This window comes from Oncorhynchus kisutch, linkage group LG23, assembly GCF_002021735.2.
Source record: "Oncorhynchus kisutch isolate 150728-3 linkage group LG23, Okis_V2, whole genome shotgun sequence".
In the NCBI taxonomy this organism is placed as follows: domain Eukaryota; kingdom Metazoa; phylum Chordata; class Actinopteri; order Salmoniformes; family Salmonidae; genus Oncorhynchus; species Oncorhynchus kisutch.
In genome coordinates this window covers 21,970,138-22,109,562 of record NC_034196.2, presented here as the reverse complement: position 1 = coordinate 22,109,562, position 139,425 = coordinate 21,970,138, and the positions used below count along the sequence as shown (strand labels likewise).

Below are 139,425 nucleotides of genomic sequence, written 5' to 3'. Positions count from 1 at the left end.
CACGACTAGGTGGCAACATTATGACCCTCAAACCAAGTACATAAAATGTCCCACAGCATCTGATATGACGCGTTGGTGGAGGAAGCCCTGATGTTCAGCAGCATGTTCACCACATTGTCCTGAATGCCTAGACTGGCCCATTTACACTTCTCAGAGGCCAAGCTCAAAGCTGGAGGGGGTGCAGGTCCGGATGCCACAGTGTCCTCTGAGCCTGAGAGAGAGCAGGTCGGGCCTCTGCGGTAGCTGCCATGTGGTCCCCGACAGGAGGGACAACAGGAGGCTGAACCATGGTCGTCTCGGCCAGTTTGGGGCTATGAGGAGCAGCAGGTGGCCCATCAAGCTGACCTTATCTAGCATAGATGTGATCAGGGGAAATGGTGGGAACACAAAGTGTCATAGCTGGCCAATCGTGAGCGAGGGCATCCAGACTCAGAGGGCCTGGAAGGTCCAACACCGAGAACCAGCTAGGGCAACGAATGTTCTACTGAGATGCAAACAGGTCCACCTGTGCTCTCTTAATCAAATCAAATTTGATTGGTCACATACAGATGTGTAGCAGATGATATTGCGGGTGTAGCGAAATGCTTGTGTTTCTAGCTCTAACAGGACATTAATATCTGCAAGTAATATTTAACAATTTCACAACAATACACACAAATTTAAAGTAAAGGAATAGAGTTAAGAATATATCAATATTTGGAAGTGCAATGCTGGACCGGTGCAAAATATGTAAACATTGTTAAAATAACTAGTGTTCCAATTATTAAAGTGGCCAGTCATTTCAAGTCTATGTATATAGGGCAGCAGGCTCTAAGGTGTTAGTGATGGCTATTTAACAGTCTGATGGCCTTGAGATTGAAGGCTCTCGGTCCCAGCTTTGATGCACCTGTTCTGACCTCGCCTTCTGGATGATAGCGGGGTGAACAGGCCGTGGCTCGGGTGGTTGGTGTCCTTGATTATCTTTTTGGCCGTCCTGTGACATCGGGTGGTGTAAGTGTCCTGGAGGGCAGGTAGTTTGTCCCCGGTGATGCGTTGTGCAGACCTCACTACCCTCTGGAGAGCCTTATGGTTGTGGGCGGAGCAGTTGCCGTACCAGGCGGTGATACAGCCCGACAGGATGCTCTCGATTGTGCATCTGTAGAAGTTTGTGAGTGCTTTTTGGTGACAAGCCAAATTTCTTCAGACTCCTGAGGTTGAGTCAGGAGCTGCTGCGCCTTCTTCACAACGCTGTCTATGTGGGTGGACCAATTCAGTTTGTCCGTGATGTGTACGCCGAGGAACTTAAAACTTACTACCCTCTCCACTACTGTCCCGTCGATGAGGATAGGGGGGTGCTCCCTCTGCTGTTTCCTGAAGTCCACAATAATCTCCTTTGTTTTGTTGACGTTAAGTGTGAAGTTATTTTCCTCACACCACACGCCGAGGGCCCTCACCTCCTCCCTGTAGGCCATCTCATCGTTGTTGGTAATCAAGCCTACCACTGTAGTGTCGTCCGCAAACTTGATGATTGAGTTGGAGGCGTGCATGGCCACGCAGTCGTGGGCGAACAGGGAGTACAGGAGAGGGCTGAGAACGCACCCTTGTGGAGCCCCAGTGTTGAGGATCAGCGGGGTGGAGATGTTGTTACCTACCCTCGCCACCTGGGGGCGGCCCGTCAGGAAGTCCAGTACCCAGTTGCACAGGGCAGGGTCGAGACCCAGGGTCTCGAGCTTGATGACGAGTTTGGAAGGTACTATGGTGTTAAATGCTGAGCTGTAGTTGGTGAACAGCATTCTCACATAGGTATTCTTCTTGTCCAGATGGGTTAGGGCAGTGTGCAGTGTGGTTGCGATTGCGTTGTCTGTGGAACTATTGGGGCAGTAAGCAAATTGGAGTGGGTCTAGGGTGTCAGGTAGGGTGGAGGTGATATGGTCCTTGACTAGTCTCTCAAAGCACTTCATGATGACGGAAGTGAGTGCTACGAGGCGGTAGTCGTTTAGCTCAGTTACATTAGCTTTCTTGGGAACAGGAACAATGGTGGCACTCTTGAAGCATGTGGGAACAGCAGACTGGGATAAGGATTGAGGGGCTAAGGAGAGTTGTGTTACTAACAACCAGAGGATTGCAATGAAACCAACCATGACTGGATAATTGAGCGTGTACTGTGTGTGATTACATCGAATGTTTTGTCGAAAGTTGAATGAGTCGGAATTCACGACACGAGCGGTTTACAAAATGTTTCGTGTTAGGCTATAAAAATAGATTTTATCAAACAAAACGACCATTCATTGTGTAGCTGGGACCCATGGGATTGCAAACAGAGGAAGATCTTCAAAGGTAAGTGATTTATTTAATCGCTATTTGTGATTTTGTGACGACTGTGCTGGTTGAAAAAGTATTTTAGTGTGGGGCGCTGTCCTCAGATAATCGCATGGTATGCTTTCGCCGTAAAGCCTTTTTGAAATCTGGCAATGCAGTTAGATTAACAAGAATTTAAGCTTTTAACCGATATAAGACACTTGTATGTTCATAAATGTTTAATATTACGATTTTTGTATTTTGAATTTTGCGCTTTGCAATTTCACCGGATGTTGTCGTAAGTGTCCCACTAGCGGTTCATGCGCCCAAAAAGGTTAAATATTTGATGAGGCAGCGCAGGTCCAGGATCGGCAAGAAGCTGCCGTCCTTTTTTGTAACAATGAAATACTGTCCTTGGAGTAGAACCCACTTAGCCATTCTAGTGGCTCTACTTTTCTGATTGAGTCCTTCTTCAGAAGTGAGGTTATCTCCATCCACAGTGCCTCCTTTCTCACACCGTCAGTCACCGAGGTGACCCAGATACCTCTGTAGGGTGGCGGTTTGCCTCAGAACTGAAGTTTGTACCCCCCAGGACTGTGTCCAGTACCCAGGGGGACTCCACTCACCTCTGCCAGTTTGCCCTTTGGGCCTGGGAGAAACGTCAAGGCCGACCACCAGCACATCAGGTGAACTGCTGGGGCCCAACCTTCTTAGCTGCGTGTTGCTGCGTGTTGCTGCCTGTAAGCCTGTCCCCGGTGTGTAAAATGCTTCCCCTGCTGTTTCGGTGGGGGAGGAGGGGGCAAGACATTACTGGAGAGCTTATGAGACATTTGACCCTGTCTTCCAGCGATCATGCACATTCAGTTGAGTGTGGTGTACCACAGGGCAGCCGGCTAGTGCCATATTGATTTCTATTTTTACGAATGGCCTTCCACTGACCTTGAATAAAACCAGTGTGTCTGTGTATGCTTACGACTCAACGGTACACAGTACACATTGGCTGCAACAGTCAAATAAATAACTGACACCCTTAACATGGAGCTCCAGTCAGTTTTAGAATGGGTAACTAGCCATAGGCTGCTGCTAAATATCTCAAAATAATCAAAAAGCATAATTTTTGGGACAAATCACTAAACCTAATTTAGATCTATTATTGAATAATCTGGTGATTGAGCAAGTTGAGGAGTCTAAACTGCTGGATGTAAACCTAGATAGAAAGCTGTCAAGGTCAAAACATATACTGTAGATACAATGGTTGCTAAAATGGAAAGAGGTCTGTTCATTATAGGGCGTTGCTCTGCCTTTTTGACATCTCAGTCAACCAGACAGGTCCTACAGGCTATAGTTTTGTTGCAGCTGGACTACTGTTCAGCTGTGTGGTCATGTGTGGCAAAGAGGGACATAGGTACATTTCAGTTGGTCCAGAACAAAGTCCAGAACAAACACGTATCGCAATTAGATTCACAGTGCATTCGGAAAGTATTCACACCCCTTGACTTTTTCAACATTTTGTTACATTGAAGCCTTATTCTAAAATGAATTAAATTGTTTTTTCCCTCATCAATCTACACACAATACCCCATAATAACAAAGCAAAAACAGATTTTTTTTAAATGTTTGCAAATTTATTAAAAACATAAATATTACATTTACATAAGCATTCAGACCCTTCACTCAGTACTTTGTTGAAGCACCTTTGGCAGCGATTACAGCCTGGAGTCTTCTTGTGTATGACGCTACAAGCCTGGTACACCCGTATTTGGGGAGTTTCTCCCATTCTTCTCTGCACAGCTGTCAGGTTGGATGGGGAGTGTTGCTGCACAGCTATTTTCAGGTCTCTCCAGAGATATCCAATCGGGTTCAAGTGTGGGCACTGGCTGGACCACATTCAGAGTCTTGTCCCGAAGCCACTCCTGAGTTGTCTTGGCTGTGTGCTTAGAGTCTTTGTCCTGTTGGAAGGGGAACCTTCACCCCAGTCTGAGGTCCTGAGCGCTCTGGTGCAGATGTTCATCAAAGATCTCTCTGTACTTTGCTCCGTTCATCTTTGCCTCGATCCTGATTAGTCTCCCAGTCCCTGCCGCTGAATAACATACCCACAGCATGATGCTGCCACCACCATGCTACACTGTAGGGAGGGTATTGGCCAGCTGATGAGCGGTGCTTGGATTCCTCCAGACGTGACACTTGGCATTCAGGCCAAAGAGTTCAATCTTGATTTCATCAGACCAGATCATTTTGTTTCTCATGGTCTGAGAGTCCTTTAGGTGCCTTTTGGCAAACTCCAAGCGGTGGTTTCTGTCTAGCCACTCTACCATAAGGGCCTGATTGGTGGAGTTCTGCAGACAGGGTTGTCCTTCTGGAAGGCACTCCCATCTCCACAGAGGAAGTTTGGAGCTCTGTTAGAGTGACCATTAGGTTCTTGGTCACCTCCCTGACTAACGCCCTTCTCTCACAATTGCTCAGTTTGGCCAGGCGGTCAGCTTTAGGAAGAGTCTTAGTGCATCCAATCTTCTTTAATTTAAGAATGATTGAGGCCACTGTGTTCTTGGAGACCTTCAATGCTGCAGACATTTTTTGGTACCCTTCTCCAGATATGTGCCTCGACACAATGCTGTGTCAGATTCCTTCGACCTCATGGCTTGGTTTTTGACCTGACATGCACTGTAAACTATGGGACATTATATATGCCTTGCAAAATCATGTCAAATCAATAGAATTTACCACAGGTGGACTCCAATCAAGTTGTAGAAACATCTCAAAGATGATCAATGGAAACATGATGTGCTCGATTTTGGGACTAATAGCATAGGGTCTGAATACTTATGGAAATAAGTTATTCAAGTGTTTTATTTTTTATATATGTGCAAACATTTTCTAAAAACCTGTTTTCACTTTGTCATTATGGGGTATGGTGTGTAGATTCATGAGGGACATTTTTTTAAATACATTTTAGAATAAGGCTGTAACGTAACAAAATGTGGAAAAAAGAATGCACTGTACACAGAGGGCAAGTGTCAGTAGCATGCATGTCAATCTCCCTTGGCTCAAAGTTGAGGAGAGATTGACTGCATCACAATTGGTCTTTGTTCAAGGTATTAATGTGTTGAAGGTACTGAACTGTCTGTTCAAGCAGTTGGCACACAGTTCGGAAACTCATTGGTACAACACACGTCTCTTCACAGTCCACAGGTCCTGAACAAAGGCTGGGAAATGCACAGTATTAAATAGAGCCATGACTCCATGGAACTCTCTGCCACCCCAGGTAACTCAAGCTAGCAATTAAATCAGATTTAAAAAGCATAAAAAATAACAGCTTACTGCACAAAGAGGACTGTGAAGAGACACAGCCATTTTATGTATCTTGTAATGTAATTTGCACTGTGCTATGTATTAGACCTAAATATAATGTGTATGTACTGATATGTAGGCTATGTGTGTAAATGTATGTAGTTCAGTCCTTGACTAATCATGTTCTGTACTATGTATGATGTCATGTTTCATGTGGACCTCAGGAAGAGTAGCTGCTGCTTTTGCAGTGGCTAATGAGGATCCTATTAAATACCAAATATCAAATACCTCTGAGTGATGGCGTTAGGACGCACAGTTGCCAAGATCTCCTGCAAAATCTCTCTGTCTTTGCGCAGTTTTGTTGTCTGCTGTATGATGTTGTCAACCCCTGGCCCAAAGGTGGAACCTGGCGTGAGTTGGGAACTCCAAGAATGTTTTCTTAAATGGTGGTGGCAGTTTAGACTGTGCCCAAAACGGCCTAAGGGCTGCCAAGGAGGCCAACGAGTACATTTTTGGTCTCATTAGATCACATAATCTTTTGCGGTATGATCTAGGAGTCTTTCACATGTCTTTTGGCAAACTAAAGGCATGTGGTCATGTGCCTTTTTCTCAGGAGTGGCTTCTGTCTGGCCACTCTCCCATAAATGCCAGATTGGTGCTGTAGAGAATGTCCTTCTGGCAGGTTCTCCTATCTCAACCAAGGAACTATGTAGTTCTGTCAAAATGTGGAATAAGTCTAGGGGTATGAATACCTTTTGAAGGCACTGGAAAGCACATACCCAGATACCCACTTCTTAAAATAGCCAACATTTTCAATTACCATTTCGTTTTACAGACAACCAGAAACTGCATAGCCAATTCAATTGTCCCTTATTTCAATCCATGTATATTTAGAGTGTATAGTGTGTATCTTATGTTAACTGAAATGCCTTGTTTAAAATGTCTTCCTGTTATCCTTGTTAAGTTTGTGGCCGGTGTTGCAGTTAGAAAATGTTATGCAGTTATGTATTACATCATGTCATTAGTTGTGGAATGATATTAGAGATAGGCTATTGTCTTTCATATACGATTTGTCACTACAGCAGTTTGGTGATACCGTTTCTACAACTCGTTCTCTAAATGTACATTATTTAGCCACAACAGTTTCAGAAACATACATAGATTTCAGTCTACGATTGACAGCTTGAACAATTTGAATTCTCACTATTTATATATTTAAATCCAAACAGATTCTGTCCCCACTTCAAGCATTGTATTATCCCCTGAGTACATCAATGCAGCTAGATCTGTCAAAGTACGCTGTGAATCAACAGAAGGTACAGAGTATTATTTTTGCAGAGACCAGGATCCAACCCCAATAAGAAATGTGGACTACAACAGTGTTTGCCAATTCACATTGTTCTGGGATGAGTTGAAAACCTGGAACAAGACTGAAGTAGATCTCAGCTGTGCTATTCTACAGAAGAGAGAAGGAAAAACGATGTCTTCAGAACGAAGTGACACTCGAAGACTTCATGTGAGTGGTGAGTGACCATTTTACCCTAGGGCCTAGATTAGGGCCTAGGGAACATGTTCAGTTATTGTTACCCAGAACACACTGGGTTCACTCATATTGTATCTATTATCTTACATTTTTCAAACAGATCCAATTGGGAAACCCAGTGTTGACGTGGAGCAGAGAGGGAATTACCTCAATCTCAGGTGTGAGGCTCAACATGGCACCTCATGTTACTTTTATCTGAACAATGGTGACATACACTTCAAAAAGCAACCATACAAAGACAATGTTTGTGTGGAGAGTGACCCAATCGGAGCTACTGACGCCGAGGAAGAAGAGCAGCCCTGGAAAGATTTTCATCACATGTGCTGTGGAGATGGTGATAAAGGGGAATTCTGTGACAGCACAGTGAACCCCTCAGTATCACCGTAGATGGTGAGGACCCCATCCACTTCAGTGAAATCTATTTATTGCTGCAGCTGCAGTGCATGGCTAATGAATAATTGTTCATATTTGAATCATATTTTCAGCTGTAAATCCTACAGGAGCCACAGGTTCCATAGCAGACTTCAGTTCCATCCCACCTGGAGAGAAGGCAGTCAGTGAAGTCATCAGCCTAACTACCCAAGAAGAAGGTATGTACATTTAGGTGGTTTAGACATAGATGCTCACAATTGCAGGATATTAGAACATTGATGTGAAATGAACATGATACATGATGTCATTTTCACTTCCAGACCCTTCCTCAATAATCCCCCTCTACATCGGTCTCCGTGCCGGTATCTATGTTCTCATCCTTCTGGTGGAATCTCTCCTGTGTTTTCTCTGGTGTAGACACGGCAAGTGCCTTTTGATTAAAAAATACTCCAATTTGTATGTTGTTCCAAAGGCTGTTGTCAGCTACAATCAGGGCCTGTTAGTTACGCTCTCATTATACTTTTGTTTCTGAAGGTGATGAATGAGGAAATAACAGTAGGAGGTGAGAGTGATCTATTTATTTAACTGAATATTTCTATATCATCTGTTTGGATGTACTGGAAACTGCTCTTGACTGGCAAAACCCAGATGAGCTGCAAACAGTGTGTGTAGAGTATAACTGTACTCTTTACTATCCACTATGGTTATAGTGTAACTGTTCACTGCTTATGGTGCATTGTGGTATGTTTTCGCTCTCTTACAGGAAGAGAACTCAAGTCTGCACTATGCTATAAGGATGTGACCTTGCTGGGGAGTTCAAGTTGGATATGGCTGGAGAGTATGATGTGTCAATGTTTTTATAAACCAGAAGTCAATAGGATGAGTTGAGTTGAGTTTGAGTTTATTTTTATTTTTACAGGGACAGTGCACATTAATCAACATTTCAGTAAAAGCGCCGGTTTTAGCCAACCGGCTAATTTTCAACCGCAGTCCCTGGGCAGGTTATTAAAAACAATTACAATATAGACAATAGCAACATAGAACAAGCAAGACATAGCATACAGACAGAGCAACATAGGACAAGCAAGACGTAGCATACAGAGAGAGCAGCATAAAACAAAAAGCAGCAAGACAAAATTCATAAAAGCAACAAAGAGTTTCCACACCTCACAAGCTACAGACAACTGACAACATGGAGAAGTTATTCAATTTGAACAAGTTGCAATTTCCATGCACCTTGTGAATGTATTTTTATACTATGCACAGTGTTTAATGTGTTTGTATATGTAAAATATAGCAATTGTATTAGCATTACATTTTTTTCTGCTCTAGTATGTTGTGTTATCCAGTGGAAATAAAGCTTGTACAGTATATTGTAAATAATTGTTGGAAATGTTGTTTCTTTTCTCTGGAAGAGAAATTGTGTTGTTTAGATTACATAGCCGTTGTGTTTCAACGGTCTGTCTCATGATGGTCATTGATCTACCTGAGCTTTAGCTGGGTGTTTTGTGTCTGTTTGTCATGTAGACGTGGCCACAGTGGGGGTACTGCTCATTGTAAGGTTCTGCTTTACTTTTTTTAGTCAACCTTGTGTTCTTTTTATTTGTGTTCTTGAACGTAGCCCTGTTTCTTTGTGTTCTGGAACATAGCCCTGACTTTCATTTTCTTCATTGATTTCACCTGTGTTCGTTTCTCACCTGGTCTCATCAGCTCCATATTTAGTTCAGTACTTTCTGTTTGTATGGTTGTGAGGTATTGTTTGTTTTTGACTGCCTACCTGTGTTTGACCATTGCCTGTGACCACGATTCCTGCCTTCTGCGAATGCTTAATAAACATCTCCCGTGCACTGCGTGTGAATCTACACCTTTTTCCTCCCTGAGTATTCATTACACTCATACAGATACAGCTCTATTTCTAGAGATGAGTAGAAATGGGTGTCCCACATCTACACTAACATCACCCCTGAAAAAACAACACCACAAAGGGCTCTCAATACATCTATTCATATGAAGCTCATGTCTATATCTATCAATATACAATGACTTGTCAGAGAACATGCATAGGTGCAGAGGTGTGGAAAGACACCGTAGTGGAATCGTGGTCATGATCTAAGCTGAGATGTGCTACAATAAGCCATTGGGCTGTAACTGGTCCCCTAACCCTCTGTCCCTAGCCCTCAAAACCATAATTGAACATAAATAACATAATGGTAAGTGCTGTATATATTGCAAAATTCAAACATTTCCAAACACTAAAATGAGGCTGGTGCAACCTGCAAGGAGTTGCTGTCAATGTTAACCAATACATAACTGTTATTTGGGGAACAGAAAACTTTTAAACTTTACACCTGGGTTTTTTAAATTGAACAATTCATTGGTGGTCATGAAATGAAAAACAACTTTTTTGATTCCTGTTTTCCATTTGTCTACAAATCTGCAATACTTGGATTTGACTTCAAAAAAACAAAGTTTTCCAAAAATACACAACAGTAATGTGTTCTATGCATGCAATCCAAGCCATTACCGGACACAAACTGGTTATACTGACTGAAAATATATGTTATATAAACTAAGCAGATAGGGATCAAGGTATCTGTCATTTCCTCATTTGGAGAAACTTTAGTCACCTGCGTAACATGACTGGAGAGAAGTTGGGTGCTGAAACAAAAAGTATCTAAAACGTCCGACTACAAATAAAACACAATTAATCAGTTACTGAACTCATTTTGATCATGTCTCTGTTATGTGGCCCAGTTGGTAAACTCAAATATATTTGGATTCCTGTTTTCCATTTCTTCAATGCTTGGATTTGCTTCCAAAAAACTAAGTTTGCCAAAACTCCACAAAAGTAATGTGATCTGTAGATGCAATCCAAGCCATAACTTAGTTGGCACAGACTGGTTACTCTGACTGGAAATATGTATTATGTAAACTAAAAAGACATGGATCAAGGTATCTGCCATTTCCTCATTTGGAGAAGCATTAGTCACCTCCATTACAAAGCTATAAAAGTTGTGGGGTGAATTAATCTCAAACAAGAAACTATCCATCAAATGATCCAAATTCAAATAAACACAATACATCAGTAACTGAACTCAGTTGATCATGTCAACGAGTGTGTTGTGTTGGATTCTGAGAATATGAAAATATACTTATTCATGTCACTGATGGAGTGCTGAGGTTTAGAGGGTCTACACCAGAAGCTAATGGTTATAGGAGGAAGGTATATAGTGTGTGCAATTAAGCTTGGAATGTGTTGAGTGCAGCGAAGTGAAATACATGTGGCAGGTATTGATGAAGGGAGAGAGCCGTGGATAACTGATGGAAGGGGGTTGAGGTCAAGTCAGGTCACCTTAAGGGAGAAATATAAGTTTATGGTCCGTATCTCTAGTGTCCTGCCTAGCAGATGTTAGGGTGATGTTGCTGTTAAGCTACTGCGTATCTAGTTTTGGTTGTGTTTATTTGTGTGTGTATAGTATAAAGTAACTCTTTGAAAAGTCAACAAGTTTATTTGATCAATTAATCACAAGAGTTCTCATATTTGAAATAGCTGTGCTGTAGTTACCTATATTTTCAGTAAGTTTAATGTACGGTGGACCACATGGACAGCCCCTTAGTGGTCAATGAAAATAAGGTTATTTTCTTCAGCGTCACTAGTGATCTGTCACAACATCACTCGTGAGTCTCCATATCCTCCTCTGTAGGTTTTTCTGTGTCCTACCAAACACACATCAGTTTTCTCACATGACAATCTATGTGTGGAGTTCACTTCACTGACGGAAGAAAGTGGAAAATATGTATTTTTCTTTTATTCTTCTCATTTGTGAGTATTCAATTATTTTGGTCTTTGGATCAATATCTCTGTACATGGATTTTAAGTTTTGGTAGTATGTTACTTAATGTATGCTTTATAACTTGTTCTAAGTATGTATGAGCCTTTATTATGCCTTATAGTAAGGCTTGTAAAATGTCTCACTAAGTTGTTTTTATCTTGTTCGTAGATGCTGCCGGTGTTGCGGTTAAAGAAAGTTGTGCAGGTACATATTAACAAATGTCACTTCATTAATTGTCCAGCTCAACAGCCAGTTATTTATTTTAGGCATAAAAGTCTTTTTTTGATGACAGATTTGTACACTACTTTTCACAACTAATGTAGAGTAGCACAATGCTTAAAGTGCCATATCTTTATTAGAAATATATTTAGTTGTAAATAGAGAGACAAGGAGGTGATACTCCACATACAAATACATTCTGAATCAAGATTCTTATCACTCATAATTTCATAGATTCTCTCTATTTCTCTTAACAGATTTGGTTCCCACTCCCACTATTGTATTTTCCCCTGGGTACATCAATGTAGCTACACCTGTTACAATACGCTGTGAGTCACCAAAAGGCACAGAGTGCAAATTCTACAAAGATCACGACCCCAACCCTATAAGGAAACTGGATTACAAGCAGGGTGCTTGCCAGTTCAAGTTGTTCTGGAATGAGTTCAAAAGGTGGAACAAGACTGAAGTAGATCTCAGCTGTGTAATTCTACAGAACAGAGAAGGTGAAACGATCAAAACCTCAAAACCTAGTGATGCTCAAAGACTTAATGTGGGTGGTAAGTGGCAGTTTTACAGTACTCCAAAGCACATGTTTACCATAGTACACATCCCACTTGTTAATTGACTTCATAAATTACTTTCACAATTTACAAACAGATCCAATTGGAAAGCCCAGTGTTCATGTGTTTAAGATTGGGAAATACCTCAATCTTCGATGTGAGGCCAAGGCTGGCACCTCATGCTACTTTTATCTGAACATTGGTGACTCACACTTTAAAAAACTACCCTACAAAGACAATGTCTGTTTGGGGAGAGTGGCAGAAGAGGAACTGCTGTGGAAGAGGAGCAGTGCTGGAGAGATCTTCATCACCTGTGCTGTGGAGCTGGTGGTAGAGGGTGAAGATACTGTGACATCACAGCATAGTGAACCCCTCGGTATCACCATAGATGGTGAGGAAGACAAGAGCCCATCAATTTCTGTGATTTCAAATGTGTCAATATTCTGTCGGTCTACTGTTGTACTGCAAGACTAATATATTATTATTGTACACATATCAATGTTTTATTTATTTCCGTCATAAATCCTCCAGGAGCTACTAGTTCCCCATCAACGTTCAGTTTAATCACAACTGTTCAGGAGAAGACAAGCAGCAATGCCACAGACCAAGGAAAAGGTGAGTAACATTGGTTTGGTTTTAGATGAACTGCGAAAATATTATCATGACAATCCTCTGTCGGTCTATTACTGTATTGTAAGACTAATACTGTATATAATTACTGTACATACTGTGTATATCATTGTTTTATTTATTTTGGTTGTAAATCCTCCTGGAGCAACCAGGTCCATTCAGTAGAGGATAGGTCAGTCAGTAGCATAACTGCCCAAGGAGAAGGTGTATTAAATAAACATGATTATTGTGAACTCAGTTTGTTGAAATGCATCAGCAAGTGCCTATTCAGATACTGTTTTTGATAGTGATGTCCCTTTCCCTTCCAGAATCCATCTCAGAGATCTCCTTCTACCAGTATACCAGTCTTCGTGCTGTTGTCTATGCTATCATTCTGCCGATGGAATTTGTTCTGTGTCTTCTCTGGTATAGACGTGGTGCATGCCTTCTCATACTCATACACAAATTGTAACGGATCTAGGAACTTCATTTGATTACTCTTTTGTTTCTGAGATTTCTCCTGCAGGAAATGAGACTTTTCACAGCAGAAAACTCAAACTTGCAGTGCATTTGAGCTTTAAAAATACTTCTAAAGTTTGTAATTTCCACTTTGACATTTCAGACTTGACTTGCCCTAAAAGAAATGTAACAACCCCAACAAAAATATCCATTAATTATCATCCACATAATAATTCACATGTCCTGTTCCTGCAGGATTATTTTCCTGCTGTAGCAAACTGGCTCAAATTAAGATCCTACATCTGTTTGTTGTTCCGAAGGCTTTTGTTATGTCTTTTATGAGCTATACAACTTGCCCATGTGATTTGTTTTCATCATACTTTTTTCTCTGAAGTTGATCCGCAAGGCAATGTCAAACGGAGGTAGAAGTGGTCTATTTATTCATAAATATTTACTCATGCATGTTTCTATATTATCTGTTTGCATGTACTGGTGAATTGTCGTGTCTTGACCAAAACCCATCTAAGCTGCAATATGTGTGTGTAGAACAATGCTCTTTACTCCCCACTGCTTGTTAATGTATTTTATATTATTCAAAGTGTTTCATGTGTAATGAGTTTATATGTCTAAAATACAGTCATTTTATTAGCATTTCATTTTGTTCTGCTCATGGATGTTGTGTTTTCCAGTGGAAATAAAGCTTGTACAGTATATTGTAAATCTTGTTGGAAATGTTTATTTTCGTTAGAAGTTGAGGAGCCACTCTGAGAGGAGACAGCATTGTGTTCAGATTACACAGCAGTTGAGTTTCAAAGGTCTTCAACGTTCTTCAACGGTCCGATGACTCATGATGTTCACTGTTGTACCTGACATTTAGCAGAGTGTGTCGAGTCTGTTTGTCACGTAGATGTGACCACAGTGAGGGTACTGATCATACAGGTACACTTCTATTTCTAGAGATGAGGAGAAGCACCAACATCCCCCTGCAAACAACCCAGCATACGGCTTGCTATTCACATCTTCATACTGTATGAAGCTCATGTCTATATCCATCAACAGAAATGACTTGTCAGAGAACATGAAGAGGTGTGGAAAGACACATTAATGGATTTGTGGTCATGATCTAAGCTGAGATGTGCTACAATAAGCCTTTGTGCTGCAACTGGTCCTCTAACACTCTGTTCCTAGCCCTCAAACCCAGATGGATGAGAACAAGATCTATCATAGTACAATTTAAATAAATAACACGCCAATTGTATAATTTCTGAATATATTGCAAGATTCACGTAAAAAAAAAATCCAACCTTTTAAAAGAAACTGGTGCGTCCTACAAGGAGTTGATGTCAATGTTTTCCAGTACTATCACAGAAATCTTAATTATTTGAGAAACAATCCATTACCTTTCCTCCTGTGATTTACCAAAAAACGTGAAACAATTTATTGGTGATGAAATAAAAAACAACTCAAATATATTCCTGTTTTGCATTTCTTCAATGCTTAGATTTGCATCTAAAAAACGAAGTTTGCAAAAAATCCATAAAAGTAATGTGATCTATGGATGCAATCCAAGCCATGACTTAGTTGGCACAGACTGGTTACTCTGACTGGAAATATGTATTATGTAAACTAAACAGACATGGATCAAGGTATCTGCCATTTCCTCATTTGGAGAAGCATTAGTCACCTCCATTACAAAGCTACAAAAGTCGTGGGGTGAATTAATCTCAAACAAGAAACTATCCATCAAATGATCCAAATTCAAATAAACACAATACATCAGTAACTGAACTCAGTTGATCATGTCAACGAGTGTGTTGTGTTGGATTCTGAGAATATGAAAATATACCTATTCATGTCACTGATGGAGTGCTGAGGTTTAGAGGGTCTACACCAGAAGCTAATGGTTATAGGAGGAAGGTATATAGTGTGTGCAATTAAGCTTGGAATGTGTTGAGTGCAGCGAAGTGAAATACATGTGGCAGGTATTGATGAAGGGAGAGAGCCGTGGATAACTGATGGAAGGGGGTTGAGGTCAAATCAGGTCACCTTAAGGGAGAAATATAAGTTTATGGCCCGTATCTCTAGTGTCCTGCCTAGCAGATGTTAGGGTGATGTTGCTGTTAAGCTACTGCGTATCTAGTTTTGGTTGTGTTTATTTGTGTGTGTATAGTATAAAGTAACTCTTTGAAAAGTCAACAAGTTTATTTGATCAATTAATCACAAGAGTTCTCATATTTGAAATAGCTGTGCTGTAGTTACCTATATTTTCAGTAAGTTTAATGTAGGGTGGACCACATGGACAGCCCATTAGTGGTCAATGAAAATAAGGTTATTTTCTTCAGTGTCACTAGTGATCTGTCACAACATCACTCGTGAGTCTCCATATCCTCCTCTGTAGGTTTTTCTGTGTCCTACCAAACACACATCAGTTTTCTCACATGACAATCTATGTGTGGAGTTCACTTCACTGACGGAAGAAAGTGGAAAATATGTATTTTTCTTTTATTCTTCTCATTTGTGAGTATTCAATTATTTTGGTCTTTGGATCAATATCTCTGTACATGGATTTAAAGTTTTGGTAGTATGTTACTTAATGTATGCTTTATAACTTGTTCTAAGTATGTATGAGCCTTTATTATGCCTTATAGTAAGGCTTGTAAAATGTCTCACTAAGTTGTTTTTATCTTGTTCGTAGATGCTACCGGTGTTGCGGTTAAAGAAAGTTGTGCAGGTACATATTAACAAATGTCACTTCATTAATTGTCCAGCTCAACAGCCAGTTATTTATTTTAGGCATAAAAGTCTTTTTTTGATGACAGATTTGTACACTACTTTTCACAACTAATGTAGAGTAGCACAATGCTTAAAGTGCCATATCTTTATTATGAAATATATTTAGTTGTAAATAGAGAGACAAGGAGGTGATACTCCACATACAAATACATTCTGAATCAAGATTCTTATCACTCATAATTTCATAGATTCTCTCTATTTCTCTTAACAGATTTGGTTCCCACTCCCACTATTGTATTTTCCCCTGGGTACATCAATGTAGCTACACCTGTTACAATACGCTGTGAGTCACCAAATGGCACAGAGTGCAAATTCTACAAAGATCACGACCCCAACCCTATAAGGAAACTGGATTACAAGCAGGGTGCTTGCCAGTTCAAGTTGTTCTGGAATGAGTTCAAAAGGTGGAACAAGACTGAAGTAGATCTCAGCTGTGTAATTCTACAGAACAGAGAAGGTGAAACGATCAAAACCTCAAAACCTAGTGATGCTCAAAGACTTAATGTGGGTGGTAAGTGGCAGTTTTACAGTACTCCAAAGCACATGTTTACCATAGTACACATCCCACTTGTTAATTGACTTCATAAATTACTTTCACAATTTACAAACAGATCCAATTGGAAAGCCCAGTGTTCATGTGTTTAAGATTGGGAAATACCTCAATCTTCGATGTGAGGCCAAGGCTGGCACCTCATGCTACTTTTATCTGAACATTGGTGACTCACACTTTAAAAAACTACCCTACAAAGACAATGTCTGTTTGGGGAGAGTGGCAGAAGAGGAACTGCTGAGGAAGAAGAGCAGTGCTGGAGAGATCTTCATCACCTGTGCTGTGGAGCTGGTGGTAGAGGGTGAAGATACTGTGACATCACAGCATAGTGAACCCCTCGGTATCACCATAGATGGTGAGGAAGACAAGAGCCCATCAATTTCTGTGATTTTAAATGTGTCAATATTCTGTCGGTCTACTGTTGTACTGCAAGACTAATATATTATTATTGTACACATATCAATGTTTTATTTATTTCCGTCATAAATCCTCCAGGAGCTACTAGTTCCCCATCAACGTTCAGTTTAATCACAACTGTTCAGGAGAAGACAAGCAGCAATGTCACAGACCAAGGAAGAGGTAAGTATCATTGGTTTGGTTTTAAATGAGCTGTTAGTGGTCCTAAGAACTTCAAAATACAAGTTGAGTGAGTGACTCTGCTTCTAAATGTACAGCTATTGATACGTTTCTAACATCTCTAAACTGTTAAGTATCTCAATAGTCACTATTAGTAAGGCTTATTTGCACTAACATACTAGTCATTGTAAGGTTTGGTTATACTGTACAGATGATTCACTGTCAGTTTCATTAGGAGCCTCATTCACTAACCGTTTCTTCAGGTACAAAGTTCCACGTCGTCATCAGTCTGGGTACTTGTTCCCTTTTCCTGGTTCTGCTAGCTGGGTGTGTGCTGGGTGTTCTCCAACGCAAGTGTGGTGCGTGCTTTCAGATAGGTCTACTCATAACACATTCTTATTTTGCTCCAAATGCTACTTTGAGTTATGTTCAAAATTGCTCAATTATCTCTATGTATCTTTTGAAGGGGTTCAAGGCAGGCCTGTAAATACTGGGTAAGACTGGTGTATTCATTTTAGATTTACATGATTTTTCTTTATTCATGCATGGCTATATCTTTCTGACTGTACTGCATTGTCTCAACAGAAGCCCACCTGAACAGCAAGACCAAACCCCACCATGTGTCTGTGAGTATGAGAGTTAACTAAACCACCACTGCCTTTATCTCCTTTTGTTCAGTGTTTTATTTTCCCTCATTCTCTCATATTAAACAGATTCTGTCATCACAAAGCCTTCTAGGGATGAGGTGAGTTGGTTTGAACCAGTGCAGTGTGAAGTAGCCTAATATGCACTTTACTACCAAAATATCAAGCAATATTGCAAATAGCACCAAAGACAACCCTGCTGTGCACACAGCTCAAAGTGACTTGAGCTCTCTCTTACAGGAAGAGGACACTAGTCTGCAATACGCTACAGTGACATATACCGGTGACCAAGCTAGTTGTCAATATGCAACAGTGACATCTACCGGTAACCAAGTTGAACCTGGGCGCACCAAGATCAAGTTTGAAATAGCTGGAGAGTACGCCCTCTTAGCAGAATCATAGAAGAAGAAACATTTACTGGATAACATGTTTTGCCATAGTTTACAGTTACAATCCTATATTTTGTTTTCATATTGGATCATAATTTACTCATAGTACAAAAACATATCCTGCCACAAAATCAAAGACTAAAGATATCTACTCCTTTCTGAAAACAAGCATCTTCAACTATTTGCATTTTAGGTTAAATGAAATAAATGAAAAGTACACTGTCTGAAACATAAAATAAATGTTTTCCTTAATTGAGTTACCGAATCTAGTCAGCAGTCACCAATCAGTAGTCACCAATCTATTTCACTCCTTGACAAGAGTCAATATAGACTCAAACCCACAAGAGGGTAGAACACATGTCAAACTTTGCTTGTTACATCTCTACATCTCTCTCTCTACATCTCTCTCTTTAACCATGTCTGGTGTATATTAGTTTTCAGTGGTGGAAAAAGTACTCAACAAACATACTTAAGTAAAAGTAAAGACACCTTCATAGAAAATGACTCAAGTAATAGTAAAAATCACCCAGTAAAATTCTACTTGTGTAAAAGGCTATAAGTATTTGATTTTAAAATATACTTCAGTATCAAAAGTGAATGTATAACTCATTTCAAATTCTTTATCTTAAGCAAACCAGAATGCACCATTTTCTTTTTATTCTTCTTTTTTATAGAAGGCCAGGGGCACACTCCATCACTCAGCCATCAGTTACAAACAAATCATGTCAGTTTAGTGAGTCCGCCAGATCAGAGGCAGTAGGGATGACAAGGGATGTTCAGTTGATAAGTGTGTGAATTTTACAATTTTTCTGTCCTGCTAAGCATTCAAAATGTAATGAGTACTTTCGGGTGTCAAGGAAAATGTATGAAGTAAAAATTACAATGTTTTCTAAAGGAATGTAGTGAACTAAAAGTAAAAGAAGACACAAATATGAATATAGTATAGATACCCCAAAAACTACTTAAGTATTACTTTAAAGTATTGTTACTTAAGTACTTTACACCACTGTTACTTTAAAAAATATGTTTTGTTAATATCACAGTTTACTTACAGTATGTGACTTTACTTCCACCTGTTGATACACTACCTCATATTTCCTCTCTCTGCTTCCTGATTTTCTGCTACCCTCTTCCTGTAGTCTGTCAACATCTGTTCCTCTCAGACCATTTGCAAACCCACATGATAATTGCAATAATTCAATAATATTTTAAATATACTTTTTGCAATTGCAAGCGGTTCCTGCCAGTTAGGCCCAACCTAATCTGGAATACCCAGAACAAAATCTTGCATGAACATAACTCTCATAACCTCTGTGCTCCCGACAGACGTAACATGTTCGTTACAGATCTTAGGACAGATATGCCCACCCAGATCAGTCTTATCTACCCCTGCAATTGGAGCACATTACAAACCTATGACAGCTATAGGTATGATAGTGTATATGAAAATGATGCACCATCACAGAAGGGTCATAGGTGGGAGCTATTGTTTCACCATAAAAGGAGAGAGGGGAGACACAAAATACAGTGTGTCACTCTCACACTCACTACTGTGGCATTGCCTGAGTCATTATCTACAGCCAACAGCTCCTGTGTATATTTCTAAAAACATTTTCGAGAGCAGGTGAAGATAGTCGCCCCAGAAAGCATTTCTCATTTCCATATATCCTGTTTCACATCTCTCTCTGCATTATACATAATAACAGGTGGCAGGTTTAAAGGACTCTTAACCGTGATCCAATGAATGTGCTGCTGGTGCCTTATGTGTGAGTTATGTATTATTAATAATATCATTATTGTACTGTATAATAAAATGTTAAATAATTGACTTTCAAAACAATATCCCTAGTTGTACTTTTGGTTGGAATGACAATGAACGACATTTCTTGTCGTCTCTCTTGACCTACAGTTAACAGATGCAGGTACGTTTCTCCCCTTCTCTTGACCTACAGTTAACAGATGCAGGTACGTTTCTCCCCTTCTCTTGACCTACAGTTAACAGATGCAGGTACGTTTCTCCCCTTCTCTTGACCTACAGTTAACAGATGCAGGTACGTTTCTCCCCTTCTCTTGACCTACAGTTAACAGATGCAGGTACGTTTCTCCCCTTCTCTTGACCTACAGTTAACAGATGCAGGTACGTTTCTCCTCTTCTCTTGCTTGTTTTGTCATTCGACATTAGGGATGTACTTGTGTGATTTGCATGGTAATCAAAGGCTGGGAAATAAATGTTGCGCTCTGAAGAAGGGAATAATCTTGCATGTTGAATTTGTTTTAGAACGGACACAAATCGTAGTTTTTTCACTACGATGTTGTCATACCTATCATTCCTCAACTACCTCTCTCTTTCCTCAACTACCTCTCTCTTTCCTCAACTACCTCTCTCTTTCCTCAACTACCTCTCTCTTTCCTCATCCTTCAAAGGGACAAGGAGAAACAGACAAACACTTGGATTACCCAGAAGAAGCACCAGATCTCAGTAAGCCTGAAGTTTGTGACCCTGACTGAAGTGGTTGAGCTGAGCAGTGAGTCCTCTGCCCTTGTAGAGGGTCAGCAGTGTTTGTTCTATGTGGATTCTAAACTCAAGGAGCTTGGTCGATCAAATGCCAGCCACAACCAATGCTCCCTCCAAGTAAAGGGGTCAGAGCTGCCTGGGTGGAAGCCCAGAGGGCTGTGGTCAAAGGTCACCGTCCAGTGTCATTATGAAGAAGAGAAGAAGAAAAGGCAATACCATGACATAATTATGTTTTTATGTAGCTGCCTCACACTTTTCCTCCACTTTGCCACCATAGTGCTTTTTTGGTTCTGTGCATAAACAGTACAGTGGGCTGGCACACAACAAATAAGCATGTTATAAATGAGTAACCGTTGGAATTGTGGTTTATAGAAAGGATTTGATGATTTGATGTTTACTTTCAAATAGTCATTTGTCCTCATCCCTTTGTTACAATAACAGGAAGGTGAAGATGATTTGTGCTCTGCCACCTTGTCCCATGCTGGTGCTCCTCCATCGTACTCAGTCAAGTTTGAACAAGGCCATGACTATGCCACAGTGGTCATATACTGACCAGCATTGCCAAACTGAATGGACATGAAAGGACTTCCACATGGATAGATTGCTTGACTTTAACACCTACATTTCAATTTTCTTTCCAAGAAATCAATTGCATAAATCTATTTGCAATGTAGTTTTGATTATCCAATTTGTCACATTAAGAGAACAATAAAGTTTTTGTATTCCACCATCGGCTTAATTTCAGTTTGTCTTGTGTGCACCTGTCAGTCCCAGTCGCGGGAAACAGTAACATAGCGCGTGCTACTTTTCGCTGACCAGGCACTCATCTTTGCTTACCTGCTGAAAGCTTCTAAAGGTAAGCCATTTACTTAAAGTAATAATGACTTCTTAGGCTACTCTCTCGTTTCTCAATTAAATTGAAATCACAAGTTAAGTCAGATGCTTTCATAAATTCAACGAGGGTTAATGTCTACTCCGAATGGCTCAGTGACTCGTGTTTGCATCTCAATGTGAAAAAAACAGTTTGCATGTTCTTCACAAAGAGGGCAACAGATGCTACTGAGCCAGATGTCTATGTGTCATGGGGAGAAGCTCCAGGTGGTATCCGATTTTAAGTACCTTGGCATCATACTTGATTCCAACCTCTCTTTTAAAAAGCATGTGAAAAAGGTAATTCAAATAACCAAATTCAACCTAGCTAATTTCCGATTTATACGAAATTGTTTGACTACAGAGGTAGCAAAACTGTACTTCAAATCTATGATACTCCCCCACTTAACATACCGCTTGACTAGTTGGGCCCAAGCTTGCTGTACAACATTAAAACCTATTCAGTCTGTCTACAAACAGGCTCTCAAAGTGCTTGATAGGAAGCCCAATAGCCATCATCATTGTCACATCCTTAGAAAGCATGAGCTCTTGAGTTGGGAAAATCTTGTGCAATACACCGACGCATGTCTTGTATTCAAGATCCTCAATGGCCTGGCTCCCCCTCCACTCAATATTTTTGTTAAACAGAAAACCCAGACATATGGCAGCAGATCCACAAGGTCTGCCATGAGAGGTGACTGTATAGTTCCCCTAAGGAAAAGCACCTTTAGTAAATCTGCATTCTCTGTGAGAGCTTCCCATGTCTGGAATACACTGCCATCAGACACACATAACTGCACCACATATCACACTTTCACCAAATGCTTGAAGACATGGCTAAAGGTCAATCAGATTTGTGAACATGGTCCCTAGCTGTGTGTTGCCACTCCATGTTGTCTGTTGTCTGTAGCTTGTGAGGTGTGGAAACACTTTGTTGCTTTTATGAATTTTGTCTTGCTGCTTTTTGTTTTATGCTGCTCTGTCTGTATGCTACGTCTTGCTTGTCCTATGTTGCTCTGTCTGTATGCTATGTCTTGCTTGTTCTATGTTGCTATTGTCTATATTGTAATTGTTTTTAATAACCTGCCCAGGGACTGCGGTTGAAAATTAGCCGGTTGGCTAAAACCGGCACTTTTACTGAAATGTTGATTAATGTGCACTGTCCCTGTAAAAATAAAAATAAACTCAAACTCAATGTGCACGGTCTGTGGGTAAATTGGCAAGTTTTCTAACCATTTTCTCACGGTGTGGTTACAATCTACTCTACTAGGCAATTGCAATACAAGACACGTTTATACCACTAGATGGCAATGTTGAATCCTGTTTTGCAACAATTTTAAGAGCTCCATGTCGGCAGGGATAACATTTTTTGGACATTTCTGTTATTGGAATAGGCTATCATCAAAATAAGTCAATCGTACAATACCATTGGAAATTAATGTTGAAAGTTACATTTATGTTTCTAAAATATAAATTGAAAATGTATTGTCGCTGCTTCCTGTTGACAAGCCATTTTGATACATAGCCCAACGTCAAAACACAGTCTAGAGATTAGATTAGACATTAGAGATTAGAGAGTTTAATAGTCACATAATGCACATGGTTGCAGATGTAATTACAGGGCAGTAAAATAATACAAATAGATATAAATACAATGATAAATGTCCATTGAGGGTGGGGGCAGGGTTAACATCCATTAGAGGGGATGGGAAATGTCCAAAGGAGGAGCAGCAGGGTGAGTAGTCGACTAGTCGTGACTATTCAGCATAATACATGTCTATTGGGGTGAGGGCAGGGTAGAAATGTCCTTTGAGGTGGGGGGTAGAAGCCTGATGGTCTGGGGGTAGAAGCTATTGGCCAGTCTTACAGTTTTTACCATGGTGTTCCTATTCTGCCTGCGTCTGAGTGATAGAAACGGGAAGAACAGGCCATGGCTCGGGTGGCTGGGGTCCCTGAGGAACGTCTTGGCCTTCCTGTGACACCTGGTGTCCAAATCAATGAGCAATATGCAATTATTTTCCAATCACTCATATTGATATCACATTCAAATCAATTGCGCGAGGGGGAGATAAGGTTGCAAGTCCTGTTAAAACTAACACTGATCTACATGGAATCTGGTAATAATGTGTAGACTACATCTAGCTACATTTTGAAGTGTTGCATTCTGGGTCGCCAACACGGTAAGTAGACATGCCTAGCAACACTTTTTTTTAACACTTCCATCAATATTATTTTTCTAACTTTATATACCTAGGCAAGTCAGTTAAGAACAAATTCTTATTTTCAATGACAGCCTAGGAACAGTGGTGTTAACTGCCTTGTTCAGGGGCATAACACCAGATTTGTACCTTGTCAGCTCTGGGATTTGAACTTGCAACCTTTACGGTTGCTAGTCCAACACTCTAACCACTAGGCTACCCTGCCACCCCGTTTGTACCCTATATCATGATATCATGCTGAAATCAATAGAACAGGTCCAAATGTTTGGACTGTAGCGTTGTTGGTTAGATGAGAACTTATAGAAGGCTTTCAGTATTGGCCTGTCTATATTTGGAATGTCGGATGTTGATTTTCGGTGATCTGACAACAATAGCCTGCACTATTGAGGTACGAGTACAGGTTCAGTAGTCTTATTGTTGTAAATTAAAATGCATTATGTCCTTATTAAAAAATATTTTTATATGATATCATTCACCAACATTTCAGTAGGTGGCAATATTATACATATTTTAGTATTCCAGACTATTTGCAAGTATAAAATATATTCTCATAGTGTATTGACATTTTTGACACATGGGGAAAAACTGAATTGGAACCTGCCCCATTAGGAATACTGCCTAGCCTACATTGATGTGCCTAGTATGTCATTTCCCATTTGACATTTGTGTTGAACAAAGAATAAACCCCCATTCTATTCCTGGGGCTATTGAACCATATTTTGGAGTGTTTATTGCCTCCAGTTGATTGGGGACCATTACCATCAGTCAAAATAAAGTCCAAAGCTGTCAATCACACCAAAGGCATTTCCCTCCCTGCTTGGTGTCAGTAGGTAGGTGGAGTTTGAACCCTATTGAATAACGCATGAAGAAGTGATGAATGGAAAGATCCCAAATCAATGCAGGTTTTATTGACATACTGTACACACACACACACACACACACACACACACACACACACACACACACACACACACACACACACACACACACACACACACACACACACACACACACACACACACACACACACACACACACACACACACACTCAATAAATAAATAGCTTGATCACCAGGGAGACATCCCCTATTCATCTATGAGTCCTTAATGGGAAACACTTTTAATTACTTTTTTAAATAAAAATGCTTGGCTGAGGAATGCACAGTTTCATATATTTGAATATGTGTTCCCTATGCTCAGTATTGATTTAAGGCTTCATTTTGTGGGTAGGCTAACTGGAATGAGCAAAGCGATTCAGTTGCATTCTCAAGCCAGGCAGTTGAATGCATGTGTGCTGATATATTGGCTCATAACAACCGTAAATAAATATGACTAATGTGTTTCCGGTCAAGTGGCTGCTGTCTTAAGACTATGAAGAGTGAGTGAGACCCCCACCATGATGTCAGTGTAATGCCTTTGTTTCTATGTCTCCGGCGTTGAGAAGGATCCCACATATAGCGCTGAGATTACATTTAGTGTGACTGGAATATAAATAAATGGAGCGACTAGAATATGCCTTTTACTTCATGTTTGCCCTTGCTCTCTTTTCCCTCGATCAATGCGTGTGTGAGGTCCTTATTAGTTCTGGAATGATTCATTATTTGTTCTACAGTGAAAAGGAGAGGGAGAAGACAGGGTGGCAACATGCATGCAATTTTTATGAAACACACATGTTTTTGATGTTTATTCCTTGTCTGTTGCTGACTGTAAAACATACAGAACCTGATCAGCTAGGGTGAACACAGCCCCATCTTACTGCTTGTGTACTACTCCATGTCAATAAATCACACAGAGAAATACATACCAACAATTGTCTATGCATCTTTGAAAACCCAAAGATTTATAGAATAGCATTTAGAACAGAGCAAGAAAAGGCTGTATATTTAAGCAATAATGCCCAAGGGGGTGTGGTATATAGGCAATATGCCATTGCTAGGGCTGTTCTTAAGCACGACGCATCTCGGAGTGTCTGGATACAGCCCTTAGCGGTGGTATATTGGCCATATACCACAAACCCTGAGGTGACTTATTGCTATTATAAACTAGTAATCAACATAATTAGAGCAGTAAAAATAAATTATTTGTCATACCCATGGTATATGACCTGATATACCACAGCTGTCAGCCAATCAGCATTCAGGGCTCGAACCACCCAGTTTATATATTTGATTGAAGAATAACAACATTTCTGCTATACTGCAGGATTGCTGTCCTTTTCCTTTGAGGGAATCGTGGAACCGTGGAAGAGGCAAGAAGAGACAAAAATTATTTGAAGGAATCTGCAGTTCGTGTGCCCTTACAATTGTATTTTACACACACAGTTCTCAGCAGCTTGGTCAGTGTAGTAGAGGACAGTAGAGGAGGAGGATAGAGAGAAGCAGAGGAGGACATACCAGAGGGAGAAAGAGAGAGGGAGCTCTGCAGCAGGATCCCCACCGTGCTGAGCACAGGACTGCGTGACTGGTCTGTGCTGGGTGAGGGGGAGGGGAGGCATATCAGTGCAACACAGCCTTACTGGATGAGTAGCAGCAGTAACACTAGCAGCATCTCATTTGTGGCTGCTGGGGGCTCGGTCTCACACACACAGGCGCTCCCAGCGCCACCGTAACACATACGCAGTGGCAGCCACAGCCGTCGTTAGAGCCTGGGCTGGGGCAGGGACGGGGACCGCTACTGTGACGACTGGAGCTACGGCGATAGCAGCTGCTGCACCATGGCACAAGCCGCCAAGCAGCTACGCAAGAACAAGGACCTAGCGGAGCTCGCAGCTCAGGAGCTGAAGGATAAGGAGGAGGAGAAGAACAAGAAGAGGAATCGATCGAGGGACCGAAGACGCAAGGTATGGTTGACTGAGGATGGTGTCAATTTCTCTCTGCCTCTCTCTCTTTCGTTAATTTCCTCCTTTTCTCAACCTGTCTCCCTCCCTCCATTGTACAGGACGGGTTACACTTAACACTTAACACTTAACAATATAATTACACACACAGTCACGCGCACACACCCGCCATGTGTTAACCAGTCATGCACAGATGCTCATGCACAGGTTGTGTTTGTTCAGTCAGACATGCCCTGCCCGCTTGTCCCCAGGAGGGTGTTATGCTCTTTACTCTGGTCTTTTCCCCATATGTCATTTCTCTTGGAGGGTGGAGTCACAGAGGGTCGGGGGCGGTGTGGGGAGACACCCTCCACTCTTCCCCTCTCCTAATCTCCTAGCTGAGTCGTCATGTCCTGCTGGCTGGGTTTAATGTGGCTTTCAGGTTCTATTGTTTTCCCCTCCTGTGGACCTGCTGTAGTATGTGCCACATATATCTGATAGGCTGGCTTTTGTAGTCACTTTCCTAGATGAGTATGTGAAAGAGACTGTTCATCCATCCTCGGCTGAGAGGGAAAGAGGGATCTCTTCCCTCCTTTCCCTATTTGCTATGTTTATTATTCTTCCTTTAAAGAACAGCCTGTTTTAATGTAAACCTCCCAGCTCTACCTGTGAGATTAAGGGTTAAAAGGATTTTCTCCAATAGGGTGCACTGCAGCTGCCTCTATCTCTTGATTCAGTGTTCTGTGCTGTGGGCTACAGTGATATATCTCCACCTGCTCCTTAAATTATCATGGCTCATTTGCTCATTACCTGGGTAATGATGGTGACATGACACCTTATTGTTGATGTCTTGTGTGTGTATTCTCATCACTATAAGACAACGTGAGGTCGGTGTGTAGAGTGGTGGGATCTTGGAGAAGTCTGAGGATGGTGGGAGAAAGGGAGAGAACAGAGTGATATAGATGGAATAGCAGAGAGAGAGAGAGAGAGAGAGAGAGAGAGAGAGAGAGAGAACAAGGAGAGCAGAGGCAGAGGAGGGAGCCCGTAGCTCCACGTGACTGTTGTTCATACCATGGCAAACAGTCTCAGCAATGTTAGGGGCGTCATACAGGGAGAATATCCTGTTCAGAACATCTGTCACAGGCCAGCTTTTATCTCTGACCTCCACATCAACACCATCCAAATGAGAGACGGCGAAAGAGAGGGAGGAGAGAAGGAGAGGATACCTCTGCAATACCAATTAATACCAATTGTTGGCTGCAATCATTTCAATACAACACACACATTTGAAAACATTGCTTGCTGTATGCCAAGGTTGGCATTGGAAATAAGGGTGAGACAGCGGCATAATGAATGAATGATAACCCTTCCATAAAGTGATGATCTACCCTGTCAGTATGTGTAAAAAGAAAGGTGTCTACACTACAATATCTTCATGCATACAGTACATTCAGAAAGTATTCAGACCCCTTGACTTTTTCCAAAATGTGTTACGTTACTTATTCTAAAATTGATTTTTTTTAAACGCCTCATCAGTTTATACACAATACCCCATAATGACAAAGCAAAAACACATTTCATTTTTGTGTGCAAATTTATACAACTAAATAAATGAAATAACAAATTTACATAAGTATTTATAAGTATTTAGACCCATAAGTATTTAGACCCTTTACTCAGTACTTTGTTGAAGCACCTTTAGCAGCGATTACAGCCTCAAGTTGTCTTGGGTATGACGCTACAAGCTTGGCACACATGTATTTGGGGAGTTTCTCTCATTCTTCTCTGCAGATCTTCTCAAGCTCTGTCAGGTTGGATGGGGAGCGTCGCAGAACAGCTATTTTCAGGTCTCCAGAGATGTTCGATCGGGTTCAAGTCCGGGCTCTGACTGAGCCACTCAAGGACATTCAGAGACTTGTCCCGAAGCCACTCCGGCGTTGTCTTGGCTGTGTGCTTAAGGTCGTTGTACTGTTGAAAGGTAAACCTTCACCCCAGTCTGAGGTCCTGAGTGCTCTGGAGCAAGTTTTCATCAAGGATCTCTATGTACTTTGCTCCGTTCACCTTTCCCTCGATCCTAACTAGTCTCCCAGTCCCTGCCCCTGAAAAAACATCCCGATGCATGATTCTGTCACCACATTCCTTCACCGTAGGGATGGTGCCAGGTTTCCTCCAGACGTGACGCTTGGCACTCAGGTCAAAGAGTTCAATCTTGGTTTCATCAGACCAGAGAATCTTGTTTCCTATGGTCTGAGAGTCCTTTAGGTGGCTTTTGTAAAACTCCAAGCGGGCTGTTCCTTTTACTGAGGATTAGCTTCCGTCTGACCTGACCTGATTGGTGGAGTGCTGCAGAGATGGTTGTCCTAATGGAAGGTTCTCCCATCTCCACAGAGGAACTCTAGACCTCTGTCACAGTGACCATCGGGTTCTTGGTCACCTCCATAACCGTGGTCCTTCTCCCCCAATTGCTCAGTTTGGCCGGACGGCTAGCTCTAGGAAGAGTCTTGGTGGTTCCAAACGTCTTCCATTTAAGAATGATGGAGGCCACTGTGTTCTTGGGGACCTTCAATGCTGCAGCAATGTTTGGTACGCTTCCCCAGATCTGTGCTTCAACACAATCCTGTCTCGGAGCTCTACGGGACAGACAGTTCCGTTGACCTCATGACTTGGTTTTTGCTCTGACATGCACTGTCAACTGTGGGACCTTATACAGACAGTTGTGTGCTTTTCCAAATAATGTCCAATCAATTGAATTTACAACAGGTGGACTCCAATCAAGTTGTAGAAACATCTCAAGGATGATCAATGGAAACAGGATGCACCTGAGCTCAACTTCGAGTCTCATAGCAAAAGGTCTGAATACTTGTGTAAATAATGTATTTCTGTTTTTTATTTTTAATACGTTTGCAAACATTTCTAAAAACCTGTTTATGCCTTGTCGTTATGGGGTATTGGGTGTAGATTGATGAGGGGAAAAAATACTTAATACATTTTAAAATAAGGCTGTAACGTAACAAAATGTGGAAAAAGTCAAGGGGTCTGAATAGTTTCCGAATGCATCTTCTCAATCATCACCATTTACAGATCAGTTGGAGTTTTAGGTTGGCTGAGAAAAGTGGAGAAAGTATTATCAAATATAGGGATGCTGTAGAATGTTTTGTGTGTTTTCATTGCAATGCATTGGGCTGTAGTACATTTTCCTATTTCTACAGGGTGTAGACTTAATACAATACTAGACTCAAGACCTGCTAATGCGTTGTGTGTGTGAGCGCGTGTCCGTTTGTATGTGCAATCGCGCGCGTGTGTGTGTGAGATGATATGGCTTCAGGGTACCTCATTCCTCTTTTATATAACCTCCTGGATGCAGTCCTCTAATGATAAAACCATTACAGTGTGACCTCAGAGGCATTCACTCTTTCTAGAATTGCTTTGGCCTTGAGGATGATCTCTTCCTTCATAGGTGGAGGCACAGAGATTACTAAAAATGACCAAATAAATGTTTCAATGACCAGGGATGTGCACTGTCTTAGACCTTGGAATTCCAAGCTGTTAACATTTTGCATTAACATTTTTAGAAGCCTTGCTGAAACTGCTACGTACTGCTTGCATAATGACTGTGCTATATCTGTGTGTGCCAATTGACCCTTCGCTAAGCCCTGCCTCAACCAATCACAGCGCTCCGATGGATTGCAACTGTCATCAAGTCTGACACCTCGGACAGGCTTGCTAACCTTTTAAACCCTTAGAAGCCAAGAAGGGCTATGGCAAAAACTGAGAGTTTTCAAAAATAAATAGTTTAAATTAGGGATGCACGTTATATCGGTAAGCATATCGGAATCGGATGATATTAGCTAAAAATGCCAACATCGGCATCGGCCCGATGTCTAGTTTAACGCCGATGTGCAAAACCGATGTCGAAGCTGACGTGCATACCTATATAACGTAGGTAGATGATGTGCATACCTATATAACGTAGGTAGATGATGTGCATACCTATATAACGTAGGTAGATGACGTGCATACCTATATAACGTAGGTAGATGACGTGCATACCTATATAACGTAGGTAGATGATGTGCATACCTATATAACGTAGGTAGATGATGTGCATACCTATATAACGTAGGTAGATGACGTGCATACCTATATAACGTAGGTAGATGACGTGCATACCTATATAACGTAGGTAGATGATGTGCATACCTATATAACGTAGGTAGATGATGTGCATACCTATATAACGTAGGTAGATGACGTGCATACCTATATAACGTAGGTAGATGACGTGCATACCTATATAACGTAGGTAGATGATGTGCATACCTATATAACGTAGGTAGATGATGTGCATACCTATATAACGTAGGTAGATGACGTGCATACCTATATAATGTAGGTAGATGATGTGCATACCTATATAACGTAGGTAGATGATGTGCATAGAACAGATAGGGATGAAATTGCAGTTTATAGGATTGTATGAAATATTACAGTAAGAGGTTAGAGGTGGAGGTTATCCTCAGTGTAGGGTTTAGCCAGGTTTCAGCAGGGCTATTACCTCATCACAAGATGGCCATCCCATCTGCCATGCTTGCCTTTATTACCCAAAATCACCGGACTTTAATGACTAGAAATATCGATCCGCTAGACGCCCATCTCGTTTAGTGCCAGCCATTTTATGTTGCTTCAAATTCAATTAAGATCTTAAGTACCAGCCTATTAAAAGGCACCTGGGCTTTAACATGGTCTAACATGTCACTGAACATAGACTATGGTTGTCAATGTGGATTAAGGACCTTGTTCATCTCATCTATCAAACTTACCTGCAACCCTCATGATAGTGGAAGATGATGTTTACTGGGATCTGGTGACACATTTATCAAACACAACAGATCAATGAGACTTGTTTTGCTGACGGGGGGATAATTGCCAACTGCAGGCAGAATTATTTTGCTCTAATTGCCGTTGTGAAAAGTGACATTATAAGTGCTTAGAATAAGTAATAAAGCATAGCTGACTTAAAGAAAAATGCCAGATTGCACTGTTTTGTCAATGTGAATGGGGCCGTGTGTTGGTGTGTACTGTATGTCTGTACAGCGTGAGTGTGTGCATACACACATGCATGTTGTGTGTCCTTGCACACAAACAGTAGCTGGCCCAGCATCACTGCTGTCAGACCTTGGATGTGGTTCCCCATGGCAACTGAAGGTGTGAAGGACAGATAGGAGCAGAGGTTGGATCTGCCAGGTTTTGATGTGCAGTTTGTTGTAGAAACCATCACGTGTGTGTAAATGAATACAATGGAATAGAAACTACTAGTCCGGTAGCAGATCAATTAGCAATTTAGCCAAATCCCCTGTTGTGTTTGTTGTCATGCCAAACATTATGTACGACTTGACAACAAGCGGAAAAACAATTGGCTAAAGGCACGCACTTACAGATCTGTGAACATGCTAATAAACGACTTAATGTCAAATGAAACAATTAACTGGGTTGTTTAATTCAGTGTTAAAAAATGCCTTCACCTTTATTGGTTATGGAAAGGTGTTTTGGTCACTGTAAAGTCAAGTACCAGTATTAGATATTTTCCCAGCACATCCGGTAGTTTTGGGTGGAGATCCATTATTAGAAGCTCTTAGAGAGGCCTCTGGGAAGGACTGTCACCACCATGTTAAGAGCTTAACTGACTGGACAAGTAATAAAGTAATGGAGAGGGGGCCCTATATGATTAGTACTTTTGAGACATTAGCTGGAAAACTTAAGCTATAGCCTACTTCTGATTATGGCACCATGACTCAGGATGAAAAGTAGGTTGACTTGACTGTGCTATATCTGTTCTGTAGTGTCTCATACTGTATGTGGCGTAGTTAATAATACCAAATCTACTGATTAATGCAAGTTTCTGTGGAGAGGGAGGAATGGAGAGGGGAAAAGGGGAGTGGTGTGGACGGCAGATGAGAGGTTAGAAGGGTGGATGCCCAGCCTAGGGACCTCTTCCACATGTTTTATCTGCAGCTGTACTCACAGCTGTCTCAACCCCAGGGTTCTCACTGCATTGTGTGTGTGTGTGTGTGTGTGTGTGTGTGTGTGTGTGTGTGTGTGTGTGTGTGTGTGTGTGTGTGTGTGTGTGTGTGTGTGTGTGTGTGTGTGTGTGTGTGTGTGTGTGCACATCTCATCATATGTCTACAGGGTGTGTGTCTACTTTGCTAGCTGACGGTGACATGACATGGTGTTTCTGCATGTATTGTGTGGAACGGTTCCTTGATGTGTCTTGGACCAATCCTGCTTTGGTTCGAGGTTTTGTCTCTGGCTTGTCTCAGTGCTGGGTAATGTGATGCAGTGAAGTCACGAAAGAGATCCACTGACAGCTCCTAAAGACAAAAGCGCTCTGTTTTGGCTCATCAAAAATCAATAGCTTCATTAGAAGCGTGTAACCTCTGAATCTTTGTCTGAGCTAATTTTATACCTCAGCCCAAACTCTGTCCTGCTGCCAACAGACACCCTGCCAACCGAAGGCAGAGAATGAGGGGGGTTAGGCCGGGGAAGGGGTATGGCGTCCTGCACAGCATCTGTTTGTTCATGAGTTATCCTCTCCCCAATCACTTCCACCTCACTGTAGTATTTTAGGGACTATGGGCAAGTCTGTTTTTGGTGGAGAGTTGACCCCTCTCTGGCCATCTCTCTCCAGCCCACTGGTCTGAAAGGGACTGAATGGAGTGAGAGCTCTGGGACGGAAGATATCCACCTGGAGGCGGGATGGAGAGGAGAACAACAGTGACTATTTAAGGCTGTTGGGACCTGATACCTACCTCTTGTGTGTTTTCCCTGTTTGAAATGTGGGAGCCAGTCTGCCAATGCCATTCAGATAGATATATTGTCTCGCCAATCAAACAGCTCATCTATCAGCCTTCCCGTTAATCAGTACATCGCCTCTCTAGAGAAACTAGCCAATCAGAGCCCTTCTAGTGCAGGAGATGGGTAATGGCAGTAAATCGCATCGGCAAAGTTTATTTTGACCTTGGGTCAAAAGGAAGGCATCTGAAGTGACAGATTTTTGCCATGGTGATTACAGTGTGACATATTGACGCTGCACACCAACCATACAGAGATTGAGTCCTGAGAGTAAGCCCAAAAAGACACATCAGCTGCAACTGGATTCCATAGTCTTTTAATTGACCTTAATTATAACTAACATGCTGCTACTACAAGAGAAATCGGCTCCTCACAGATTGGGTCTGTTTTCATCTGATCTCGATTACCATTCCCCCAGATTGGCTGCAGGGGCTGGCCATTAGACCTCTGCTACACAGCCCTCTCATTATCAGACCGAGACAGCGAGCCATGTTATGTAATGGAATCAGAGCTCCTCAAGGTCTGTGTGGATCATGTGGCCTTGGCAACACCCTACATCCCATCAGTGACACTCCATGTACCACTCATACTGGACTCTATGTACAGTATGTGCTGCTGGGGACGAGTGGAGACCACTGAGACAGTTGAGAACAATTGTCCTTGGGATGAAAACAAAGGGAAATTCAATTGGTATCCCTAGAAAGGGCAGATACCTCGTGGAAGATCGTTGAGAGGAGATGGATGATCTAGGAAGGGCAGAGGAAATATTGTTGAGAGGAAAAATATACTGTAGCAAAGGTATATGGGAGATTTTGTATAAGGTTGATACACTAGCAATGTTAAAATGGAGATAATAGTTGAGGGATAGTTGGCTAGGCTGGGGCAGAGAGCTGTGTACAGTTATGCCCTTGTAGTGGTAGTAGATGGTATGTGTGCAGTGCACTTTAAGTAATCATGTCTGTGTCGCTGTGCTCCTCTGTAGTGTTGATGCTGTGTTATTGATTGATGTGTTTTATCAGGGAGGGGTAGATCCATCAGCTGGCTCCCTGACAGAACAAGGCCCAGGGAGTTTTACACACCCGCACACACACAAACAGCTCTGTCTGTCCTCGTCTCCCATCTGTCACTCGCTCCTTTCATTCCCTCTCCTTCTCATTTTTCCAACCCTCTAGTGTCCCTCTTTTCCCTTACCCTCCTCTGCCAACCAGCTCCGCATCCCTCACTCCTTCACCCTCAACCTCTTCCCCTCTCCAGCCACTTTGCCTCATTCCCCCCTCCCCTATCCCTCTCTCCTCCCCCTGACCCTAGCCCTGCTCTCTGGCTAGCCTCTAATGGTGTAGCATGGAGCACATTACTGAGGAAGAGAGGGAGAGAGCGAGGAGACGGGGAGTGGAAAAAGGAGCAGCTTACACCCATTCCCACTAGGGGCGGAGAAGAGCACAAGGAAAAGGAGAGAGAAGGTAGATAAAGGGATGCAGAGAGATGGGTTGCAGGAAGGAGATAGAGGGGAGTGGTATAGAGGTAGAGAGAGATGGCTGAGAAAGAGAAGCAAAGAGCAGAGGAAAATGTCCTCTACACTTAGAGAAGAGAGAGACTATATCTGGGAGGTGGCACAGTTGGTTGCTCTCTTTTGATTACTCTCTGTTTATTTGCTACAGGTGCAATAGCACACACAGACTGGAAACACTTACAGGCACAAGGAGAGAAAGAGGGGAAGGGAGAGCTAAAGGAGTGACACTATGGACAGACTGATAGGCGGTTTGTCGCCCCAGCCATGTACCTCTGGCAATCCTCCCTGTTTAGATACCTGTGGTGAATGCTGATGAACACTCTCCCGTGCCAGCCAACGGGAAGTGAGATGATGAAAATAGAATAACTGCCACGCTTGGTGGAACCATTATGTAAATGAAGTTGGGAATCCTCTGGCAGGAAGCTAGGTCTACTCCATTTGCTTGGTTTGGCATTCAACAAATGATTCCCAATGTAAGTTTTGGAAGGCAGTCTGACCATGGACATTGATATTAATACCAATTTACATATTATGTTAATTTGTTTGCCTGGGGTCACTGTGTGTGCATGTGCGTGTGTGTTTGTGTTTGTTTGTAGGCTACTGGAATTGTGTGTGAGTATGACTGAGAATGAGGCAATGTGTTGTTATCAACTGGTTAAGATGTGCACCCCAAAGACATCGTAAATCTTCTCTGTCAGTGCTATCTCATAGAGGCCCATCCTCAGTGGAACACACTCACAATAGTTAACAGAATACTCTATTCTGTCGAATAAAACAACCATTCTAATGCAATACAAAGATTATAATATAATTTTACAAGCACTATAACATAATCTTGAAATTTTCCACGACATTCTTCCGTCAAAAGGTCATCAATCAGCCGTCTGAATCCTAGAGTCACCAAATCATACAGTTTAATAGAGTTTGGGAGATTATTCTACAAGTAAGGTGCAAAAAAACACAAGCAGATTTACCCAACTAAGTGGAGATTGAAGGGATCTCCAGAGGTAGCCGTTGAAGACGGAGGAGTTGTATGTCACAAGTTGTGAGCATTGATGTGCCCTCCTTCTCACCAAAGTCAACGTCTCCTCTTTTCTGTGACTATTGGATTTTAACCTTCTCAGCTCCTCACCATCTCCCTTCTCCTCTCTATTTCCCTCTCTCTCTCCCCTCCCCTCCTCTCTTCCTGCCTCCCCCCCCACCTCTCTCTCTCTCTCTCTCTGCATGCTGGGAGTGTTAGGTGCATGCTGGGAATTGTGTGAGTGAGTGCGAGTGTTATGTAGAGTTAGATATCTTGGTTTTTCTTTTACGTTTCCTTTTCTTGTTGCTATCTTTTTTTTCTTCCTCTGCATGATTACGGTTATCATTATTTTTATTTAGTTGTTGTGGTAGAATTAAGTATATTGTTTTTCGTGTCGAAATTACCCTGGTTTTGGCGGGGATGGCGACCCACATGGGGACACCATGGCGACCCACACGCAACCCATCTAAAGCCGTGCTGTCACTTCGGAACGGCTTTAGGTGTGTTACTGTGGAGGAGTTTCTGGTCGCCGTAGGAGAGAAGGTAGGATATGAGAATGTTGCTTATACATCACGGATGATTAAAGTAGTTGTGTTTTTTCTTAAAGAAGGTCTGATACAAGAGCTTCAGAGGACCCTTGTCAATTTCTTCTGGTCTGGACAACACTGGATTAAAGCTGCAGCCCTGTACCTGCCACTGCACGAGGGTGGGCAAGGCCTGGTGGACATTTCCTTTAGAATCATGGGTGTCCATTCTGTGTCTGCTACACCTGGACCCTACTGTTGGGGAAGGGTGTCCATTCTGTGTCTGGTACACCTGGATCCTACTGTTGGGGAAGGGTGTCCATTCTGTGTCTGCTACACCTGGATCCTAATGTTGGGGAGGGGTGTCCATTCTGTGTCTGCTACACCTGGATCCTAATGTTGGGGAGGGGTGTCCATTCTGTGTCTGCTACACCTGGATCCTACTGTTGGGGAGGGGTGTCCATTCTGTGTCTGCTACACCTGGATCCTACTGTTGGGGAAGGGTGTCCATTCTGTGTCTGGTACACCTGGATCCTACTGTTGGGGAAGGGTGTCCATTCTGTGTCTGCTACACCGGGATCCTACTGTTGGGGAGGGGTGTCCATTCTGTGTTTGCTACACCTGGATCCTACTGTTGGGGAGGGGTGTCCATTCTGTGTCTGCTACACCTGGATCCTATTGTTGGGGAAGGGTGTCCATTCTGTGTCTGTTACACCTGGACCCTACTGTTGGGGAAGGGTGTCCATTCTGTGTCTGGTACACCTGGATCCTACTGTTGGGGAAGGGTGTCCAATCTGTGTCTGCTACACCTGGATCCTACTGTTGGGGAGGGGTGTCCATTCTGTGTCTGCTACACCTGGATCCTACTGTTGGGGAGGGGTGTCCATTCTGTGTCTGCTACACCTGGATCCTACTGTTGGGGAAGGGTGTCCATTCTGTGCTGAGTCTGAAACTCTGGAACATCTGTTTTTACAGTGTCCCAGGTTGGTCGGGATGATTGACCTGATCACTTCTTCGTTCTCAGCTTTGGGAGAGGTTTTCTCTTCTCAACTGTTGATATTTGGGCTAAAGTACAGGTTATTCGGGGACAGCAGCCTATTACAAACTGGTTAACAATATTGATCTGTTTATGAGTATATGGGTTATTCAGAGTCTGTTGTGTTTAGTTACTGTGGAGGAGGATTTGGTGTTGTGTTTTTAATTGATGTGTAACTATGGTTTTGTATGAGTTTTTATTGTGTTGTGGGTTCCCAGACCCAATAAAGATGATTTAAATCTCTCTCTCTCGCTCTCACTCTCTCTCTCCTTGTCTCTGTTCTGTGTGTATTAATCATTGTTCATGTGTGTGGCAGACTCTGTCATGGAGTGTGACTAACAGTGGGCCCACACTGCCTGTCCCAATCAGTCCCCCTTTCCCAGCTGCCCCAGCCCTAGCCCTCTCTCAGCTCTTATCTCCCTCAATTGGCTGTTTACTGATGAGACCTGTGTTAGCCACCTTGTTCCAGGCCACAGAGGACCAACAGTCACCACACAGAGTCACCACACAGCCCACACAGCTCATAGGGCAGCATCACAGACCAGCTAAGTGCATCCAGATCCTCTATCTCTCTATGTAAACATCACGGTCGCTTAACCCCAGAAGGACCTTAGGTCTCTTTACAGTTAATTCAATATGACGAACAACTGGCAGATCCCCGCTTTCGAACAAAATGTCCATGTTATTCACACATTGGACACACATTTCTTTATTTTAGAAGATGGACACATACTGTAATAGGAGTCTGACTCAGCTGGTTTGGGACAGTGACAGGGTGACAGAGTGACTCGACACAGCAGCCCTTGAGTAGGGGTAGCAAGGTGAGAGGAACAAACACAGAGAAGGACAAACACCACCATACTACACACCTAACCACTGACTGCCTGTCCTAAAGCCCACCGGCCAGCAGTGTGTGAGAATGAACGAAAATCATGATTTCTACACTTTTTAAGTAAAGCGTCTGGAAATCCTATAAATCAGTTTAAATCTGTGCTGTATATCAGGATCAGTAGCTGGTTAATGTGGATGTATTAAGTTATTTATGGTGGGCTCAATGAGAACGCCATATTTTGTGGGCATAATATGTCAACACGTCTGTCTGGGCTATGTTCTTAAGACTCCTTGTGTAGCATGTGTCATGCAGGGTGGAGGTGCTGAGTTCTCAACATGCCACCATCATATGATATATGTCACAATAATGTTGCCACACCACTGTTCGTTTGTTAAATGGGCTGTATGATTTTGTCATGCACACATATTACCAATGTCTTGGCTGTGATTCTGTGTTAGCTATGCTACAGACAACAGCGAGAGAGTGGATGGATCCCTATAAAACATTTTGGCCTGATTATGGTAATCTCATGTGTGTGTCACTGTGATTGTCTCAGTAGCTGGTTAGGCCTGGGGGTGTTTGGCTGCTTTAAACACTAGTTTAATGAGTTTAGATCAGAACCTTATTTAGTTTTCCACTCTGCCTCTCTGACTCACTGCTGCTAGATCACGTTTCTAGAAAATAGCCCCAGCCCTAGGCATCAGTTTAGAAAACAACGCAGAATGTGTTAACCCCTTGGTGTAACGGTTTTCTAGGTGGGAAGGAGAGTCGGACCAAAATGCGGCGTGTAGATTACGATTCATGTTTAATGAAAAAACACACTAAACACAAACACTACAAAACAATAAACGTAACGAAAACCAAAACAGCCTATACTTGTGTAAACTAACACAGACCAAGGACATCAGGACACTAAGGACAATCACCCACGAAACACTCAAAGAATATGGCTGCCTAAATATGGTTCCCAATCAGAGACAACGATAAACACCTGCCTCTGATTGAGAACCACTTCAGACAGCCATAGACTTAACTAGAACACCCCACTAAGCTACAATCCCAATACCAACACACCACAAACAAAAACCCATGCCACACCCTGGCCTGACCAAATAAATGAAGATAAACACAATATATTTTGACCAGGGCGTGACACTTGGACCTTAAGGCTTATCGTTGACCCTGGCACCAACAATCTATCTGATGAATGGAACCTGAGGATAATGCTGATTCAGAACGGCTATCGACGGTCACATGGAGAGGTCATAATCATATTAAAAGTCTGCTGGAGTCCCATAGAGCAAGAGGAATTTGGGCTGTAGATATGACATAATTCTATGAGGAAAGTGAAGTGACGTATAGTTTACTTACTGGTTTGTATGCTATTGTAGTCTCCTTTTGGAGGGATTGCAGACTATGCATGTGGGGGTGGCTTGATGTACTGATCTTGTCCTCTGCCCCACCTTGCAACCTCCTCGTGTCCCCTCACCTCCCCTCTCTCTCCCCCTCTCTCAGCATGGCCCTGAGTCGTAAGACAACACCCACTGAGTGATTAGTGATGACCTGCTGTCACAAACACAGACAGACGTAGTGGGGTCAGCTGCACACAGCACACAAGTACATGCACACAAACCACAGGTCCTTTTTTGAAATATTGTCCTTTTTTAAATGTTTATTTTTTTACAATAACATAAAGATACATACGATAGACAAAAACAGTAGACAACTTAGCATTTACGTACATACATTTCCACAAACATGAATAATATCCCACTTGCTCAGACCCACATTACCACCATATCCACACCCAATGTTGTTTTCAATGCTTGTAAGACTCTGCCTCATATGACTTTAAATTCAATATTTAAATCATTAAACATTTTGATTCTTCCATTCTCTTTACACTGGGGTATCTTTTGACTTCCAGTATGTAAGTAATAGCTTCTTCAATATCATTTACAAAAACTAATATTGTCCAACCCATTGGGTATCTCACTTCCACATGCCATGTCTTGAAATATGCAGATAGACAGATTAAAAATACATTTACGTTGTAAAACTTCTGACAGCCATCTTTTTAACTCTGCCCATAACCTTTGGATTTTATAGCACTCCCAGAAGGCATGAATTATTGAGTCCTTGTTAGATTTACACTTAAGACACAACTCTGCCGTTGTGCTGTAGAATTGGTAAATTTTGTGTCATGTATAATGCATTGTATACATTACTTTAAACTGGATTAAGTGTACATTTTCGTTTACTATAATTTAGTTCAATATGTTCCAACATTCCCTCCATCTTGAGCCAATATCTGTTTTATTTAATTCTTCGTTCCAATAGTGTATATATTTTTTAAGAGATTGTTAGCTGGATAGCCTCTCTGCAAGGTTTTATATATCTTACTTATCATATGAGTATCTGTTTCTGACTCAAATAGGATTCCCTCAACATTGCTGTGATGTCCAAAACCTTTCAGGTGGAAATTTGGTGATATACAACTTCTAAGTTGCATATATTTGAAAATGTTTACATTGAGCAGTCCAAATGTCTTTTTAATTCTGTCATGGAAAAAAATGTATTTCCTATTGCCACGTCATTTACAGTTTCTATGCCTTTAGTTTTCCATGTGAGCCAAAGGTATCGATGAATTATGAAAAGCTATCCAAGGATTGTTCCGTAGGGGTGTGTTTTTAGGGAGTGATATTGGTTCTTGTAGAATCCGTTTCATTTTCATGTTGTTCTATTGTTCTTAACTATAAAGTTGTTAATATTCTTATCTCCATCCTTTGAAAAGAGACACGTGAAAGTATTCTGGGGATGAGCATACACATCTTCAGTATGTACCTGTTTGAGTTTTCAATATTAGTCAGGTATATCAGGAGATAGCCAAATAAGTTTAGTTTATATCCTGTTTATCAATACTGATACCAAGCCTGTTCCCAGGAGTGCTCCTGTCTCTAGCTGTCATATGTGATCAAAGATTGCAGAGCCTTGGTCTCAGTGAGTGAATATTCACTTTGCAGCGTGTCACGACTTCCACCGAAGTCAGCTCCTGTCCTTGTTCGGGCGGTGTTTGGCGATCACCGGCTTTCTAGCCATCGCCGCTCCATTTTTCATATTTCTATTTGTTTTGTCTTGTTTCCATACATACCTGGTTTTCATTATCTAATCACACTGCATGTATTTAGTCCTCTGTTCCCCTCCATGTCTTTGTGTGTAATTGTTTATTGTTATGTGAGATGTTCACACTCTATACTTTTGTTCATGTTCCGTGTTTTCTTTGATGTCATTTTGTGCCTATTTCTTGACCGGAATATAAGTGCGCCTGTTAAATCTACTCTGCTCTCCTGCACCTGACTTCGCCTCCCGTACACAGCCGTAACACAGGGTACTCATTACACGTATCTGTCTTCTACCTCTTTCCCTCTCTCCCTCTCTTCTCATTCCACCCCCTGGCTCTTACTCCTCTCTTTAATATCACACTGTGTTTCTCTCTATACCCAACAGGTTGGACAAATCCTTGCCCTGCACTCCTTTTCCTCTCCTCTGTCTCTTCCACATTCCCTCGCTCCTCACATCCTGCCCCTATTTGTGCTCCATCCATCACTCCTCACTGTGATCCCTCCTTCCACCTCGTTTGTGAATGCACTAACAAGGCAATTCCTCATCCTGGGACATGCTGCAAGGGCGGGCTGCTGGGAGATGGGGGTGTGGGTGGGGGCTAGTCAGACTGTGTGTGTGTGGAGGAAGGGACGATGGGTAGTGTGTACTTCGTTTGTGAACTATTCATGCTTGTGTGTGATATTTGGTGCATTCAGAAAGTATTCAGACCCCTTCCCTTTTTTCACATTTTGTTACGTTACAGCCTTATTCTAAAATGGATTAAATAAAAATAATGATCATCAATCTACACACAATACCCCATAAGGACAATTTTGCATAATCATTTTTAAGTTTGCACATTTTTACATAAGTATTCAGACCCTTTGATCATCCTTGAGATGTTCCTACAACTTCATTGGAGTCCACCTGTGGTAAATTCAATTGATTGTCTATATAAGGTCCCACAGTTGACAGTGCATGTCAGAGCAAAAACCAAGCAATGAGGTTGAAGGAATTGTCCGTAGAGCTCGTGTCGGGCACAGATCTGGGGAAGCGTACCAAAACATTTATGCAGCATTGAAGGTTCCCAAGAACATAGCGGCCTCCATCATTCTTAAATGGAAAAAGTTCAGAACCACCAACACTCTTCCTAGAGCTGGCTGCCTGGCCAAACTGAGCAATCGGCGAGAAGGGCCTTGGTCAGGGAGGTGAACAAGAACCCAATGGTCACTCTGACTGAGTTCCAGAGTTCCTCTGTGGAGATGGGAGAACCTTCCAGAAGGACAACCATCTCTGTAGCCATCCACCAATCAGGCCGTTATGGTAGATTGGCCAGACGGAAGCCACTCCTCCATAAAAGACACGTGACTGCCCGCTTGGAGTTTGCCAAAAGACACCTGTCGTGGAAAACCAAACTGAGAGAGACATTTACAGAAATGCAGAGTTCTTTATATAGCTGACACTAAGAATGCTTGGTCATGGCTGGTTCCTCCCCTCCCATGCAGCCAAGGGGCATCATAAGCCGCTCTGGGTTCATCCTGTGGTCATCTAAACCCGGTACCATTTTAACCTGACCCCGGCATAGTTTTCCAGATGCTAGATTGATTAGGACAATAAGGGATTGTTCTAAACTGTTCCAGGCTATCTCTATCTTGGTCACACACACCACATATTGTCTAAGGAATGCCAGCATTAGTTTTTTTTTCACCAAGTCATTGTCAGCTCAAGCTATCACTAGCAAAACCCATTTCCTTGACCATAAGCTGAGACTAACTGCAGGAAGAGACCATGGAGACCATAAAGACACAGCATTAGCAGAACATAAATATCTTACTATTAGTTCAATATTTGTTGTTAAGCATTAATATCAAATAAATCAGGTAAATACTTAATTTTTCTATTACACACCTTAAGTTCAAGATTCAAGATTCAAGATTCTCTGGTCTGTTAAAACCAAGATTGAACTCTTTAGCCTGAACGCCAAGCGTCATGTCTGGAGGAAACCTGGCACCATCCCTACGGTGAAGCATGGTGGTGGCAGCATCATGCTGTGAGGATGCTTTTCAGCGACAGCGACAGTGACTGGGAGACTAGTCAGATTAACAGAGCAAACTACAGAGAGATCCTTGATGAAAACTTGCTCCAGAGCTCTCAGGACCTCAAACTGGGGCAAAGGTTCACTTTCCAACAAGACAACGACCCTAAGCACACAGCCAAAACAATGCAGGAGTGGCTTCAGGACAAGTCTCTGAATGTCCTTGAGTGTCCCAGCCAGAGCCCGGACTTGAACCCGATCGAACATCTCTGGAGAGACCTGAAAATAGCTGTGCAACAATGCTCCCCATCCAACCTGACAGAGCTGAGAGGATCTGCAGAGAAGAATGGGAGAAACTCCCCAAATACAGGTGTGCCAAGCTTGTAGCATCATACCCAAGAAGACTTGAGGCTGCAGATCCACAATCTATTTTAGAATAAGGGATCTGAATACTTTCAGAATGCACTGTATGTGTAGCATGGTGTGTGTATTGTAGCCTATGTGGGTGGTGGGATGGCGTGTGCATGTGTGTGATTAGAAGTGAAGAACACATGTCCTGGGAGTGGCTGTTGGCAGCAGGGCTAGGTTGATGTAGTGTAGTGTGTGCTGACTGTATGATACTTTACGTGTGCCTGCTCGAATAGAAGGGTTTGTTGTGTCCGTCTTTGAATAATGTGTGTGTGTGCATGTGTACGTACATGTATGTGGATGCAGATGTGTGTGCTTGTGTGGGTATTTTGTGGGTATGTGTGTGTCTGTGTCAGCTTTAGAGCACTCTGCGGTGCCAGAGATGTGACAGGGATAATTTGGTGGTCAGTCAATCAATGTCAATACAGACCAGGACAGGAGCGCGTGCCGCTCTTCTGCCTCTTTCTACAAGAAGCCACAGTGACATGTTACTTCCCACAATGACCTTACAAAAGTCATCCAATACTAGGGTTGGGACGATAGATGAATAAATAGAATATCGTGAATTTTTGACATTGATGATATATCGTGACGTGCAAGAAGATATTTTGTGGTGTTCAAGACTATGCTCTATTTGAACATTACAAATCAAAACTGTGCAGTTGTATCAGTTAAGCTGTATCTATATGTCAAATTAAGTCTAAATGAATTAACTAAGATACATTTTTCAGCACACAAAGATTATTTAATGAGAATGTGACTCTAATTTAGTAAATAAGCCAAAAAAAACATTTTGTCATTAATGGCGCAAAACAATTATATCGGATATCGCAATATTTGGTGTAGAAAATATGTCCCCAAATATCACCCTGAAGTATTTTTCTGCCAAGTTGACTTCCTGTTCTGAGTTTTCATTATAGAGGACCAGGATGACTTCATGTCTTACAACTGACCTTTTTACTGCTATACAGTAATAGAGATGGACTATCTTTCTCCTCTGGCCTCTAACACTATGGCAACTTACCGCTATGACCATGTTGTAGGTCACTGCCATGTTGTAGCTTGATAACAACCATGTTGTAGGTCACTGCCATGTTGTAGCTTGATAACAACCATGTTGTAGCTTGATAACAACCATGTTGTAGGTCACTGCCATGTTGTAGCTTGATAACAACCATGTTGTAGCTTGATAACAACCATGTTGTAGCTTGATAACAACCATGTTGTAGCTTGATAACAACCATGTTGTAGGTCACTGCCATGTTGTAGCTTGATAACAACCATGTTTTAGGTCACTGCCATGTTGTAGCTTGATAACAACCATGTTGTAGCTTGATAACAACTATGTTGTAGCTTGATAACAACCATGTTGTAGCTTGATAAGAACCATGTTGTAGGTCACTGCCATGTTGTAGCTTGATAACAACCATGTTGTAGGTCACTGCCATGTTGTAGCTTGATAACAACCATGTTGTAGCTTGATAACAACCATGTTGTAGCTTGATAACAACCATGTTGTAGCTTGATAACAACCATGTTGTAGGTCACTGCCATGTTGTAGCTTGATAACAACCATGTTTTAGGTCACTGCCATGTTGTAGCTTGATAACAACCATGTTGTAGCTTGATAACAACTATGTTGTAGCTTGATAACAACCATGTTGTAGCTTGATAAGAACCATGTTGTAGGTCACTGCCATGTTGTAGCTTGATAACAACCATGTTGTAGCTTGATAACAACCATGTTGTAGCTTGATAACAACCATGTTGTAGCTTGATAACAACCATGTTGTAGCTTGATAACAACCATGTTGTAGTAGTTAATCAGCTAGTAAGCACTGCGGCTGCTAAAGGAGGCTGCTCTGGATGGGAGCATGTGCTGCTACACTACTGAAAGTGTAAATTAAGTACACATTTTGACATACAATTATGATATTTAAATCAAAATCAAATAGTATTTGTCGCATGCACCGACTACAACAGGTGTAGACCTTACAGTTCAATGCTTACTTACAACCCCTTAACTAACAATGCATTTTTAAGAAAAATAAGTGTTAAAGTATTTACATAAAACAATAAAATAAAATAATTAAAGACCAACAATAAAATAACAGTAACGAGTTATATACTGGGGGTACCGGTACAGAGTCAATGTGCAGGGGCACAGGTTAGTTGAGGTAATTGAGGTAATATGTACATGTAGGTAGAGGTATTTTGACTATGCATAGTTAATAAACAGAGAGTTTTGGACCTAGACTTGGCGCTCCGGTACCGCTTGCTGTGCGGTAGCAGAGAGAACAGTCTATGACTAGGGTAGCTGGAGTCTTTGGTAGTTTCTAGGGCCTTCCTCTGACACTGCCTGGTATAGAGGTTCTGGATGGGAGGAAGCTTGATGTACTGTGCCGTACTCACTACCCTCTGTAGTGCCTTGAGGATCTGAGGACCATAGTGTTCATTGTTTTCCTTTAGGTACCTTTTGACAAGCTTCAAGGGGGCTGTCATGTGCCTTTTACTGAGGAGTGGCTTCCGTCTGGCCACTCTATCATAAAGGCCTGATTGGTGGAGTGCTGCAGAGATGGCTGTCCTTCTGGAAGGTTCTCCCATCTCCACAGAGGAAGTCTGGAGCTCTGTCAGAGTGACCATCGGGTTCTTGCCACCTCCCTAACCAAGGTCCTTCTCCCCAGATTGCTCAGTTTGGCCAGGTGGCAAAAGTCTTGGTGGTTTCAAAGAGTCTTGGTGGTTCCAAACCATTTAAGAATTATGGATGCCACTGTGTTCTTGGGGACCTTCAATGCTGCAGAAATGTTTTGGTACCCTTCCCCATATCTGTGCCTCGGCACAATCTTGTCTCGGAGATCTACGGACAATTCCTTCAACCTCATGGCATGGTTTTTGCTATGACATGCACTGTCAACTGTGGATCTTATGTAGACAGGTGTGTGCCTTTCCAAATCATGTCCAATCAATTGAATTTACAACAGGTGGACTCCAATCACATTGTAGAAACATCTCAAGGAAGATCAATTACCAAATTTTCAGATATTTTCTAAACTGTTTAAATGCACAGTCAACTTAGTGTATGTTAACTTCTGACCCACTGGAATTGTGATACAGTGACTTATAAGCGAAATCATCTGTCTGAAAACAATTGTTGGAAAAATGACTTGTGTCATGCACAAAGTAGATGTGCTAACCGACTTGCTAAAACTATAGTTTGTTAACAAGAAATTTGTGGAGTGGTTGAAAAACAAGTTTTTATGACTCCAACCTAAGTGTATGTAAACTTCCGACTTCAACTGTACATACTGTATGTCAGAGCAGCATTGGACAGTGGCATAGTATAGAATACAGTGTATACATATGAGATGGGTGATGCAATATGTAAACACAATTTAAAAGTGACGAAGATACCGTAGAATAGTGTGGAGTGCAGTTTATACATATGAGATGACTAACGCTAGATAAGGAAACATTATTCAAGTGGCTACTGATCCATTTCTAAGCCGCCTCAGATGTGTTAGTGATGGCTGTTTAGCAGTCTGATGGCCTTGAGATAGAAGCTGTTTTTCAGTCTCTCGTTCCCAGCTTTGATGCACCTGTACTGACCTCGTCTTCTGGATGATAGCGGGGTGAACAGGCAGTGGCTCGGGTGGTTGATGTCCTTGATGATCTTTTTGGCCTTCCTATGGCATCGGGGGCTTTAGGTGTCCATTAGGGCGGGAAGTTTGCCCCCGGTATTGCGTTGGGCAGACCGCACCACCCTCTGAAGAGCATTTTGCGGTATTGTGTGTAGATTGATGAGGATTTTTTTTTAAATACATTTTTAGAATAAGGCTGTAATGGAACAAAATGTGGAAAAAGTTGAGGGGTCTGAATACTTTCTGAATACACTGTATATATATTCAAAATGCAGACTGCCTCCAGCTCACATTGTGAAGCGGTGGTGGCACGCTGATAGCCTGTTGCCTGCACTTGAATGGGGAATGAAGGCGCGCTTTAACTACCACTTGAGAAATAAAGGTAATGGCTATTTTTTTTATTGTGCACTAAACTGTTTTTAACATACAATTTGCATAAATAATTGTTGCTCAATGAATGGGCTTATAAAAGTATGTTTTAGTCCAGCAGCAATCAGCTGAGGAGCAGCAGGTGAAATCCTGCTCCAAATCAGCTCTGTATGCGTGATGATTCATGAAAACACGCACACACACCAATTTAATTCCACTATATTATGAAAATGTACCTATAGACCGATAAGCATGATGGTCAAATGTATTTACATCGACTGGTATTTCTATCAATGAATAGAAAGCATTATTTTGCAATGGGATTTTTTTTCATGTGGCCAAAATGCGGCTAACAGCCGGCAATTGCCGGCTAATGGAAAACCTTGTCAGAGCTGAATAATTTAGTGTTGTAACAGTGATCAGGTTGAGACAGTACCTGGCCTTGGCCCCGGACTGAGGTCACCTGCACATGAACAGATGATGAATCTACAGTCACATAGAGCAGAGGTTTATGGAGAGATGATGACCTCACACCTCTCAAAAGAGGAGTGTGACAGAATCGTCTGGGGGGAGACGGCGCAGAACAGCTGCAGACGTGAGTATGTGTGAGTGTGTGTCAGTGTGTATGAAGGGAACAGACTCGGTGGGACAGGAGAGAGAAAGGAGGGCTCATATGTTACCATGACCTCTTCATTATTGATGGCATGTCAGGCAAAGTCCTCTTACCGCCCCCCTCACCAGCTCAAACTGTCAGAAATAAGTGAGTGGAGTTATTCCCACTCCCAATGATGGAAAAGAAACCTTATTATAACTTGTCCCAATTTCATTGATGTAAGGGATGTAAAAATTGGCCCTGGCTGTCCTCTAGTTTGTTTCAGAGAGACAAGCCATGATAGTAATGTATTTAAGGATATACCTTGCCCTTGCCTTGTGTCCTCTGACACAGCAAAATATCCTCTCTTTGTCCCTCTCTATCACTTTCCTTTCCCCTCTCTCTCTTATATTCCTCTTCTTTAGTTTCCTTCTCTGTCATCAGCACTTTCACTTGACCCCTCTCTCTCTCTCCCTTTATCCCACATTTCCAACTGTTTAGCTCCCCCCTCTCCTTAATCTTGTCTATTTACCTCCCCTCCCACTCCCTCTTGCTAGCTCTGCTTCTTCCGTCTATAAGAATGTTTAGAAGATAAATACACAACGCAAAGACAGAGGACGAGAGGTCAATAGAGTACTAACGATCAATGGAAATAGTGTTTTTTCTGTAACAGGGATATATTGATCAATGGGTCAGAGACATGGGAGGAATTTGTCTAGGCATCGAGCCTCAATTAGGATACTTGTTATTTGGCCATTGGTCCTGTTTTATTGCAAGGAATTCTAATTGGTCAACCACAGGCTAGGGCTGGGTTATAAACTACATCCTGTCCCTATGTTCTGTGGATAGAATCACAGGAGAGAATCACTGAGGGGAGAGAAGGAACGGCCATCTACCTCTCAACATAACATCTATGATTTATCCTCTCTGGATAAACCTATTTTCCTCCACCTGATTTGCTTTGGTGTCTGTGTTATTATAGAATAACTTCAACTTCTAAAATTTGGTGCCGTGACCCGGATGAATTGGTCTGAACAACAACAAGAAAAAAGGTATCAACTGTGTGTTGCTCCTGAAGAAAGAGAGAAGGCTGAGCGCAACCCACTTTGGGGAGTCAACTCTCCTGATTGATGGCATAATTGCTGGGTGAGTCTAGACCAATATCATTTTACAAGAACCAAATCAGGTTAAAGTTAGTGCATGCAATGAGTGATATGTATCTGTGATGTATAAGGTTCAAGTCCTTTGTTCTCTGTTATAGAGTTTAGTCCTTTGTTTGCTCAGTTAGTGGTTTGAGTCCTCTTACAGCTTTGTTCTCTATTATAGGGGTTCAAGTCCTCTATTAAAAGGTTAGAGTCCTTTCTTTTTGTGAAACCTTCTTGTTGCATAGAAGAAGTGAGTTGCTAGTTGAGTAGCAATTTTTGCATGTGCGGTTAATGTAAGCCTTCAACAAGCTTTTTGAAGTGAACATAAGTTTTACGGGTAGCCAGGTCCTACAGAGACAATTTGTGTTCTAAAAGAGGTTTGAGTCCTCAAAAGGGGTTATAAACACACACACACACACACACACACACACACACACACACACACACACACACACACACACACACACACACACACACACACACACACACATATATATATATATATATATATATATATATATATATATATTATACAACTTTTGAAGTTAATATCATGCCATTGTTAAGTGAGAACCACTCTGGAAAATGGCGGAACAGCTCCTCCGGATGTGAGCATGAAACAGATTTTAAATTCACTGTCTAGTGATATGAAGAACCATTTCAAAGTAGAGAAGTGTAGGCAAGAGATAATAAATAAATATTCTGTCATTGTTGACAAAGATGGAATATGGAATCTGTCTGATATACAAAAAGCTTGAGGAAAAATACAGAGAATGTCTAATTCCTTGACAAAGACACGATGGTCTTTAACTGTTTGAGCCAAAGTACGGAAATTAGAGAATCATGACAGGACATAGCAGAGAGATGAGGATAGTTTGAAAGCTCTTGGTGAACAGATCAAAACCTTGAAGGAAGAAATTCAACAATTACAGCCAAGAGTTGTAAAAACAGACTTGACCCCCACCTGTGGTCTCTTTGTTCCCTCAATCTATGCTCAGGCTAAGTTGCGCAAGGCAGATCAGGTTTCAAGCATCTGGTCAGCACTCAAAAACTTTGAAACATCCCCTAGAAGTGGGTATGAAAACATGGGACCATTTGAAGCATTATAAGAAACTCTACAATCTACATCCTTATGATGGGTTACAGTTATTAGCCTTTGCGTTGAACAACCGTGAAGATGGTGTACATGAAGAAAAGGTTTATAGAGCTGTGGGTGGTGAAGAGCAAGATGTGGCTGATGGATGGAGAACATACATGTTTTCCTTAAGGGTCTGATCAATGCAACCACCAATTGGGGAGAGATGACCAAATGTGTTCAAAAACGAAAATAACCGTATGTTGAATTGAAGAAAGGTTTAGAGCAGAGGTGGTTAGACACAGTGGGTTATCCGACATGGAAGTTGAAGATACACTCAATTCCTCCAGAAATGGGGTATTCACCCATCAGCTGATGCAATCCATACATGATGATTTGTAAAAAACTTTTGTTTCCACAACTAATGACTGGGAGAGACAAAACTATGGCTACTTCATTGACAGGTTGTCACGACTGGACAGAGACATCAATCAACATAATAAACCGACTGTTATCAGAGGTGTGCAGGTTTCGAATGAAACCAACAACATTATTCGTTCAGCAGAAGAGAAACCTGGTGTATGTCATTATCCGTTCAGCAGAAGAGAAACCTGGTGTATGTCATTATCCGTTCAGCAGAAGAGAAACCTGGTGTATGTCATTATTGCGGGATTTCTAGTCACTGGCAAGAAGAATTTCGGAAAAGAAAATGTGTTCTTATGAGAAATGGCCAGGAGAAGCAGGGTCCGTCTAAGGGAAAATGGAAACAGGACAACAGCCCCAATGATACAATGCTGATGCAGAAATGTAAGAAGCTATCTCCAGCTCAGCAGCAGAGTTTGCTGGATGCTGTAGAGGTAAACTAATAGACCCTATCTTGCGTCCCATCTCAGCTGATGTACATATGAAATCGGATGGAATATATGTGTACATGATGGTTAACAACTTTTCAGTAGATTATTTAGTAGATACGGGTGATGAAGTCACTGTTATTGCCCATATCTTATGCAAAACATATACTGTATGTCATCAGTACACAGGCAAGAAGATGAGAGCAACAGGAGTGGGGGGGGACAGATATGAAACAGACCAAACCATTATCAATTTCTATTGGTCCAATGAAGATTGATGCAGGGGTGTGGATAGGCTCATTTGAACAACCTATTTTAGGCCTTGATGTTATTATGCAACTTGACTGTACACTGAACATTTCTGAAGGGAAGGTGACGTGGCAAAATAGGCAACTGCAGGAATCTACAGTTCAGAACCATCCTATTTGGACTACGAAGAGAAATGAGTGTGGAACTTTGGATATGGTACCAGTGTGCTAGCAAAGAAGCTATGGACGCTAATAAAGTAGTAGAGGCTCCTAACATCATCATACAACGTGGCACACCATGTAATCCAGCTACTCTGATGCTTCCTCCAGATACCACATTACTTGAACACGACTGTTGTCGTGACTTGGTTTTGGATCAGCTCTCTGATTGGTTTGTTAAGAGTCATCCGTTTGAAAACCCTGAGTTTAACTTATACACAGACGGTTCAAGCATTGTGGAGGGTGGGTGTGAGGAAGGCAGGCTGGGCATGGGAAGTTACTACAATGGACAATGTGACAGTACCAGGCACGTTAGATTTGAGAAAAGCAGACGTTCACCTTGAGTGACACAATGCTTAATTATTACATACAACTTTCTAATGCAGTAGGGGAAGCAGACAGACAAGTAGAAGAGGCGTGGGGAATAACTTCCGAGGGGGGACATGACGTAGTACCAGTGGGTGATGGTAAAAAAAAATATGTAACAGACTCATTAGGACCAAAATGGGAAGGTCCTTATCAAGTTCGGCTCATAACAAGGTCAGCAGTAAAAGTCCAAGGAAAATCACAATGGATATTATGTCACTCATTGCAAGGTTGTCCATGTCGATGACAAAGCGGAGACTGGAGAATAAAGAACTGATTGATTAGGAAACGGGGGCCAATCTCGGGTGAGGAAGCATAGTAAGATGATCAGAAGCTGATAAGCCTCTATGTTGTACACCTCAGTCATCATATTAGGTATATCTAGGTGAAATGTCCAACTTTTTCCTGAAAATCGGGACATGCTTACTTAGCGAAATGAATGTGAAATATTAATTTATCTTGAAACCAGGACATGTTACCTTCCCTTTTTTGTTTCCTTCGTTACAGGTTATGAGAATCTACAGTCTGAAGCTGAAGCAATATCCCTTGAACCAAGGACTCTACCTGAAATGATACAAGATCACCGGTGAAGTGTTCATTAGAAAAGTCCTTAACCCGTGGAACAGAAGAAGAATTCCTCACTACCGGCAGACTGCCAGAACATCATTTCTAATAGTTATCAATGTGGGACTGATACCAGTGTGGAAGAGCTGGTCACTTTTAAAGGACTTGGTGAATGATTACCTTGCCAATAGGACGATTGAATATTATTTTCTTGTAGACAATTTTTTGTGTGTGTGTGAGTTTCCTCCTAATACAGGATGTGGTGTGAATCATCATTACACCTGTTAATACTTATTTTCTATAACTTTGTTTTAAATCTATTTCGTATTGTAACAGCAAGTACAATATGCCCTTTGTGTTTTATAGAAATGCAAGGTGTTTAATGTTAGTGATTTTATGCTTACAGCTGTTTTTTATACTGTCTATTTTTTCTATGTTTTCTAAAAAATACATTTTTAAGTATATTTATTTCTAAAATGGTCTAGAGGGGAGTATAAGAATATTTAGAAGATAAATACACAACGCAGAGACAGAGGATGAGAGGTTAATAGTGTACTAACGATCAATGGAAATAGTGTATTTTCTGTAAAAGGGAATTATTGATCAATGGGTCAGAGACATGGGAGGAATTTGTCTAGACATCAAGCCTGAAATAGGATACGTGTTATTTGGCCATTGGCCCTGTTTTATTGCAAGGAATTCTAATTGGTCAACCACAGGCTAGGGCTGGGTTATAAACTACACTCTGTCCCTATGTTCTGTGGATAGAATCACAGGAGAGAATCACTGAGGGGAGAATCACTGAGGACAGAGAAGGAATGACCATCTACCTCTCAGAATAACATCTATGATTTATCCTCTTTGAATAAACCTATTTTTCTTCCCCTGATTTGATTTGGGGTCTGTGTTATTGAAGAATATCAAATGCTAACACCTCCCTCTCTCCCCTCCTCCTGCCACTACCTTTCTGTGCTCCTCCGACCTCCTCCCCTCTACCTTATCCATCCCCCTTCTGTCCTTTCCTTCTGCCTCTCCTCTCCTTGCCCACCCCCTCCCTCTCTCACTCCCTCTCTCCTCCTCTCCCTGTCACAGTGATGGTGTATTGGGCCTGTGGGAGCTGGTGGAGTCATTGACCGTGTGGTGCTGAGTGCTCTTTATAGGACCTGCTGCCACACGACTCTCAGATACACAGACTTCCTCTCCTCCTAGCACCTGCTGGAGCACCGCTTAACCAACCTAACTTTAGAGCTGACAGAGACAGACTACATACACATCTAGTGTTGTATTATTCCAGAGTCTATTTATAAGTGGTCCAGAGTCTATATTTAAGTGGTCAAGAGTCTAAATATAAGCTGTACACAATATATAAATATTTGATGTCCTCGTTGTTAAACCCTCTGTGTCACGTTCTGACCTTTATTTCCTTTGTTTTGTCATTATTTAGTATGGTCAGGGCGTGAGTTGGGTGGGCAGTCTATGTTTGTTTTTCTATGATTTGGGTATTTCTATGTTTCGGCCTAGTATGGTTCTCAATCAGAGGCAGGTGTCATTAGTTGTCTCTGATTGAGAATCATACTTAGGTAGCCTGGGTTGCACTGTTTGTTTGTGGGTGATTGTCTATGTTGATGGCTTGTTTCAGCGCAGCTCGCATTAGCTTCACAGTTGTTATTTTGTTTACTGTTTTTGTATAGTGTGTTTCAGTGTTCAGTTCTTTCTTTATTAAACATTCAACATGAACACATATCACGCCGCATTTTGGTCCTCCGATCCTTCTCGCCTCTCCTCTTCAGATGAAGAGGAGGACGACCGTGACACTCTGTTTATATGTTTAATTTACCTTGGCATATAAACAGAGGATTCTTAAGCTATTTTTGTATTTGCCAGAATTGCACATGTAGCCAAAATAAAGGATAGAACCCAGTGAACAGAAGCTGCGTACTGAAATGCTGGATCATGCCCTGCGCTAGTCACCAGAGTGATGAGGGAGCCTAGCGTCAGCATAGAGTGATGATGTCATAAAGAGATTCAGAGGATCTCTACCCAGCATGATCAGCGTCCGGAGCTCCTGCAGTACTCATGAATAATGAAAGGAAACGAAGAGAGAGGGAGTGGGGAACTGCGGCGGGTCAGGGAGAGAAAGAGGGAGATCGGGGAGGGTCATAGAGGGAGATAGGGGAGGGTCATAGAGGGAGATAGGGGAGGTTCAAAGAGGGAGATAGGGAGGTCATAGAGCATCAGGGAAAGGAAGAAACAATAGGGAAGAGGATGGGGGGACATGGGGAGATGGAACAACGCCATATAGAGACAGGGAGTTGTAGAGATTTAGTTGGAGGGAGAGAATGAGGGTGGAAATAAATGAATGTTGAAGGGGAACGCAGTGGGCTGCAATGTAATGAGATTGAGAAGTGCTAGTGAAGAGTAGAGCAGTAGAGAGAGGGAGAGAGATGGAGGGAAACAGAGATAAAGAGAGAGATGGAATGTGATCTGAAGGTTTCTTCCATGAAGCAATTATGTGAATATGGCATGGTTAATGAAGAGGGAGAATCTGATGCAGTCTAATTGGAGGTTATGGGAAGTGAGAGAATACTGTACAATGGTTCTGATGTATACAGTGCACGGTAGCTAGACGTGGGCATGCTGTACCTGCTGTGTTTCGTTGGTGTCCATTATGCATCTTATGAAAGATGGTTTAGACTGGAGCTGAGTCACAATTAGGTGTGTGTGTATTTGTATGTGTCTATTGACGTATTTGTCTGTATCTGTGTTGTATACACACAATGGATTATGTGCCGTAGTATGTATGTGACTGTGTTAAGACAGAGAGAGAAGGAGAGAGAGATAAACGTAAGATAGAGTATGCTTTGATTATAATGGAGCGCAGAGGCAGTGGCCTGACAGAGACTATAAATATTTCAGGGCCTCCGTTTTAGCACAGGAGGGAGAGGAGACAACATGAAGCTCCTTATTTTGATGTCTCATTACTTATTCATGAGGAGGGAGGAATTATGTGGCTTTTTGGCATGCTCTTCTTAATCTTCAAGTAGTTGGTTATATGTGTCTTATCTGTGCTTTTACTGCATGTTGCTCCTAGGTTAACATATGGGAGTCTGTGTGTGTGTCTGTCCGTGTAAGTGTGTATGACTATGTAATGTATATATACCTGCATATCTGTGTGTTTGTGTTTGTGTTTGAGTGCCTCATTCCAACACACATATCCTCCATCAATATTTGATAAACTCCCACTCTTGAGTGCCTCCTGGGCTAGTTATTGATTTCTCATTCTCTAGGCCACGACTCCATCTTGCCAGTCATGCAGATGGGATGCAATGTTTTCTGGGAAATTAGCTCCTAAAACACAAGTGTAAGAAGTAACAAATCCAAGGGTAATTATTTGTACACAGCATACCATTTGCAGAAAATACCCATCTCCATGCCATTTACCAGCATAAGGAATAGAGAGAGATGCAGAGAGAACACTAGTAGGTGATGTTTTCAATTAGACGTCTCATGATGAAAGGAAATAGAAATGGAATGACAGGAGGAGCCAGACCAGATAAGAACAGTGGTGATAATTATAGAGTCTAGTATATTTATAGCTGAGCAGAACACAATGACCTTCCAGATCCAACAATTGTTTTCACAGGATGTGTTTCTCAGTGTTCTTCTTCTACTGCTGAGCTCCCATAGGCTTCTGTGCTGTAGCTAAGCCTGACTGTCCAGGGACCGATGAGACTGCCACCATTCAAAACCTCATCGCCCCGTCTACTGCTAACAACTGAGCCTCATCATAATGTGTGTGTGTGTGTGTGTGTGGTGTGTGTGTGGTGTGTGTGTTTGTGTGTGTGTGTGTGTCGGTCTGTGTCTTGCTCATGGAGGAGGGTCTTTGAGTAAACCTCAGGAGGGTTACGTTAACACTGCACGAGGTCCGTGCAGCTATTTTTGGTGTGGGTATGGGTATGTGTTGTGTGTGAATTTGTGCATGCATGCTACTACATGGCAGAACATTCACAGCTTTCACAGATTATGAAAACGTGCCGGACCTGGGTTGGAACAGGGACAACGTACTACTACATCAATCATATAACAAATCCCAGTCAACAACCTACAGTACCTCCAACCTCATCCTAGAATCATTATGGTTTGGCTGATTCCCTAATTGAATGGCCCTCTCCACTATGCCTCGTCGGTGGAGATTAAGGTAGAGTGGCGTCTGCCTTAAGAGTTTTGTCTGTCTGAACGTCCCCCTCTCTCTGCTGCCTCAGTGGAACTGAGATGAGAGAAGCTGGAGCATGTCCATCTATTTTAAAGCATCCAAATTCTTGACCTGAGAACCAGTTACCTCTGTGCTACTGAATTCCAAAGACATGTTCACTGCTGTCTGTGTTCTTCTCTAATCCATTTTATCTTAGCAGGCTGCTCTCAAGGTTCCCGTTGAAGATTTGCTGCTGACAATAGGCTAGATGTGAGAGGAATACATATAAAAGGTCTGTCTCAGATGTTGAAAGTCAATCTACTTGATCTCAATTGTACCTTTTCTGAACTAACTCTATAGTACCTGAAGTTTAATTTTAAAGTGGAACTCTTAATTGAATTTGGTGAGGAAGTCTTTGTAAGTGAAGTGAGGACACATTTCTGAATCTAAATCACCAGTGACAGGTGCTGTCGCTACAGCAATGACTTCTGACCGCTCTTCTGTCAATGTGTTTTGACATCCCAGACCGAGACAGTGTTTAAAGATTTGTTTTGGCTACCACATTGCTGAACTTTTCCTATAATTTTGAATTTTATGATTAGTAGGCTAAACTTGCTGAATGGACAGTTTTGACTCCGGAGATTGTATAGCAGAAGGGGGTGCTCCACACTGGCATGGCTCCAGCGACTGGCCAAGGAAACACATGACCTTTAGAAAAATACATAATGACTCTAACATTCTAGAAACAGCTACAATGACCAAATATATTTACAGTATACAAAATCATTATCCAGTTTCTGTAACATATCAGTTTCCAACTCCTCTTCTTCAGTTACCCTGCTGTGATTGTATGTCATGGAGCTTGTTCCTAATAATGTCTATTTTCACATATTGTGGAATATTTCGTCTTTGAATGCAATGTGTTTAAATAAGTGTGTAATTGTAGTCATCTTTTTTTGCCAAGCGGCATTTCTGTAGATTTATTGAGGCATAGCTTTTATTTGGATATTGTTTTTGTGTTTGTGTGTTTTGGCTAAAATGTGTCTGTGTTTGTGTAGTGAGGTCTTTAGTTGAAATGAGTGTTATAGCGTGCCGTCACCCTCTGTGTTTGGCTCTGTAGTCACTCGGTTGGCTGTAGCTTAGTGGAGCAGAACTCCAGTCCTCATGGGCTGTGAAATCTGCTGCCTGTCTTTGTCACGTTAGACCCGGCCTCCATGTTGGAGCTGCTGCTGCCATTTTCTTATTATTATGAACCGTCCTGTTTTGATGGGGTGTGTCATTCCTGTATTCCAGTGGTTCCCAAACCTTTTATAGTCCCGTACCCCTTCAAACATTCAACCTCCAGCTGCATACCCCCTCTAGCACCAGGGTCAGCGCACTCTTAAATGTTGTGTTTTTGCCATCATTTCTAACCCTGCCATACACAAACTATACAATATATTTGTTAAACATAAGATTGAGAGTGATTTTTTTTGTCACAACCTGGCTCGTGGGAAGTGACAAAGAGCTCTTATAGGACCAGGGCACAAATAATAATAGAATAATAATCAATAGTTTTGCTCTTTATTTAGCCATCTTACATATAAAACCTTATTTGTTCACCTTATTTGTTCATTATATATTATTGTGAATACGGTGTAACTCACCACAGGTTAATGAGAAGGGTGTGCTTGAAAGGATGCACATCACTCTGAGGGCCAAGAATCCACTCCCACATAGGTACGGGGTTGCAAAGGGCATCAGTGTCTTAACAGCGCCAATTTCCAAGGCAAAAAACTCCATAAATCTTGCAGTGGCTTCTGATGAAATTACATTTTCACAGAACCGCTTGTTAAAATTTCGATGAGGCTCTCTTGTTCAGATATCGGTAAGTGGACTGGAGGCAGGGCAAGAAAGGGATAATGAATCCAGTTGTTTGTGTCGTCCGTTTTGGGGAGGTACCTGTGTAATTGAGCACCCAGCTCACTTAGGTGCTCCGCTATATCACATTTGACATTGTCCGTAAGCTTGAGTTCATTTGCACAAAAGAAATCATACAATGATGGAAAGACCTGTGTGTTGTCCTTGTTAATTAATGCAGACAGAAAAGAGCTCCAACTTCTTAATCATAGCCAAAATTTTGTCCCACACATTGAGTATAGTTGCGGAGAGTCCCTGTAATCCTCGATTCAGATCATTCAGTTGAGAAAAAACATCACCCAGGCCAGTCATGTGAGAAACTCATCATCATGCAAACGGTCAGGCAAGTGTAAATTATGGTCAATAAAGAAAATTTTAAGCTTGTCTCTTAATTAAAAAAAACGTGTCAATCCTTTGCCCCTTGATAACCAGCGCACTTCTGTATGTTGTAAAAGTGTTACATGGTCGCGGGCCTTGCTTTAACAAAGTTAACCATTTTCACTGTAGTGTCCAAAACATATTTCAAGCTGTCAGGCATTCCCTTGGCAGCAAGAGCCTCTCGGTGGATGGCATTCCTTTGGCATTTACAAATTAGCCTCCAACACTCTACTCAGCAAATTGGATGCGGTCTATCACAGTGCCATCCGTTTTGTCACCAAAGCCCCATATACTACCCACAATTGCGACCTGTATGCTCTCGTTGGCTGGTCCTCGCTACATATTCGTTGCCAAACCCACTGGCTCCAGGTCATCTATAAGTCTTTGCTAGGTAAACTCTGCCTTATCTCAGCTCACTGGTCACCATAGCAACACCGTAGCTCGCACTCCAGCAGGTATATTTCACTGGTCATCCCCAAAGCCAACACCTCCTTTGGCCACCTTTCCTTCCAGTTCTCTGCTGCCAATGACTGGAACGAATTGCAAAAATCACTGAAGTTGGAGACTTATATCTCCCTCACTAACTTCAAGCATCAGCTGTCAGAGCAGCTTACCGATCGCTGCAGCTGTACACAGCCCATCTGTAAATAGCCCATCCAACCAACTACCTACCTGATCACCATATTTATTTATTTATTTTCTGCTCTTTTGCACACCAGTATTTCTAATTGCACATCCTCATCTGCACATCTATCACTCCGGTGTTAATAGCTAAATAGTAAATATTTTGCCACTATGGCCGATTTATTGCCTTACCTCCTTACTTCATTTGCACACACTGTATACAGATTTTCTATTGTGTTATTGACTGTATGTTTGTTTATCCCATGTGTAACTCTGTGGTGTTGTTTTTGTCGCACTGCTTTGCTTTATCTTGGCCAGGTTGCAGTTGTAATTGAGACCTTGTTCTCAACTGGGCTACCTGGTTAAATAAAGGTGTTCTCAACTGGGCTACCTGGTTAAATAAAGGTGTTCTCAACTGGGCTACCTGGTTAAATAAAGGTGTTCTCAACTGGGCTACCTGGTTAAATAAAGGTGTTCTCAACTGGGCTACCTGGTTAAATAAAGGTGTTCTCAACTGGGCTACCTGGTTAAATAAAGGTGTTCTCAACTGGGCTACCTGGTTAAATAAAGGTGTTCTCAACTGGGCTACCTGGTTAAATAAAGGTGTTCTCAACTGGGCTACCTGGTTAAATAAAGGTGTTCTCAACTGGGCTACCTGGTTAAATAAAGGTGTTCTCAACTGGGCTACCTGGTTAAATAAAGGTGTTCTCAACTGGGCTACCTGGTTAAATAAAGGTGTTCTCAACTGGGCTACCTGGTTAAATAAAGGTGTTCTCAACTGGGCTACCTGGTTAAATAAAGGTGTTCTCACCTGGGCTACCTGGTTAAATAAAGGTGTTCTCAACTGGGCTACCTGGTTAAATAAAGGTGTTCTCAACTGGGCTACCTGGTTAAATAAAGGTGTTCTCAACTGGGCTACCTGGTTAAATAAAGGTGTTCTCAACTGGGCTACCTGGTTAAATAAAGGTGTTCTCACCTGGGCTACCTGGTTAAATAAAGGTGTTCTCAACTGGGCTACCTGGTTAAATAAAGGTGTTCTCAACTGGGCTACCTGGTTAAATAAAGGTGTTCTCACCTGGGCTACCTGGTTAAATAAAGGTGTTCTCAACTGGGCTACCTGGTTAAATAAAGGTGTTCTCAACTGGGCTACCTGGTTAAATAAAGGTGTTCTCACCTGGGCTACCTGGTTAAATAAAGGTGTTCTCAACTGGGCTACCTGGTTAAATAAAGGTGTTCTCAACTGGGCTACCTGGTTAAATAAAGGTGTTCTCACCTGGGCTACCTGGTTAAATAAAGGTGTTCTCAACTGGGCTACCTGGTTAAATAAAGGTGTTCTCAACTGGGCTACCTGGTTAAATAAAGGTGTTCTCAACTGGGCTACCTGGTTAAATAAAGGTGTTCTCAACTGGGCTACCTGGTTAAATAAAGGTGTTCTCAACTGGGCTACCTGGTTAAATAAAGGTGTTCTCAACTGGGCTACCTGGTTAAATAAAGGTGTTCTCACCTGGGCTACCTGGTTAAATAAAGGTGTTCTCAACTGGGCTACCTGGTTAAATAAAGGTGTTCTCAACTGGGCTACCTGGTTAAATAAAGGTGTTCTCAACTGGGCTACCTGGTTAAATAAAGGTGTTCTCAACTGGGCTACCTGGTTAAATAAAGGTGTTCTCAACTGGGCTACCTGGTTAAATAAAGGTGTTCTCAACTGGGCTACCTGGTTAAATAAAGGTGTTCTCACCTAGCCTACCTGGTTAAATAAAGGTGTTCTCAACTGGGCTACCTGGTTAAATAAAGGTGTTCTCAACTGGGCTACCTGGTTAAATAAAGGTGTTCTCAACTGGGCTACCTGGTTAAATAAAGGTGTTCTCACCTAGCCTACCTGGTTAAATAAAGGTGTTCTCAACTGGGCTACCTGGTTAAATAAAGGTGTTCTCAACTGGGCTACCTGGTTAAATAAAGGTGTTCTCAACTGGGCTACCTGGTTAAATAAAGGTGTTCTCAACTGGGCTACCTGGTTAAATAAAGGTGTTCTCAACTGGGCTACCTGGTTAAATAAAGGTGTTCTCAACTGGGCTACCTGGTTAAATAAAGGTGTTCTCACCTGGGCTACCTGGTTAAATAAAGGTGTTCTCAACTGGGCTACCTGGTTAAATAAAGGTGTTCTCAACTGGGCTACCTGGTTAAATAAAGGTGTTCTCAACTGGGCTACCTGGTTAAATAAAGGTGTTCTCAACTGGGCTACCTGGTTAAATAAAGGTGTTCTCAACTGGGCTACCTGGTTAAATAAAGGTGTTCTCAACTGGGCTACCTGGTTAAATAAAGGTGTTTAAAAACCCATATATATAAATAAAGTGGCGTCGGGAGCAACTGCCTGCACGCCTGTTACCACTCCACTATGTCTCCCTGTCATGCCTTTTGTGTCATCAGTACAGATACCAACACATCTTGACCACCAAAGCCCATTTGATGTCACAAAGCTGTCCAGTACAAATATCCTCTCACGTTGTCCTGGTTTCCAGTGGTTTGCAGAAGAGGATGTCTTCCTTAGTTGACCCCTATAAATGTAACGGACATATACCAGGAGCTGTGCCAGGCCCGCCACGTCTGTTGACTCATCCAGTTGTAACGCATAGAATTCCCTGGTTTGCATGTGAGCAGAAATGGATTCAATACATCTCCTGCCATGTCACTGATGCATCGTATAACAGTGTTGTTTGATGTCTGTATAGTTTTTTGGCCTTTTCCCGCAGCATTGTCCCAGCCATATCCGCGGAAGTTGGAAGAATTACGTCCTCCACAATAGTATGGGGCTTGCCTGTCCTAGCCACTCGGTAGCTCACCATATAAGACTCTTCTGGACCCTTCCTATTAATGGTATCTGTTGCTTTTATACATGTCTTACTACTCGAAAGTCATCTTTATTCTCGCTCAAAAATATTTTTCTAATTGTCATGTTTCGTTTCTAAATGTCTGCGCAAGAGTGAAGGTTTCCCGCGAGAGAGTAACGGTTCATGTGATTGGTTGTTAATTATTTGACTAGGCTACCTGTATTTGACATTGTGTTGTGATTTTGCTGAACAGTAGATGGTTTAATTTTATTTTGGGCAGTGAAACGATGCTACTCAAGTGAGAAAAAAATCTCACCCAAATGTATGGCCCCGTTGGAAAATGTAAATGTACGGTTTGAAAATGATGATTATTATTATTTATTTATTTTAAAAATGTGAATCACATTTTTATTTGGCGACCCCCGACGGCATTGTGGTACCCCTGTTTGGGAATACCTGCTGTCTGCTGTTGTAGTCTTGGTTCATTAAATTGGCCGCATCAAGGGCCAGTGGAGTCCTGGAGACTCCTGGGCCCATATCCACAAAGTATCTCAGAGTAGGAGTGCTGATCTAGGATGCATCTTGTACAGTGTGTGACTGTGTCTTCATGATTGCTTGGTGTGTTTTTTGGTTGTGTGGTGGTGTTATTTAGTTATTTTTTTGCCAAGGTGCATGGATTCCATTAGCATGCTTTGTGTCTCTTTTAGGGAGTCTTCCAGGCTTATGGATGTCTATTGGTTTCTTTCTTTGTGTTACAAAATAGGTGGTCTTGTTGTAGGATTGTGTGTGTGTGTGTGTGTGTGTGTGTGTGTGTGTGTGTTCGTGTGCGTGTGCGTGTGCGTGTGCGTGTGTGTGTGTGTGTGTGTGTGTGTGTGTGTGTGTGTGTGTGTGTGCGTGTGTGTACTGTATACAGTATTTGGAAGTGTATTCCTTTTACATCAAAATCATTTGAATATAAAAATATATATATATGCTTTTCTCTTTTAGATTTAGATGTGTTATGTACAAAGATGAATGTGTGTTTTATTCATATTTCCATGCAAGCTTCATCTCTGTGTCCACAGACTCATTCTTGTGTCAGCTGGTATGGTGCATGTGTACTTTATAATTGTGTTTGAGTGTGGTAGTTCTTATTATGTGTGTTTTTACATGCCAGTAAATCACTTAAAAGTAAAAGGCTTTGACTTCATCAAGAGTCTTCAAGACTAACATGTAGTCTACGTCATGCAGTCTACGTACGGTATCTGTTTGTATGTATGTGTGTACCTGTATGTGTGTCACATTAACAGGCCTTGTCTTTGTGTTGATGTGTCTTCTAGGCTCATGTGGTTCAGCGCTGGCTTGTCCATCAGGACAGTAGTGTGAGCTCTGAGAGGTCGGCCAATCGAGCCCGGGGAATATGGTACTATGATGACAGAGTAAATATCATCCGATACACACGCTGTATACTTCAACACTTTCTCTCTATATATCTCTGTGGCAGCTCTATGTGGTCGTGGTTTGTGTCGTTGCTTCTTCTTTGGATCTTCCTCTCGTGATCTCTTGTGGTTTCTTGAACTCTCTGTACAACTTATGTGTTGTTGTTGTGATGTGGCTGGGCAGTATAGTTAGGTTTGGTGGTTCTTTGCAATACCATGTATCTATTTTCACCGCTTTCCTCTCTTTATCTCCTTTTATGTAGTACTTGTTTGTCTTTATGTGTGTTTGGTGGACAATTCTTTTCACTGTGGGTGTGCAAGAGTATGTGGTGTTTATTTGGTGCACATTTGTGCGTTCTTCACCGTACGTGGACACTCTTTATGTATGTCTGTTTTATAACTCTTTATGGGTGTGCCAAGCAAACTGGGAACATTCCCAGAACATTGGCTAAGATAAGATACTTTAGCTAAGTTCTAGTTAGGGTTTTATCAGAGAATGTTTTTGATAACTACATTTTTTTTTTCAATAAAAAAAAGAAAGAAATATTCTTTGATTATTCTCCTAACATTCAGTAAAATGTTGTACACAACATCTGTAACAACCACCACAGAACATTCCCCCAAAGTTCCCCCAAAGTTCTCCAAGTAATTAATGCTTTCCCAGCAAACCAAAATTGGTTCGGTAAAAGTTCCTAGAATAATTGTTAGTTCGCAGCAAATGTTTTCATAACCCCAAAACTGTCCAGTTGTGCTGATGATTATAATGTTTGAACCTTTAAAGAACAGATTAAATGTGTTCTAGGACCGTTCTTGCAACATCAGGTAAATGTTTTATACAAACATTCTATAACCATCACCACGACTGGACAGTGTTTGTCTTATTTGAACATGTCCGCGACCTAACGAATGTTCTGGGAACTTTCACAGAACCAATTTTGTTTGCTGGGTGTTCTGTCCTGTCGAACACTCCTATGTATGAGTGTGTTTGAGTAAAAGTGAAGAATTCCTCAACATCTGACATTGACTTGACCCTTTAGGATATTTGTTTTAAGAGCCCACTCACTGCAGTGTACACATCTTAACATCCACTCACCTTGAATCACATACATTTTTTCTTCCAAATGGACGTAATCCATTAAAATCCACTAGAGCCCTGTATATGCACACACCCTCCTTCTAGAAGGAAAATAAATGGCCTTGGTAGGGCAGACAGATGTATGTACTGCACAGGTAAAGACTACACATGCACACACAGCCTCACCCGTACACTACAGAGCATTGTGATAGCACTGGAGAGAAGCAAGCAGCTAAACACAGCGATATGATACAGTATTAGATTCCTCCACAGATATGAGATTAAAGGCTTTAATTGAATCTGCGTTAACACGGACATGTCCTCTCTCTGATCTCTCAACCCTCCTCTCTTCTACTGGCCGTCACTGTAGGAATGCTTGTGATATGTCACGCCATACTGCAGCATACCATGATTACACAGCATCACATCAATATGACCCAAGAGGGACACAGTGATCTGAGGAAAAGCAGGGAAGGGAGGGAGAGAAGGAGGGAGGGAAGAGAGATGGAGGATGTGAGAGAATGAGGCGGGGAGCCTGCCATGCCAGGGAAGATGAGAGAGAGCGCAAGAGGGAAAATGAGATAAAGACAGAGAGGGCTGTGGGCACGTGAGCGATGGGAAGGCGGCGTGCTGAGTGTAAATCACCATGTTTGGCTTGAGGATCTAATTACTGAGTAAAATTGACGCACTGACTGCATATGACAATTACAAATGAACAGACAGGGCTGGGATGCATTGATTTAAACTGACCGCATAACACAGACAGCGGGAGAGGGGAATGGAAATGAGGATGGAGAAAGGGATGGCGGGGAAGGCGGAGAGAGGGATGGAGAGAGGGACATGAGAAGGAAAATCGATTTGTGCCTCACAGCGTAAGCACAAGCACCAGTTGACTGATTGTGATTGCAAAGCAGTTCTGCAGTCATTTCCATTTCTAGGAATATATGAAAACACACACACACACACACACACACACACACACACACACACACACACACACACACACACACACACACACACACACACACACACACACACACACACACACACACTTTCAAGCACAATTATGGGCAAACACTAGCATTGATTGACCCTTATCCCCCCCTCCTGCCTCAGACAATCATGTTAAGAAACACACATTGAAGATCATAGATGCACTTATCAATCCATTCAGAGACTGATGGAGACTGGGGGAGCCGTTCGGCTGGAGACATTATCCTCAGTATTCTGCTCACATATGGCCTACTTAGAAGGAGCAGAAACATCCATCGTATCAATCAACAGCTGTGAAATCCCATAAAAAAATGGCCGAAGGCCGCAGAATGAAAATTGGAGCATAAAAATGCTGAACATTTGCCGACAATTTGGCATGGGCACTCAGAGCTGCAGCATGAGGCTTCGCATGTGAAAACATCCTACATGTAGTATAATACTGGTTTGTTACAGGGGAACCTTGACTCGGTGACATAAGTCTTCCAAATGTCCTCCGTCAACTCACAGAACAGAGGGTGAGGTCTAAGATGACAAGGTGTTAAAAAAACATACAATTGAAGTCAGAAGTACACTTAGGTTTTCAACGAATTCATAAATGTCTTGTTCACAATCTATAGTTTTGACAAGTCGGTTAGCACATCTACTTTGTGCATGACACAAGTAATTTTTCCAAAAATTGTTTACAGACAGATTATTTCACTTATAATTCATTGAATCACAATTCCAGTGGGTCAGAAGTTTACATACACTAAGTTGACTGTGCCTTTAAACAGCTTGTAAAATTCCAGAAAATTATGTCAAGGCTTTAGAAGCTTCTGATAGGCTAATTGACATCATTTGAGTCGATTGGAGGTATACCTGTGGATGCATTTCAAGGCCTACCTTCAAACTCAGTGCCTCTTTATTTTGACATCATGGGAAAATCAAAAGAAATCAGTCAAGACCTCAGAACAACAAATTGTAGACCTCCACAAGTCTGGTTCATCCTTGGGAGCAATTTCCAAACGCCTGAAGGTACCACGTTCATCTGTACAAACAATATTACGCAAGTATAAACACCGTGGGACCATGCAGCCATCATACCGCTCAGGAAAGAGACGCATTCTGTCTCGTAAAGATGAACGTACTTTGGTGCGAAATGTGCAAATCAATCCCAGAACAACAGCAAAGGACCTTGCGAAGATGCTGGAGGAAACAGGTACAAAAGTATCTATAGCCACAGTAAAACAAGTCCTATTTCGACATAACCTGAAAGGCCGCTCAGCAAGGAAGAAGCCATTGCTCCAAAACCGTCATAAAAAAGCCAGACTACAGTTTGCAACTGAACGTGGGGACTCCACTTTTTGAAGAAATGTCCTCAAAAATCGAACTGTTTGGCCATAATGACCATCGTTATGTTCGGAGGAAAAAGGGGGAGGCTTGCAAGCCGAAGAACATCATCCCAACCGTGAAGCACGGGGGTGGCAGCATCATGTTGTGGGGGTGTATTGCTGCAGGAGGGACTGGTGCACTTCACAAAACAGATGGCATAATGAGGGAGGAAAATTATGTTGATATATTGAAGCAACATCTCAAGATATCAGTCAGGAAGTGTCACGCCCTGACCATAGAGAGCACTCTGGGTTCTCTATGGTGTAATAGGTCAGAGCGTGACTAGGGGGTTTTCTAGTTATTTTAGTTCTATGTTGGTGTGTGAGTATGGTTCCCAATTGGAGGCAGCTGAATATCATTGCCTCTAATTGGGGATCATACTTAGTGTGTTCCTTTTCCCACCTGCGATGTGGGATATTGTTTAGAGTTAATGTCTATGTGCGCTACGTATTTGCACGTTCGTTAATCTTTGTTGTTGTTTGGAAGTTCACTGTAATAAATATGTGGAACTCTACTCACGCTGCGCCTTGGTCCACTTATTTAAACGACGGGCATGACAGGAAGTTAAAGCTTTGTCGCAAATGGGTCTTCAAATGGACAATGACCTCAATACTTCCAAAGTTGTTGCAAAATGGCTTAAGGACAACAAAGTCAAGGTATTGGAGTGGCCATTACAAAGCGCTGACCTCAATCCCATAGAACATTTGTGGGCAGAACTGAAAAAGCGTGTGCGAGCAAGGAGGCCTACAAACCTGACTCAGTTACACCAGCTCTATCAGGAGGAATGGGCCAAAATTCCCCCAACTTATTGTGGGAAGCTTGTGGAAGGCTACCCAAAACGTTTGACCCAAGATAAACAAGTTAAAGACAATGCTACCAAATACTAATTGAGTGTATGTAAACTTCTGACCTACTGAGAATGTGATGATAGAAATAAAAGCTGAAATAATGAATTCTCTCTACTATTATTCTGACATTTCACATTCTTAAAATAAATTGGTGATCCTAACTGACCTAAGACAGGGAATGTTTACTAGGATTTAATGTCAGGAACTGTGAAAAACTGAGTTTAAATGTATTTGGCTAAGGTGTATGTAAACTTCCATCTTCAACTGTAGATCATATTAACTCTCAGGCTACCCCTTAGTTACTGTAGGTCAGAATGAGATAATAGAAAAATACTTAAAATGGTGGAACTGATCATGCATATCAGATGTGAATCCAATATACGCTCATCGGCCAGTTTATTAGGTACACCTAGTTAGGACCCGCTCGTTGCCTCCAGAACATTCTGAATTTTTGGGCCATTCTATAAGGTGTCTTAAATGTTACTCGAGGATGTTGGTCCATGCTGACACGATGGCATCATGCAGTTGCTGCTCATTGGACGGCGGTACTTTCATGCTGTGAACAGCCCGTTCGTTCTCTCATCCCAAACATGCTCTATTGGGCTGAGGTCTGGGGACTGCGCAGGCCATTCAAGTAAACTGAACTTGCTGTCATGTTCCAGGCAATGTTTTTCCACTCCTGAATTGTCCAGTGTTGGTGATCGCGTGCCCACTGGAGATGCTTCTTCTTGTTTTTAGCTGATAGGAGTGGAACCCAGTGTGATCGTCTTCTACAATAGCCCATCCATGACAAGGATCAACGAGTTGTGCGTTCAGAGATGCCGTTCTGCACACCACTGTTGTATTGCACTGTTTATATGTCTGTTTGTGTCCCGCCTTTTCACTTACACGATTCTTGCCATTCTCCTTCGACCTCTCTCTCTTTTCGCCCATAGGACTGCCACTGACTGGATGTTTTTTTATTTGTCGCACCATTCTCGATAAACCCTAGACGTTGTCGTGCATAAAAAGCTCAGGAGGGAGGCTGTTTCTGAGATGCTGGATTAGGTGCACCTGGCACCAACGATCATACCACGCTCCAAGTCGCTTAGGTCACTTGTTTTGCCCATTCTAATGTTAAATCGAACAGTAACTGAATGCTTCGATGGCTGTCTGCCTGCTTTATATAGCAAGCCACGGCCACGTGACTCACTCTCTGTAGGAGCGATCCATTTTCATGAGCGGGGTGATTTACCTAATAAACTGGCCGGTGAGTTTATATTTCTACTTCCTGTTTGAAACATATCAGAAATATGTTCCAGTACTCATGTGTGCGCAATACATTTTTATAGATTTTCAATTGTACAAATTAAGTGTGTGTGAGGGAGGACACATTATATCTTGGTAATAGCAGCTTATCTAACACATTACCCGAGACTGAATGAAAATACACACACTGCATAGTGTTAGTTTTATGCTGGGAAGACCTCAGCCTGGATCCATCATCCATACATTACTGAGGAAGAGAGAGAGAGCGAGGAGAGGGGGAGTGGGAGAAAGGAGCAGCTTACACCCCCTCCCATTGGGATTGCACACGAGAGAGAGAGAGAGAGAGAGAGAGAGAGAGAGAGAGAGAGCATGTTAAGGCCACAAGGAAAAGAAGAGAAGGTAGATAAAGGGATGCAGAGAGATGGGTCGCAGGGAGAAACAGGAAGGAGATAGAGGGGAGAGGTAGAGAGAAATGGGTGGGAAAGAGAAGCAAAGAGCAGAGGATAATGTATTCTACACTCTTAGAAAAAAAGGTTCCAAAAGGGTTCCCATAGGATAACCTTTTTTGGTTCCATGTAAAAACCCTCTGTAGCTGTGTGGCTGGAGGTGAGTAGGTGCACTGTATAGAATCTATATCATACCTGTCCTCAAGGCGGAGACTCTATTCTGGTCTACAGTATTAGGCAGCCATGTTAGAATCTCCCTGTCTGGCTGATCATGGTGGCAGAGGTGAACACATCACTTTCACAGCGGCTTTATAAGTCAGACAGCATGTTCTCTGCTATGGATAGCTGCCAAACTCCTAGTGAGGGGCAGCCGCACCACTTTTGGATTGTCAGCCATTTTTAGACTCTCAGACAGCAGAATACTGAGTAGTTTCGAAAAATAGACTGATATTGAAGAATGTCTCTGACCTACTATTGTAGACCATGGATGACCAAGCAGCTTCTATACTGTTATGCCTATGTTTTTCATTTTTTCAGAAAATAGAATTGGTTTAATGTGAACTCTTTTGCCTCGTGTTAGCCCTGGAATGTACAACCAGGCGAATGTTCTGTCTCTCACATCTTCTCTCTCTCTCTCTATCTTTATCTTTGTCATTGTCTATCTCTGATTGTGTTCTCTTCCCCTCCAGGCGGATGCTGCCACCAGTTTCCTCCGTGCGGCCCGTTCAGGGAACCTGGACAAGGCTCTGGACCACATCAAGAATAAAATAGACATCAACACATCCAATCAGGTACATCAGAGATTCCTCATGCTGCCCAAGGTCACTGTCTGGTACACAGGGTCTCTAGGCAAGAGAGTTAATGTGTTGTCTCGTAAAACATTTATTTAATCAGACTTTATGAAGGTGATATTATAGATGAGGTTTTTATAGATGACATTATTTGTTTTCGGCCAAAGTCATTAACAGTCAAGTCTTGCCTAGATAAACGTTTAGTTCATTGTCTCTGTGTGTGTGTGTGCACACGCATGTATAACCATGTCACCACATTGCCCCGTGTTCCTGTGTCATGCTACTCCAGCCGTGTTTACTGTGGCACTAATGCCAGTCATTCACAACCTTAATTAAGAAATATATATAATTAGCCATATATCCAGACCCTCTCTCTTCTCCTCCCCGCTCCTCAATCTGTCCCATAGCACCTTGTTGCATCATGAGAGAAGCACAATGTTTAAATAGCATCACATGTAAAGAATAGCTAAGCATGTAGTTTTATTTTCTGTTTTGAACATACAGATGTGTTACATTTGTGAGTGAACGCTAGCTCAAGTGGAAGTGAATCTGTTATGTATTTTTCATCAGTACTTTGGTGAATGGAAGGGAGTTCAGTTTGTACACATAACCACTTAGGGCAGCTTGGGGAATGCACACCCACTCTGTAAGCTTACAGCCTGCAGCCTGCTACTGCAACCCCTCAGCACCATTCACAGAAACAACCATGGCACCAAGCCGACAATAAAACTAATTCCACAATCTCTACACCAGATAATACTGCCACTATAATAATACCACTACTGGCTAAGGCTAGAATCAGAGGTAGAGCTATCATACAAATGAGGATGTGTGCTTTAGTGTGCATTCATTGCTGCATGTGTGTATGCTTTCGGAAAGTATTCAGACCCCTTCCCTTTTTCCACATTCTGTTATGTTACAGCCTTATTCTAAAATCTTTTTTTTTAAATTCCCCTCATCAATCTACACACATAACCCCATAATGACAAAGCAAAAAAAAAAGTTGAAATGTTTTACAAATTTATTAAAGATAAAAATCAGATACCTGATTTACAGAAGTATTCAGACCATTTGCTATGAGAATCAAAATTGAGCTCAGGTGCATTCATCATCCTTGATGTTTCTGTCACGTGACTAGGGGCTGTTCTAGTATGTCTATTTCTATGTTGGTGCTAATATGGTTCCCAATTAGAGGCAGCTGTTTATCGTTGCCTCTGATTGGGGATCATATGTAGGTAGCCATTTCTCCACCTGTGTTTTGTGGGATATTGTTTGTGTTTAGTTGCCTGTGTGCACGTCATGACTTCACGTTTCGTTGTTTCTTTATTGCTTTGTTTGTTTCGCGGAGATTAAAAATATGTGGAACTATACTCATGCTGCGCCTTGGTCTACTCATTACAACGATCCTGACAGAATATCCCACCACGCAAGAACCAAGCAACGTGCCATGGAGGAGAAGGTGTTTTGGACATGGGAGGAAATCATGGGAGGACACGAGACCCTTCCTTGGCGGGAGTCGCCAAGGAGCATGGAAGGGCAGCGACGACCACTGTGACCACGGCCACAGAAACCCCAAGGTTTTTTTTGGGGGGGGGGGCACGAGGGGTGGCCGGTCAAGCCGAGGAGAGTGCCCGAGCCCGCCTGGGAGTCGATGGAACAATGTGAGGAAGGATACCGGAGAGAGGGGTTAGCAAGGAGTAGGCTGTAGCGCAGGGGGGCTGAAGAGCATGTCGCCAGTCCGCTGCCAAAGAAACCCCAAGATTATAATCTTGAGGGGGGGCACATGGAGCCTGGGAAGAGTCAGAGACCATCAGGGAGGCGATGGAGAAGTTGGGAGAGAGAGAGATGAGAGAAATGTTATGTAGGTGTATTCTGTACGGCATCTGACCTGAAGAGCCTGTCAGCAGTCTGGTGAGTCCTGTGCTAGCTCCCCGCACTCTCCCTGAAGTGCGTGTCATCAGTCCGGTACCACCTGTGCCGGCTCCACGCACCAGGTCTCAAGTGCGCCTCCCTAGTCCGGTATGTCCTTTGCCAGCTCCCCGCACTCGCCCTGAAGTGCGTGTCACCAGTCCGGTGCCACCTGTACCGGATCCACTCACTAGGCCTCCAGTGCGCATTCACAGTCCAGAGCTTCCGGCAATGGTTCCCAGTCCAGAGCTTCCGGCAATGGTTCCCAGTCCAGAGCTTCCGGGGACGGTTCACAGTCCAGAGCTTCCGGCGACGGTTCACAGTCCAGAGCTTCCGGCGACGGTTCACAGTCCGGAACCTCCAGCGACGGTCAACAGTCCGGAACCCCCAGCGATGGTCAACAGTTCGGAACCTCCAGCGACGGTCAACAGTCCGGAACCTCCAGCGACGGTCAACAGTTTGGAACCTCCAGCAACGGTCAATGGTCCGGAAACTCCAGCGACGTCAACGGTCCGGAACCTCCAGCGACGGTCAACAGTCCGGAACCTCCAGCGATGGTCAACAGTTCGGAACCTCCAGCGACGGTCAACAGTCCGGAACCTCCAGCGACGGTCAACGGTCCGGAAACTCCAGCGACGTCAACGGTCCGGAACCTCCAGCGACGGTCAACGGTCCGGAACCTCCAGTGATGGTCATAGGTCCGGAACCTCCAGCGACGGTCAACAATCCGGAACCTCCAGCGACGGTCAACAATCCGGAACCTCCAATTGATGGTCAACGGTCCGGAGCTTCCAGGCAAGGCGTCCAGTCCTGCTACAGGGAGGGAGCCTTCCTCTGCGCCGGTGCCCAATCCAGGCACGGCGTCCAGTCCAGCTCCATGCCCGGAGCCCTCCTTTGCGCCGATGCCCAGTCCAGGCACGGTGTTCAGCCCGGCGCCATGGCCGGGTTCGGGGTCTGGGCAGGGGCTACGACCTGCACCGGAGCCTCCACCGACACTAATCACCCCCCCTACCCTCCTTATTTGGCTTCAGGTACACCTACTATGGTGTAGTAGGTCAGGGCGTGACTAGGGGGTGTTCTAGTATGTCTATTTCTATGTTGGTGCTAATATGGTTCCCAATTAGAGGCAGCTATTTATCGTTGCCTCTGATTGGGGATCATATTTTGGTAGCCATTTCCCCACCTGTGTTTTGTGGGATATTGTTTGTGTTTATCAAATCAAATCAAATCAAATTTTATTTGTCACATACACATGGTTAGCAGATGTTAATGCAAGTGTAGCGAAATGCTTGTGCTTCTAGTTCCGACAATGCAGTAATAACCAACAAGTAATCTAGCTAACAATTCCAAAACTACTACCTTATAGACACAAGTGTAAGGGGATAAAGAATATGTACATAAAGATATATGAGTGAGTGATGGTACAGAGCGGCATAGGCAAGATACAGTAGATGGTATTGAGTGCAGTATATACATATGAGATGAGTATGTAAACAAAGTGGCATAGTTAAAGTGGCTAGTGATACATGTATTACATAAAGATGCAGTAGATGATATAGAGTACAGTATATACATATACATATGAGATGAATAATGTAGGGTATGTAAACATTATATTAGGTAGCATTGTTTAAAGTGGCTAGTGATATATTTTACATCATTTCCTATCAATTCCCATTATTAAAGTGGCTGGAGTTGAGTCAGTGTGTTGGCAGCAGCCACTCAATGTTAGTGGTGGCTGTTTAACAGTCTGATGGCCTTGAGATAGCGGCTGTTTTTCAGTCTCTCGGTCCCAGCTTTGATGCACCTGTACTGACCTTGCCTTCTGGATGATAGCGGGGTGAACAGGCAGTGGCTCGGGTGGTTGATGTCCTTGATGATTTTTATGGCCTCCGCTCATTACGACGATCGTGACCATTTCTACAACTTCATTGGAGTCCACCTGTGGTAAATTCAATTGATTGGACACAATTTGGGAAGGCACACACCTGTCTATATAAGGTCCCAGTTGAAAGTGCAATGCCCGAGCAAAAACCAAGCCATGAGGTCGAAGGAATTGTCCTTAGAGCTCCAAGACAGGATTGTGTCGAGGCACAGATCTGGGGAAATGTACCAAAACATTTCTGCAGCATTGAAGGTCCCCAAGAACACCGTGGCCTCCATCATTCTTAAATGGAAGAAGTTTGGAACCACCAAGACTCTTTCTAGAGCAATTGGCGGAGAAGGGCCTTAGTCAGGGAGGTGACCAAGAACCCGATAGTCACTCTGACCGAGCTCCAGACTTCCTCTGTGGAGATGCGAGAACCTTCCAGAAGGACAACCATCTCCGCAGCACCCCAACAATCAGGCCTTTATGGTAGAGTGGCCAGAAGGAAGCCACTCCTCAGTAAAAAGCACTTGACGGCCCGCTTGGAATTTGCCAAAAGTCACCTAAAGGACTCTCAGACCATGAGAAACAAGCTTGTCTGGTCTGATGAGACCAAGATGGAACACTTTGGCCTGAATGCCAAGAGTCACGTCTGGAAGAAACTTCGCAACATCCCGACGGTGAAGCACGGTGGTGGTAGCATCATGCTGTGGGGATGCTGACTGGGAGACTAGTCAGGATTGAGGGACAGATGAACGGATAAAAATACAGAGAGATCCTTGATAAAAGCCTACCTCAGACTGGGGCGAAGGTTTACTTTCCAACAGGACAACGACCATAAGCACACAGTCAAGACAACGCTGGAGTGGCTTCGGGACAAGTCTCTGTATGTCCTTAAGTGGCTCAGCCAGAGCCCGGACTTGAACCCAATCTACAATAACATCTCTGGAGAGACCTGAAAATAGCTGTGCAGCAATACTCCCCATCCAACCTGACAGAGTTTGAGAGGATCTGCAGAGAAGAATGGGAGAAATCCCCAAATACAGGTATGCCAAGCTTGTAGTGTCATACCCATGAAGACTCAAAGCTGTAATCACTGCCAAAGGTGCTTCGACAAAGTACTGAGTAAAGGGTCTGAATTCTTATGTAAATGTGATATTTAGTTTTTAAATTTTGAATACATTTGTAAAAATGTCTAAATACCAGTTTTTGCTTTGTCATTATGGGGTATTGTGTGTAGATTGATGAGGGGGAAAAAACTATCCATTTTAGAATAACGTTGTAACATAACAAAATGTGGGAAAAGTCAAGGGGTCTGAATACTTTATGAATGCACTGTATGTGGGTATGTGATGTGTGTATGTAAACATACACATTTTCTATGTTTTGTATACTGTATGTGTTAAAATTTGGATTGGAGTTGAAGTAGAGCATATAGCTATGCTAAAAGGATTCAGGGTTTTACATGTCAGCCTGCCAACCTGCCCCTGCCCTATCTACAATTCAACAGACTCCAGCAAGCTCACAGAAACACATCGGTGATTCACACACTTGTTTGCGTGTGTGTGCATTTGCGCATGCGTGCATGTGTGTTTGTCTCCCCAGTGAGTGTGTTATCCACGTGAATTGAGTGACACTGCAGTTTGAGGGCAGGAGAGGGACCAGTGTGCTTTGCAGACTGTGGCCAGTCACGGTACTGCAGGCTGACAGAGCAGAGAAATGCACAGACTGTACTGTTAGACTGTCTGATTCTGCAGCTGTACACCCAGACAAGCCTGAAATAAATCCATGCTCTCTGCTTCCTTTGAGACCCAACTGAAACAGTCTTAAGGTTGTTAATCTTCTGAAATATTTCCGTGCTGCTTCTGTAACCACTGTGGGTTGAGTTTCTCTGCTTGTTATTCTTAGTACTGTATATCTACTGCTCAGAAATCCATGTTATAGATGGATTAAAAGGCTGTCAGATTTTATTAGAGCTCGCTCTGTAGGCTGACGATTTGTTCTGATGGTTCTGTGTGGTCACTGCTGATTTCCACTGCTGTCACTGCAGAATGGGCTCAACGGTTTGCATCTGGCCTCGAAAGAAGGCCACGTCAAGATGGTCCTGGGGCTACTACACGCTGGCATTGTCCTGGAGACCACAACTAAGGTACTACTCACACACTGCTCACTGCTTACCAGGACTCCACTCACATACTGTACCACAGAACAGATGCATAGCACCTACCTCTGACTTCTGATTGAGATATTCACCAGCGAGATATATAACAGGCTGTTTACAGACAGGATCCACCACATGGATTATAAGCTTAAACACATGCTTATGACATTTTCCGCTCATTTGATTGGCCTGTAAACATATATCTAGTTTAATCTAACACATATATATCTAATAAGTCATAACTCTGAGCTGTGTTTCGTTAATGAAGCTTTTTAAATAGAGATTTTGGTCATTAGGCTGCTCTCTGCTCCCTGTATGTATGTGTGTGTGTGTGTGTGTGTGTGTGTGTGTGTGTGTGTGTGTGTGTGTGTGTGTGTGTGTGTGTGTGTGTGTAGCTCCCTGTGTTCCTGTGTCATGTCACTCCAGCCTTGTTTAATGTGGCACTAATGCCAGTCATTCACAACCTTAATGAAACAATGTTTGTGTATGTGTGTCGGTCACCTCCAGAAAGGGAACACTGCCCTCCATATCGCTGCGTTGGCAGGCCAGGAGAGAGTGGTGGCTGAGCTTGTCAACTATGGAGCCAACGTCAATTGCCAGTCACAGGTGAGTCATCTGGGACATTGTACTGCACATTACTGTTACCTGGGAAGGGGGGGGGGGTGTTTGTGTGCTTGTATATTTGTGTGTGTTGCTGGTAACCATGCGCCATGTGCCTATTCCTTACAGAAAGGCTTCAGTCCCCTATACATGGCTGCACAAGAGAACCACTTAGATGTAGTAAAGTTTCTGCTAGAGAACGGAGCCAATCAGAGCCTTCCAACAGAGGTGAGTGAAAGCCCACAGAGCAAACAGACATTTAGTTGTTTCTCAGATGTGTATTGGATTCAGTCCAATAGACAATGCTACATTAACTTTCTCGCATCTTTCTATTACAGTAATCTCAATCTACATTGTCTCAAATTTGCCACTATCTTTATTTTCTTTCTCTCTCTCTTCCTCTCCCTCTACTTACCCGTCTCTCACCCCCTCCATTATCATTTGGCTTGTCTCCCTTTCCCCTCTCCCTCTACTTACCCATCTCTCACCCCCTCCATTATCATTTGGCTTGTCTCCCTTTCCCCTCTCCCTCTACTTACCCGTCTCTCACCCCCTCCATTATCATTTGGCTTGTCTCCCTTTCCCCTCTCCCTCTACTTACCCGTCTCTCACCCCCTCCATTATCATTTGGCTTGTCTCCCTTTCCCCTCTCCCTCTACTTACCCGTCTCTCACCCCCTCCATTATCATTTGGCTTGTCTCTCTTTCCCCTCTCCCTCTACTTACCCGTCTCTCACCCCCTCCATTATCATTTGGCTTGTCTCCCTTTCCCCTCTCCCTCTACTTACCCGTCTCTCACCCCCTCCATTATCATTTGGCTTGTCTCCCTTTCCCCTCTCCCTCTACTTACCCGTCTCTCACCCCCTCCATTATCATTTGGCTTGTCTCTCTTTCCCCTCTCCCTCTACTTACCCGTCTCTCACCCCCTCCATTATCATTTGGCTTGTCTCCCTTTCCCCTCTCCCTCTACTTACCCGTCTCTCACCCCCTCCATTATCATTTGGCTTGTCTCCCTTTCCCCTCTCTTGTCTCCCTTTCCCCTCTCACCCCCTTCATTATCATTTGGCTTGTCTCTCTTTCCCCTCTCCCTCTACTTACCCGTCTCTCACCCCCTCCATTATCATTTGGCTGGTCTCCCTTTCCCCTCTCCCTCTACTTACCCGTCTCCCACCCCCTCCATTATCATTTGGCTTGTCTCCCTTTCCCCTCTCCCTCTACTTACCCGTCTCTCACCCCCTCCATTATCATTTGGCTGGTCTCCCTTTCCCCTCTCCCTCTACTTACCCGTCTCTCACCCCCTCCATTATCATTTGGCTTGTCTCCCTTTCCCCTCTCTCTCTACTTACCCGTCTCTCACCCCCTCCATTATCATTTGGCTTGTCTCCCTTTCCCCTCTCCCTCTACTTACCCATTTCTCACCCCCTTCATTATCATTTGGCTTGTCTCCCTTTCCCCTCTCCCTCTTTTCCTCCTACTCCCTTGCTGTCTCTCGTTAACCTTGCTTACCTTCTCTCTCCCCTCCTTCTCTTTACCCCTTCTTACTTTACTGCCTCGATACCTCTCCCTCTGTCCTTCCTCTCCCCCTTCCTCCCTTTTTACCCCGGCCACCCCTCCCTCTATCCCTTCTTCTCCCTCCCCTCTCTCACCCTGTCTGTCAGGATGGGTTCACGCCACTGGCGGTGGCTCTTCAGCAGGGTCATGAGAACGTGGTGGCCCTGCTCATCAACTACGGCACCAAGGGCAAGGTCCGTCTGCCCGCCTTGCACATCGCTGCACGCAACGACGACACACGCACTGCCGCAGTGCTGCTGCAGAACGACCCTAACCCTGACGTCCTCAGCAAGGTACTGTTCACTGTGTGTGTGTGTGTGTGTGTGTGTATGTGACTGTGATGACTCATTAAGCCTTAATATGCTGATGTCGTTAGCTGAAGTAATCAGTCATAACACTGTTGTGTTGACTTGGAGAAAAACAATAGCAACAAAAGTGATTACATGAATAAACAAAAAAGCTGCCAGCAAACATGGATTATGAAAATAATCTGTCTCTTTATCTCTGTCGCTGTCTCTCTTTGTCTCTATCTCTTTTATCTCTCTCTCTCTTTCTTTCTCTGTTTCTCACTCTGTCTCCCTGTTTCTTTTTCTATCTTTGTCTATCTGTAGACTGGCTTCACTCCTCTCCACATTGCGGCTCACTATGAGAACCTGAGTGTGGCCCAACTGCTAATAAACAGAGGCGCCAATGTCAACTTTACCCCCAAGGTCAGTCCATTAACCCTCACCGCTACTGCCTTAACTATGACATTGATAACATAGTCCCTCAAAGACCCCATTTCCTAACAGGAGAGTCTTTGATTAAATTGATTTAGAAATGGTTCTTTCCCCTTTCTCAGAATGGTATCACCCCCCTACACATAGCCTCCAGGAGGGGTAATGCGATCATGGTTCGACTTTTGCTGGACAGAGGGGCCCAGATAGACGCCATGACCAAGGTACTGTAACCCTACACTTGCTCCTCCTCCTCCTCTTCTTTCTGCCATTTAACTTGAAAACTTTTGGACCCTACCTGGCTCCTTCCATCTATTTAGGATGAGCTGACCCCTCTGCACTGTGCGGCCAGGAACGGTCATGTCAGGATCATCGATCTCCTGCTGGACCTGGGGGCTCCCATCCATGCCAAGACCAAGGTCAGCCAGAGGCCTCTCGTGGCCCACTCTAGAGAAAATAAAGGGCCATACTTTATGGCCACTTTGGCACAAAATCACACCCTTAAGGCCACTTTAGCACGATATCACACTCACTTGCAATTTTAGCAAACTCTCTGCCAACTGACGCGTCACTTATTTCAGTATTATGAATTTATAGATGCTTTCTTCTCTCAAAGGTCTTACACTGCTCTTCTCTTTGTTTCCCTTTCATATCTTTCCCGGTTTTACATCCTCCCTCTCTCTCCTCCAGAATGGCCTGTCCCCCATCCACATGGCAGCCCAGGGAGACCACATGGACTGTGTGAGGCAGCTCCTCCAGTACAACGCCGAGATCGATGACATCACGCTGGACCACCTGACCCCTCTACACGTGGCGGCCCACTGTGGTCACCACCGCATGGCCAAAGTGCTGCTGGACAAGGGGGCCAAGGCCAACGCACGTGCACTGGTCAGCAGCTCTTCTAAGTGTCCTTCTATTTCTGTATACTGGTGCTTAGTGTGTGAGGTGTAATGGAGATGTCCATTGGTCTGGTTTACTGAACCTTTATAACTGGGTTGCGTACAGCAGGCACAAAGAGTAGAAAACATTATGAGATACGAATAAGCATTATTGGACAAGTACAGGCAATACCATTTCTGAATGTGTTCTCCCATTTTGTGCATACTAAACGCAACCCTATGCTGAATTTGCTACATTTTCGGTCTGTGTTCCTATTGTGTTCAGAACGGGTTCACTCCCCTCCACATTGCCTGTAAGAAGAACCACATGCGCTCCATGGACCTTCTGCTGAAACACTCTGCCTCCCTGGAGGCCGTCACAGAGGTGAGATAACACTCTTTTGAAGAGCAATGGGACTTGTTGGGGATCTCAGGACAAGCTGTACTTTTTCTTATTGTTGGGTGTCAATCCTGTCATTACAAAATATCTGGAGGTATAAATGTATGCGTAATGGTGATGAATAGTTATGAAACCTTAACTCTCCTCTCGCTTCATATGCCCCCTGTTTCTCCCTCCCATTAGTCTGGTCTGACTCCTCTTCATGTAGCAGCCTTCATGGGGCACCTGAACATCGTGAAGAACCTGCTCCATAGAGGAGCTTCACCCAACGCCTCCAATGTGGTGAGAGAACCCCGTTTATAACCTTTATTCCTGACACAGGGGGACATTTCCAACACACTCTGATTGACTAGTAGTAACTTGTTGAAATGAATACCAGCGAAGGTTATGGTAGATGGATTGGTATCTGGTCTATGCATTAATAATAATTTGATGGCTAAGGCCTGTTCTCTGTGTGTTTAAGGTGATATTTTATGTGTGTTATTGACATTACATAGCATAGTCATGTGTTTAATGGCAGAGTGGTTGTGACAGGCTATGTGACCTCTGGCCTGGGTTTGTGTAACAGAAAGTGGAGACGCCCCTCCACATGGCATCCAGGGCAGGCCACTGTGAGGTGGCTCTGTTCCTGTTGCAGAACACAGCACAGGTGGATGCCAAGGCTAAGGTACTGTACACACTGTCATGCAACCATACATACTGCACACATCTAATGTATGTACGTCATAATGTTTTACAACAAACTTTGTCCTGGCTGGAATTCACATGTTCTTCAACTATAGTCTACAACACCATACACTGCACAAATACCTCACTGTTACTGCTCGCTAAATACAGTTATCATTTCAACCTCTGTTTCTCCTCACTCTCACTCTTTCTCTCCATCCCTGTCTCTCTAGGATGACCAGACCCCTCTCCACTGTGCGGCCCGTATGGGACATAAGGAGCTGGTCAAGCTGCTCCTGGAGCACAAGGCCAATCCCGACTCTGCTACCACCGCTGGCCACACCCCCTTACACATCGCCGCCCGCGAGGGACACACCCACACCAGCCGCATCCTCCTGGACGGGGCGGCCCAACAAACCAAGATGACAAAGGTTCTCCTTTAATTTACTGACTTCTTCTCTGTCTCTGTCTTTGTATATTTCTCTCTCTCTCTCTCTCTCTCTTTCTCTCTCTCTCTCTCTCTCATTCTCTCTAACCCCATTTCTCTCTCAAACTCATTCAATCTCAATCCTAATCCCTTCACACCTGACCTCTTTTAGTTCTCCTGCTCATGCCGAATCTGTGTTTGTGTGTCCAAGCAGAAAGGCTTCACTCCTCTCCATGTGGCCTGTAAGTACGGCAAGCTGGATGTGGTTGAGCTGCTGCTGGAGAGAGGAGCCAACCCCAACGCGGCTGGAAAGGTATGAAGAACACACTGCAACACAGCATGGACTGTCCTGTGCTTTTTATCAGTGTTAGGCATTCTTCTCAATGCTGTGACCCACCTAAAGCTTATGGACCTTTCCTGTGACCCAAGTAACAAATAAACCTTATATTATTAGCACTGACCATCTGTAATCACAGCCCAAAAGGAATCACTGTGTCCCACCATTTTAGAAACGTTATGCACCCACAAAGGCAGGCTGATATTCTGTTATTTCAATAGCTAGTGACAGTAGGTGTGTGTATGTGTGTCCAAGCAGAATGGCCTGACTCCTTTACATGTGGCCGTCCATCACAACAATCTGGAGGTGGCCAAGCTGCTGGTTAGCAAGGGAGGCAACGCACACAGCACTGCCAGGGTAAGAGGAACAATGTAACACACACACCACATGCATTACTACACTGTATATCCCCCCCCCCCTTTTCAGGATCATTGTACAATATGATAATATGACCCACCCATTGATGATCCAGTGTATTACCCCTGCTGACCCCTGTGTCTGTCTATAGAATGGCTACACTCCCCTGCACATTGCAGCCAAGCAGAACCAGGTGGAGGTGGCTGGCTGCCTGCTGCAGTACGGAGCCTCTGCCAACGCTGAGTCCCTCCAGGGGGTCACGCCCCTCCACCTGGCCTCCCAGGAGGGCCGGCCAGACATGGTGGCCCTGCTCATCTCCAAACAGGCTAATGTCAACCTGGGGAACAAGGTACTGGACCAGAGAGAGGAACAATTCATCTCTGACCTCAACAGGGTTTGAGGCAAGCTTTCAGGGATAGCTAGCTAAGTTACACAGGGTTTGATAGACCTACGGTAAGATAAAGTGGGCATGATGTTTTCATCACTGTGTCAAACCGGTTACTGTAATTACCTACTTGTATAGCATGCATGCTGTGGTACATATTTGACGGTCCACTGTGACTCAGACTGACTCAGAGCTGGTTAGTGAACAGACTGACCAACAGCCTCCTGTTCCCCCTGTGTCTATCAGAATGGACTGACCCCTCTGCACCTGGTGGCCCAGGAAGGTCACGTAGGGATAGCAGACACCCTGGTCAAACAGGGGGCATCAGTCTACGCAGCCTCACGGGTAAGGCATACATATGATATCAACCACACACCTCACAATAGAGTATAAAAACACAACAGTTTTGTAATGTAGTGCAATGTAGACCTTTTGTTACATTCAGTAGAGTGGGGTTCAGTATAAGCAGTATAATGTACCACACACTATGATGACATGTCATATCCAATACTTTCATACAGCATCCACACTCTCAAATATGTTTTACTGCTAGGACTGGTACAACAAAGCCACCAAGCTGTTTATAATGAGGTAGTAATGAGGCCATTGAAACACTGCCAACTCTCACTATTTTCTCTCTGTCTCTCTCTCCCTCCCTCTCTCGCTCTCCATCTCTCTTTCAGATGGGCTACACAGCGCTTCACGTGGCCTGTCACTATGGCAACATCAAGATGGTGAAGTTCCTCCTGCAGCAGCAGGCTCATGTGAACAGCAAGACCAGAGTGAGACGCTGCTGCTACACTCCTCCTTACACATGGCACCTGTTAGTGTGGCTCTGCCCTGCCTCACGTCACTTCCGCCTTCACTCCAATTACATTAGATTGGACATGGAATTTATATTGAATAACGTCTTGGCAATGTCAGCAATCTTGCATTTACTGTAGCACTCTCTCTCTCTCTCTCTCTCTCTCTCTCTCTCTCTCTATGCTACCCCTCTCCACCCCCCTCTCTAGGTGGGCTACACTCCCCTGCATCAGGCCGCCCAGCAGGGTCATACTGACATCGTTACCCTGCTGCTCAAACACGGAGCCCAGCCCAACGACATCACCACTGTAAACACACCCTCCTTGGTTTTCCTCATCCCTCCATTCCACCCTTCTCCTCTATATCTGCTTTTCCTTTACTATATATTCTCTTCTTCACTTCTTCACATTATCCCCTCACTGCTTTCCTCTACTCTCCTTCCATCATGCTTCCATCTACAGGCTTCTTCTGGTGTCTGATCTGTGTGTCTCCTGTCTGTCTCTGTTCTCTGTGTTAGAATGGGACTTCTCCTCTGGGCATCGCCAAGCGTCTGGGTTACATCTCTGTCATTGATGTGCTGAAGTTGGTCACAGAGGAGGCTGTTTCCGTGGTGAGCAGCACTTCACATGGTTACCAGTGGGTTTGTGTATTCTGTGAATCTCTGACATACAGTACAATAACATTTTAACTGGAATTATGTATTTGAGCATGTCAGATGATAGCACTCATTTCTCTGTCCTTCTCTTGACTTTTCCCAGATCACCACAGAGAAACATCGGATGAGTTTCCCTGAGACAGTGGATGAGATATTGGACGTTTCAGAGGATGAGGGTAGGTTGGTGCACTCCCGAGACACGTTTATTCTTAGCTCGTAAGGCTTTCTGTCAGAAATAGTACTTCTGTGTGTCTTGTGATTGTCAGCCCCGGTTCAGTGTCATGGCAGAGGACCGAAGACTAGGGAAAAAGGTCAAGCACTGCCATGAGACTGAAACTTTTATTTATTTAACTGGGCAAGTCAGTTAAGAGCAATTCTTATTTTCAATGACGGCCTAGGAACAGTGTGTTAATTGCCTTGTTCAGGGGCAGAACGACAGATTTGTACCTTGTCAGCGCAGGGATTCAATCTTGCAACCTTTCGTTACTAGTCCAACGCTCTAACCACTAGGCTACCTGCCTAGTGGTTAGATGACTAGCCTAAACAATGCCTTTTTCCATTTGTTTTGTAGGCATTGCAGCGCTAACATTAGGTAGGACTGTGTCCGTCTCTCTGTTTTGTCCGGTCGTCTGGTGGCTCGTGCAATTGTGCCTTCATTGCAAGAACTTTCTCATTCTCTATTCTCTATCAATCTCTCTTTATAACTCTCTCACTTTCTCATACAATCTTCCTGCTATCCTCTTCTCTTTCTCTCTCTCTCTTTCCCCTCTCTTTTCTCTCTCTCTTCCTCTATGCTCAATGTAACAACAATGTCAGTGTTTTATTGGCATGTGATGTGGTCATGACATGTTCCTTTACCGTTCTGCCACTGACGGGTCCAGTCTTGCAGTGCTTCATTGATCAACAGACTAATTACACAGATACAACTCAAGGAACAGCAAAAACACGTTGACTGTGTGTATACCCCTCTGTAATGGCTTGTAGTTATATGAACCTTTTCCAGTAACCAAGGCATTCCTTCCCATACAGAAATCCAATCTCTAACAGGCATGCTCACTAAAGCTGTAACCAACCAGGTGCCATACTGGGGACCATGCAGTGTGTGTTCTATTCTGTGTTGTCAATCGTCTTGTTTTTCCATTGGTCTCCATGGGCTCTGGTTGTTGTCGGTTTGACTCCATTGCTTTGATCGATCTGAAACTGCTTGATGATGTTACTATATGTGGAAATTGATGTGTGGTGGGTGGCAGTGGGTAGTGGTATTGTGGCTAATGTGACAGTGTAGACTCTCTATTGACTTGTCTCTCTCTCTCTTTCTCTCTCTCTCTCTCTCTGTCTGTCTGTCTGTCTGTGCTCTGCAGGTGATGAGTTGCTGGGGATGGATGGTGCTCGCCACCTGAAGCTTGACGACCTCAAGGACCAGGATGATGAATTCCTGTCCCCTAAGAAGACCCTGAGAGACTTTGAGGGTGGACTGGGTACCACGTAAGTGACAGCGCCAGGGTCGGTCTGAACACGTTGTGCATCAGAGTCCAGTCCTCTGAAGAAATGTCCTGAAATATGAGGGAAACGATTTTCCACCATATTCCTCTTTGGCCCACTCACTTCTTTTATCTCTTTCTTTTTTTTGGTGTAGGCCATACTCTCCTGCTATTCCCAGAATCCCATGCGTATCCCCTGAGACCGTCCTGCTGGAGGGGGTAATGTTTAAAGGAGTTATTCATTTGATTGGAAACAGGTGGTAGATTAATCTCATCAAATGCAATTGCTAATGCTGATGATTAGAAGGTGATCTCTCTCTCTCCCTCCCTCTGTCTCCACAGCACACCCCTGTCCCCCTGCCTAAGGACTATGATGAGGACTCTCTGATCCCCAGCAGTCCTGCTACAGAGACCTCTGACAACGTCAGCCCAGTGGCCAGCCCTATACACACAGGGTCAGTTTACTCCCTCTACAGTGCTTACGCACTACAAAACCTGTACACCCTATTACACACTATACTAACACATTACAAGCATAACGAATTTGCACCGTTCTTCATATTTCTTCCATTCAGTGTGATTACATCCCTTTTACGGGGTCATTATGACTGTTTCTTGATTTAGTTTGATCAGGATGATGTTGAATGAAGCACGGTTAGATAGTTATTCTCTCAATAATGGTGGTTGTCATTGGTTGCTGTTCAGGTTCCTGGTCAGTTTCATGGTGGATGCCCGGGGGGGCTCCATGCGTGGCAGCAGACACCACGGGCTGCGTGTCATCATCCCCCCTCGGACCTGTGCTGCCCCTACCCGCATCACCTGTCGTCTGGTCAAACCCCAGAAACTCACCACCCCTCCCCCGCTAGTGGAGGGAGAGGGCCTGGCCAGCCGTATCATCTCCCTGGGGCCCTCCAGTATGCAGTTCTTAGAGTAAGTGTGTGTGCAAATGTGTGCGTATATGTTTATATGTCAGTCAATCACCCTGTATTTGATGGGACAGTGGGGATCTTGCATTTCAATGTCCAGTGGAGAGTGATAGTGACGATTGTTTTAAAGGGGGAAAACAACTTTTTAGGAGCATTAATCACAATAGATTCAAATACATTAATCACAATAGATTCAAATACATTAATCACAATAGATTCAAATACATTAATCACACAAAAATCACAATGTCAAACAATTACTCCGTTCATAATTGGATCAGAGAGGCAAACATTGGAACAATTTTCAAATAAATGTTTCATATACATAAATAAAAAAGCCTACATGTCCAAGTGTAGGTGATATGCATATTGACCACAGCCTGTAGCCAAACTCTAATGAGACTTTTAATTACATATATATATATATATATATAGACTAGTGTCATGTTTGGAAAATATGATGAAGGATAATTAACGTCTAAAGGCTTGATAGTGCCTGTTCTGCACTGCACATCACCCATCTGGAGTCTGAGCAATCAATCAATCAAATGTATTTATAAAGCCCTTCTTACATCAGCTGATGTCACAAAGTGCTGCACAGAAACCCAGCCTAAAACCCTAAACAGCAAGCAATGCAGGTGTAGAAGCACGGTGGCTAGGAAAAACTCCCTAGAAAGGCCAGAACCTAGGAAAAAAACGAGAGAGGAACCAGGCTATGAGGTGTGGCCAGTCCTCTGGCTGTGCCGGGTGGAGATTATAACAGAACATGGCCAAGATGTTCAAATGTTCGTAGATGACCAACAGGGTCAAATAATATTAATCAGAGTGGTTGTCAAGGGTGCAACAGGTCAGCACCTCAGGAGTAAATGTCAGTTGGCTTTTCATAGCCGATCATTCAGAGTATCTCTACCGCAGGTCTGGGACAGGTAGCATGTCCGGTGAACAGGTCAGGGTTCCACAGCCGCAGGCAGAACAGTTGAAATTGGAGCAGCAGCACGGCCAGGTGGACAGCAAGGAGTCATCAGGCCAGGTAGTCAGCAAGGAGTCATCAGGCCAGGTAGTCCTGAGGCATGGTCTTAGTGCTCAGGTCCTCCGAGAGAGGGAAAGAAAGAAAGAAAGCATACTTAAATTCACACAGGACACCGGATAAGACTGGAGAAATCCTCCAGATATAACAGACTGACCCTAGGCCCCGACACATAAACTACTGCAGCATAAATACTGGAGGCTGAGACAGGAGGGGTCAGGAGACACTGTGGCCCCACCCGACGATACCCCCGGACAGGGCCAAACAGGCAGGATTTAACTCCACCCACTTTGCCAAAGCACAGCCGCCACACCACTTGAGCGATATCTTCAACCACCAACTTACCATCCTGAGACAAGGCCCACAAAGAGTACAGCCCACAAAGATCTCCGCCACGGCACAACCCAAGGGGGGTGCGTCAACCCGGACAGGAAGATCACGTCAGTGACTCAACCCACTCAAGTGACTCACCCCTCCTAGGGACGGCAGAGGCGATCAGCATGTTGAAACAATTAAAAACCATAAACTGAATTGCTTAAAACTAAAAACTGTTATTTTTTTAAGCATGTCTTACCTCATTTCAAAGTAGCCTTGACAAAATACGACTATGGTGAGGGAGTTACTTTAAACGCTTAATATGCCTTTGAAACCAGCATTTTTCCATGTTCTATTGGTTTTCAAATCAACTTTCCTTTACTTACATAATCCTAGTAACCCATGCTAGTTGATGCATCTTTAGATCTCCCCTCTTTATTCATTTCGAAAGGATATTTTCATCTGTCACATGAAACCTCTCGCACGTGCAGTAATTACATTTTGGAACGTTTGCGCATAGTTTACAGCCATGTGCGCATTGTTGGCTTATAATATTGTTACGAATCCCTTTGGCCCTGCAGTCTAGGGGGGATGGAAACAAGACCCGTAACATAACTCATGCAAATTATAACAGTGAAAAGGAACAGTGAGAACAAAAACCACAGACAACTTAAATTTACCGTCAAACACTCAGGGTTTATTTTTAAACACACGTTAAAGGGGGTCGGGAAAATGGGCTGAGCTGGACCCAAGGAAAGAAACAAATATACAAAAACACCCCTAAGCTAGACTAGTCCATGAATTTAAATAGATGGCCATAATCACCCCCAGATACACCTGGCTAACTTATTATGTTTAGACATGTAGCTAGCTAGCTGACTAAACAATTAACCATAATCCCAACCCATACTACTAGCAATACAAAATGTGTCATAGCTAGCCACCACACATGAAATGCTGTAATATGAATCTGCCGGTAGCTAAAACTTACCAACTAGGTTCAATGTTAGCTAGCTAGCTAACATTAGGCTATAATTAGCAATGCAAATGGTTTTCTGAGATACGAATAATATTACTATACAGATCATACATGTAACATTAGCTAGCGAGCCAGCAAGATAATGTTCGCTAGCTAGCGAACAGTACACTTTAATCTGCAATGAATACTACTTTCTGACAAAATTAGAAACGTATAATATCTGAAAATGTAGCTAGACTCTTACACGTGTACATGGATGAACGCTTCACGGCAGGCTGGAACCCCTTTAACTCCGTTTTGTTTGTACAACTTGTTTGGCCTGAGTTGTGTCAAGTCACTCTGGTTCAATGTGATCGTTTGCAGAAAGTAGTCCATCACAACTTTTTCCCACTGACGTCAGTAGCACCTGCTAAATTCAGCTCATGTTATAGACAGAAGCATGCTACATGGCAGACCAATCCAATCTCTTCTCTCGGCATGCCCAGCCCATCCATTTTCTCAGCCAATCTGTGGCTAAAACAACTCGGCTCATAATTTAACAATTTTATTTGAATTTACAGATGGCATACACGTTTGTGATTAAGGCACATGAAGATTCACATGTTCCAGAAGGGATTTCTGACAAAAAAAAAAACGTTCAAATGCCTCTCCTGTGAAGTAGTGACGTGCGACATACGACTAGCTTCCTGAAATGGGTCACATTTGATTGTAATTGTAATTTTATAGGCTATCAAGGGTGGCCAACCATCCTCCAGGAGAGCCTTAAAGGGGCAGTGTTGTATTTTGAGACAGGCTTGAATATGCAAAGAAGCCAATAGGCAGAGTGTAGGCTACATTTTTGTCTGATTCTCTGTGGTAAAAAAGGTAGTAATGCATTTTATTTTGTAAAGTGGTTCCTTGCATCATACAATAATGTAAACATGGTGTTACAGACCAAGTGGCTTGAGCTTTTGGACAAGTACAAAATCAGTCCTACAAGTGGCTAAAAAAAGTTAATATCAAGCCCTGAATAATATAATAATAGGATGTTAATGTAGAGTGGTAATGTCTCTATAGGCCAGTGATAGTGGAGATTCCGCACTTTGCTGCTCTGGGTCGAGGGGACCGGGAGCTGGTGGTTCTGCGCAGTGAGAACGGCTCTGTCTGGAAGGAGCATCGCAATCGCTATGGCGACGAGGTGCTGGAGACCATTTTGAATGGCATGGATGAAGGTCAGTGTAATAATGATAAATGTCATCCCCCTACAGCAGAGCCAGCTGCATCTTCATGCACTATCCTGTCTATCTAAGGACAGACTATTCACATGTACCACACATTTAAGTAGTCTACAGTATATAATTTGAACAACAATGTTATACACACAAAAACATACTTATACAAAAACCTAATCCATATGGCTCTCTCTCTGACACCCCTCCCTCAGACCTGGAGAGTCACGAGGAGTTGGAGAAGAAGAGAATCCGCCGAATCATCTCCACTGACTTCCCCCTCTACTTCGCTGTGGTGTCCCGCGTCCAGCAGGAGAGCGACCTGATTGGCCCAGAGGGAGGTCAGCTGACCAGTAACCTGGTCCCTCATGTCCAGGCCATCTTCCCTGAGACAGCGGTCACCAAGAGAGTTCGGCTGGGGCTGCAGGTAAGGAAGTGGATGAGGAAGATAAAGAGGAGGGGAGAGAGCAGCAGAGAGATGTTCAGCAGTTTCAGACACCGAACATCCCTCCTCTAGGTTCTGTCTTTTTAAAGAGGACTTTATGGAAATGCAGGTTTTCTTGCAGGAGTGAATAATACTTTCTGCACTGCTCTTACAAAGAGCTGTCCCAGGACTGTATTCAATCAAGTTTGATTGAATGGGACATCTTGGCAGGTAGCTGCTCTGTTTAGCTTACTCAATCAGTGCTGTCTGTCCTGCCAAACAAGCAAGGTTGGCACCACAGCAACAATGGAGCTGACTAATGCATCAAATTGACTATGGACTACACACATAGAAACTGGGACTCAGGAATGCTGACTACCTCCAAATACTGAAGCTGGATTTGTTTTATGTTTCCATGACCACAGTTTGTTGTTTTATTTCTAGCTGAATCTGTGTCCCATATCGATTCATTTGTTGTACACTGCATTTGTCATATAGCATTTTTGCATGTATGAATGTTGTCTTTTTCTTTCTTCTTTATCCAGCCTTTCTTCACACTTCAGTTCCCCGAGCTAAATCCTGCTATGCTGACAAAGATGATGAACTGATATTCAAATGTGCATGTTACTTGGTTTTATGTGTGAGTATGATTGTGTGCACTTTTTGTCCATTGGTTAGATATTCAGTATGTTCAGGTAGGACTATGTATTATGTTGTCTGAATATGTGTGAGTTTTTCTTAGTAATAGTTTGTTGACTGTGCTCCGGAGGGCGAGTAATGTGAAAATAATTCTGTTATATTTATTCCTATTTTGTCTCCCATTTTAATGCATCACTTGTCCTTTATCCCTTTCTCTTTTCTCTCACTCTTTCTCTTCTCCCTTCTTTCCTCTCCCTCTTCAGGCTCAGCCGATCCCAGACGAGCTGCTGACTCAACAGCTTGGTAACCAAGCGACCTTCAGTCCAGTGGTCACGGTAGAGCCACGACGACGCAAGTTCCACCGGCCAATCGGATTACGTATCCCACTGCCCCCTTCTTGGAGGGAGAGTCCACGTGACGCTGGGGAGGGGGACACCACCAGCCTGCGCCTACTCTGCAGTGTCATTGGTACGGTCCGGCGTGGAGTTTACTTTAAACCCTTAACAACTGATTCATGGCCAATAGCCTTCATTGCCAACATAAGTGAGTGTTAGGACAGGGGTGAAGGCGAGAGAACTAGTGCTGACCAACAAAAAGCATCACGAGCCAAGCCAGTCAGTTTTCTGAAAGCGGTATGGGGACAATAGCAGGTCTCTGAGGGGAAAGAGAGGGAACGAGTAAGTGGAGGTGTATAAAAAGAGAGAGATGAAACAGTCCTTTGTCTCCCAGGTGGAACAGCACCTGCCCAATGGGAGGATATAACTGGCACCACCAAGCTGATGTACGCCAACAACTGCGCCAACTTCACCACCAACGTCTCCGCAAGGTGTGTCCTAATTCACACTCACAACAGTCAGCCATGCACTCTCCTTTAGAGGTTATACAAAATGTATGAAGCAGAACACCCTTATACTATTTACCCAATGCATACAGGCAGATGTAACCTCATCCTGTGCCAAACCATATATAGTTCCATCCACTGACGATATGGAACACCTGACTTTCCATTACCTTTACTCTTTAACACAACACACACTCTCTCTAACGACTATCCCTCACCCTTCTCTGTGCGTCATCTCTCCTCTCATCCTCTGCCCAGGTTCTGGCTGGCAGACTGCCCTCGCACGGCCGAGGCGGTGACCTTCGCCAACCTGCTGTACCGGGAGCTGATGGCAGTGCCCTACATGGCCAAGTTTGTGATATTCGCAAAAATGAACGAGGCGCGCGAGGGCCGCCTACGCTGCTACTGCATGACCGATGACAAGATGGACAAAACCCTGGAGCTGCATGAGAACTTCAGTGAGGTGGCACGGAGCCGGGATATAGAGGTCAGCAAGGGGCAAGGGTCAGGGGTCAGGGGAAAGGGTTTTAGTGTGTGTCAGTAGGTTCTACTACATTTAAATTCACATAACTCAGACATTTGTGTAATTAATCCATTGAAGGCAATGGAGGATTTTTCTCCCCTGACTCTCCGTCGCCCCCCTAAGGTGATGGAGGGCATGCCGCTGCACCTGGAGTGCTCTGGGAACCTGGTGCCTGTGAGGAAGGCCACTCAGCAGCCACGTAGCTTCAGCTTCCAAGCCTTCAGAGACAACAGACTGCCTGTCTCGGTCAAGGTCCGTCTCCCACTCATTCTCTATGTTTTCGCATAGGAATTGTGATCCAGTCAATTTAATTGAAATGTCCTTCTGTCAGTCAGTCTGTTTTATTCCTTCCAGGACATGTCAGTCTGTCAAACTGTCTGTTTATGCATTTAACATGTTAGTCAGACAGGTTTTGTGTTGAATCACCAGTTGGTCGGTCGACAGTCAGTCGGTCTTTTGATCCAATCTACATGTCTGTGTGTACATCTGTCCCGTCCATCTATCTCTTTATCTTTTTATACGTTTATTACAATCATTGTGTACCTTCTCCCATCTCTATCACTCCATCTCTCCAACTGTTTCAAATCTATCTTTCTCTCCTCGTTTAACTGTGTTGAGTTCCAACCAACACGTTTCTATCACATACACCCTGTCCCTCTATCTGTGTGGCTGTCTGTGTTCCTCTCTATTTGTGTGTCTGTGGTATGTGTCTGCGTGTGCGGCCATGTGTTTGTCTACCAACAAATCTGTCTGTGTCATCTGTATGTCTTTCTGTGTGGCTTTGAGTGTGACGTGCGCTTCCGTCTCAGTCAGTCTCAGACGAGTGTGTTGTGATGTATTCTCCACTGTGGTGTACCTACCGACTCTACCTAGCTGTAACTGTGTGCCCGTCCTTTAGCTCTTTCACCTTCTTGCCTGCCTGCCAATCTTGTGGCCTGCCTGTCTGTATGTCTGTCTCACTGTCTCTCTTTCTCTCTCTCACGGTCTCTGTTACTGTCTGATCTGACAGACGCCCAGGTAAATGTGCAGGTAAATCTCTCTCTCTCGCCTGCCTATGGACTGCTTCCATCCCTTCCCCATTGTGTTTCTGCTCGACAGACCCACCACACTGCAGGTTGTCTAATTCCCTCCTTGGCTCTGTTCTTCTTCCCCCTCTCTTTTTTCAATTCTTCTTCACCCTAACCTCTTGCCCATCCTCTTCTTTATCCTTCATATCTGCTCCTCTTACCTCTGTCACGCTCTCTTGTCTCTCCTCCTCGAATCTACCTCTTCTGGTTTTCCTGCTTCTCTCGCTCTCTGTCTCTGTCTCTGTCTCACTCTCACTCTCTCTCTCTCTGTCTCTCTCTCTCTCTCTCTCTCTCTCTGTCTCTCTCTCTCTGTCTCTCTCTCTCTCTGTCTCTCTCTCTCTGTCTCTCACTCTCTCTGTCTCTGTGTATCTATCAGGTTAGAGACAGCAATAAGGAGGCATCTGGGTTCCTTTCTTTCCTACGGAAGTCTACCAAGTATGAGGACTCCCAGCATGTGCTGTGTAACCTCAACATCACCATGCCACCCTGTGTCAAGGTACACACAGTCTCTCATACACCCACTAAACGACTCACATGCAACCCCTTTTAACCCTTCTAAACCACACTCCACTACCAACATTACACACTCACAACCACTCTCAACCTTGCCAATACAAAAATATATTATTTCCGTTCTACATTAGCAGATATCATTACAGTTATTAACTGAATTGACATTTTGAATGGGGTGTTTTTTTTGCTTTATTGTTGCTGTTGATTGATTAGTTATTTATTGTTGCTGTTGATTGATTGGTTATTTATTGTTGCTGTTGATTGATTGGTTATTTAATGTTGCTGTTGATTGATTGGTTATTTAATGTTGCTGTTGATTGATTGGTTATTTATTGTTGCTGTTGATTGATTGGTTATTTAATGTTGCTGTTGATTGATTGATTCTCAGTCATAACAAATGATGTTGCCATACCTCTCAGGGAGCTCTGTCTGCACCTTCCTCAGCTGATGAATGATCAGTTGAGCTTTGAAGGCTTAAAAAAGACCTGAAATAAAGACCTGAAATACAGACTTTTAAAATGTTTTAAAAGCTAAGATTAACCAAATATTTAGATGTCCTGCTATCATCCCAGTGATATTTTAAGCATTTTTGTTATCTCAAAATCAGTTTCAAAAGCAGCATAGATGCGATAAACCACATTCAAACATATCATTAGACAACCTTGGGAGAAGTTGCTTGTATTTCAGTGATAGAAGCCATATCTAGTCACTGATGTGTGTGTGCTTTGTGACTGTGTCCCTTGTGTGCGATCCAGGTTGTGGGGAGTGAGGAGCGCAGGCGAACTCTGACCCCACTGGCCCTGAGGGAGCGCTACAGCATGCTGAACGAGCCCGGTCTCAGTAAGTCATACCATGCCTGTCCAGAAGCCCTCTCCCCACTATACAGGAGGAGACAGGGCCTGAATGTTGCACCCCTTCTTCCCTGCTTCCCAGTCTACTTCTCTCTCTATTTCGTTCACGCATGAGCCTTGGATGCACTGCACTACTACGCCCCATAATACACAGCAGTGATGATGGTGCTATATTGATTATGTGCCAAAGATTAGCTAATACCTACATACAAACAGCTCCATTGAAAACTAGAACCCTTCCCGTGTTCTGGTAACATTAGTACTGAATGACCTGTTATGGTTTGCATGCCCCTGGGGCTGGTCGCTCCACTGCCAGTCGTGTTAGCATGGCGGATATTTAGCATTTATCTTAGCGCTGGGAATGGGCGGGTCCTCACAGTGGAGCCAGACAGAAGAGCCCTCGGGTAGATGAGCAGAGAAAGGAAGGAGTGCTCATTGGTTACATGGTGAAGCACAGCGCTGCTACCTTGCACCTCAGTTCCTCATGGTTATGTTACGCTAACAGAATGGACTGGTGTCTGAATGAATGCCTCCAATACTCTACCTACCGCTAACCTACCCTGCCTATAGTCTGCTAATACACATGGATCGTATGACCAAAAACACTATACTCTGTGGGTAATGTGTCAAGGTAAGTTTGCTATTATGTTTTTTAAAAGCAACTGATTTTAATGGGTTTGATTTGTTGGGTATTTTGGTAGTTAGTTTGGTCTCCTTTAATTAATGAGTAACATGGAAAATTGTGTAAAAATGTTACAGTTGTTGTTCTATACTGTTTATACAGTTTACAGTGTTCAGTTGTAAAGTCGGGATTGAGTATTTCATTTGCAGTAGATATTCTGAGTCAGTTGTACACAGTTGTAAAGTATATTTAGCTCTGATACTGTTCTGTTTCTGAAGTTGTCTTTTTTTTTACAGTGAATGCCATGGAGAGGACAGAGCTCAAGATCTCCCTCATATCTGAACAGCTGGGCTTGAGCTGGGCAGGTCAGTGCTCCTCTACACGGGTGATACTGTATACAGTCTACTATATGTGGTAAGATAAACTTACATACGTATTTGATTGACCTAATTATTTATTCTCCCTCTCAGAGTTGGCGCGGGAGCTGCATTTTGGTGTGGATGACATTAACAGAATCAGGGTGGAGAATCCTAACTCCCTCCTGGACCAGAGTTCAGCCCTGCTCAACCTGTGGGCCGGCCGGGAGGGCAAGAGGGCCAAGAGTGAGTCTCTATCTGTCTGTCTGGCTGTCTGTCTCTCAGTCTGTGTCTTACTACAGTCCCCCAGCACAACTCTCTTCATTCCTTTCCCTATGTTCTGCCCTCTCCCTCTCCTTTACTTCCTCTTTCCCTCTGTCAGTGGAGAGTGTGTATGGGGCTCTCAAAAACATTGACCGTTCAGACATTGTGAGTTCAGTGGAGAGCCAGCCACAGGCAGAGGCCGGGGCCTCAGAGGATGGGGCCTGCAGACTGGCCGACAGCGACTCCACCCTGCTCTCCCCCAGTGTTATCAATGGTAAGAGACACATGCACAGAGATGTGCACACACACACACACACACACACACACACACACACACACATACACATACAGTTGCTCTCACACACACACACACACATTCCACCAATGTGATCAGTAGTATGAATAGACCATACTTGCCCCTAGTAATGTCAATGGTGGAAACAAGATCAATGAGAAGACCAATACTCTTCCCAAGTGTAAGGGTAACACAGATTGAACCTTATCTCTGTTGCTCCACAAGAGATCACGGACACAGGTCGTCCACCTGTAGTCTACAAGCCAAGAGTTATTGGGCACCCATTTTTCAGAAGGGGTAAGTGGGCTGCATGGTTGATTTATTCTGGTGATTCTCAAAGGATTTTGAGTCACGTCTGAGGAAGGGTGCGATTTCCACCATAACCCAGTGATATGTGAGCATGTAATGTGAGAATTTCCTTATTGCATTTTGGTGACAGCCGTCATTCCAGTTTCACTGTTCTGACACCTCATGCTTTAGGCCTGAACGTGATGGTTCTCACATGACATCTTAGGAGGAAAAAAACTCAAATAAACACAACTTGAAGACATACTGTATGTCATTTGAAATGATAGACATATTGAGTTAATTAGGAAAGACTAAAATATACATTTTATCTCTGTGTGTTTATGTTTTAGTCTAGTATATGGATGAGTTGGATATGCTTGTGTGTGTGTGGGGGGGGTGAACACTAAGTGGCACTAGTACACAGTTTGCACACAGTTTGTGGGCCTCCATATCTTGTTCCTTTGTTACTCCCCTCTGTCTCTCCTAAGTCTGTCCCTCGTTCTCTCTGTGTCTGTGACATGTCATATCTGCCGCCCAGCCGCCGTCCTCTTCCTCCTCCTCAAAGCTCTTCCTCTCTGACCTCTGACCTCATATTGACCTCTGGGCCTCTCCTCTCTCCTGTCATCTTATTTTCCCGTGCTCACGTGTTCAGTCAAGCGGGGACGCTGTCCTCCTCTCTCGATGTAGCTCTGTGTCTCTGCATGTGCATGCTGCCTGACTCACTGTACCTCTCTCTGTGGCTCGCATCAGGGAAGGGTGTGTTTCTATAGGTCTGGGAGGGTCAGTGTTGATGTGTTGTGGGGTGGAGGGGTATTAAAATAAAGGTTTTTCTGTTTTGCAATAAGACCTGTGTATTTGCCTGGCATGCTTTCTGCATGACTATTTCCTTATGTGTATTTGACTTGTTCTTGTTTCTATGCTTTTTTAAAACTTGTTTTAAATGCTGTATTAACTGCCTAAATCTCAGTGGGGTTTCTGTGAATTCTATGGTGTTGTTTTAATGCTAGGCTGCAACCCAAAGTTGACCGAACAGCACTTAATGTTAATGTAGCTGTGACATGACAGCTTTGTCATTCAGACAATGTTGTCGTAATGTTACAGATACATTGTTAGAATGTTATGTGCCAGCTAATGTGTTCGATGGCGTGGAGGTGTGTGTGTGCCTGGGTGTGTGTGTTCCTGAGTACAGTGACCTGTGAACTGTGTGTGTGTTTTCATGTGTCTCTGTGTGTTGTTCATAGGTGGACAGTGCTGTGCATTGTATTTGTGTGTTTGTAAATTGACAATAGATGTGGAGTTGTTGTGCTTCACTATGTGTTGTAATGTTATTTTTACACTTTTGTCTTTAAATTGGGAGGTACAGTAAGGACTAATCCAGATAAACCATCATCATTCAACATCCGTTTAATTCAGAACACCTCTACCCCTCTTCATCCTCACCTCTAGACAGACAGACAGACAGACAGACAGACAGACAGACAGACAGACAGACAGACAGACAGACAGACAGACAGACAGACAGACAGACAGACAGACAGACAGACAGACAGACAGACAGACAGACAGACAGACAGACAGACAGACAGACAGACAGACAGACAGACAGACAGACAGACAGACAGACAGACAGACAGACAGACAGATGTATTTGTATGTGTGCATATGTGTGTGTGTGCACTTGTGCATATGTGTGTATGAAGGTGAGTGCAAGTAACTTGTCATTTTCCCAGCAGCTTCCTGACCCTCTCACTTGTGATTAGGTTTGGAACGATAATGGAATTTGAATCTCAATGATTATAGTATCACAATAAAATGTTTTTATCACAATAATAGAAATTGGAGCCTATCAGGAAGGTGAATGTGTTTAAATCTAAATGTTGTTGCTAATAACTAATTGGGAACAATGAAAATGATGTTGCGATAAACATGGACACAATTAAATTCAATATCACAGGTATCATTGAACATGCGTATCGTGATAATTTGGTAGTATTGATTATCGTGCAAACCCAACATACCCCAAACACCCCACTCACCTGCTCTCTCTTAATATCTTGGATGACAGTTTCAACTGCCATTCCACATTCTTACTTATTAAGAAAACCTACCACTTCACCCCTTTCCCACAGACAATGGACAGACAATAAATAAGACTCCATGTCTAAGCCTGTATTCCCTATATAACACCTGCTGCTCTCAGGGTGACAATCCTGTCACATGTCACAATACTGTAAAACTGCTTCCTTCCATGCAGCCTCCATTAGAACCACTGACATATCACTAGATCAGTGGTCTGCAAAATCACTGTTTTTCATGGAACGTGAGACAATTTTTTCACTACTACTGATTCCAAGAAGGTGCCAGTGAGTGTGTGTGCCTCCTTAGAACTGGAAGTAGTGAAAACAAATCTAGTCACTTTCTCTTACCCAGCATATTGTGACACAGGACTGAGCCCCACTGTTTCCTATAGGGCAGAGAAACAGACCCACTACTCCCCCATCCCTGTCTAATCCGCCTCTCCCCTCCCCTAACTCCCCCATCCATGTGCCTGCGTTGTGTTAGTCTCCCTCTCTCTTTATCTCGCCTCCCTCCCAGGTTACGGGCTGGTGCAGGAGGAGCTGCTCTCCCCGGCCTCCTTGCAGTACAGCCTGCCCTCTCCACTGGGTGCTGAGCCCTACTGGCAGGAGGTCTCCAGCCTGGAGTGTGCCCCAATCGCCACCACCGAAGAAGACATCCTGATGGAAATGTCTGACGTGCAGGTGTGGCCCTCGGGGGTCAGCCCCTCCCTGGTCACAGTGGAGGACTCATCCCTGGATGGCAGCAGCCGGGCTGATGACTCAGAGGGGGCCACCCTGACCCTTCCCTTCAGCCTGGGGCGCCCCAGCAGTGGGGCAAGCTGGGCCAGTGGCTCCATCATGGGGCTGGAGGAGGAAGAGGAAGGGGAGGTAGAAGAGGTGCGGCAGGAGCCAGCAGACAGGGACAGGGTGAGGGCCAGTGGTGCGGTGCCAAAGGTCAACCTGAATGGCCAGCTGGGAGGTCAGAGGTCGGAGGGCAGGAGGGTGGAGGTAGCAGCATCAGTGGCGGGCAGCAGTGTGACTGGAGGAGGAGGAGGAGGAGGGCAGAGTTCAGAGGAAGGGCTTTCTGTTGTTTCAGGACAGCAGGTCTATGCCCAGCTGTGTGAGATGTCAGGACTGAGCCGAACCATGGAGCACAACGGAGACAACAGGTGAGACTCAGTCAGGGGTTCAGACTGGTCTAGTCAGACAGTCCTGCTCTCTATGTGTGTACTGAATCCATACTCAATACTCAATTCCATGAATACATTATGGCATTCTTTTTTTGTGTATTTTGTCTGTCTGTTTTGTTCTCTTTCCTACTCGCACCTCTGTCTCTGTCACTCTGACTCTGCTCCTCTGTCCACTCCGTCTCTCTGTCCCTGTCTCCCCCTCTCTCTCAGGGTGTTGGGAGGAAGTGCATTCCAGCCATACCTACCCGACAAGGACTCCCTGCATGGCTGGGCGGGGTTGCAGACACCCAGGCTGCCCCGGCAGAGTGTGGAGACGCTGATATTGTTACCAGGGTCACGCGAAGCCCAGGAGGCTATCTTAACGCCGGTGTGTGACATGGGGCATGCTGTGCAGGCAACTGTTTGGCATGCAGCCCTTTGACAAGGGGCTGGGCTACTTTCATCAGGAGGCGGGGCCTGGGAGCATGAGTGGAGGCGGGGCGAGGTCAGGTTGTCACGCCGACTGACCACCTGCTGCGTCCTGTGCCTGGAGGAGGGACTTCCTGTCCATGCCTGCGATAGATAGGACAATCTTTTAATTTGGTTTCAATCATCAAAATTCCAACCATCAATATTTTTATGATGTTATGCTACATCATGACCTGAAATAGGGTTAATAGGATAAAGTTGTGTTGCGTGGTTTGTAAACCTGTGTCCTAATGTCATTTGGTAATTTAATGTGTTATATCCTGATGTTTTGACACAGATTAATGTTGATAAAGAGGACTGTGCTGTTGAGTTTCTGGCTGAGGAGCAGTTTGTGGACGAACATGGAAAAGTCGTCGCTAGAAATGTTGGTTTGTCTTCTTCTACACAACTATTTCCAACAAGTAGATTCACACACTCACAAATAGACACATACAAACATACATACAGAAACACACATGCTTGCAAATACACATCACATAGATCAGTGTTAACTCCTCTGTGTATTTTCTCCTACCCTGCTCCCCCCCTCCCTGCTGTACTGTAGGTGGGGGTGGATGTGAGGAAGGGTGTTCAGTCAGTGAAGCGTACCAGTCTGCGGAGAGTAAAACACTGAAACACACATACCCAGTCCTCACGGTAAGGAACACATAAGTTCTCATGTATATATTCCAGTGCTTGGATAGATGCTTTTAGAAGTGTCTATCAGACCCTGGTCGACCAGAGAGGGTTGAAGTTAAACTGGCTAATGTAAATGACAACCCCTGCACATTACTCTTTTGAAATAATGTTACAAAGTGAAAGATTAAAGAATCTTTGTCCGACAGCTCTCATTAGAGCATGTATGTGTACATAATATTCCACCACTTCTGAATGAGAATACATCACTTGTTATCTTTAGGTGTTGTTCATTTTTTATTTCATCAGTTACTTGTTACTTCATCATCTTGTCTGGATACCTCTGTCCATCTCTTTAAATGTGACGAGATTGTAGTAGTTAAAAACAATTCCCTTTTTACTGAATTCTGTTTTTTTTCCTGTCCCCTAGGACCCAACATCCACTGCCAAACTACCCTCCACAAACACAAAGTCAGGTAACAGAGGGAAATGAGGAAAAGATTGAGAGGAGAGAAGAGGGAATGAAGACTGATAGAAAGACTAAGATCTGCAAACAACAAATACAAACACAAAATCATCTGCAGAACGACCCTGGAGTTCCACAGCAAGAGGAAAAGAGACAGAGATCTACTTGTAGTTTTTTAACATTTTTTTTAAGAAAAAGATACTAAACTAGAGTAGAGCATGATTTTTTTTCTATGAAAAACATGACAAAATCCAACCCCCAAAAAATGCAACAAAAAAGTGCTTCCTGTCAACTGTAACCGCATGATTGACTGATGGTGCATGACCTTTGAACTGTCATTATCTACAAACTGAAGGGGTACAAGGTACACGGCCGGCCCAGCACTGGGTCAGGGGTGAGTTTAAGGATACCTTTTCCCCCAAAAGGGAGTGGTTTGTGTAAGCAAGTTGAGTCTGGTAACACCAAAAAAGTGAAGTATTTTTTCCCCACAACTGATTGGTACGATACAGCGAAGCCAATGCTGAGCCTACCAATGCTTCATTCACTTGGACCCTATTTCCCTGTTATTCTATGTGATATATTCTCTATGCTTTGTGGATGTGTGTCTGTATGTGTACCTTTACTGCTCGTGTTCTCTCGCTTCAGGCTTGGCACTGAGAATTGTCCTGGTTGGTCGGTGCTCCTGTGATGTCACGGCGTGCTCAGTGTGGGAATGAGAAAACCACTGTTCTCCCCTGCTCGTGAGCGTCTGTCTGCTTGTGCCGTCTTTCCTTTGTGAATGCGCTTCTTGTGTTTCTTTAGTGTTGTCAACCCCAGTTCCATTTTGTCTAACTTTGATAGGGAATCACTTTCTCCCCCTGTTTAACGCAGACAAAGTTTTTTTTCTTCAGATATGGTTAGTTGATTGATAGCATTGTGTGGCAGCCAGTGGACTCTAAGATTCTTACCCAACACATCCCTGATTTACAGTAGCATGATGTGCCCTTCCCCTCATACCACCCTCGCCTCCGATACGTTGAGACAACACTCCTCTCCATCAACTCCTGTAGCTCCAACTTATGTCTCTAGCCTATCAGCTTCAACCTTTGCTCTCTCTCTCTCTCTCTTTTTCTCTCATCCTCTCTGTTTGCTTTGGCTGTAGCACCTCATGGCTTCGTTCTTTTATGGTTCACATTAGATTGCGCTTTCGGTTTTAGGGGGTGAAGAAGATAGGGGCAGAATGAACAGTGTGGATAATCATATTTATGGGAACGAGATGGAGGTATATGTGGAAGTTTAGATGAGATTCTAGAGACTGGCGTAGCTAATCAAGTAAGGACATACTGACAGATAGCACTGTGACCGCCCAACTTAACACTGACCCCTGAGCCCATGTACCTTGTACTGTGAACTTACACACACACACACACACACCTCATACATGCATACATACAAACACACACATAACCATTTTACACACTCGCACATGTCACTAATACACACATGCACTTACAGTAATTGATCTATTGTGACCTAGTTGTTCTGAGAAGCCAGGTCAGGCTCAGATAATGTACTTTGGTGTCTGCCACAGCAATAATATCCGACAAGGAGAACACAGAGGGATATATACAGTTGATGTCTGAAGTTTACATACACTTAGGTTGTAATCATTAACTTGTTTTTCAACCACTCCACACATTTCTTATAGATTATTTAACTTATAATTCACTGTATCACAATTCCAGTAGGCCAGAAATGTACATACACTAAGTTGACTGTGCCTTTAAACAGCTTGGAAAATGTCAGAAAATTTAGAAGCTTCTGATAGGCTAATTAACGTCATTTGAGTCAATTGGAGGTGTACCTGTGGATGTATTTCAAGGCCTACCTTCAAACTCAATGCCTCTTTGCTTGACATCATGGGAAAATTGAAAGAAATCAGCCAAAACCTCAGAAAACAAATTGTAGACCTCCACAAGTCTGGTTCATCCTTGGGAGCAATTTCCAAACATCTGAAGGTACCATGTCCATTTGTACAAACAATAGTACGCAAGTATAAACACCATGGAACCACACAGCCGTCATACCGCTCAGGAAGGAGACGCATTCTGTCTGCTAGAGATGAACGTACTTTGGCGCAAAAAGTGCAAATCAATCCCAAAACAACAGCAAAGGACCTTGTGAAGATGCTGGAGGAAACAGGTACAAAATTATCTATATCCACAGTAAAACGAATCCTATATCAACATAACCTGAAAAGCCGCTCAGCAAGGAAGAAGCCACTGCTCCAAAACCGCCATAAAAAAGCCAGACTACAGTTTGCAACTGCACATGGGGACAAAGATCGTACTTTTTGGAGAAATGTCCTCTGGTCTGATGAAACAAACATAGAACAGACCATTGTTATGTTTGGAGGAAAAAGGGGGAGGCTTGTAAGCCTAAGAACACCATCCCAACCGTGAAGCAAGGGGGTGGCAGCATCATGTTGTGGGGGTGCTTTGCTGACTGGTGCACTTCACAAAATAGATGGCATCATGAGGGAGGATAATTATGTGGATACATTGAAGCAACATCTCAAGACATCAGTCAAGAAGTTAAAGCTTGGCCGCAAATGGGTCTTCCAAATGGACAATGAGACCAAGCATACTTCCAAAGTTGTGGCAAAATGGCTTAACCTCTCTAGGGTATGTGCGTCCCACCTGGCCAATTAACTTCTTGTGAATCCAACCACGGTGTCAGATTTTTTAAATGCTTTACGGCGAAAGCATACCTTACGATTATTTGAGAACATAGCCCAGCAGACAAATCATTACAAACAGTAACCCGCCAAGTAGAAGAGTTACACAAGTCAGAAATAGAGATAAAATGAATTCCTTACCTTAGATGATCTTCATATGGTTGCACTCAGAAGACATTCATTTACTCAATAAATGTTCCTTTTGTTCGATAAAGTCTCTTTATATCCAAAAACCTCCGTTTTGTTCGCACGTTTTCTTCAGTAATCCACAGGCTCAAATGCAGTCAAAACAGGTAGACAAAAAAATCCAAATTGTATCCGTAAAGTTCATAGAAACATGTCAAACGATGTTTATATTCAATCCTCAGGTTGTTTTTAGCCTAAATAATCGCTAATATTTCAACCGGACAATAACGTTGTCAATATAAAAGGTAAAAAAGAAAGGCACTCTCTCTGGTAACACACATGAAAAAGCTCTGTGACACGGCAGGGTCCACTCATTCAGACTGTTCTTACTCCCTCATTTTTCAGAATACAAGCCTGAAACAATTTCTAAAGACTGTTGACATCTAGTGGAAGGCATAGGAACTGCAATTTGAGTCCTAAGTCAATGGATACTGTAATGGCATTGAATAGAAAACTACAAAACCAACAACATGTTTTTGCCTGCCAAATCAGTTGTTATACTCACAGACACTATTTTAACAGTTTTGGAAACTCTAGAGTGTTTTCTATCCAAATCTATATGCATATAATATCTTCTGGGCCCGAGTAGCAGGCAGTTTAATTTGGGCATGCTTTTCATCCAAAATTCAGAATGCTGCCCCTTACCCTAGAGAAGTTAAGGACACCAAAGTCAAGGTATTGAAGTGGCCATCACAAAGCCCTGACCTCAATCTTATAGAACATTTGTGGGCAGAACTAAAAAAGCATGTGTGAGCAAGGAGGCCTACACACCTGACTCAGTTACACCAGCTCTGTCAGGAGGAATGGGCCAAAATTTACCCAACTTATTGTGGAAAGCTAGTGGAAGGCTACCTGAAACCTTTGACCCAAGTAAAGAAAAATGTAAAGGCAATGCTACCAAATACTAATTGAGTGTATGTAAACTTCTGACCCACTGGGAATGTGATGAAAGAAATTAAACCTGAAATAAATCATTCTCTCTACTAATATTCTGACATTAAGTGGTGATCCTAACTGACCTAAGACAGGGTATTTTGATAGGATTAAATGTCAGGAATTGTGAAAAACAGTTTAATTGTATTTGTCTAAGGTGTATGTAAACTTCTGACTTCAACTGTATATACAGTATACTGTGTGTGTGTGTGTGTGTGTGTGTGTGTGTGTGTGTGTGTGTGTGTGTGTGTGTGTGTGTGTGTGTGTGTGTGTGTGTGTGTGTGTACCAGTAATTTTGAACACGCCTACTCATTCAAGGGTTTTTCTTTATTTGTACTAGTTTTTACATTGTAGAATAATAGTGAAGACATCAAAACTATAAAATAACACATATAGCATCATGTAGTAACCAAAGTGTTCAACAAATAAAAATATATTTTTGATTTTACATTCTTCAAAGTAGCCACCCTTTGCCTTGATGAAAGCTTTGCACACTCTTGGCATTTTCTCAACCTGCTTCACCTGGAATGCTTTTCCAACAGTCTTGAAGGAGTTCCCACATATGCTGAGCACTTGTTGGCTGGTTTTCCTTCACACTGCAGTCCAACTCAACCCAAACCATCTCAATTGGGTTGAGTTCAGCTGATTGTGGAGGCCAGGTAATCTGATGCAGCACTACATCCCTCTCCTTCTTGGTCAAATAGCCCTTACACAGCCTGGAGGTGTGCTGGGTCCTTGTTCTGTAAAAAAAAAAAAATGATAGTCCCACTAATGGTAACCAGATGGGATGGCATATTGCTGCAGAATGCTGTGGTAGCCATGCTGGTTAAGTGTGCTTTAAATTCTAAATCAATCTCAGACAGTGTCACCAGCAAAGCACCATCACACCTCCTCCTCTATGCTTCATGGTGGGAACTACACACGCGGAGATCATCCGTTAACCTACTCTGCTTCTAACAAAAACACGACGTTGGAACCAAAAATCTCAAATTTAGACTAATCAGACCAAAGGACAGATTTCCACCGGTCTAATGTCCATTGCTCGTGTTTCTTGGCCCAAGCAAGTATCTTCTTCTTATTGGTTCCCTTTTAGTAGTGGTTTCTTTGCAGCAATTCGACCATAAAGGCCTGATTCACACAGTCTCCTCTGAACAGTAGATGTTGAGATGTGTCTGTTACTTGAATTCTGTGAAGCATTTATTTGGGCTGCAATTTCTGAGGCTGGTAACTCTAATGAACATGTCCTCTGCAGCAGAGGTAACTCTGGGTCTTCCTTTCCTCTGGCGGTCCTCATGAGAGCCAGATTCATCATAGAGCTTGATGGTTTTTGCGACTGCACTTGAAGTTCTTGAGATTTTCCGTATTGACTGACCTTCATGTCTTAAAGTAACAATGGACTGTCGTTTCTCTTTCCTTATTTGACCTGTTCTTGCCATAATATGGACTTGGTCTTTTACCAAATAGTGCTATCTTCTGTATACCACCCCTATCTTGTGACAACACAACGGATTGGCTCAAATGCATTAAGAAGGAAAGAAATTTCACAAATTAACTTTTAACAAGGTGCACTTGTTAATTGAAATGCATTCCAGGTGACTACCTCATGAAGCTGGTTCAGAGAATGCCAAGGGTGTGCAAAGCTGTCATCAAGTCAAAGGGTGGCTACTTTTATTTTTTGGTTACTACATAATTCCATAGTGTTATTTCATAATTTTGATGTCTATTATTCTACATTAAAGATAAATTAAAAAAATAACTGGTACCGTATATACAGTATGCGAATGGTGGTTGGGTGGGTGTTCTGTATATGCACATTATGGTAGCATTAAAAGCATTTCTCTCTTGCATGTATACAAAAGGTACAATCCAAGACTGTATGCAAATGGTTTTCCCCTCACAAATGTGATCCTTTCAATGTATTCACCAATGTCATTCAACAACGGTATCTCCTTAGTTGCATTGATGTTGATGTATTAGTGTGGTGGCACTCCCACCTGGTGTCGTAAAGAGGTATCACAGACTACATAACGGTTGTAAGGGGGGGAAAGGGGAATACTTTAGGAAATGGGAAAGGAAAAGGAAAGGGGGATACCAAGTCAGTTGTACAACTGAATGCATTCAATTGAAATGTGTCTTCCGCATTTAACCCAACCCCTCTGAATCAGAAAATGGTTTGGTCCAGCACTTAACGTAGCAGATTTTATCCAGGATATGCTAACTTCATCCATTGCATCTTGGGAATGAATCTCTCGTGGTAGCACTCATTTACTGAGAAAAATATAATATGTATCATAACCACTGTAGCTGGAGTAAAAAAATACACTGAATTTGGTATTTCTATTTATTATTGATCCCCATTAGCTGCTGCCAAGGTAGCAGCTACTCTTCCTGGAGTCCAGCAAAATGAAGGCAGTTATATACAATTAATATTATTACATTACATTTCACAACATATTTCTCAACACGTTAAGTGTGTGCCCTCAGGCCACTACTGTACTACCACATATCTTCAACACAAAATCAATGTGTACATGTGTGTATAGTGCATATGTTATGTGTGTGTGTCTCTTCACAGTCCCTGCTGTTCCAGTTTTCAATTTTTTTAAATCAGATTTTACTGCATGCACGAGTTACTTGTAGAATAGAGTTCCATGTAGGACTGACACTATGTAGTACTGTTCACCTCCCATAGTCTGTTCTGCCTCTGGTGGCATGTCCCTCTTTGTGGCACCTGACCACACGACTGGACAGTAGTCCAGGTGCGACAAAACTGTAGCCTGTAGGACCTGCCTTGTTGATAGCGACATTTGTGTAAGTGTCGTACATGTTGAATGCCCTTATGCCCTTCTCTATAAGCATGCTGAAAATCTGTTGTTACTGTGAAATAGCATTGTATCTGGTCAAACACTATTTTTTTCAAAAGTTTACAAAGGGTCGGTAATAGGCTGATTGGTCGGCTATTTGAGCCATTAAAGGATGCTTTGCTATTCTTGGGTAGCGGAATTACTTTTTCTTCACTTTTTTGTTGGCTTAGATTGAAGAGATGGAAAATAGGAGTAGCAATGTCATCCACTATCATCCTCAGTAATTGTCCATCCAATTTTGTCAGACCCAGGTAGCTTGTCATTGTTGATAGACAACAATAATGTTTTCACCTCTTCCACATTCACTTTACGGAATTCGAAATTACAATGCTTGGTCAGTTATGCATGGATGTGTAGGTTCAGAATTTGTTTTTGGCATGTCAGGCTTAAGTTTGCTAATCTTGCCAATGAAAAAATCATTAAAGTAGTTGGCGATATCAGTGGCTTTTGTGATGCATGAGCCATCTGATTCAATGAATGATGTTGTCGAGTTCGCAGTTTTGCCCAAAATTTCATTTAAGGTGCTCCAAGGCATTTTACTATCATTATCAATATAATTGATCTTTGCTTCATAGTACAGTTTTTTTTTGTCACATGAATGACTGAGTGAATAGATTAGTAACACATCACAGACCTGCCAATCAGTGCACATTGAAACCTTATCTGTTATGCCACATATATCACATATAACTTATCGTTCACTCTTATTCAACTCAGGTTTCAGTTCTAGCAGGATCCCAGCTGTCTCTCTCTCTCTCTCTGTGTGTGTGTGTGTGTGTGTGTGTGTGTGTGTGTGTGTGTGTGTGTGTGTGTGTGTGTGTGTGTGTGTGTGTGTGTGTGTGTGTGTGTGTGTGTGTGTGTGTGTGTGTGTGAGAGAGAGAGATGTAATGGGTTACAGGTGAGCCTCCACTCTCCAGGTCATTTTTATGTTTAAACAATAGTGGAGATGATTGACTAATGTTGCTGCTTTGGGTCTGAATAGGCTGATGATGAATACAAGTGAAACTCTCAATCAGCAATGGATAAGTCAATCAATGTATCAATCAGATTTTCCACAACAAGACACTGAGAACAGATATGGATGAAATATAGAGACCACAGTCTGAAATGTATTTAAAATTGATGTTCAGCATGTTTGATGAGTCTCAGATTAAGGGTAACTGTGTGTTGGCTTAGAGGTTTTTGATTTTTAAATTTCCAATATCAAACTGAGCCGGTCCACAACACTTTGCACTGTGAGAACTGTAGACTACACCTGTGTGTGTGTGCTTGCTGTGTTCAAGAGGTTGATGGGAGGGTTAACTGTTAACTGTTGCAAAGAATAGAGATCACCTATACTCCTTTAGAATGGATACATGACAATATTAATGCAATATCATATTACTCTCTACTAAGGAATGCAACTGCACACATGCACAGAAAATGTTTTTATGAAAATATATGACAAAATATATTGAATTAGAATGCTATGCACCCTTATAGAGTTGTTATAGATGTTCTTTAAGCATATTAACTAGACTATAGGCAAACGCCCACATCATGGGGACTGTTTAGGCTTTGTGGGTATTTCAACTTGTTTACTTTTCTTTTTTATTGTCATGGAGAGAGGGGGGAAAAACATGAATATGTATACAAACCTTTGTTTCAATCAGATTCATTCTGACACGAAGATATGTATAGATCAGGCTTCCCCAACTTGTGGCCTGCGGGTGATTTTATTTGCTCCCGCACACACACACACAGTTTTCTGAGCCCAAACACATTGAATTGTTTTGTTGGACATAAACGTGTAAAAACACCAGCAATTCAGCTCCAAGTGATTTTAATTTTGCAAATATGTTCCAAAGTATTCCCACACATAATATATATACAGTACCAGTCAAACGTTTGGACACCTACTCATTCAAGGGTTTTTCTTTATTTGTACTATTTTCTACATTGTAGAATAATTGTAAAAATAAAGAAAAACCCTGGAATGAGTAGTTGTGTCCAAACGTTTGACTGGTACTGTATATGTGATCATATACAAATGTAAGCAAGGTTTGAAATGATTGTTTTAATCAAATGTTATATCTGTTTGGGCTTCTTGCGGTCAATTTGTAGTCTACAAATTATTTTTTTATATGTTCTGGCTCCTTGACCATCCGCTCAAGAAGAAATTGGTCCGCGGCTGTATCCTAGTTGATGATCCCTGGTGTAGATGATCTACCGTGTAACACCAGCTCCAACCATTTACAGAAATGAATAGAGAACGATGTGAACACAACTGATGTGTTGTCTGACACACTTTGATGTGTTTGAGAATCAACTGTAAATTGTTGTACGTTTGGAAATGTAAGTCTATGGGCATGTGTACAGTATAAAGCAGTGGTGATGTTTAAGATGAGGGAGGACAATTTCTTTTTTTCCTGAGCATGGACGTATTTCTTTTACAGCATATTGGATGACTGTCATTCATTTTCTATTCACCCAGTTCAATGTAACAGTGATAGGTTTACGCTACTGCATGATCTAATGTTCCTTCTACCCATCATGAGGTCGCCACAACCTAGCCTATGAAGGAAAGTTTACAACGTAGGTGCACACCGGTCGAGAGAAAGATTTTAGGTGACAAGCAGTGACACATGCACAGATAGTGACACATTCAATACCGCCTTGCACACTCTTGCCTGCATCTCGCTGATATAGGGTGTAATCGTTAGTCCAATTTCAGGTGTGTTTATCCCCGTTTTGTTCCATTTACTTCCGTTTCAGAAACGTTTTTCATCAGAATCGGCAGAATGAATACACTCCTGATCCTGTGTAAACACAGTACACTTTCATAGCAGGCACGTTTAATTTCTTCTCACATCTATGTGCTCTCCTCCTCTCACCTTTTCCTTTCGCTTGTGGACTTCAATGCACAACACATCAGCTGTATGTGACCAGGCGAAAACAAACTTTCCAAGCCAAACCATATTATAACCGGTACACACAGCCTACATCGTTGTCACCATATTAGCTAAAGTAAAGTCATAGTCAACATAGCTAATAGAACTAACGAGTTAGTAAATCCGCTACAATCATGCAGTAACATTACAGTTTACAGTCAGTAAGCAGTTTGGCACTTACACCGGCGGACCCCGGTGGCAATAAATTGGTCAAACCAAAAGCTTACCTTGACTTAGAAGAGTTCCAGTGTTGTGTTGGATAGTCATAGCCAGCTAGCTAACATAGTATCCCTGTATTTGAGCAGGGTGTTTGAGTAGGCCCAAACTAGCTAGCCGCATTTGCTAGCTAAGTAAGTGAAAAACATGATGGAATCCCTCTCTCTCATCTCTCTCTTGCTTTTCCTTCATTAAGGAAGAAATTCATTTGTCCAGAACTGCTTAACTATTGTCTTTCTCTCTCTTTCAGTTAACTACTCACCAGATGTTATGCACTGCAGTGCTAGCTAGCGGTAGCTTATGCTTTCAGTACTAGATTCATTCTCTGATCCATTGATTGGGTGGACAACATGTCAGTTCGTTCTGCAAGAGCTCTAATAGGTTGGAGATGTCCTCCGGAAGTTGTCATAATTACTGTGTTAATTAAGTCGAAGGAAGTGGGTGAGAACCATGAGCCTCCTAGGTTTTGTATTGAAGTCAATGTACCCAGAGAAGGACGGAAGCTAGCTGTCCTCTGACTACACCAGGTGCTACCTTACAGAGTGCTGTTGAGGCTACTGTAGACCTTCATTTCAAAATAGTGTGTCTTAATCAATTATTGGGTGAAGTGATTATATTTAGGATAGTTTTATCTAAAAAGGATAACTTTTTAAATGTTGTACTTAAAAATAAAAATAAATTCACTGAGAAGGATGGCCTCCACTGGTATAAAGGTAATTACATTGGTGCAAAACATTTATCAGGCAGAGAGTATATGTTATTCTTGTTTCAAAGACTATGTATAGCCCTGCATAGGCTATACATGTACTCCCACATGGATATTGATATCTTCCTTTTTCCAGTTTACAAAGTTATCTAGGCTATTTTATATTCCTCTACATGGGTGTAGACACAGGAGGCAGATGGTTGGAGTCTAAGATGTTTAATAATCAAAAAAGGATTAGGCAAGAGAATGGTCGTGGACAGGCAAAAGGTCAAAACCAGTTCAGAGTCCAGGAGGTACAGACTGGCAGACAGGCTCGAGGTCAAGGCAGGCAGAATGGTCAAATAAATACACTGGGGAAAACAAGTGACACCTGGAGGGGGTGGAGACAATAACAAGGACAGGTGAAACAGATCAGGGTGTGACAGTTAGAGGATTCAATAAAACTACAACTTGCTGTAACCTCTCCCTTCTTTGGTTTACACATGAATGATGTTTCCAGTATTTCAGCCAATCAAAGCTGGCACTCCTGGCAGTATTTTTTTGAGGAGCGCCACTTGCTGTTTGGGTATTGGGGGCACGTGGAGGGCAAGCAGTTATGACAGATCATAAACGATTGAATGTCAAGAAAAACGGGGACATTTAGATGCACATTTTTCTCGCCGTCTGTCAGCAGCTATAGGCCTAGTTTGATCTTGTTTACGAAGTGCATGGTTTAGTAGTTTGTCTTCATAGTTCGAAGGATGTCTTCAGGTACTGGGAGTTAGACTACTAGTTGGGGAATCCCTATCATCCACAGTGTCACCATCAAGAATACATCAAGAGTATTCTACAACACCAGGAAGGACACTCTTTAGTATGACCCCTAGACCCACTCCAATTTGCACACTGACCCAACAGATCTACAGATGAAGCAATCGTACTCCACACTGCCCTATTCCACCTGGACAAAAGGAACGCCTATGTGAGATTGCTGTTCATTGATTACAGTTCAGCGTTCAACACCATAGTACCCACAAAGCTCATCACTAACTAAGAATCCTGGGACTAAACACCTTCCTCTGCAACTCGATCCTGGACATGGTAAGGGTAAGCAACAGCACATCTGCCACGCTAATCCTCAACACGGGGGCCCCTCAGGGGTGCGTGTTTAGTCCTCTATTGTACTCCCTGTTCACCCACGACTGCAGGGCCAAGCATGACTCCAACACCATCAATAAGTTTGCTGACGACAAAGCGGTGGTAGGCCTCATCACCGACAACAATGAGACAGCCTATAGGGAGGAGGTCAGAGACCTGGCAGTGTGGTGCCAGGACAACAACCTTTCCCTCAACGTGAGCAAGACAAAGGAGATGATTGTGGACTACAGGAAAAAGAGGGCCAAACACGCCCCCATTCACATCAACGGGGCTGTAGTGGAGCAGGTCGAGAGTTTCAATTTCCGTGGTGTCCACCACCAACAAACTATCATGGTCCAAACACACCAAGAAAGTCATGAAGAGGGCACGACAAAGCCTTTTCCCCCTCAGGGGACTGAAAAGATTTGGCATGGGTCCCCAGATCCTCAAAAAGTTCTACAGCTGCACTATCGAGAGCATCCTGACCGGTTGCATCACTGCCTGGTATGGCAACTGCTCGGCATCAGACCATAAGGCGCTACAGAGGGTAGTGCGTACAGCCCAGTCCATCACTGGGGCCAAGCTTCCTGCCATCCAGGACCTACAGTATATACTATGTGGTGTCAGAGGAAGGCCCAAAAAATGTTCAAAGACTCTAGTCACCCAAGTCCTAGACTGTTCTCTCTGCTACCGCAAGGCAATCGGAACCGGAGCATAAAGCGTCATTATTGTCATTTTATTGTGTTTTTTTATTTTTAATATATGTTGCACTTGATTTAATATTTTCTTAACTCTTTTTTCACAAAACTGCAGTTTTAGTTAAGGGCTTGTAAGTAAGCATTTACCGGTAAGGTGTTGTATTCGGCGCATGTGACAAATACAAATTGATTTGATCTGAGGTATGTGAAACTCAATCATAATAATAGTAAATACACTAATGTTATTGTAAGAATCATCATTATTATATTAATAGGCCTAATTTAACATTATGTTCGGATCTTCTTCATCACCTCATGAGTAGGTATAGGCCAATGATAATGTAGGCCTATAATCTGTGTCAACATGTACCCTTCAGACATTTTCTTCAAAAAATGTAATGCGATGTTATGTATGCTTAATTAGCACCTTGTTTATCACTCTAAACTTTTATCCTATTTATATATTTTCTTCCACTGCCATTGACACACTATGGAAATATGTTTAGCTTACTGTCAAGAACTTGGCTACCAAACAAACACTCAAAGTGCTAAAACCTTTCTCTGTGAACCATTTCAAGTTTCTGTATCCTGTTTAAGGCACTATTTCAAGGTGAAAGACAACAGGTATAAAGAATATAGCTCAGAGCATGGTCTCTAACCAATCCCCTTTCATTAGCAGGTTGTGGGAATGTTGGCACTTAACTCATCTGGCCACAAGCTGAACAGATAAATGGTGACTGGTTGTTGTAGCCTGACACAGATCCAATGTGGGTCAGTAACACATTCACAGGTACACTGCTGCCATGACGTGAAACACAGAACCCTGTTTGTGATCTCTCTCACTGTCGATCGACCTCCACCAAACCCACTCAGGTACACAAATGATCTACGACCGGAAGTTCCTCCTGGAGTGTCAAACCTCCCCTCTGACATGCACCCCTCCCTGTCTTCCCAATATTCCAGGGGTAACCAAACCCCTCTCAAACACTACGACACACAGCCCACCCCAAACAGACCCCCAACAACCACAATCCCCAGCGGACAACAGCGCATGTAAGAGTCTACAGGTAGGTGTGAGTGTGTGTGTGCTCAAAGATGTATGAGATATGTCATTTGTGATGAGTCTTTTCATCATGTTTTTGCTTTCATCTTGTTTTTGCAGGGGAGGATGCTCAATTTGAAATGGACATTTAGCCATTTGATGGATCTGCAGCCTTGAGGATGACAATGAAAGAGGGACTCATGTTTAAACTCATGTCTTTTTGGAAACAGCACAGCATACTGAAATGAATGAAGACTGCATTATTGAAGTGCTGCATTATTATGTGCAGTCATAATTCTAATCGCTCAGGAAGACAAAAAATGTACATACAATTTCTCCTCTATTGATTTAATATTATTTACTAATTGTTAGTTATTATCCTGTCTTAAAGATGAAGCATTTGAATGATATGTTTGAGTCTTCTCCAGTAACATTTTGTAAGCATTGTTCTTTGTCTGGTTCTTCGTTAAGTTGTATTCGTGTAATACGTTGTTGATTGTAAAACTAGGGCTACATTTTGCAGAATTATTTTTCTCCAGAGGAACTAATAAAAGACAAACATACTTTTTACTATCCTTTTGTGTTACTATTAAATAAGATAAGAGTATGCAACTTTCAAAAATATCCCATGTTAAAAAATAGTCCTGTGAAAACCATAGACGCAGACTGAAATAAATTGAGGATTTATTAAACAAAAGGTTCATGTGACATTTTAAAGATATTTAGTCCTTTATGAAATAATACTTCTCGCATGAATATGTACTCTTTTTTTAAAACCATATGATTACCAAGTCTCACAGTGGAATTAAAGCGCTCTAGGGGTCAGCATTGACAATGACAATTGTCCTTGTATCTGCTATTGTCTCAATCATGAGTCCATATGCATAATACATGTATGCAGTCAGGAGATCTCAGTTTAAAATCCTTTCGAGTGATTCTCTTGATCCTTTTCAGTGCTTGTGTTCAGAGTCTGCTTCAGTGTCCATCACATCCATATAGTTTAGCATGGCTGAAGGCAGCAGCTGCCCTACTAGAATAGCCCTGAACTTTGAGGCTACACTCACAGAGTGAGCACACACATTTGCACCTTAACTGTCTTTGTGAGGCCTGTAAGGTCAAGCAGAAACTGGTACAGAGTGATGTTCTCTGGGAAGGAAAGTGCCTATGGGGTGCTCATGTTGGCAGACACGCTGATCAGTGGCAGCCGCACTCGTCCACCACCATGCCCTGAAAGTGCTGCATCAGCACCTCGCTGTTTTCGTAATACAACATGGACAGAGGGGCCAGGCGGGTGGGCACACAGGACGGGCACGGGACCCGGTCTGAGCGGTGAAGCTTCAGTAGACTCTGGAAAGAGAAGAAAAAGACATGTTAGTACAAGTGAACTCACACACAAACAGGAAATCATACAATATTGTAATAGGAAACAAATCAATGGCGCTATTTTAAATCTATTTCAAACATGTACATTTTCAGCAGTGATAATGTAATGTTGGTAGTCTTACCTGCATGTAAGCATGGTTGGTGGGGGTGACGGTCTCGTCCACTGGGGTAGGGCAGCTGCCCTCACAGCGGTAGGCGTTATAGCGCTTGGGGTAAAGAATCCACTCGCTCCAGCCTATCTGGTCAAAGTCCACCCACATGTCTACCATCTTGCACAGGGGCCCTTCCTCTCCTCCGTTTGGGCCACGCCAGGGCCACCCCAGCCACTCCTGCTCTCTGGTGAAGCCTGTGTCTCTTCCTGCGCCGGGCTCCCTTTCCACCCTCTACGCTGACAGCAGGGCCAGCTCCAGCTCACTCCCGGTCCAGAGTGACGTACTTGGAATGTTCAGCGGTGCGGATGAGGGTGGGGGCCTTCTTCTTTGTCTGGTGCTTGGAGAAGACCACCATCATGACCCGGTCGGCTGTGGGGTGCAGGACACTCTCCAGACCCTTCTCTCTCTGCCCTTCCCTCTTCATGGCCAGGTGCAGAGCCTCCCTGGTGCAGCCAGTAGTAGCGGAGCAGGGTGGTGACGTTGAACACCCTCCGATTGGATGTGGCGGTCAGGGAGCTGGGCTCTGCCCTCAGACATCCCAGGAAGAGGCTCTCTGGGCATGGCGGGCTGGAGCAGCAGCCACTCTGGGAGTGGTACAAGTCCACAGTGACATGCTCAGAGGCAGAGAAGGTAGGCAGGCGGATCCGCAGCTCGGAGCGCTTGATGTTGTCACTTGCAGAGATGGACGATGCATCAAAGGTGACAGACCACCTCCCACCGCTCTGGTGACAACCTGGAGAGATAACATAGAAAATATTTGAGCAAAGCAGACAGCAGACACGGATTATTAAAGTGTGCAAGCATGTCTCTCACCTCTGTGACTATCAGACTGTCCCATTTATTAAATCAATCACAGATAGTTATTATTTTATTGTTGCCCACAGACAGCTTTCACACACCATCTTTTGACATGCAATGAGCAGTTAATAAAGTAGAATGTTGTTACTGTCACATTGTGTATTGCTCCGTTCCTGACACACTTCTGACAGCCTGGGTCTAGTACGTGCTAAAGTGCCATAGCCTAGAGGCTCTTCACAATACGCATTGTATAAGGTTCCCATGCTAAAAAAAATTGCGAAACACATAGGCGCAAAGTAATCAAAACGCGCTCTAGTAGCCTAAAAATCACTCTTTATTGAATAAATGTAACTGAGAGTGAATTCGATTATTATAATGAACTAATAGTTACATCATTACATTGTGTTTAATTAGTGTGCCCAATTGAATTGGTGCTTAAAAAGTTGCAAAATAAAGATACTCACTTTTGGCTACCAGACGGAGTACAGAGTCAGAATCGTGAAGACGGGAGATGTCCTCACTCTTGGTCCGGGCGGCGCTAACAGATGGCGGCGCCCTGAATGTGTCTCCCTCCAGCAGAATCCGGTTGAGCTGCATCATGTAGAGTGGGAACCTGATGGAGTGATGACCATGGTCCCTGTGGAAGAAAGCCTCACGGTTCCCAGGGATATTCTCCGCTCCAACCACAGAGCACAAATCCACCAGAAGCACAGAAAATATAGCCAGGGTGAGTCCTTCCATAATTCGAAATTAGTTAATCCAAGGTAGTATTCTCCTGTAAATCCAAATCAGTAAAACTCTTGTGCTGAGACATACAGGTGGGATAGAGCTCCTTCTCCCAGCTTTTCCAGTTGAGAACACCTCAGGTGAAATATGCTGTCCGCTGGAGTAAGGACTATTATAACAACCCTGTGTCTTTCTTTGCATATTCTGTCATGCCACGGGGTTTTGAAGTGACGGCGTGATCAACCGGAGAACATACAGCTCAAAGGGTTAAAACTGTCCATGTGGTTGTGTATCGAAACCAACGGCTCTTTTGAGTGGGAAACGTGAAAACTTGAATACTTCTGCGTTGAGTGTTGTAAATTAGAGATCTCTCTGATAAGGAACCGCGACATTAAATTAAACAGATTAGAAATTGAACATTGCACTTTGATTAATGGAGACTAAACAACACGCGAGTTAATCACTCCATGCCACTTGTATTAGATGACGCGTCATAAAAGAATGTAATCTATTTTTCACCTAGTTAGGAAATCGAGAAAACTGACAACAATTGACCCAACTTCTCTTTTCGAAAATAAAATGTCAGGGCGCAGAGTTATGGCCTACACTAGGCGTACAATACGATAGGCTAATTATAACCACAGTATTTATAACCTATTTTATCCCATCACAGATAAAATTGTATGGTCCTCGCATGACAATAAGACTGATCAGTGTTATCAACATTATAATCTCGCTTTCACTGTAGCTTTCAGTTTTTCTTGCACGTTACAATGAAATGCGAGTGACAAAATGTAATTGGTCTATTTATTTTAGTAGGCTAGGTCTATTTAGTCTCATTGTGTTAGGTTATCTCTTGGCGCTTATCTTTATAGGCCTAGATGTGATTTGGCTATATGATTGATTCTCTCTGAAGAGGTACTACTAGCCTTACCACTCGTTTGGGGATTCGTTAGGCCGGAGCAAGGAGTCTGGGTAGCTAGGCAACTAGGCTATAGGCATCTACATTGACTGTACAGAAATCTTCATAGACCCTATCTAGCCTACTTATTTCTTAGATTCATCTGAAGAACAACACAACAAAGTGTGCAAACTATTTGATTAAAAAAGGTGTGTAAGAAATGTAATCAAAAGGTTTATGATGACGTTGCACGATATTTGGCCGGGCTTGCAATTTTATGTGCTTTCAAAAGATCTTCAAAAGATGCTTGAACTCGCCGACCATAAAAATAAATAAATCATTATGCCTATAGAAAATCTTTAATTAGAATGTAATTGCAACAACACTATGGTATATGCTAATTGTGCAGCGCTGATTTGGAAAAAACAACAATTAATTCAATAGCTGGTTAGGCTACATTTTATTTGTACTTAGTTTATTCAAAATGTATGCATTTCATGGATATAATGTTACCTTTAAAAATTATGTTTTATCCTTAACTTTGGGCATATAGTCCTGATAAAAAAATAATTAAAATTACAAATATATTTTTTATAGCTTATCTTGTGTTGGACTATATTTAATCAATGATCAAATCAACAAGCTGCAATATGTGCTAGGCTACTGTTCAGTGGACAATAAAAAACAATTATTCATGGTCAATAAAAACCAATTCTAGGCCTAATTGTGATACAGGTATAGACGGAGCCAAGGATACTTAATATGAGCTCAATAAATCATGTTAAATCAGTTTTGTGAGTTGTATGGTGAGAGGCTATTGTTTCACCCATAGGCCCACCTCACACACAGGCATACATGTATGCTACACCTTGATCTGAACGATTGTGGCATCTGATCTATCTATTATCGGCTCTATCCAGCAGGGGGCAATGTGTGGCTATGAGTCAACAACAATCTATTGAGCAGTCAGCCACACCCTGTGTGTGTATTACTGCAGCCTGTGTGTGATGTTCTGTAATTTTGCACTCTTTTCTCCATAAACTGAAATCACAGTTCAGTTCATATTGGAATCAGGCTCGTGCGGTGGAGGAGCTCTTTGTTGGCTACACTCAACCTTGTCTCAGGGTAGTAGGTTGGTGGTTTTCTGCATATCCCTCTAGTGTTGAGGGGGCTGTGCTTTGGCAAAGTGGGTAGGGTTATATACTGCCTGGTTGGCCCTTTCGAGGGTATCATCGGACGGGGCCACAGTGTCTCCCGACCCCTTCTGTCTCAGCCTCCAGTATCTATGCTGCAATAGTGTGTCGGGGGGCTAGAGTCAGTCTGTTATATCTGGTGTAATTCTCCTGTCTTATCCGGTGTCCTGTGTGAATTTAAGTATGCTCCCTCTAATTCTCTCTCCCTCTCTCGGAGGACCTGAGCCCTAGGACCATGCCTCAGGACTACCTGGCCTGATGACTCCTTGCTGTCCCCAGTCCACCTGGTCGTGCTACTGTTCCAGTTTCAACTGTTCTGCCTGCGGCTATGGAATCTGACATTTACTCCTGAGGTGCTGACCTGTTGCACCCTACAACCACTGTGATTATTATTATTTTACCCTGCTGGTCATCTTGGCTATGCACTGTTATAATCTCCTCCCGGCACAGCCAGAAGACGAATGGCCACCCCTCAGAGCCTGGTTCCTCTCTAGGTTCCTGCCTTTCTAGGGAGTTTTTCCTAGCCACCGTGCTTCTACATCTGCATTGCTTGCTGTTTGCCTGGGTTTCTGTATTGCACTTTGTGTCATCTGCTGATGTAAAAAGGGCTTTATAAATACATTTACATTTTTATTAATTTTCATGAAGCATTACTAATCCTCTCTAATTTAGAGAGAGAAAGAGAGTGTATGTGTGTGTTCATTGGAAGGAGTGAGGGGCCCAGGGGGATTATGAAAGCTGCTACAGTGCTATAATATGCGCTGGTGAACCGACCAACACTTATTGAAAACGGGTTACATTTCCATCGACAGAACCAGTTCTGGTGGTGGTGGGTGTGGGCTAGGCTATAAAATATTAAAGGGCTTTCCTGTGGCCCCTGCTTCAACAGAATAATAGGGATAATTATCTACTGAGCAGAGAGGAGCAGTCAATTGAAACTGGGCCCTTTGATAGGAACTATGTTTGATTAAGATACAGTTGGGAGGGAGTGGTGTGTGTTTGTTGTGTGTCTTTAGATTTTATTTAAATAAGAGTATGTAAACTGAGTATACAAAACATTAGGAACACCTTCCTAATATTGAGTTGCACCCCCCTCTTTTGCCATCAGAAGAGCCTCAATTCGTCGGGGCATGGCCTCTACAAGGTGTCACGAGTTCCACAGGGATGCTGGTACATTTTGACTCTAATGCTTCCCACAGTTGTGTCAAGTTGGCTGGATGTCCTTTTGTTAGTTGACCATTCTTGATACACACAGGAAACTGTTGAGCATGAAAACCCAGTGGCGTTGCAGTTCTTGACACAAACCGGTGCGCCTGGCACCTACTACCATATCCCGTTCAAACGCACTTAAATATTTTGTCTTACCCATTCACCCTCGGAATGGCACCGCATACACAATTCGTGTCTCAATTGTCTCAAGGCTTAAAAATCCTTCTTTAACCTGTCTCCTCCCATTTATTTATTTAAAGTGACATCAATAAGGGATCATGGCTTTAACCTGGATTCACCTGGTCAGTCTATGTCGTGGAAAGAGCAGGTGTTCCTAATGTTTTGTACACTCAGTGTATCATATTCATTACTATAATTAATTGTTCCTCTAGTGAGTAACTGAGCTAATATCACTCGGTGCCCCACTGTCACGATTCTGTAGTGAGCTGAGATTACAGAGCTGAGACATGTTCACTACATGTACATCCTCAACCCCAGAGAACAAACCCACTGGGCACACCACTTCATTTCAACATGGAGAATTGGGTAATATTTGGTTGGTACGTTGAATGAGATTACAACCTATTTTCACACACTCAAAAATACAGTCAAAGTTAGTTGAATTCTCAATGTGTTATCACTATGCTTTCAACTATCTAAAAAGCAAAAACAAATTCCAATGAAAAATCTATGTGTCACGCCCTGACCTTAGAGATCCTTTTTATGTCTCTATTTGGTTTGGTCAGGGTGTGATTTGGGGTGGGTATTCTATGTTCTTTCGTTCTATTATTTGTATTTCTATGTTTTGGTCTGGTAGGGTTCTCAATCAGGGACAGCTGTCTATCGTTGTCTCTGATTGAGAACCATACTTAGGCAGCCCTTTTTCCCACCTGTCTTTTAACTACCCACACTTTGTTTGTGGCACATAGCCCTTAAGCGACACGTTTGTAGTGGTTTTGCAGGCGTCATTTCTAATAAAAAGGAATATGTACGCTCACCACGCTGCAACTTGGTCCTCTTCTTCAGATGGCTGTGACACTGTCTGATTTTTGGTTTAGTTGTCACCTAAATGTGATATCACTGTGCTTTCAACAATTTAAAAACACAACAAAGTCAAAATCTGAATATAATGTTAGATATTTTGTTTATTTATACAATTGAATGTGTTATCACTGTGGTTCATCTAATAGCACAACCAAATGATCTGGATTGCAATTGAGATAATTTAGGTACAAGTGGTCAATGCCATTTGAGATTCTGCAAAGATTATTATAGCATTTGTGAAGATCTCCACAGACCTGCGACATTTGCAACCTGTTGAAAATGCACACTTTCAATGATTACATAAGACATTTGTTACAGTAACCTCAATGTGGCCAGGGATGTGTTACTCATTTGAAAGTTGAGTAAATACTGTTACATTAGTTTGTCAGATAGCCTTAACTTTAGGCGGACAAATATCTAAAGCTAAGCAGGACTGGCCTTGGTTAAAAACCTGGATGGGAGACCAAAGGGTAGCTGTAGAAAGTTCAACTCTCCAGTCAGAGGTGCTGCCCTGCCTACAGTTTTTTTCTCTTAGTGGATATTCCGTTGAAGATCTAACATTGTTTCAAAAGTACAAATTCAACATATTTTATACAAGGTTCGTCAATGTTGAAAATTGCTTACCATGGAGATATAATCCTGTCGTTGAAATTTCACCATCATAACAACAGTTTACATTGATGACTTTTATCAAATCCAATATATTTTCATGTCACAATACATTGACAAATTACATTGAAACAACATTAATTTAACCAGTTTGTGCCCAGTGGGAAGTATCTTTCTTTGCCTCAGAGTTCTGCAAGCTTTGCGAGACTCCCAGAAATGTTTCTGAAAGTTTTCTGAACTATTCCAGTCTTGTTAGTCCTGCCAATTGCCTTTACTTTTAATGAGTCAACAACCTTTTACGGCGTCACCCATAATCCACAGCCCCTAGGCTGTACAATTTGCATTTATATTGATGCAAGGAATATGATGATTGTAGCAGTAGCATAGCTGATAGTGTCTGCAGTCTTGCCAAAGTCTGATAAGTGGTGTTTGGAGTGTCTTGGAGCTTCTTGGGGACACTGGTCAGAATCAAAACATGTTTTTCTCACTTGTTGATCTATTTGGAGGGCTTTTGATGACAATCTCATGGCCATTAGAGCAACCACGATCAGCCGTGTGCTTAGTGTATCTCTTTCTAGACGGCTAACAATGTTCTGAACAAACTAGTCTGACATGAGTCATGTTATGCCAATCTCGTTTATGCTTAACTTAGTCATATCCAGGCCCCCAGATATGAAATTATATGATGGTATGATTTATAATGATGGTATGTCCGCATCTGTGACATCACAGACTTTTGTTTTTCACTCATTCATTTAATTTGTATTTTTTTTCAAAGTGAGTAAGTTCAAATAAATTATCCCAACCAACCCTGCTTGGTGATCATTTACAGTGCCTTGCGAAAGTATTCGGCCCCCTTGAACTTTGCGACCTTTTGCCACATTTCAGGCTTCAAACATAAAGATATAAAACTGTATTTTTTTGTCAAGAATCAACAACAAGTGGGACACAATCATGAAGTGGAACATCATTGGATATTTCAAACTTTTTTAACAAATCAAAAACTGAAAAATTGGGCGTGCAAAATTATTCAGCCCCTTTACTTTCAGTGCAGCAAACTCTCTCCAGAAGTTCAGTGAGGATCTCTGAATGATCCAATGTTGACCTAAATGACTAATGATGATAAATACAATCCACCTGTGTGTAATCAAGTCTCCGTATAAATGCACCTGCACTGTGATAGTCTCAGAGGTCCGTTAAAAGCGCAGAGAGCATCATGAAGAACAAGGAACACACCAGGCAGGTCCGAGATACTGCTGTGATGAAGTTTAAAGCCGGATTTGGATACAAAAAGATTTCCCAAGCTTTAAACATCCCAAGGAGCACTGTGCAAGCGATAATATTGAAATGGAAGGAGTATCAGACCACTGCAAATCTACCAAGACCTGGCCGTCCCTCTAAACCTTCAGCTCATACAAGGAGAAGACTGATCAGAGATGCAGCCAAGAGGCCCATGATCACTCTGGATGAACTGCAGAGATCTACAGCTGAGGTGGGAGACTCTGTCCAGAGGACAACAATCAGTCGTATATTGCACAAATCTGGCCTTTATGGAAGAGTGGCAAGATATCTTTGAACTTTGTTTAAACTTTGTTTAAAGTTTGCCACAAGCCACCTGGGAGACACACCAAACATGTGGAAGAAGGTGCTCTGGTCAGATGAAACCAAAATGGAACTTTTTGGCAACAATGCAAAACGTTATGTTTGGCGTAAAAGCAACACAGCGCATCACCCTGAACACACCATCCCCACTGTCAAACATGGTGGTGGCAGCATCATGGTTTGGGCCTGCTTTTCTTCAGCAGGGACAGGGAAGATGGTTAAAATTGATGGGAAGATGGATGGAGCCAAATACAGGACCATTCTGGAAGAAAACCTGATGGAGTCTGCAAAAGACCTGAGACTGGGACGGAGATTTGTCTTCCAACAAGACAATGATCCAAAACATAAAGCAAAATCTACAATGGAATGGTTCAAAAATAAACATATCCAGGTGTTAGAATGGCCAAGTCAAAGTCCAGACCTGAATCCAATCGAGAATCTGTGGAAAGAACTGAAAACTGCTGTTCACAAATGCTCTCCATCCAACCTCACTGAGCTCGAGCTGTTTTGCAAGGAGGAATGGGAAAAAATTTCAGTCTCTCGATGTGCAAAACTGATAGAGACATACCCCAAGCGACTTACAGCTGTAATCGCAGCAAAAGGTGGCGCTACAAAGTATTACCTTAAGGGGGGCTGAATAATTTTGCACGCCCAATTTTTCAGTTTTTGATTTGTTAAAAAAGTTTGAAATATCCAATAAATGTCGTTCCACTTCATGATTGTGTCCCACTTGTTGTTGATTCTTCACAAAAAAATAGTTTTATATCTTTATGTTTGAAACCTGAAATGTGGCAAAAGGTCGCAAAGTTCAAGGGGGCCGAATACTTTTGCAAGGCACTGTATATTGGCTGTGTATTTATAGGAAAGGTTCCCAATAATAGACGATTGTAATTGTCCAGTTGGGTTGGACCTAGAGAGCAGAGACAGTTCAGAGAAAACACAGCAGGACTGTGTAAATCTCAAGGAGGAAATTGCAGGGAAAGGATATGTGTTAGAAGCACTGTTTCACAGGAAATAGGTGTTTTTCTCTTTCAGTACATCCTGATTCATAGGGAACATCAGTATTGGTAAAAACAAGTATCTGACAGATGGTATTGTAAGGGAACTGTATAATTTCTTTATTCTTTTTAAATATATATTTCAAATACAAAACAGATGAAAATGAATCATGTCTTTGTATATCATGCTGCTCTCCATACTACTGCTGGTTAGAAGTTGATCCATAGTGGATCTATGGTAAAGCAGGCATATCTGTGCAGAGACGTTCTAATCTCCCTGGCACTGTCTGTATCAGGTCAGTCAAGATCATCACATGGGTCATTAATACCTGCATTAAAGAATGTTCTGATCTGGAGCCACAAGTTCCAGTGATATAGCCAAGCGGAGCAGGGGCACCTTAAGACCTGTCAACTCCTGATGAATTTGCTGCTGGGAAGGACTGGCCTGAGAGATAGCTGCCTCTGATATTGCCTGTCACTGCGACCATGAGACGGTCCTCTCTCACACCCTGGGGCCCTCGGGCTGCCATCTGAGGGGACACTGTTGGAATGGTTGTTTATGAGAGGGATTTTGAGGACTGTAAGATTTGATTAAATTTGATACGGTGTGTGTATGGGTGTGTGTTTGTGCATCTTTTTGGACTTGTATGTGCAAGAATGTGGTCAGGTGCACATTAGTTTGTATTGTTGGGTTCTGAGAATATGAAAATATACCTATTCATGTCACTGATGGAGTGCTGAGGTTTAGAGGGTCTACACCAGAAGCTAAAGGTTCTAGGAGGAAGGTATATAGACTGTGCAACTGAGCTTGGAATGTGTTGAGTGCAGGGAAGCGATTACATGTGGCAGGAATTGATAAGGGGAGAGACCCATGGATTAGTGATGGAGGGGGGTTGAGGTCAGGTCACCTTAATGGAGAAAGAGAAGTTTATGGCCCATATCACTAGTGTCCTGCAGTAAAGAACACTGTTTGTACAGATGGGTAGGAGGAGACTCAGCCTAGGAGAAAGGGTTAAATATCAGTGCTTGTCTGAAATGTATTTTGTCTGAATCCAGCTTTATCGACCCTTTGGGAAGAATTAAACTTGGTCAAGCTTTTCTAGTGTCCATAAGTAATTTACTCTGAAAATTAGAACCCAACAGTATGTACAGTTGAAGTCGGAAGTTTACATACACTTAGGTTGGAGTCATTAAAACTAGTTTTTCAACCACTCAACAAATTTCTTGTTAACAAACTATAGTTTGACAAGTCGGTTAGGACATCTACTTTCTGCATGACAAGTAATTTTACCAACAATTGTTACAGACATTTATAATTCACTGTATCACAATTCCAGTGGGTCAGAAGTTTACATACACTAAGTTGACTGTGCCTTTAAACAGCTTTGAAAAATATGTCATGGCTTTAGAAGCTTCTGATAGGCTAATTGATATCATTTGAGTCAATTGGAGGTGTACCTATGGATGTTTATAAACACCTACCTTCAAACTCAGTGCCTCTTTTTTCTCACTTGACATCATGGGAAAATCCAAAGAAATCAGCCAAGACCTCACACAACAAATTGTAGACCTCCACAAGTCTGGTTCATCCAATTTCCAAATGCCTGAAGGTACCACGTTCATCTGTACAAACAATAGTATGCAAGTATAAACACCTTGGGACCACACAGCCATCATACCACTCAGGAAGGAGACATGTTCTGTCTGCTAGAGATGAACGTACTTTGGTGCGAAAAGTGCAATCAATCCCAGAACAACAGCAAAGGACCTGGAGGAAATGCTGGAGGAAACAGGTACAAAGTATCTATATCCACAGTAAAACAAGTCCTATATTGACATAACCTGAAAGGCCGCTCAGCAAGGAAGAAGGCATTGCTCCAAAACCGCCATAAAAAAAGCCAGACTACGGTTTACAACTGCACATGGGGACAAAGATCGTACTTTTTGAAGAAATGTCCTCTGGTCTGATGAAACAAAATAAGAACTGTTTGGCCATGATGACCATCGTTATGCTTGGAGGAAAAAGGGGGAGGCTTGCAAGCCGAAGAACACCATCCCAACCGTGAAGCACGGGGCTGGCAGAATCATGTTATGGGGGTGCCTAGCTGCAGGAGGGACTGGTTCACTTCACAAAATAGATGGCATCATGAGGGAGGAAAATGATATGGATATATTGAAGGAACATCTCAAGACATCATGAGGGAAGTTAACGCTTGGTTGCAAATGGGTCTTCCAAATGGACAATGACCCAAAGCAAACTTCCAAAGATGTGGCGAAATGGCTTCAGGACAACAAAGTCAAGGTACTGGAGTGGCCATCACAAAGCCCTGACCTCAATCCTATAGAAAATGTGTGGGCAGAACTGAAAAAGCATGTGCGAGCAAGAAGGCCTACAAACCTGACTCAGTTACACCCAAGTTAAACCATTTAAAGGCAATGCTACCAAATACTATGAGTGTATGTAAACTTCTGGCCCACCAGGAATGTGATGAAAGAAATTAAACCTGAATTAAATAATTCTCTACTATTATTCTAACGTTTCATATTCTTAAAATAAAGTGGTGATCCTAACAGAGAATTTACTAGGATTAAATATCAGGACTTGTGAAAAACTGAGTTTAAATGTATTTGGCTAAGGTGTATGTAAACTTCAGACTTCAACTGTATGTGTGCATCTCAGCTGTAGGTCTCACTCCAGTAGATTTTAATCTTTCACACTGAACCTTGATCTGACCACAACTGCCCACCCCTCCAGCATCACTACAACACCCCTGGGCCCTCCTCTCTTTGCTTGTCAAAGTGATGGACATCCCTAAACACACACACTTTCAGCAAAACAGCTAACATGACTGCATCAGGCCAGCTGACCCTGGACAACCACACACCCATTATGGTTTAGCTCAACATCCACTTGATAATGCTTTCTCTCTCTCTTGTAGTATGGGGCTGATTGACATAATGGGAGCACACTCCCATGTGTCTGTGTTTTCAGACTCTTTTTAATGGCAGTTTGCCATGCAGACAGTACGGTATAGTCACCCTGGTAAACAAGCACCCCCACTCCCTGGGATTCCCTCTTTGAATCTCTTTGATCTGACTTTCTAGTTGTAAGAGCTCTCATAATATGAGTCCTATCTGATTCCTGATTCTCAGCAGCACCTTTTGTAGATAACTCTCATTGAGATTTGAATCACTAGAGATGTTTGCCAATGGGTCGCTATGCGCTGCACTGTGTTGTATGGACCAGAAAATATTAGTGATTTGATTTGGAAGATCTTCATTTACTTTATTTCCTATTTATTCTCACCTGAGAATTTAGCTGATCTCCTACTATTTGTTTTGGGAGATGTAATGTCTGTTAAGGTGTCTTTCCTGTTGAATCTATGATGAAGAGCTCCGTGAGACTGTGGCTGGTGGCTGACAGTGATACATGCATTTTCAAGACATCGCCATGGGAGACAGATGAACATGAATAAAAATGTCAGCGCTATGACATTTACGATGATGAGGATAGAGGATCTCACCTCTTCTACTCATCTATTTTTCAGTCGCTCAAAAAGGGAAAAAGATTTGTGACCTCCGAGCTAGGAACTTCACAAGCCAAGGTTGAAAAAGATTGTTTGCTGTCAGTTGAAAAGGGGTCCGTGATGCGTATGTCTAGAAGAGTTGTTGAAAGTTTTTCTGTGTATGTCAATCTGGGTTATGTCTCAAGAGAGGTCAGTTGCACATTATTTTGAGGTTAGGCAAGGTACCCAGTTTCAGTGCATTTATGGTGTAGACAAATGCATGGTGTAGTTTTTGAAACACAAAAGATACACTATATATAAAAAGTATGTAGACACCCCTTCAAATTCGTGGATTCAGCTATTTCAGTCACACATTGCTGACAGGTGTATAAAATTGAGCACACAGCCTTGCAATCTTCATAGACAAACATTGGCAGTAGAATGGCCTTCCTGAACATCTCAGTGACTTTCAACGTGGAACCGTCATAGAATACCACCTTTCTAACAAGTCAGATCATCAAATTTCTGTCATGCTATATCTGCCACAGTCAACTGTAAGTGCTGTCATTGTGAAGTGGAAAGGTCTGGAAGTGTTAGGCCACATAGAAGCTCACAGAATGGGACCGCTGAGTGCCGAAGCGCGTAGCGTGTAAAAATTGTCTGTCCTCGGTTGCAACACTCACTACCGAGTTCCGAACTGCCTCTAGAAGCAATGTCAGTACAAGAACTGTTTGTCGGAAGCTTAATGAAATGGGATTTCATTGCCGAGAAGCAACACACAGACCTAAGATTACCATGCAAAATGCCAAGCGTCGGCTGGAGTGGTGTGAAGATCGAAGACTCTGGAGTAGTGGAAACGCACTCACTGGATTGATGAATCACGTTTCACCATCTGGCAGTCCGACGGACGAATCTGGGTTTGGCGGATCCTAGAAGAATACTACCTGCCCCAATGCAAACTGTATCTACTGGAAAGCCTTACCAGAAGAGTGGAGGCTGTTATAGGTGTATGCAACCATAATTTGCAGCCAGTCAAACTCCATTCAAGAACTGAGCCAGAGTCAGGAATAGGCTTTCCACAAAGGTCCTCCAGTTTTACAGTTGAAATGGTTTAAAAATGCAATGCTTTACGAAGGCTTAACAAGAAGGATGGCAGAAGATAAACAGCAGTATTACGTCACTCTTTTCCAACAATGAGGCCGAACTGCATAATTTCCTATTTCCTGTTTTACCACCAACAAAGAAGTAGCACAGCATAGCACATGTTAAGCTGCGGCTACACAAAACAGCCACTGGATGGTGCCAAATCAAAAGGCGCTTGGCCAAAAGAATAGAAGGCAGAATACTCCCCATCTGGCATCTGAAAGAGGCCACTATTAATTAATGTTACACACATACCTCAAAGACTAGCAACCTCTTAGTCTTCTTTGGCTAAAAGGAGTATGACCTCTGAGACGGGTCCCAGGAATTTCTTGGTGGTCCCCTGAGCAGTAATCTTGAGTTCCACTTTGCGCACCTGCACTGATGCCAACCTCTGCATTTGTTAGTCTGCCCCGCCGTGTGTTCTGTGGGCACGTAGTGCCACTGCTCCGGGCGTGTTGATTGACAGATGCATTGGACTCTTGCTGTGAACATACACATAGAAGAGTTTAGTCTCATTGTATATGCATCTATCCTATGACTACTTTACTGTCGCAGTAGAAGTTAACGTTGTTTGGTTTGAGGCCTATTTTGTCTAGGATGAGCTCTGCCATTTCTACTGCCAACACTGCTCCACATAGTTCCAGGTGGGGTATGGTAGGCTCCGATTGAGGAGTTAACTTGGCTTTTCCCAAAACCCACTTCACTTTGTCCATATTCATCAGTGGCTGATTTACACAACTGCACCAATGGCTTTGTTGGAAGCATCTGAAAACACACATAACTCTGTGCGTTTCACCTTTGAGAGGGAGTTCTTAGTGCACTGTAGGTGCGTGGGATATGGAGCTACTTCAGATCCTGTAGTGAGTCCCTCTTCTTTTCTTTCAGATGAATTTAGCTGTTACAGTTTTCTAGGTGTGAAGGAGAGTCAGACCAAACTGCAGCATGTAGATTGCGATCCATGTTTAATGAACAATGTAAAACACGAATTAACACAAACACTACAAAACAAAGAACGTAACGAAAACCGAAACAGCCTATACTTGTGTAAATTAACAAAGCACTAAGGACAATCACCCACGACAAACTCAAAGAATATGGCTGCCTAAATATGGTTCCCAATCAGAGACAACGATAAACACCTGCCTCTGATTGAGAACCACTCCAGACAGCCATAAACCTTGCTAGATAACCCCACTAGCTACAATCCCAATATATACACACCAAAACCCCAAGACAAAACACATCACAATACAAAACCCCATGCCACACCCTGGTCTGACCCAATACATGAAGATAAATACAGGGCGTGACAGTAGCTCTGACATGGAGTGAGGAAGGAGGGCCGTCCATTCTCCAAAACATTAGTTTTGAAACTGTTCACGATTGGCTTGTGAGCGTTTTCCAGGCATACTTGGCCTACTAGGACCCAGCCTAAGTCGAGTCTCTGAGCAAAGGGGGCATCGTGTGGTCCATTGATTTGCTGTATCACTTTATGCACTCTGACAATTTCTTTCCCAAGCAACAGAAGGATCTAGGCACTTTGATCAACTGATCAATTAAATCACATTTTATTAGTCAAATACGCATGGTTAGCAGATGCGAGTGTAGTGAAATGCTTGTGCTTCTAGTTCCGACTATGCAGTAATATCTAACAAGTAATCAAACAAATTCACACCAACTACCTTACACACACAAATACGCACAAATGTAAAGGGCTGAATAAGAATATGTACATATAAATATATGGATGAGTGATGGTGTGAGGCATAGGCAAGATGCAGTAGATGATGTAGAATACAGTATATACGTACATGTACATATGGAATGAGTAATGTAGGATATGTAAATGTTATTAAAGTGGCATTATTTAAAGTAACTAGTGATACCTTTATTAAGTCTGTTTATTTAAGTGGACAGAGATTTTAGTTGGATGGTGCAGTTTCCATACCAGGCGGTGATACAGCCTGACAGGATGCTCTCAATTGTGCATCTGTAAAAGTTTGTGATGGTTTTAGGTGTTAAGCCAAATTTCTTCAGCCTCCTGAGGTTGAAGAGGCGCTGTTGCGCCTTCTTCACCACACTGTCTGTGTGGGTGGACCATTTCAGTTTGTTAGTGATGTGTACACCAAGGAACATGAAGCTTTCCACCTTCTCCACTGCGATCCCATCGATGTAGATAGGGGGGTGCTCCCTCTGCTGTTTCCTGAAGTCCACCATCATCTCCTTAGCTTGGTTGGTGTTGAGTGAGAGGTTATTTTCCTGGCATCACACTCCGAGAGCCCTCATCTCCTCCCAGTAGGCTCTCATGGCTGGGTGAGCGTGGTGAATGGCTACCTCTGGAGTTGGTATTCCTGATCTGTTATTGCGGATCTCATTGCATTCGATGAGTGAAGGAAGGGCTAGGCTTACCCCTCCATTTACTGCCTTGATCTGGAAGCTGTCCGCCTTTCTTCCGGTTGTTTCCATGATGCCAGCGCAGGTCCTCAGTGAGTAGGCAGATGGGTTGCCCTGAATACTGAACAGATTGAAGAAGTCTGATCTTTCCAATGAGCAGTTGCTCTGGTCGTCTAGTATAAAGTACAGCTTGAAAGCGCTTTCACATTGCCCATTGGGTTATACGCTCACTAGGCAAATCTTTGACCGTGAACGGACCCTTACCACATGCCTCAGTACATTGGGAGCTGATTGCCGGTGCATTGGTTGGGTTTCCTTCCCCCTCCCTACCATTCTCAGACTGGTCCAATGGGCAGGGCCTGGATGCATTGTTGTGCTGTGCCATTCGCTTTCACACTCTTTGTATTTCAATGCTATGGTGCAGTCTTTTGCCAGGTGGGAGGATGAAGTGCAGAAATTAAAGCATATTTCCTTCTCTTTGAGAAAGGCCTTGCACTCATCGATGAATCATTTGCATTTTCTGAGCAGATGTGGTTTATTGTGGATGGAGTCATCTCCTTTATTTTCTGTGGTTACTGTGTTGGGGTCAGCAGCGGTGGCAATGTCCGTTTTGTGTACAGATATAGGTGCTCTCGTGTTCCTCATGGCTGGGTACTTGCTTATCGCAGGTCCACTGCCGCCACTATTAGAAAGGGCAAGGCTCAGGTCGTTTCTAGTTCTTGCTTCATTGCATATGAACTTTGAAAAGAAGGAGAATGGAGGAAAGCACTGGTTGTTTTCGTTTTTGTACTTTGAATCATGGGAAATCCATCTTTCCTGAAGGCCATGTGGCAGTTTTTCCACTATGGGGCTGATACCACGGGCGGTGTCCAGGTCAGTTAGCGCAGCTCCATCTTCTTTTGCAGACATAACTTCCATCTTGAGATATCCAAGTTCTATTAGCTTGGAATAGTCTTTCCTAGAGATTCTGGGGAAGCTGTCCAACTTCTTAAAGAGTTCAGTTTCTATGACTACTGATGAGCCGTAACACTGCTTCAGTCTGTCACAGGCCTTTTTCAGGGCTGCACGTTGACATGCACTGAGCGGACCCTCTTTACATGTTGTGACGACTCCTTACCCAGCCATTTTGTTAGCAGATTCAGGTCCTCACTAGCGGTGAGGTCCAGGCCCTTGGTAGCATTGTTGAATGAGGAATGCCATGCCCTAAAGCTCTCAGGCTGGTCATCAAACTGTATGAGTCCTGTGTTTACCAACTCACAACGTGCTAGATATTTATCAAGTTAGGAGCTTGAGTCTGGTCTCCTATAGCTGTGTTTTGCTTAGGGGTGTAGTAAATTCATTTGATTGGACATGATTTGAAAAGGTACACGGCTGTCTATATAAGGTCCCACAGTTGACAGTGCATGTCAGAGCAAAAACCAAGCCATGAGGTCAAATGAATTGTCCTTAGAGCGCCAAGACAGGATCGTGTCAAAGCACAGATCTGGGGAAGGGTACCAAAAAACTTAGCCTTGGAACCAGGAAGACTCTTCCTAGAGCTGTCCGTCCGGCCAAACTGAGCAATCAGGGGAGAAGGGCCTCGGTCAGAGAGATGACCAAGAAGACGATGGTCACTCTGACAGAGCTCCAGAGTTCCTCTGTGGAGATGGGAGAACCTTCCAGAAGGACAAACATCTCTGCAGCACTCCACTAATCAGGTCATTGTGGTAGAGTGTCCAGACGTAAGCCACTCCCCAGTCAGAAACACATGGCACCCCACTTGGAGTTTGCCAAAAGGCACCTAAAGACTCTCGGACCATGAGAAACAAGATTCTCTGGTCTGATGAAACCAAGTTTAAACTCTCAGGCCTGAATGCCAAGCGTCACATCTGGAGGAAACCTGGCACGATCCCTACGGTGAAGCATGGTGGTGGCAAAATCATGCTGGGCCAATTGTGCACCGCCTCATGGGTCTCCCAGTCATCTCATGGGCTTTTGATATCATTCACAGCATGCCTGATAATAATGACTTATGCAGTCAGAAAAAGACAAATACTGTAGAGATGTAGGCCTACACCTCAAATCTTGCCAGTGTTTGAAATGCATTATCATTTCCACAGACCTGTAAAACTCTTTAGGATTACTGGTGAGTCTATAAAATATTCAAACACCCCCTCATTTCCATATCCTGAGCAGAGGAGACATTTCAAGTGACTTGGGCAACTTTGAGAGTAAAGTGAAGAGAAAATGTACCTGGAAAAAGGGGGTGTATGAATTTGAAATGCTGAACGTAAAAAGTACTCCTCTCCAAGAAATCTTCCCATTGTCCCTCACCTATTGTCCCTCATACTGTTGTCTGTCAACCACTGATCTTGGGTTGGTTGAGCCTCAGCTGTACAGTTCACGATGTATCCATTCACTCTGCCTTAAGCCTGTTACAATATCTCTCTTTGTGTGTATTTTCATTTTCTGAGTCGTGATTGTCTGCACTGTATTTCAATCTGCATGGTCCTTATTGATTGCTGACATATTGAATGTGACTCAAACCAATTTCTACCAGTTCACCACCCAACCACTGGGTAAGGAATTCCCTATGAATAGTTTATGCATGTTTATGCATGTGTATATGTACTGATAACTTCCTTTGATGATAAGCAGGCTAAAATCAAGAAATGATGTCCCCTAACATGTTGTTCTTGGATGCTGCTCAGGCAAGCCAAAAGCTATTTATTTTAGTCTTCATCACTCTGCTAATGATAGGAATAAAATTCCAAACAAGCCTCTACAAACCTAATTAATAAGACTGCTAGCAGTGTTCTCATGTGCTTCTGATTTTCTCCATTGACAGCTCCTGACACCAGAGGTTTCTAATCTGCTCTGCTGCCAAACACAAGTCAGAACCTGTGTACACCATGATCCACATTGTCAGCAGTCAAAGAGAAAATTTCCTCAGCTCTGCAGCACCTTTCTAAAATAGAACAATGAGTGCAAGCTTCCCTGTCTCTCTCAATCTCTCTGTCTCTCACTGTCACAGAGATGATTGTGTCTTAGATGAGAATGGAGCATTAAGTTTCACACATTGATTTAATTGAGAGAACAGATTGTAGGTTTGTTACTTTTGTGTATTGATGTTGTGTGCATTTGCTCAATGAATAAACTGTGAGAAATTGTGTTAACAGTCTACACACTCCCCTCTCTCTATCTCGTGCACACACAGACACACACACACACATTATTTCAGAAGACTATCATTACAGTACCTTCCAAGTAGCCAGACTCAGTCAGTGTTGGCGAGCAGTAAAAGGCCATGTCAGACACAATGATCAGCCTCTTCAGTGTCCTTTTCCTCCTTCTCCTGATTGCAGCTATCATGCTGGGCGGTGTGTGGGTGAGCTGTCGGACTCTCATCTCTTAAATTAGCATTTACCTGGGTTTATATTCAAACTGAAACTGCTTTGCTCCTGCATTCTGTTATAGCATATCTGTAGATAAAAGTAATGAGAACGAGGCTAGAATGAACTTGCTTCAGGTGTCTAAACATTTCTTATGGTAGGAACATTTAGGTTTTTGATGATGATGACTGGCATGTGGCAGGTCAGCGAGATGGACAGCCAGGGGGTAAGAGTTCAGATGTCTAGTTTAATAGTTTAATCAGATATCTCGTTTAATCTAAGGACAGAGGTATTTTCCACAGTATCTCTTTGGTGGAGGAAGACCTGGTACCTGAGGGGAGAAGGGTCATGGGAAAGGAAAATCAATCCCCATTCATGTGAGAGTGGATGTGACTTCCCTTCACGTCAGTCAACTGCACCACAACAAACACACAGATGACCAGGGAGAGTGTGTGTATGTGTGTGTGTGTGTCTGGTTGTGTGTGTGTATGTGTGTGTGTGTGTGTGTGTGTGTGTGCGTGTGTGCGCGTGTGTGTGTGTTCCAGGTGAACACCTGCAGCTGCCAGCTGAGTTTTTGCAAAGTCGTTGTGACTGTATACTATCGGGATCTGTAGGGTTCATCATTTTAGAGACAGTATGAAAGGCACAGCCTGATTTATGCAAATGTCATGTTTGTGCTTTCATTACTAATTTGATTATGTGCCTGAGAAGTTTACTTATTCAGAGTGAGTATGCATTTATAGCTGTGTGTGTGTGTGTGTGTGTGTGTTTGTGTGTGCGCACGAGCACGCGGCGTGTGTGGGTGCGCATGTATGTCTGTGTGCGTGTGTGTGTTTGTGTAGATACAGGTGTCATGGTTGTCAGTCTCAGATCAGTGATAGGATCTGTCAGTTGTGATGACAGCCTAATTATCAGGCAGTGTAATGGTAAGTGTAGGTGAGTGCCTGTGGGTGTTACACAATGAAGCAGCGCAATCAGACCCAGAGGAATTATCAGTGATAACTGTCCATGGTAACCATTGCAGTCTGGCAGCTCTTCAAACTCAACAAAGCTCACTAAAGCTTCAACAATTTGAATTACACCAAAGGGGAAGAGATATGTCATCATTCTCCTGGACACAGACAGCCTTTGACACTGACATCACTTTGTCTTTTTCAGTCACTCACACACTGTCAATCACTCAAACATATTCATGGTGTATTTTTGGGGGAGATTTTCAGGTAGTTTGTGGTCATTAGGGGCATTTATGATAGTTTGTGGTATTCTGTGGTGTTTTAAGGTATTTCGGGGGTGTTTTGGGGTAGTTTGTGGTAGTCGTCCAAACTTGAGCTAGGAGTGGCAGTCATGCCATCTCATTACCTGTAACAATGATATATCTCTGTCTTTCAGAAACAGGCCATCTGCTGTATCTTTCCAGACAATATGAAGGAACAAACTGTTCCACCCTGTCACCTCCCAACATTAAGAAATATCCTCTAGCTAACACAAAATACCCATGAGCCTCTGAATCCTTCCCTGGACTGCACTTTTGGATTGATAGAAAGTCTCTGTGGTATTAAAAGGTATATGCCAGTTTCAGTCCCAGATTAAAATAAATCTATACATTTTCAGTGTTTTTATGCTCTCTTCCCTCTATATTTACAAAGAAAGCTAGATCAATTGACACAATGGGTCAATGTTCTTGTTGTACTGTGACTCCGTTAGATAACAATGTTCTTGTTGTACTGTGACTCTGTTAGATAACAATGTTCTACTTGTACTGTGACTCCGTTAGATAACAATGTTCTTGTTGTACTGTGACTCCGTTAAATAACAATGTTCTTGTTGTACTGTGACTCTGTTAGATAACAATGTTCTACTTGTACTGTGACTCCGTTAGATAACAATGTTCTTGTTGTACTGTGACTCCGTTAGATAACAATGTTCTTGTTGTACTGTGACTCCGTTAGATAACAATGTTCTTGTTGTACTGTGACTCCGTTAGATAACAATGTTCTTGTTGTACTGTGACTCCGTTAGATAACAATGTTCTTGTTGTACTGTGACTCCGTTAGATAACAATGTTCTTGTTGTACTGTGACTCCGTTAGATAACAATGTTCTTGTTGTACTGTGACTCCGTTAGATAACAATGTTTGGGATTGTTTTATGGAGTGCTTTATTCTTTACTCATTACTCACAGTAACAATCTGTATTCTGTCCTGCTGATGAGACATTCATATAGCATTTGTTAATAAGGTGTCAAACCTCCCTCTTGCATCATCATAATCAACATTTCTGTTCATTGACCATCTTAATTAATCTGTGTGCCTGTCTGTCGATGAATACTGATTTTTCTCTCTCCTTGCAGCCCAAGATCCATGAGTAAAGATACCACAGGTTGTTATATGAACGTACCATACTGAGAGATGTACACCCATCTAGTACTGGGTCAAACACCCCTTTGCCACCAGAACAGCCTGAATTCTCCAGGGAATTCTACAAAGTGTCGGAAACGTTCCAAAGGGATGTTGGTCCATGCTGCCGCAAGGGCATCACTCAGTTGCTGTAGATTGGACGGCGATACATTCATGCTGTGAACAGCCCGTTCTCTCATCCCGAACATGCTCTATTGGGTTGAGGTCTGGGGACTGCACAGATCACTCAAGTAAACTGAACTTTCTGTCATGTTCCAGGCAATGTTTTTTCACTCCTCAATTGTCTGGTGAGATCGTGTGTCCATTGGAGACACTCCTTATTTTTTAGCTGATAGGAATGGAACCCGCTGCGGTTGTCTGCTGCAATAACCGATCCATGATAAGGATCGAAAGTTGTGCATTCAGAGATTCCGTTCTGCACACC

The 139,425-nt window shown here is 42.9% G+C and overlaps 4 protein-coding genes across 14 annotated transcripts; 3 read left to right on the top strand and 1 right to left on the bottom strand.

The window, feature by feature from the left end:
* The first annotated feature begins 11,128 nt into the window (after positions 1-11,128).
* Positions 11,129-14,584, top strand: LOC116356522 (uncharacterized). Of its 2 annotated transcripts, none has more exons than XM_031802231.1 (6): positions 11,129-11,303; positions 11,482-11,517; positions 11,790-12,089; positions 12,328-12,483; positions 12,624-12,707; positions 13,031-14,584. In XM_031802231.1, exons 1-6 carry the CDS (start codon positions 11,276-11,278, stop codon positions 13,171-13,173), a joined length of 747 nt encoding a protein of 248 aa, XP_031658091.1. In that variant the 5' UTR covers positions 11,129-11,275; the 3' UTR covers positions 13,174-14,584. The 2 variants fall into 2 exon arrangements, with proteins under 2 accessions (XP_031658091.1, XP_031658090.1); XM_031802230.1 differs by having other exon boundaries at positions 11,131-11,303; positions 12,190-12,483; positions 13,031-14,580.
* Positions 14,585-15,446: 862 nt separating this feature from the next.
* Positions 15,447-21,354, top strand: LOC109868737 (uncharacterized). 5 transcript variants are annotated; one of them, XM_031803327.1, is made up of 13 exons: positions 15,455-15,677; positions 15,856-15,891; positions 16,165-16,464; positions 16,565-16,858; positions 16,999-17,082; positions 17,343-17,438; positions 17,546-17,573; positions 17,665-17,705; positions 17,793-17,824; positions 17,964-19,878; positions 20,022-20,034; positions 20,537-20,591; positions 21,069-21,354. In XM_031803327.1, the coding sequence occupies exons 1-10, from the start codon at positions 15,650-15,652 to the stop codon at positions 18,123-18,125; spliced, it is 1,101 nt and encodes a 366-aa protein (XP_031659187.1). In that variant the 5' UTR covers positions 15,455-15,649; the 3' UTR covers positions 18,126-19,878; positions 20,022-20,034; positions 20,537-20,591; positions 21,069-21,354. The 5 variants fall into 5 exon arrangements, with proteins under 5 accessions (XP_031659188.1, XP_031659187.1, XP_031659185.1 ...); XM_031803325.1 differs by having other exon boundaries at positions 20,537-21,354; XM_031803326.1 differs by having other exon boundaries at positions 20,022-20,591.
* Positions 21,355-25,985: 4,631 nt separating this feature from the next.
* Positions 25,986-102,773, top strand: ank1b (ankyrin 1, erythrocytic b). Of its 6 annotated transcripts, none has more exons than XM_031802997.1 (44): positions 25,986-26,555; positions 70,922-71,023; positions 76,849-76,947; positions 77,467-77,565; positions 77,689-77,787; positions 79,217-79,402; positions 79,721-79,819; positions 79,951-80,049; positions 80,146-80,244; positions 80,516-80,713; positions 80,990-81,088; positions 81,287-81,385; positions 81,672-81,770; positions 82,003-82,200; positions 82,411-82,509; positions 82,792-82,890; positions 83,042-83,239; positions 83,522-83,620; positions 83,959-84,057; positions 84,289-84,387; positions 84,597-84,689; positions 84,838-84,910; positions 85,306-85,326; positions 86,096-86,219; positions 86,371-86,434; positions 86,558-86,670; positions 86,921-87,145; positions 90,519-90,673; positions 90,886-91,097; positions 91,997-92,201; positions 92,463-92,559; positions 92,833-93,061; positions 93,221-93,349; positions 94,541-94,660; positions 95,433-95,517; positions 96,447-96,515; positions 96,621-96,752; positions 96,889-97,044; positions 97,291-97,362; positions 99,949-100,579; positions 100,811-100,967; positions 101,346-101,432; positions 101,613-101,704; positions 102,114-102,773. In XM_031802997.1, the coding sequence occupies exons 1-43, from the start codon at positions 26,430-26,432 to the stop codon at positions 101,679-101,681; spliced, it is 5,712 nt and encodes a 1,903-aa protein (XP_031658857.1). In that variant the 5' UTR covers positions 25,986-26,429; the 3' UTR covers positions 101,682-101,704; positions 102,114-102,773. The 6 variants fall into 6 exon arrangements, with proteins under 6 accessions (XP_031658857.1, XP_031658856.1, XP_031658859.1 ...); XM_031802996.1 differs by having other exon boundaries at positions 82,789-82,890; XM_031802999.1 differs by lacking the exon at positions 85,306-85,326.
* Positions 102,774-116,361: 13,588 nt separating this feature from the next.
* On the bottom strand, positions 116,362-118,728 carry LOC109868153 (nodal homolog). Its single transcript, XM_074933784.1, is given in 5 exon segments — positions 116,362-116,903; positions 117,062-117,254; positions 117,256-117,501; positions 117,503-117,824; positions 118,354-118,728. Coding segments are annotated over 5 exon segments (1,191 nt in total). The 5' UTR covers positions 118,631-118,728; the 3' UTR covers positions 116,362-116,750.
* Between the last annotated feature and the right edge of the window lie 20,697 nt (positions 118,729-139,425).

What these genes read in the sequence shown, in the direction of transcription:
- LOC116356522 (XM_031802230.1), top strand. Translation starts at nt 11,276, where the DNA reads ATGTATTTTTCTTTTATTCTTCTCATTT. An exon ending in GGTTAAAGAAAGTTGTGCAG is followed by an intron (nt 11,518 to 11,789) that starts GTACATATTAAC and finishes TTCTCTTAACAG; the next exon opens with ATTTGGTTCCCACTCCCACT. An exon ending in TGCCACAGACCAAGGAAAAG is followed by an intron (nt 12,708 to 13,030) that starts GTGAGTAACATT and finishes TTTCCCTTCCAG; the next exon opens with AATCCATCTCAGAGATCTCC.
- ank1b (XM_031802996.1), top strand. Translation starts at nt 26,430, where the DNA reads ATGGCACAAGCCGCCAAGCAGCTACGCAAGAACAAGGACCTAGCGGAG. An exon ending in AGGCCAACGCACGTGCACTG is followed by an intron (nt 80,714 to 80,989) that starts GTCAGCAGCTCT and finishes TATTGTGTTCAG; the next exon opens with AACGGGTTCACTCCCCTCCA. An exon ending in ACCACCAACGTCTCCGCAAG is followed by an intron (nt 92,560 to 92,832) that starts GTGTGTCCTAAT and finishes TCCTCTGCCCAG; the next exon opens with GTTCTGGCTGGCAGACTGCC.
- LOC109868737 (XM_031803327.1), top strand. Translation starts at nt 15,650, where the DNA reads ATGTATTTTTCTTTTATTCTTCTCATTT. An exon ending in TTCTTTTATTCTTCTCATTT is followed by an intron (nt 15,678 to 15,855) that starts GTGAGTATTCAA and finishes TCTTGTTCGTAG; the next exon opens with ATGCTACCGGTGTTGCGGTT. An exon ending in TGTCACAGACCAAGGAAGAG is followed by an intron (nt 17,083 to 17,342) that starts GTAAGTATCATT and finishes CCGTTTCTTCAG; the next exon opens with GTACAAAGTTCCACGTCGTC.